The 115098-nt window shown below is 35.5% G+C and overlaps 3 protein-coding genes across 3 annotated transcripts; all 3 read left to right on the top strand.

The window, feature by feature from the left end:
* Positions 1-1051: 1051 nt before the first annotated feature.
* On the top strand, positions 1052-7607 carry LOC134855387 (uncharacterized). Its single transcript, XM_063871892.1, has 4 exons — positions 1052-1070; positions 6284-6405; positions 6926-7064; positions 7353-7607. The coding sequence occupies exons 2-4, from the start codon at positions 6291-6293 to the stop codon at positions 7537-7539; spliced, it is 441 nt and encodes a 146-aa protein (XP_063727962.1). The 5' UTR covers positions 1052-1070; positions 6284-6290; the 3' UTR covers positions 7540-7607.
* Positions 7608-20319: 12712 nt separating this feature from the next.
* On the top strand, positions 20320-87533 carry LOC134855269 (uncharacterized). Its single transcript, XM_063871744.1, has 6 exons — positions 20320-20323; positions 62725-62900; positions 79305-79450; positions 80173-80355; positions 80727-80804; positions 87237-87533. Exons 3-6 carry the CDS (start codon positions 79393-79395, stop codon positions 87461-87463), a joined length of 546 nt encoding a protein of 181 aa, XP_063727814.1. The 5' UTR covers positions 20320-20323; positions 62725-62900; positions 79305-79392; the 3' UTR covers positions 87464-87533.
* A 3338-nt stretch (positions 87534-90871) lies between these two features.
* Positions 90872-93642, top strand: LOC134855221 (uncharacterized). The gene is made up of 4 exons (XM_063871678.1): positions 90872-90999; positions 91223-91424; positions 92020-92427; positions 92561-93642. The coding sequence occupies exons 2-4, from the start codon at positions 91232-91234 to the stop codon at positions 93424-93426; spliced, it is 1467 nt and encodes a 488-aa protein (XP_063727748.1). The 5' UTR covers positions 90872-90999; positions 91223-91231; the 3' UTR covers positions 93427-93642.
* The last annotated feature ends 21456 nt before the right edge of the window (positions 93643-115098 follow it).

Genomic DNA, 115098 nt, shown 5'->3' with positions numbered 1-115098 from the left:
AAAACAAATTTTTCAACGAGCTTATAAATTAGTCCAGAGCATTGCTAAATTAGCAATTTTTGATTCCCAAAACTTTACCAAAATGATTCCAAGAGAAACAATTTTTTAAATATTTGTACGCAAGTAGGTAACAATTCCATTGATGAATAAAAATTTTTGATTGAAATCTATTTATTTATCTCTGACCTGGGCCTAAATAAAATCTTTTCTATCTATATTTCGAGCGTCGGGGAAAATGACGAACAACAGCACGAAAAATTGACTGTTGTATCTGACTAGAGTTCAAGTTCATTTGGCCGTACTTTTTTTGGTAATTCTAAATGGTGGCTATCCTCATCATGGCAAAACCAATGATAGAAAATTTTTACCAATCAGCAGAGTCGTCGAAAACCTCTACAAACAAATACTTAGCCACCGAACGCTTTATTCAGAAAACTGAAATCAAAATTGACAGACTGCAAAGAAATTCTCTCCCAATGTCCTAGAAGTAGGTACTTTACGCGTGCGTCGGCGCTTCGTGTGCCGGTATTTTTCATAAACAGTTGTGTGTGCCTCTTTTATCAGCCCGATTACAGTATTGAATGCCGATTCGGTATTCGGCCAATATTGAATTGACTTTATGATTTTTTTAATCAGATGTTTGCGTTTTAAGAAATGTCAATTCTGATTGGCTTTATATTGTATGGTCCTTCCACCTTGAGGGAGTCAATCATTCCAAATTAAAAGCGTTAATCGTAATTTTGACCAATTTCATTTATTACTAACAGTTTATGAACTGCTTGCTCACAGTATCTTTCATTACTTAAATTTTTCCCCACATGCTGGAATGAAATTTAATTAAATTAAGCCTCACTTGGTGCGTCTTTTATTGTACTCTTAATATACCGGTGGCGTGATCAAGTGAACACATATGTTAGGGCGTGGTCCGCCCGCATTAGTGTAATTACTCGAATTAGTCGTAAAAGGACAGGTCTTAAAAAGGTGGTTTTCATTTTATCTTTCCAAAGTCCAGCTAGGTCCGGTTTTTATAATACTCGACAAAAAGGGAAAACTGCTTCTTTGAAAACATCGTAAGGAGAGAGTATGAGTATTAAGTAACATCTTTTAATATATACATTTTAAGTCCTCTCTATCGCAGGATTAATAATTTATACCATATTCAAACCAGTTTACAAAAACTTCCTGATGTTTTTGGAAACTAGTTTAAATGGATTCCATCTAAATGATTTCCTGAAAAATGGTAGCGTTTCCCAAATTGTTTGAAATTGGAATAAAACTTAAAAAGATCTCCAAGGTAATAATTTATGCAAATCTGTTTCACAGAGACATAATTTGAATAATTTCTTCTATACCTTGCTGTCGTTTTTACTGAGATTGAAGTGGCATTTTACGTTGCAATAGCTTTATATTCAGTTTAATCATGATTAATAAACTATTCTGCTTTCTTACCCTTGCATTAACTTGTTCCTTATTTTGCTCAGAAAATCCGGAAACTTAATTGCTGCAGAAAAATCACAGCAAAAAATTGAAATAGAAAAATTGAGCTGACTTTTTGTTACTGTTTTACGCAGCAGCTTACAATGAAAAAAGTAAACCACAGTCTTGGACATTCTTTATCTTTAAGTTCTTCAGAGCAAGCAAGTGAAAACCAATTGAATTGGAGTCACAAGAAAACACAGCAATCTTCGTGTATCTTATGCTTGAAAAAACTATCAAACTCAAATAGAAATTTTTGTGACAATTTGAATCACGATCACTTTATTTCAATTCTAGCCGAACTTTTGCCAAACATACTTCAAAAGGTTAAATTGGAAACAATCAACAACAAATCGAATATCAGATTTTGTCATCTTTGCGCCAAAAAATTACTGGAAATGCAAATTTTAGCATCTGTACGGTAAGTTAATAACCAAATGTTACTGATTGTCACCTGTTTCAATTTGCCTCACGGGTTTTAAGTGAATGACATAGAATTAAGATTCAAGATAGATCGAAAAAATTAAAGAATAATAAGTCGGAAACATTTTTTTTTCTTCAATTTTCCAGCTTCCAGAACTTTTTCTATGATAAAAAACGTTTGCTTTCTTTAATGACAACAACAATTGCTGTAAGAACATAAGTTCGTAATTGACTTTTTCCGTCAAAAATCTATCTGCAGACAAAAAATTCAGGCTTGTTTTTTCTTACTAACCAGAATTGGTTTCTGATTTTTTTAACGCAGTTCGCATTATCACTATAGAGGTTTCAATTCCATAAATCACTGGGCACAAATTGACGCAAGTATTTTAGACCTATATCATGTGTGCAAATGCGTAGCGTTTTTCGGTTTAAAAGAACAATTTTAATTTTGAAAACAGTAGAAAACGTCTTCTCTCGCATAACTTCAAGTACACATTTATGCAGCGCATTTATTGCATCAGCAAATAAGCAAATATAAAAAAGCAAAACTTCAATAATTTTTGGACGGAATTGTCAGGCCAAAAACGAGCGCTTGTCAGTAATAGTAATTGATTTTTTAATTAACTGATTGAAATATCAGTTTAATTAATTAATTTAAACATCAGTTTTAGATTTTTGGATGTTGAAAGATTTTTATAGCAACAGTAATTCGTGTCGAAGTTTATCCGGAAAAAAATTCTGAAGACTGTCAAGTAGCCGACCTATGTAAATCGTGAGAGTGGGATTTTTTCCAATGATTGCTCGTTGCAGAAAAGCACAGCCTGCTGTCTTTCACCTAAGTATGCTTTAAGTAATTTTTGCATTAATCGGCGTAGTCCATGATTTGAGCACCTTGTTAAATACAATTTGCCTGGAAACTCGTTCAACTCTTTTATGAAGTCAATGAAGACACTCTGTGATGGCGTTTTTGTTATTGTTTTCGACCTTTTTCCCATAAAACTATTAATTGAGTACACTTTACTAGTTTTTTGATCAATTTTTAGCGTGTCTGACAAAATTTAGTTATTTTCTAGACAGAACAATCAATTGTTTTGAAAAATTTTCGCAAAAACTCGCTGAAAATTGGGAACAGTAATGAAAATTGGGAACAAGGTTTTAAATATCCCGACCACAAAATTGGCCAAACTCTTAGCAAGAAAAAAGCGGTTTTCTTTCAGTTACCTATGCAGGAAAATTCCAGCTTATGCTTTCCAATCTGTTTTTTTTTGCATAGATGCGGTAAGGCAGTGGCCGTGATTCAAGCCTTTCATCCTTTCGTAATTATCATAAAAAATTTGATCTTTTTAAACTTCAAAGCTTTTCAGCAGAAGATTACCTTGCTTGCGTGATTCATAACTCACATCTGGTGACCAGTACCCAAAAACTGAATTTTTTTGGTCTATCAGCTCAGACGAGTTAGAAATTGCAATGGATGAGTTGGCCATTTTTTTGGCAATTCTCGGGTGAACCCAGAAACGTTGTAAAAGAATTTTACATGACGTCCTCAGAAACTGTCCATGACGTTCTCAGAGTGCCAAGAAACACCCATTTTTGACCAAAGTACATTACTTGGTGCTGTCCAGTTTTGACCAATCAAATCTTTTTTTTTGACCAACCGAAGTTTCCCAAAATTGCAGTAAAGTTTATCAAAAATTAGCTAAAAAGCCCACGTCTAGATGACGTTCTCAGAACGCCCAAAAACGTCAATTTTTGACCAACAACCATTATTTGGTGCTCTCTAATTTTTGAACAACAGATTGTTTCCAATAATTGCAGTAAAATTTTTTAAAATTGAGCTAAATAGCAGCTGTTTTCTTTTAAAAAAATCAAATAAGAAAATGATTGTGGTGGCTTGGAAGCCAAAACTAAATTAGTTTACCCAATTTTTATACTTTTTGTTAAAATTTATGATAAAAAATCTCATTAGTAGACTTATAACAGAAAATTCTCTCTAACAAGCTGTTCGATAAAGACAGCAGACTCGGCTTTGAACTATGTATAAATGAATAAACTCAATTTAAAAAAATTAGGGTCACAATAACCAAAAACATTTCCGTTGTTTTGTCACCAACACGCTATGAGAAAAACAAAATTAAACGCTTTGACTCTGACTGTTAAAAAGTGATAGAATGTTTGTGCTCTGGGTTTTTTTTTATTACAGATATGTTTTGATGTTTTAACTGGCCATTTTTTAAAGTTGTTTCACAGCATCTGAAAGATATTGATTTATTGAGGTCGAATATACAAACAAATTTTCACATAAAATCGTTTTTGGTAGGTTATCTGGGTAAGCAAGTAGCTAGTTTGACCTATGCAGGTTATTTAACGCCCAAAGTTTTTTGTTCTATAATGCGCAGGCAGTGAAAAATTAAGCTCAGAAGTTATTCAAGTTGAATTGAGGCAGTCTGTTTATCTTAATTGTTAGTTAACTTAGCGAAGTTTAACGTTTTATAAGTCAAAAAAGGTGTTGGGGATGTTTTTTAATTCCCCAAAATCAACCTTTGTTCTCTTTCTTTGTGAAACTTTCAATATTGTTTTAAGATTGAAAAGTTAACCCTTGACTTAAAAAGTAATCAAAAAATGGAGAGCTTTGTCCTGACAGGAGTAGCTTTGTTGTTGTTTTGTTTCTTACTATTATGTTTAAATAGTTGATTGCATATCAAAATTAAAAGATTTATTTCCCCGCTTGCGTGTTTTCTGATGAAAGTTCTACATATCGTTCGTTAATTATTCAAAACAGCCAAATTGGCAGTTATCACATTGCTAAACAGTTTATAAAAAAGTTTTGATTAAACAACAATATTTTTCAGAAAGAATAAAACAAACTTTCTCAAAAAAGTTTAGTTTTGAACACGAAATACGATTGCATTTAAAAAACCAAGATAAAAATTGCCAATTTTTTGAAAGTGGGAATAATAAACATTACATTTTGCTTCAAATTTTTTTACACATGGGCTTTTGCAACAAAAAATAATGAAGTTTAAGCTAAAGTTCACCAAAGAATGGATTCTCACATAACACATTGATGTTCATACAATTGCAAAAAACAATAAAACAATAAATTTTGTTGAAACATGTGCCATAAGAAAACGTTTTCAATATTATGAATTGAATATTTGCTTGAAAAAAAAATAAAAAGGTAAATAACCGTAATTCAACGAGTTTTAACAGCACATTTTTTATATAATCAAAATATATATTTTTTTGTTTTTTATCATTATGATATTTTTATTTATTTCAGTTTCCTCAAATGTTTTTGTCAAAGTTGTATCAATGTTGTATTTAAATTCTTAAACATATTTGGCATGCTTATACGGTTTTATAAGAGTATATGTTCAAGTTTTATTCTTGTTTTGTAAAATTTTCAACAATGGTTTTAAAAAGAAAATTGACATGAGCAGCCTTTTTATTGTTTAGTTTTGTACTATTATGTCAAAATTGTTCGCCTCATGCCAATTGGAATGATTTGTTTCGCCATTCAGTGTTTTGTGATAAGAGCGCTATATATTGATCGTTAATTATTCAAAATCGCCAGTTTAGCAGTTTTCAATTTGCCAAACTATTACAAAAAAAATGTAATTAACAATATTTTTCAGTTAGAAAACAAAGTTTAAATTTCCATAAATTGTTCGTGGGAACAATGGGAATTGCTAAAGTTTTTGCTTCAGTGTAATTTAGCAGTCTATTTCGTGTCAATTTTTGTTATGCCCGTGGGTTCTTGTATTGAAGAAAAACCAACCAATTCGAAACTGATCTTTACTATAGAAATTTTTGGATTCACACGGAAACAATGATATTTGTACAACCACAGAATTTTACAAATATTCTCGATTGAAATACATGCCCTAAGCAAGCTTGTTCGTTATTGCGATTCGAATAACTGCATGAAAGAAGGGTAACAAAAATTTGAAGTACCGGAAGTCAAGAATGAATATAGTTATCAAATTTTGATCATATTTTTGATGAATATGATCAAAATTTGATAACTATTTTTTTTTCGATCTCAATATATTTTTTCAGTTTCTTCAGGTCTCACTGTCAAAGTTGTGGAAAATTGTAAAACAAAAAAGGCCAAACTAAACAATATATATTCGAGTTTTTGGAATTTTCTCCAACAACTTATCCCTTTTGCAATATAGGATCTTGGTCCTTATGTACCGTTGGCGGGAACAGTCAAGATGTCTGTTATTTTTTCGTCTGTAGTTTTTGTATAGAAATTATATAGTTGTTTTTCTATAGGTGTTCTGTCCTACTGTAGGAGCGGCCGCATTACTCTTTTGACAAATTACACTATGTTTATAAAATATGGAGGAAGTTTGTTCATTATGTATTTATGCGTGTTCAGGAGTACGATGGCAGTGATTGTTGAGGTGCAGAGGGAAGACTTGCAGTGGCAGCTGACACATGCCAGACAAGTCCAGAGGAACTTCAACTTGGCCAGACAGTCTCGGCTGGAGGAGAAAATAGGCACAACTCAATTTAACAAAAGCAGCCTCAAAATAGTCTAGCATAATTTGGAACGCAACTCTTGCATTATTACTAGAAATTGAATGTACGCCTTTCCCTTAAAAAATTGCAAGGTTTTATTTTTTTTACCTGCAAGCATTGAATGAATTATCGTGCAAAATTCCGAGATCACTAGCGTCTAGTCATCGTAGAAAAAATGGGTTTAAAGTATCGTACATGCTCAAGGCATGATATTTGTACATTATGATAAGAGCGATAAATTGTTTTAAACCAAATGAAAAACTTCAATTTTTTTCCGAATTACACATACAAGTTTTTAATTGCTTAAAAATGCCTTTGACTCTGGTAGACTCGAGTTTTGTAAAGTTTTTTTTACCCAAAGTTCACTCGTGAAAACGTATAAAATTGGTGGTTAGATTCCCTCTGTTTTTACGACCTCCTGATTTGCTATTCAGGAGGCATGATTGTGTTTAGTTAATTTAAGAAGCCTAAATTGTTAAATTGATTCGAAACTACTCAGAAAATAGCCGAGAGACTAATCTGATAGGAGGTCTACAGATATACAGTGTGGGGGAGGCAACGTGTTCTCTCAGGAGTTCCAATGCAGCTGATGGTGACATGGGGAGACTGAAGGTTCCTGCCAGGAGATCACATACCAAGTATGTATACTCTTAATGGATTTCAGAAGTCGAGACCTGCACGCTTTTTTCGTAAGTGCTTTGAAAATTGAAAAGTTTTTGCCTTAACGATTTCTATACGACATCTCTTAATGCTGACATTTTTTTAAACCGCATTTTCTTTTTCAAAATTTTTTCAAAGTTATATTAAGAATTCGAAACTTGATTTTTTTTATTGTCTGTTTTTCTGAAGACATCTTGAAGCAAAAGCGTTACGGTAAGTTTCATGCAGCTGGGTGAATCCAGCACTGAAACATCTCTCTTGTTAAGGAAAGGGTCACTTGCATTCACTCCTGATACTCATCGGAAGACCAGTAGCAAATGCAGAATGAGAAGCAGCAACATAATAGTGTTTGCGATGCCAAACGAAGATGCTGACTATCCTTCAGAGAGCTACATCAATGTAATCTATCAAGACATCACACACTTGATGGACGAACTGAACCTCACTTTTTAGCAAATAATATTTGCAAATGCGTTGTTCAAGAAGGGAGCACACTCGATTGTTGTAATACAATTCATAAAAGTTACATCTTATAGACACATCTTTTAATATAAAAAAAGGTAGTTAGCTGTCTGGAAAAAATGTAATAACTTCTACGCCTTTGTATAGTTCTTGAATCATACCCCGCAATAAAAACGTTACCACCCGGGTTGACCTCCATAAACCGAAAATGTTTATCTTACAATTCCATACGCCGAAAATGCTTATCATACAATTCCGTACATCAAACATTTGGAAAATTGCTAGTCATGCAATTTTCATACCATTTCAAAAAATCATTCAAAAAAAAGATTCGAACTATTTTCTGCGGCTATTTGAACCAAATGAAACAGTCTGGTGATGAAAAAAACTGTTTTTTTTTGGAAAAAATGGTTATCATACAATTTCCATATAGGAAAATTATAAGACTAGCGTTTTTTTTACGGCGACAACAAAAATTTTTCCAAGTGATATTGAAATTGCCCCAATTTTTTTTTGTTTTTTTTTGTCACCCGCAAATCGAGTTTTCTACTCAAACAAACATTTTCCAAAAAAAATTTTGCATGCAAATTATAATTTCTTGTCTGCGTAACGTAGTCCTGGATACACAAAAATTAGATTTTTTCCGTTTCTCTGGATACTTTTTTTAAAACAGGCTTAAGACTCCTATTTCATTTGTATGGCATGTTTATATGTGCCTTGATTATTTGAATGTTCTAATTTTAAACATAATCATCGTTGAAATTTTTGCCAACATTTAAGAGTTTGATGCTTTCAGTATTTGATTTGTGAAGACAACTCTTACACAGTTCAGGTCGTTTCCAATGTACTATATTGTAAATGCCAGACAATCAACCCTTTGCTGACTCTACTTTTGAGTAAACCATGGTTTTAGTTACTTGTGTTCGGTCACGAACACATCCCAAATTTTTTGAGAAACAAAATTTCAAAAAATCAACTTTTTGGTTTATGAAAAAAAATGTTTAACCAACCATTTCCAATAATGAAAAAAAAGCTCGTCCTAGGGCTTTCTTAACATTTTCTGTATCCATGGAATTGTATCAAATTGTATGATAAGCATTTTTCATATATAATTTCATATAATTTTTCATGCTTTGTAGGACAAGCTTTTTTAGTTAGCCCAGGCAGTTTAGGAAAAGGAAAGAAAAAGTATTTTATTCTAATTTTTTTTTTGAAATTGACCGGTGCTACTTGCACAGTACATGGCAATCTTTGTTGTTCCGACTATTGAAAATTAGGAGGAACTTTGTATTCGTGTCTGTTTTAGTTTTTTTTGTTTTGTTTTCCACACAAAATCAGGTACCAAAAAATCATCTGATTGGGTTGAGTGGTATATTAAATTAAAGCTCTTACAGTCGTGATTTGAAGCATTTCAAAAAGTTTTGAAAATTTTTTCTCAGTGTCGAGAAAAAATGGGTTGAATTTTTTTTATTTTTCGTCCTGTTCCGAGCGAATAAAGCGAGCGAGCAGTATTATTATAAAAGCTTTAATAGCTCAAATTAAAATGTTAAAACTTAGTTTTCCTTGGGTGACGTTAATTTACAATGAGTATTTTAACGCGTATTTGGAATCATAGGTTTCGAAATTTTAAAAAACTACAAGCAAACCTAAAAATTCTTTCGAAGTTTTTTTTGAAGTTTTTTCGGTTTTCTAGTTTTTTTTTATAAAAACTGTTTATCATCTTGCTTATTTTAGCCTGGCTGTTGCAAATAACTAATTTATTGACCCAGATTTTTGTACCTTATGTATCTAATCCACCACGCCGAAAAAACGACAATAAATTGAAAAAGATTTTTTTTTCTGAAAAAAAAACAAGTATTTTTTAAGACTGTGGTGGGAACATTCTGAGCTACTTGTACAGTAACCGGCTATCTTTGATTATAAAGGGAGTTGTATAATTGGACGTATTGATCAATCCTGGTTATAAGAATTTTTATTGGTCGGCCCTGAAGTACTGATATGAACTAATCCAAAATAAGTAGTGAAGGAGTTATGCCTGAGGAATTTCGAAAAGCAATGGACAACACGCTCAAAATCATCAGAGGCATCATCTATAAACAAGATACCGCGGCTGATTTAGCCAATCAAAATTGAGTACTGTTTATCGATGCATACCGCAAGAGAGCATCGCTAATTAAAGCACAGAACTGAACCAATCAATTTCGAGCAGAATTTTTTTTATAAAAGCATTCCGCGAGAGGGCGCAATTATTTCATGCACAAGTGGGGACCAATCAGGTTCGAGTAATCGTATCCAAGTTACTGGCAGAAAACCAGAGTTTTCTTATAAATTCTGTAACATGATTCATTCATCCCTGTATCTATCTGTAACATATCAAAACAAATTTTTCATTTTGTCAATATCACTCTGTCAATTGCGACTCATCAATCTATAAAATTTGTTCAATTTTAGATTTGTCGAATGTATCGTAAGAATCAATAATAGACGAAAGTTTCCGAAGATTTCTGAATGATTTTGCGCCGATACACAGAAAGTTACCCGGTCGTCCCAGACGTATTCGAGGTTAGAAAGCAATAAGACCGAGAAGAAAGTCGTTAGTTGAAGCAGGCGAAATAAGACGACCCAAGTACGCCACCAAAATTGCGATTTTTTAAAAGGAGCCAAAGACCAGACCCAAGCGGACTGCAGAACAGTTGAACCGAGTTTCTCTGGGTCAAAGAATCTCTACTGAGGACACGAAGGTCTAGAAGGTATAATAGAAGCAGACATACTCAATGGGCTAACAGATGAAAATGCGACGCCCAGACTAATGAAGGCAGGAATAGAGAATAAGGACTATGAAGGACTCGTCATTATTGACGGCTGCATCATCATTGATGATAATTTTGCTATTCCGGGTTGCCTTCAACTGGCAGCGTTGATCCGCTTACATTGCTGCCATCCAGGTCAGCAAGCCATGGTGGGCACAGTCCAGCATTTGTGTTGGCCGAGAGTTCACATAGACATCATAAACCTATGCAAGAACGGCAAAGAGTGCACCATATTCGGTAAGAATTTAAAGCCGATGAGTCCTTTCGAAATGTACAAATCTCTTTCGGTCCCTTTTTAAACGGTCCTAATGGGGAGCTTCAAGAAGTACGCTGGTCCTTTATCAGATGCTTCAAAAAATTAACTGTACATATTGGCAGCTATCGACAGTTGTTCCAAATAATTGTCATCAATGCTTGCCAAATCAATTGAAGATAACAAAAATTTTAAAATCTAGGAGAATTAGATTCTTTTACACATTATTCCAAAATCAATTAGAAGGGACCAATTCAAAATTGGAAATTGAAAGGCATAAATTACACTTTATCAATTGGAGACAACAAAAACTTTAAAATCTAGGAGAATTAGACTCTTTTACACATTATTCCAAACGCAATTAGAAGGGACCAATTCAAAATTGGAAATTGAAAGGCATACATCACACTTTATATTCAGTCAAATATAGCCGAGTGTGTGGATTGGTAGAACGTATAATACAGACCATCAAAAAGAAATTGTGGACTTAACAGTTATAAAAATAATCCATCAGATATTCAATGGGCTTTAAAAATGATAATTGAAGAAATTCAAATAAAAAAACTCAATTACAGGACTATCCCTATTTTTGCAGAAAACCAATAACTGAAAGATCGTTAACGACCGATAAATTTAAGTTCCAATTGTTTTTAGTGGAGCAACATCTCGAAAGAGACCTCCTAACTGCAGAAGACAGAATAGATACATGCGACAGTAGACCAAATTGGTGAGGTAAAGATGCCGAAGCCAAGATAAGCCACACCTATGTTCAAAATCGATAGCGCATCAGTCGCGGATACAAAAACTATAGATCCCTCAAACGAGTAGCTAATTCCGCAAATAAATGGATGGTATGGAAAAAGAAGCTTTCACAGGAAAAAGGCCGGCGGGCGCTTCGCATATTAACAGACAGAAACCAGCTACTAGCGCCTGCACTTAGAAATAGTCTAACACCGGGAACTCACAGATTCAGACCATGCACAACGGGCTCACCAACTTCCAAGTCTGAAAACCGTCAAGGACCCAGCAAGAAAATAACCGTGTAAAAGAGCAAAGAAACAAAGGAGCAACTCGACGTCTTCATCTTTGGACGAACCGACAGTTCCGAAAGTACAAGCTCAACCTGGACAAATAACAGCGTCGTCAAAGCTATCAGCGCGGTGGTCCCAGTCTAGGGAAAACTTCGGAGGATTGCCCCCAACAAAACCAGTGTCAGCACTCCAATCCAGATGCCCCAATCAGCGGTCACGATTATAGATCTAACCAGATTTTCCTAGAGTGCCAGGAGATCATCAACTCACCAGTGGCAAGTTCATCTCCAATCGACCAACCGACCAACTGACCAGTTTTAAATCAGTTCCGATCTCAATCAAATTACACAACAGCCGGTCCAAGAATACTATGAGAGTAACGACTCAACCAAGTGCGGAAATTGTTTCACACGCGGCCAGACTGTTGCCAATTTCTTCGTAGGATGACCTAGTACTAGACCTAGTACCTGAAGCTTGCAAAGTAAACACCGATCTCCAGCCCAAACAAAACAATGGGCAGCCCACAGAAATCTACAGCAGACAACACAGCGGATAGAGATGGCAATGAGTCATCAATCTCACGAAGTTCAGGTCACATTAAAAAGCAGACACAGTTTTACAGCAGTCCTATCGGACTTGCGATGCAGGAAGTATTCCGAAACCAATCGATTGCAGCTTAATTCCGTGGGAGTGGAACAAATTCCCGGTCTTCAATATTTCTCTACTATTTCATAGCATTCGAGTTCATCAGTTTAGGTTTTAGTTTCTAGGTTTCCTCTACAAGCTACATTGTTTCGTTTTTACTTCTCCTTCCTCCCCCTCCCCCTACGCTCTTCCTTTTGTTCGATAGTCACTTCTAGCGAATATAAGAAATAGATTGGCCGCAGTAACACCGCCCGAGTCGAGATTTTTCACCTAATTTGAAGCAAGATTTGAGTGGTTTGAACGGTTTTTTTAGACAATTACGCTCAAAATCTTGCTTCAAAATGAGCGGTTTGAGCGGTTTTTGAACGGTTTATCTAAAAAAAACCGCTCAAAAACCGCGCAAGATTTGAACGGTTTTGAGCGGTTTCTCTAAAAAAACCGCTCAAAAACTAAGCAAGATTGAAAAATAAAAAGTCGACCACGGAGGGATTCAAACCCGCAATCTTCTGATTCATAGTCAGTAAGTTGAGGCGGGGGGGGGGGGGTTGTTGACGTGAAGAGCTGGTCAAAAATGCTGTTTTTGTGCACTTTTTGGAAAATTACTACATATTGGTCGCCCCTGGATGAACGTGTTTGTTCGAGTTTTGCAGAGACGAGAAACGTTGAGTCTGGGACCTCGACCCGGGAAGACCGCTCAAAAACCGCTCAAAAACCGCTCAAAAACCGCTCAAATCTTGCTTGAAAAACCGTTCAAAAATCACCGCAAGAAATGAGCGGTTTTTCAAGCAAGATTTGAGCGGTTTGAGCGGTTTTTCCAAAAAACCCGCCCAAACCGCTCAAACCGCTCAAATCTTGCTGGAAAACCGCTCAAACCGCTCAAATCTTGAGCGGTTTTTGAGCGGGATCTCGTCCCGGGCGGCGGTTTACGATTCCCTTGCGGAGTTGGTTTATGTCCAATGACCCTGGTGTCCGCCTTTCCTTCAGGTTGTACTGCGTCCACTTCATCTCTTCTCTTTTTTTTCGGGGCGTTTCCTAGCACTCCATTTGCAATTGATGACACAATGTATACTACATTATGATTGTTTTTGTTTTGAATGTTCCCGGTTGACGCTGGCGCTTCCACTGCTCTCGCCAAGAGTTGTTTGCAGTTAATTCTTCGACATCTGTTGTTTCGATTTCGGAATGTTAGTTTTTCAAACTGTGAATTTCCTTTGTCGGCATTGACGTTTCGTTTGGCACACTCCCTCACGGTGACGTTTCTGGTCCATACAGCTTCATTCTCAAGCTTCATTCTCGCCTCATCTGGACCTCACGTTTTTTTCCACCGATGTTTTCACTTCGATTGTTATACAGTGCTGATTGAAATTAACCGGACAAAGCGCGTTAAACTTGAAATTGAAAACGTGTTTTTCTGATATTGGGTCGAGTTTAGGTGAAAACTTATGAAGATAAAACTTGCTTAAAATTTTAGCAGAATTAAAATGATGTAATTTATTTTGCGAAATTCTGGCCCGAAATTTTACCCCAAAAATGGGTCATTTTGGCTTTTCTTAGTTAATCAAAAATTACGCCGAAAAAACCCTGTCGATCACAGACATAATTATAACAAGGTGAGCTCCCTACGTAGCCCAACAAACTTTAAAAAAAGTTTTTTCTCCGAAAAAAGTTGCAAATTGTTTAAAAATAGTTTTTAAATAAAAAGTTGGTATTTTGTATAGTAAAAACGACCTTTTTTGTCTATCAAACAAAAATAAAATTTTTTATACAAATTTTTGGAGATTATGCCCTTCTTAAAGTTTGTTGGGCTACGTGAGATGCTCACTTTGATATAATTATGTCTGTGATCGACTGGGTATTTTCGGCGTAATTTTTGATTAACTAAGAAAAGCCAAAATGTCTCAATTTTGGGGTAAAATTTTGGGCCCGAATTTCGCAAAATAAATTACACCATATTAATTCTGCTAAAATTTTAAGCAACTCTTGTCTATATAAGTTTTCACCTAAACTCAAACCAATTTGAGAAAACCGCGTTTTAAATTTCAAGTTTAACGCGTTTTGTCCGGTTAATATAAATCAGCATTGTAGTTCTCGAGTCCCACGCCCGCTGCTAGTTTTACCCTTTGCTCTTTAGAGTCGTGTTATGAAAAATCTAATCAAAATTGTGTATGGACAACCAGCAACAATTGTTCACTCTTCGTGACTGGTGCTTTTTATTTCCTGCCGATTGTTGGTGCCATAAAAACTCACATGAAAATATTTCGATAAGAGTCTTCGTTGGAGACCGCAATTTCTCATATTGAACATGAATACATCTCTTATCCACTCTTGTTCTGCATTAACTCCAATAGCGGACGATCTAGCTAAAATCGCTTGCGCTCCCAAAAATTAATTGCAGGACTCTCTGTCCTTCTGTTTCCGGCTCAATAACTTATATCGTTCAAACTTAATATTCGCTGGCTTGTTAAATACTGCGTCCAGAAAATCTAAGATTTCTTCGAAGGAGATAGATAAAACTTTCACTATTAGGTGTTTTTGAGAAAACACTCTTTTCCCCAAGGATCCCAAGGCCAAGTAAAGAATGCATCTTACTTTCTTGTCTGCTTCGTTTTTCCTCAACCCCCCGATTTTTCGTTTCTCCTCTATGATTATTTTGTCCTCCGCGTTTTCACAGGCTTGCTTTACTTCTTTGTTTGTGGCCTCCATGGCTTTCCTCTGCGTTTCATTTTCTGAATCCTGGGCTTCTTCAACTGAACTGGTCGATCCAATTAGTCCATTGGGTGGGTGGTTCCACAGTATGGTGTGGCAAAAAGGCGGTAATTCCCCGTGGATTCGAATCAGTTGACTGTGCCATAGTACGAAGTTTTCAAATACCTCTGGTATATTAAAGCTAACTAAGATAGGTTAAAATTAAAAGTGATTGTGTTGAATTGAAACTGACTGTTGTCTATATAAAGCAATATAGTCGCAAAGCCCAATGAATTTCGTATAAAGCACAATTGACTGGTAACTAATTAGCTGATAGAGATCAAGGTTACTACGTTAAAACACACAATCACAACATATATTTGCTCCGCTTTTCGGAATAAATTATCAAACGCGCTAGTAATTGAAACCGGCCATACTAGCCCAACCGTATAAAACCTACAACGAACCAGTCTTACAATAAGGGTTACACTTGTGTACGACAACACAGACATGCAGCTAAAAAAGAGGTTTTTTCGGTAACAAGAACAGACTCCGTAAAGGATAAAGAGTAAATTTTCTAAATTTCCTCCAACCGAGTTGTACGCCTACAAGTTTTTGAAACTATCAACCAAATCCATTGCGAAAAAAGTGAAATAAAGATTTAACAATCAAGAAAAAGTTTAACACTTAAATTAATGTTCAAATTCAAAGCCTCAATAACTAAAACATTAAAATCACAAGAGTTATCCTAACATTAAATGTATGCAAATTTTTAATCTAGTGTACACAGTTTTTTTTCAATTTGGCAGCAAAAATTCAAAGTAACAATTAAAACCTGAATCTTCAATAAAATTGTTTATATAAAAATAATAGCACGGTTCGAGATTTCTGTAAGGTTTAAACACCCAAAGTGAAGGAAACATTTATCGGAATTGCTCTTTTTTCAGAATTTTTTCTTTCGATTCCTGTAATTCGATTTGAATTTTGATAATTCAGCAGCCGCTTATCTTTTTGTGCGCTCAAAAAGTAGTTTCACTTTTTTCTGCTTGACGCGCTTGACAAACACCTTCAAGTCTAATGGCGTTCTCCCAATCCTATGTAAAACAACACTTTTGCTTGGTAATGTTTCATATAGAGTAAATATTAGATTATCTCGTATCATTCTATTATTGTTTTTTGTTTTTTTATCAAGTACGATGCTGAATTAGTCGGTCCTTTTGTAATAAACAGAAGCCTAATGTATAGATATGTGGTTCTGAGCAAAATTTGCCGCATTAAGGATAACACGCATTTTTTTGCACAAAATTATTAATATTCAAATGTTGAAATAAAAACAAATTTTTGTTTTAATGTAACTGTTGTATTGCGTTTGAATGTGAATTTCTCTCAATTACAGGACAATGAATTTACAAGTTTTTGTTTTCGATTAGTTAGAGATTGAATAGTCCCTCAGATTTTCTGTCGCTTCATCAGAAACCAGTATAAAAATATTTATAATTAATTGATGAACTTTTTACGGAATTTGACTGAATCAACGCGTGAAATTTTTCTTTCTGAGGACAGATCTTCTTGTTGCTGAAACCTTCTTGTAAACAACTGCAGGACTTTGATTAATGGAAAAGAGTTAAAATATTTTTAAAAAATCCATACAATATAATTCAGATGGTTAGCTTTCTTAAAAACTCTTACGCAAACGAAATTGTTTCGAAATTTTCCATTAAACAGAGTTTTTTTAATTGTTGCGAAAAATGCCGAAACAGCCTTTTGTCGATCCCGCAATGGAGTTCCATGAAAAAAAATCGATTATACTTAAGTTTCACTGTCATTGCCCATAAAAAAGAAAAAAAATCGATTATCATCAATTGAAAATGGATTATAACGTTGGGGTTTTTATAGTGATTTTGAAGAGCTCAAAATTTCAATTTGTTTGACCTTAAAAATATTGTTAGCGAAGACAGAAAAAGGCATTCGTGAGCAAAGAACCTGTTATGGCCGTATTGATGAAACATTTTCTGAAAATTTTATTAAGTGATTTTCTATTAGTTGTAAAAAATTGCTCTTAATTATCTCGATAGTTCCAGCACCTTCCGATCCGTGGATAAACATGACCAGAAGTGGAGACCAGGCTGTAGTCCACGTGTACGTTCCTCAAGGTTAGTTCGACCAGATGACTATTGAACTAAATGAAAACCTTGCTGAGTTCTCGTTGACCTCGCCTGACGGAACCCCGAATCCGACACCCAACAATCTGATGTTTTTTGTTATCTATTCCTTTCTCAAAAACGGACCGAAACAAGAAAAGTGAAAAAAAATCCATATTAATGTGATTTACTACTTATTATATAATCCATTAGAATCGACTCCAATTAAATATAATGAATTTCAAAACAAAGCGAAAAAAGGAGAATGAAAAAATATATACAGTTTAGTATGATTTTCTTTTAATTATATAATCAAATGAAGGTACTACTATGATAGCGGGGTCCCTTGAAAATTACCAGGTCCCTTGCGAATAAGACACGCAGGGCTGTCAAATGTTTAACAATTATGATCTCCCCATTCAGGAAGGTGCCGCAATATATTTTCAAACAAATCTTAAGTTTTTTTTGTTTCGTTAAACCTTCCCCTGAGAAGTTTAAGGTCAAAAATGCAGTAAAAAAATTTCCAAAATCGAACTTTGATGACAACTGAACAAATTCAATTATGGTTGTTAAATCGTAAAATAAGTTGAAGCGAGCATTTTTTTCGATAAAAAAATTATAGTAATTACAATTTTTAATCTGAAAGGTTTCTGACTCAACTTTTTTCGCCAGATTTTTGAAATGAATAATTTATACACAAATCAGTTGTCAAATTTTTAACATGCAAAATGCATGCAATACCTGTCTATCATAGTTGCGTATTCGAGGGACCACTCTATCATAGTAGTACCCAAATAAATTATGATGCATTAAATTTTTGCAGTAAAAATGGTTTTAAATCCATTTTTAGTTCATTTTTGTTGTCTGAACGTAACATGAGAATCGTTTATATTTACAACTTTTTAGACCATGAAAATCCATTATAATCGATGTGGTTAGTAAAATCATCAGCGTCAGGGTGAAGTATTTTGAAGAACTCCTCCGGTTTCTGATGTCGGTATTAGCAACTTTTTCAACTATATTTTTTCTGTTGTTTTAGTGCAATTTAAAGAAGCAGCCAAGAGGGTGGCGTCCCTCATACTGGAGGGGCTGAGTGGTTGAAGTTAATTCAAAACCTCAGAGTAAACCGCGAAAATCACAAAATAAGAAAATAAATCCAGGCCATTAGTGTTAATACTGACCGATTAGATAAAAGGCAGTTAAGTTTTCTAGACTGAAAAATTTTTATGAATTTGAATTCATAAATCATGATGTTTATCTGAATAGTATTGCGGTTGTTACCCACAATTTGTAATACTTTTGACAATTTTCCATTGATTTAATACATTTTCTGTTAATATTGATTTCGATTATGTGAGAAACGCATTTAGCCAAAAGGAACGCTTAGCGAGTTTGATTGGCTGACATTTTTCAAACATTCGGTCCTTCAAGCATGAAATTCCTCCCCAGCCAAGAGCATTATCAGCTTCCGAACAAACACACAAGAGTAAACAAAATTCTGACTCCCTCTGTAATGATCAAAGTCTTTCCGACTCCCTCATCAACAAAATCTTTAATCTTATCATTAATGATACACTGGCCCAACAACGTCTTTACAAAATCAAGGATTGATTGTGAACAAAGCCCTTTGAAGTAGTGTCATTGATCATTATAGTCGCGATCGTTATAATTTGTGTAAGTGCAGAGGAAACTTCAAAATTCAAGTGATGTTTCGTTCTCTCGCTTTGGTTGAAATTAAAAAAGCAACTTTTTCGATGCATTTTTTCAACCCAAAAGCAATTTTTTTATCGACTATGTTTTTGTTTTGACCATCTGAAAATAGGTGAGGAATTTTGTGTTCGTGTGTTTAATTTTTCTTGCTTCTGTCGTTTCTTTTTTCTTGCATAGTCAGGTACCCCAAATAAGCATAGAAAAATTATCAAATGACATATCAGGTTTAAGTCCTTCCAGTCGCGATTAAAAGTCTCTAAATGGTTCGGACGAAACTTCCCACTCTCAAGAAAAAACCGTTTGAATTTTTTGATTTTTTGTCTAGTTTCGAGCGAATAAGGTGAGCGAGAAGGCTTAAAATAGATTATTTATGCACAGTTAGGCCATGGAAACTTAGTTTTCCCGTTTGGAAATCAAACATATTTAAAAAAATTTTCAAAATTCAAAAAAATACATTCAAAAACTGTTTTTTTTTGATATTTTTAAAAACATTTTTTTAAATTTTTTGACAATTTTTATATTTTTCGTTTTTCTAATTAATTTTCCAATTTGCTTGTTTTGTTAGGAATGTCGAAAATGCCTAAGTTTTAGTTAAAATTTTTTTTTTGTTTTTTTAAGACTTCGGTCGCAAAATTTTATGCTGCTTGCACAGTAACTAGCTATCCTTGTTTTGCTTAGGGTTTTTTAACGAAATACATAAATATTTTTCATATATTTGCTAATTAGAGCTCGAAAAACATCGCAAACAAAAATTTTCACTAGCCCGAAGCGTTTACCAAACTTTTTTTGTAACTCAAAACGCTTCTTTCTATTTCCCGGGTATATAGAAAATTTGGTTTTGTTTTTACAGAATAATTGTTTAAAAAAAATTTAAATGAACAAAATTTGGAGGGCTATTTTAACCCTATTTTACTCAAACAGTAATTTTTCTTCAAAAGAAAGTATGCTAACATAAAGCTCCTTCTCAGCTCCTAAAATCTTCAAAAACTTATCTTTTGCTAAAAAGCATCAGCTCAAACCAACAGAGTGATAAAAACAATGTTTTTGAAATTTTTAACAATTTTTGTAGCAAAATGAACTTTTCGTACTATAGAGGCAAAAAACTCTATTTTTTTTTGACAAATTTTGATTGTAATTAAAAACAAAGAAACAGAATTTATTAGAATTCTGCTTGAAATTGTATCAGTAGCCCTTTTATAGATGTAAGGGCAGGGGGTCAGACGCTCTTGGGGCTCCCGCCAATATTTTTTAATTTTGAGAGATAGCGCCGGCCGAAAAATTGCAATTTTTATCAAAATTTTTCTGAAGGGCCTAAAAACGCCAAAAAAGGCCAAAAATTTTTGAAGTGCCTGAGAAATTGGTCTACCTAAACAAAAGGCCGCTGAATTTTGTACTTATCAAATATCAAAAAGTTTCATTAACATAACTTTCTATCCCGGAAAGTTGAAAGAACCAAAAAGTTAAAGACTTTTATTAAATGAACAAAAAGCCTTATTAAATGTTTTTTCTTTCAATTCTCAGAAATCAATCCTTGAACTCTCTGTTTAGAAAAAAAAACATTTCTCGTACTCGATATACCCAATCTAGAAGTTGGAAAACTTCCAGGTTATTTCATCGCATTTTTATAATTTATTTTCTAAAATTGTTTCCAAAATCAGTCAAAACTGTTGTTACGATTCGTTTTTCTACACTACAAAACTGCCCGAAAACTTCAGGTTCTTCGTTGAAGTCCACATATCCATGGCTGGTCTTGGCAAATAACATTCTTTTTGAACCAACTGTACGTCAAAAATTGTTCGGGGTTGTTGTATGGAATGTCAGGGGTCCAGTGTTTTCCAATCACTATTCGATACGGTGCTTCTGGATTCAAACCTCTCAGTATGCTCCTACGCGGGCTTCGCTTTAACTCGCCGACGCCAAAGCCTAACATGCTGATCACGTGAACTTTGCAACGAGGCAGATAATATGACTTCAAAAAGTTTAGTGTTTTATTCTCGATGCTGTAATCTGTTAAACTCAAAAAATACTCTCTGGGCGTTTGTTGTGATCTTAAAAATCCATGCACGTAGTAACTGTCATATTGTCTCAAAGAATAGTTTTTCTGAACTCCTAACAAGTTATGCTTCTCAAAAAGTGGTTTGGAAACTTCATCTGAAGCTATGCGCGCTTGAGATTTCAGAATCTGGAGTTTGTTAAGCGAAGTTCTATCGCCATGAAAGGCAGTTGGAAAGATTTTATTTTGAAGCTCAACTGCAGTGTAATTTAAGGCATTTTCAGTTTCGAAAGAAACAATACAGTAAAAACTGCTTCTTTGTTTGCACAGGACCCACAAATAGTTGTTTGGCGTTTCCACTGGTATAATAAAAATTTGCGACGACCAACTAACTTCTGGTAATGGAAAAACAACAATATCTGACTGCTCCACAAAATGATAAGAAATGAAAATGATCACAATATAAAAGCGAAAAATCATTCTAAGATTTAAGTAAGGTTATGTTAATGTCGCTGGAATCAATTAAAAGTCAACTTGAGTTTCATCATATTTGAAGTACCTTAAATTTAAATTTACTTTTCTCAAAGTTCAAGCTTCAATTTGACAAACTTTAACAAGACCTCATTTGAATCATAACTATTTCTTATATCATAGCAAAGCATTGAACGTTTTGAGCGCCAATTTTCATCTGCTAAAAAGTTTTTGTCCTAGCTTTAAGAAATTAATCCATGCACATGCAGCTTTCGTCTGAAAAGTTTTAGGCATTTTCTGAAACAGCTCTTGGAGACAGAAAATGACATTAATGTAGCAAACAAGTGTTTAAAATTTCTTTTTAGTTTCAAATGAACAATTCAAAACAAAAAATTTTCAAAATCATCAATTTTATGATTAGCTTCAGGCTCGTTACTCCAAAATGTTTTTCATTCAAAAACGATCGGCCATACAGTTTTTCATCGCAAAAATATGCGAGTAAAACGCCGATAACTATTAATTCGTGTTCAATTATGGTCGCTATACAATTTTTTATTTGAAAAATTAAACAAATAAAACGCCAACAAATAGCAATTTTCATTCAATAACAATCTGCCATACAATTTTTCAAAGCAAAAAAAGAACAAATAAAACATCGAAAAACGAAAAAAAAACTGAACCCGAACTTTTTAAGACTTTTTTCTGTATAGGTTTAGCTCAAAAGTTAGAATTATTTAAAAAGTTTAAGACGTAGACTAATGATATTGTTGAAAACTATAGAATAGTTTATATAGCATAGCTCGTTAATTGTCCCAATTTTGCCAAATTGGCAAATTCAAGACAACTTTAAAAATTGTTGATGACAACAAATTTCAGAAATTTTGAGCGTCAACGACTTTTAGATGATATAAAAAAACGTCGTTTTGAGAAGAATAATATAACATTGCATGTAAAAATGACAAAAAACGGAAAAAATTGAAAATGGCAGATGAAAAAAAAACACGGAGCACAAACATTTCGTTTTTTTAGAACAAGACTGAGGTTTCACAAAAGTGATAAATAAGTCTTTAAAATTGAATTATATTTATGAGACTAATTCAGTTTCTGTTTTTTGCTTAATAAATCTGAATTCGCTGAAAGAAACTGCTCATTTTAAAATCGTCCCCATATTTAATTCATTCCCTCATACTATATTTCCAATACTCTATTACGGTTTTTGTCGAAACTATTGCCAACTTTTTAACCTGAGTGATTATTTACTCGCCACAAATTACGACATCATCTTAAGTGACATGTAAAAATAACTAGATAGCAAAAAAACAATTGTTTTATTAAATCTCAGCAGATTTAACAAAACCGATTAAAAAAATGAGCTATCAAAAAATGAGTTTTGATAACTACATAATTAGAACTCTGCGAAAAAGCAAAAAAAAATCGGCGCTCGTAACTCATTTAAATTTTCGATGATTCACAAATTTTTTCACTCCAAAAAAATCAAAACTATAAGAACTTTTTTTATATATCAGCTCTGCATATTGAAGTCTTTGAGAAAATTGGCTGCTGCGCAAGTAGCAGTGATTATGTCCGCCAGAATAATTCATTCATTTTTTTCTATTTAATTGGCCTAATTTTCCTAATTTAATTAGGTAGAATAAATGAAAATATTTATTTTTTAATTTTCGAGAAAAATGCTATAATTTTACTAATTTTTGCTTGTTCTGGTGGGCTTAATCACAGTTCTCGGGTTGACCAAAATTTCTTATCATACAATTTCCGTATATGAGAAACTTCTTGTCATACAATTTCATACATTTCCTTACGTACAGAAAATTGTATGAAAACTTTATGATAGGCATTTTTCCATATATGAAAATTGGATGATATGTGTTTTCCCAAAAATCGAAAAAATGATTTTTTGTTTCTAAATTTCACTTCTGAAAAATTTTGGATTCAGTTTTTAAATTAACACAAGTCACTAAGACTTTGGTTTGCTCAAAAAGCCAAATGTTGGACAATCTTGCATTTACGATGCATAGAAAACGACCTGAATTGTCCTGAACCTGTTTTTCACAAATGATATAACAAAAGTTACAAAAGTTTGAAATTTGGCAAATATTTTCAAAGATGCATATTGAAGTCTTTGAGAAAATTGGCTGCTGCGCAAGTAGCAGTGATTATTTCCGCCAGAAAAATTGATTCAATTTTTTCTATTTAATTGGCCTAATTTTTCTAATTTAATTAGGTAGAATAAATGAAAATATTTATTTTTTAATTTTCGAGAAAAAATACTATAATTTTACTAATTTTTGCTTGTTCTGGTGGGCTTAATCACAGTTCTCGGGTTGACCAAAATTTCTTATCATACAATTTCCGTATATGAGAAACTTCTTGTCATACAATTTCATACAATTCCTTACGTACAGAAAATTGTATGAAAACTTTATGATAGGCATTTTTCCATATATGAAAATTGGATGATATGTGTTTTCTCAAAAATCGAAAAAATGATTTTTTGTTTCTAAATTTAACTTCTGAAAAATTTTGGATTCTGTTTTTAAATTAACACAAGTCACTAAGACTTTGGTTTGCTCAAAAAGCCAAACGTTGGACAATCTTGCATTTACGATGCATAGAAAACGACCTGAATTGTCCTGAACCTGTTTTTCACAAATGATATAACAAAAGTTACAAAAGTTTGAAATTTGGCAAATATTTTCAAAGATGAATATTTAAAAATTTGAATTTTTTAATTATCAGACCTTGATTAAGCACATAAACATGCCAAACAAAAAAATGAAGTTTTGAGCGTTTTTGAAAAAAATTTATACAGCGAAAATGAAAAATCCCCACATTTTTGTATCCAGGACTACGTTATGCACACAAAAAAAATAAATTTTGCATGCAAAAAAATTTGGAAAATGTTTGTTTGCGTACAAAGTTCGATTTGCAATTGAAAAAAAAACAAAAAATATTTTGGGGTAATTTCAAACAAAACTACTTGGAAAATTTTTTATGTCGCCAGCAAAAAAATGCCAGTCATACAATTTCCATATATGGGAATTGTTTGATATGCATTTTTTTCAAAAAGCAAAACCTCATTTTTTTCATCGCAAGATTGTTTTAATAGAATCAAACAGCCGCAGAAAAAAAGTTTTTTTTCTTTTTTCAACCATTTTTAGAAATTGTATGAAAATTGTATGACGAGCAATTTTCCACACACTTGATGTATGGAATTGTATGATAAGCATTTTCGGTGTATGGAGGTCAACTCGGGTTACTTGCACAGCAATCAACTTTCTGCAAATGCCTGAATTTATTACATATGACTCAAACCAATCTGAAACTTTTTGTGATTTCTGATTTTGCGTTGAAAATAAAAAAAAAACTAAAACCCACCCGAATACAAATTTCATCCATATTTTCAATGGTCCTAACAAAAATCAATTGATTCGTTATCCAAACTTTCAGAGCTAACATGTTAATTCTGTAAAGTTAGAATGCGCAATATTTATAGCCGGGTCCTTAGTAGACAAGCAACAGCTGTATATTGCAACCTTACATAAATTCGAAAGCTACATTTTGCATTTTTAATTGTTATCTAATGCACATAAAAAAATAGTATGAAACTGCATCGTCATTTGTGCTACCCGCATCGGTAAAATTAGAATGCAATCCATCATATCGATTTTTATACAGATCTTAGACTTGTAAAAAATCGATTTTATATATCTCAATTAGACAATAAAATTGATAACAAAGTGATTTCATACAACTCAGAAAAATCTATCCCGCATCCAAGTTTAGGCGTAAGTAATCGATTCTAACGGATTATTATGATTATTTTTTGACAATTATAATCGATTATAATTACCAAAATTAGGTCTTTAAGGGATTTATAACTGGTTATAATCGTGATATTTTCAATTATACTCGATTATAATCGATTATAAAATCAATTATAATCGATTATACTCGATTATAATCCATTATAGTCTCTTAATTTGCCAAAATTCTAATTCCTATATTCTAATTATATCTTATGGGTTATTTTTTTGTGTCAAAAAATCTCTAAGAGAGAGATCTCTTGAACACTTTGGTTCATCTGAACACAAACTTTTAACACGAAACAAAAGTTTCATAGAGATCCATTCATATGAGTGGAAAGGTTCTCGCGGTAAATGAAAAATAAATTTTGCGAATCAATCATGAAACTAAATCAATTTGCTGATGTTTTGGTGTTTAAAAAAGCTTAAAGCATGCATCACAAAAAAACTCTAATGGGGAAGAAATGAAAAAAAAAACTTATAACTTTGAATTAATTGGAAAACTTTAAAAATTTCCCGTTTTTAAAACCATCTCATTGTCATAGGAAACAACGTCCACAAAAAGCATAAAATATAAGCAACTTCGAAAGCAAAAATGGACAAACGAAAAGGATTATTTTCAATTATAGTCAATTATAATCGATTATAATTGTATCAAAAATAGACGAATAAATAATCGATTATAATAGATTACAATGGATTATAACTAATTATAATTTGTTTTTAAAAAGAGAGATTATAATCGATTATTAATTGATTAAAATCGATTATTTCTCAATTTTAGTGAGACTAGTTCTAAAATCGTACTATAATCGATTATTAACGCTTGAAACTGGATGCGGGATTATGAAGCCTAGAGAAAGGATTATTTTGCTGTATAAAATTTGTATAGAAATTGCATGCAATCTGTATAGAACTGATTGTAATCAATTGCAATTCCTTTATTGGGGATCCAAAAAAGTCGATTATATCCTCTAAAAAATAGATTGTATTGTCTAAAAAATTGATTTTCTTTACTGTTAGATGCATGCTGTTTGAAATCTCAAAACAAAAGTGGAATTCAAACTCAACAACACAATCTCAACAATATGCAAAAAAAATCATAAAAATTTTCAATATAAACAAACTTTTGTGCACAAAACAGTGCAATAAATTTATGAAAATCATCAATTAAAACAAGATTTTGTGCACAAAAAAATGCAAGTATCTAAAGAAAACTATCAACAAACACACCCACAAACAATATCTAGCCATTTAACTGATTTGAGCAGGAAAAATGTCAATTTTGGCAATGCGGGAGGATTTTGAGCAGAAAAAAATGACAATTTTGGCAATGCCGTAAGTTTTGATATTGCGGGAAGACTAGTGTCGGCTTTTGCATTTATTTTTTTGGAGCCAACCAAAATACAAAAACTGATTGACACGTATGGGGTCTATCCGAAAAATGGAGTTAAGGGTAAACAACAGTCTAACAGTCTTCAAATAAAAACAGTGAAGTTTTTTGTAGGTTAAGCGACAAAATTCGCAACAAAATATTTTTAAAAATACTTGAGCATTAGAAACCAAAATGTCTATGTGGCAGTGGCTGAAACATTGATTCAAAAATATTGCTTGCCCCCAAAATTATTCTCTGGGACCGTGTCTTTTCCTACTAGAAGGAACCTGCAGAAGGGTCATACATAATGGTAGATAGTGAAGTTTTTGCATTTTCGGAAAAAAAATCCGTTTTTTCCAGTTTTTTGTTCGATTTTATCCCCCCCCCCCACAACAAACACAAACACACCCACAAAAACTATCTAGCAATACAACTACTTTGAGCAGGAAAAAATGTCAATTTCGTCACATTTCGACAATTTAATGTTGTTTGAATCGATTATGATTATTTTCAATTAAAAAAACAAGACACTTAACAAAACATTTTTTTCAATTTGATTTTTTTGATAAAAATTTTAACGAAAAAAAGGGATTGTATATTGTATATAAAATGTATAAAATGTGTATATAATCTGTATCAAAATATGCACTTAAAAATATATTTGTGACTATCGAGTCGATTCAATTAAATATAAATTGCAATCGATTGTAATCGATTTGATAGTTTTAAAAAAATCCATTATTTAGTGCATAAAAAACTAAATTTCTGAACTGTAGATTCTTAGTTTTGGCAATATTAGTTTTGGCAATGCGATTATACCTGTGCATTAGCTTTGAGATCAGTTTCGAACTATTCGATATACTTTATATACCACGTTATCTGTTTTTGTAACACAAAAAAATGAGGCGAATTTCACCTCAAAGTGAACATACCAAAGGGTGCACTATTGATAAAAAAGTAAACTAGTTTACTTAATAGCTTACAGAGTGAATACTGAAACTGGAGCTTGTAATTCTAGCATTTTATGCAGTTTGATTGATTTTATCTACCTAGCTGGTTCTTTCGACAAATAGTTGAAAATCACGCGAGTAATTCAAACAAAATTTCCTCGTTTTTCAACTAACACAACTTTTTGTTAATTTGGTGCAAATTATCATTAAATACTTGATTTGAAGCTGTAAAAACGTTTTGTCGATTTGCTCAAACGCATAAATTATTGTTTTAGTTTGATTTTATGTGCTCAAAGTTATGCTCATTTTGTAAAGCAGAGTTTTGAACAGTGCAACATTCTAAACTTTTTGAAGTGAGTAGAAAATTCGGGCAATGACTGCAGCATAAGAGAACAGTTTGAGCTATAAAATACCGCTAATCGTAAAATATCCTTAAGCAGTGATCTCTGATTCTTTATAAACTACTGGACAATAATAAGCGCTAGTTCAGGTTTTTACCCTGTAAATTGCCTGTTTTCAATGTACATTTTGGACAACGTTTCCTACGAAATTCAGAAAAAAAACCTTACCTTGATTGAGAGCAAATGAACAGAGCTATCGTCTATAAAAGTATCAATATTTGTTTTCAATGACTTATCAATGTAATCCGGGTCTGAAAAGGCCAGTGTTCATCATCTGCACTAAGTTTTGCATCATTAGTGAACTCTTTCGTGACTATCGGAGTAAAAAAGTTGTTCAAGCGACTTGAATTATTCTCATCGAGAAAGTTGAAATGTTCAGCATTTTGAAACCCGGCAGATTACAATGACAAGTCATTCCCGTACCCAGGGGATTTTCTGTGCAAGATCTGAAATTCTTTATTTTTTATATAAGTTGATTCTCAGATCTGAAATTCTTTATTATAGATATTGATAAGAATTAGCAAATTTCAAATCTGAAATTTGGATCTGAAATGGATATTTCCAGATCTGAAATAGCCTTGTAAAACAAAATTTCAGATCTGAAATCCGGTCTGAGAAATCCTTTGTTAAATTATAAGTTATGCATCTCAAACAAAGCATGGATTTTTTGATGTTTCTGCATTACACAATTATGTTTAGGTTAACTAGCGGTCAGAAAACTTCCGAATTGTTTCACAAACGTTTTTTTTCGAACTAAAACTCTTGTTCAGCTCTGTTAAAAAGTTTTCAAAAATGTCAGAAGACCTGTAACAATTTTGGTTTTCATGCGCTACTTATGCGTTTCCAATGTTTATCTCATGCTTGGGGAAACATACTTCGGCAGTCTCCAATTTGACTCCGAATAATCAATTTTTCAGATCTGAAATGACCAAGAAAAACTAAATTTTAGGTCTGAAATTAGATCTGAAATAGATTTTTTCAGATCTGAAATAACCAAGAAAAAGAAATTTTTAGACCAGAAATTAGATCTGAAATAACCAATCCTCAGAGTATCCAAGCGGTATTTAAACAATTCACAACCTTTTTCAGATCTGAAACTTAGATCTGAAAAAGATTATTTCAGATCTGTTTTTAGAAAAATTACTGGATACGGGTTGAAATCAAATATTGATACTTTTATAGATGATAGCTTCGATCATTTACTCTCGTTCAACATAAAAAAAATTACTGAATTTCGAAGGAATTAATGTTCGAATGTACATTGAAAACAGAAATTTTAAAGAACAAAACACTAAATTTGCTCCTTTTTTTCCACTAGTGTAGCTTACCGCCTTCAACAATGCGACAGAGCAAAATTTACTTTGTTTGTGTTAGCTCTATCACAGTTCTATACATATTTGACGGTATATTAAATCAAAACTTTTTAAAAAACTCGCTACAAATTGAGCCTTCTAATTTTTTAAATGTACGGAGAAAATTTATGATTTTCCAAAACTTTTCCGAGTCTACTAGCCTGCCGTGTAAACATTTCGGCAGCAGAGTAATTTGGATAGTCGAGACAAAAATATCTTGGGTTAGTGAGAAAGTGCTATGTGCGGCTGAAAGTGCTGCGAGGTCAATGCCAGACTACTGTGTCTCGTGAGTACTATTCTTCAGCTCTTTTCTTTTAAAGGGAAGAAGGCTCGCCAAAAAAGACTGGCAAAAAAGTGTTATCTAAATAGAAAACGTATATCTATTTTGAATTTCTGTTTTCTGTTTTTTTTTGTTTTCGAGCTTTTTGTTGGTCTGATGAAAAAAAAGTGCTCTTTAATTGTGGTTTTATCTATATTTTGATTTTCTCAAAAAACACCCGGATAGCTAAAGTTTCGAATCATGGAAGCTTCATTCATGGAACAAGCCTATCCTTCTTTTTCCAACAAATTCATGCAAAAAAAATCATTATAAGTTTTTTAAACATGAGGTTTCACTATCAGCAAGTTTCAAAAATCCAAAAATCAAACTTTTCATTAAAAACAGGGGCGGATCTAGGATTTTCTTGAGTGGGGGGGGGGGGGGGAGGATTGGATTTTCAAAAAATTTTCGAAAATTTTGACGACCTTTTTTTTTTGTTTAGGTCGATCAGATTGATTTTCAGAGCTCTCCCAAAGCAGTAAAAAGACCCTGTTTTGGCCAAATTTTCTGCGAAAAAACAGGTCAAAAAAGTCGTTTTGGTGCATTTTTTGGAAAAATTTGACAAAAAAAACTTGTTTTTTTTTGGCAGGCGCTCCCCCTCAAAATTAGTATATATTGGCGCCGAAGGCGCCTTTAGAAAAATATTAGGGTCGGTCGGCCAAAAATGGATTTCTTAAAAAGTACCAAAGGGGGGACCCTTTGGGTTGGCAGGGGTTCGAATTTCCGCCCCTGATTAAAAACACACAAAAAAAAATTCGTCATGCACGAAAATTCAGACGTCGCAACAATTACAAAGATAATGGAAGTCATCTTAAGAATGACTAAACATCGCAGTCTTACCGAGGACGGATTTCACTTCCTATACCTATCAGGGCAGGCGATAGATTAATGATACATTCTAAACAAAGGTTGGAGAATTGGAGTTAACTAAAACGGTCGGACTAAATAGGACTGAGTCTGCTCGGACCCCTGAGGCCAGAATTCCTAGTTTTAGTTCAGATGTGAGAGAGAGAATGAGGACTGTCCCCACTCCTCGAAGACAATCCCTTGAGAATAGAGTTCAAAGACCAAACAACCTTACTCCAACAAGCTCTCTGGCGTCTGCAGTTTCTCTAACCTCTCCACCAGTGGCTCCCGTCCTGTAGGGAAGCTCTCGATCAAATCCTATGACAAACATAGCACCCAATCTGGATAGCGTGTTGATGTGGATCAAGCCAGAACCTACAATATAAAAAGGATATGAGAAGGCAACTCAACGTGAAGAAACTCAAGTGACGGGCGAGAGCGATAAAGATGCTCGATGGAAAGGACCCTACGGTGTCGGGTCTGTACGGGATAACTTGCGTGGATTGCTGTTAGGGGAATAGGAGCGGTTTAATTCTGGAACAACGTTGACCTTGGTGGATCTAGTTGGATTACCTCGGATGCAAAATAACACGAGCGAACGCGTGAATACAAGGTCTTTGGTGGACTTATGTCAGGCAAATTTCTCGAAGAGAACCAGTTAAGAGACAAGCATAAGACGTGTAAGCAGTTCTCCAAACTAATGGGACAACAGCGCGGGGATCACCCAGGTTTTTAGCCTCAGACGACTCCAATGGATGGCGATGAAAGGATTAAGGGTATTCGGAACTGAAAAAACCGGTAATCTGTTCCACCTATGACCATTATTTGTTTGCTGCCTATACTGACAGTGGCAAGTTCTGACTTTTCAACCCTCGTGCATTGTTCTCATCAGACGTAAACTTCCTCAAAACACATGACATGGATTGTAGACAGACGGTCTCACTAGCCATAAGTGTACAAAGGGTCACCAACATAGGCACAGAGGTGAAAATAGTAGACGGTGCAAAAGGCCACCGCACCGATATGACAATAGGGGAGGCGGTGGCGACACTTGTCTACCATGGCGGAGATCGATGATTCAGTGAAGAGATGCTTCACGAAGAAAGTTCTCCAGTTGACCTTCAGGCTGTACCCAGGCTATGCAACGCTGCCATAACCCTTGCAATTTATCTTGCTTAAGTAGCCTTACTTTCGGAAGGCCAGTTTGATTTCAAAAATCCTGCTTCAAATTTAGACGTGGACTCTTTTAATCGTTATTGGCCATACAATTCTGAACTCCCTGCTGTCTGGTCGGACCCTGTGAATATAATTCAGTGATTGATGCACCATGGCACAAGCCGGACCGTGTTGGATGAAGTCCTGTTGTTAAAGCTACCCAACTTCGCTAGACTGTTTAAATAAAGACCGAAAGTAGTTGACGGTCATAAAAGAAATGTCTAACGATGTGTGGTTCAGGCAAATGGACTACGTGCCGATTGCCAAAGATGGAACAGTCAGAACAAAATTAGCCAGAAGAATGGTTTTTTCAAGAAGATCTGAGTGTACTGGCCCTAAGAATCAAGTGAAACAGCTCTCCCGTGTTAAATTTTTCAACTTGCTTTTTACTCTGAGGAACGATGCTTTTGATCACGGCCGGCTGTCTTAAAACAATTCCAACCAAATCCAAAATAAAAATTAGTTGTGAGAGAACAGAGCGGAGTCTCGATAGCGCCGCTGATAAAGGGCGTGACCCAATGTCCTTGGAGCAGTTCCAAGTAGACATAATAACAGCTCGTGAGGTCTGACGCAATTCGTGAGGTCTGACGCAATTCTCTCTTGAAGTGGACTGTTAAAAAGTTTGCAAAAACTGATAGGCAGCTTTGCAAAGGTCATCATGAAGCTGTAGATTAGTCTGGTGTTATCTCTGTACGTGGCATTAGGGCACGAGGGTTTAGAAAGGGGCCTTCGATCCTCCTCACTGATAGAGTCGCGGTTGTCAGCCTAGATGGACTCCTAACTCTCATCGACATGACCTGTGGTCAACTAGGCAAAATGTGGTAGACACTGTTGAGATACCGCAAACAGTTATTGGAACAAGAACGCGGGCTCAATGCGCAGTGGTAACTGTCTCTTACAAAAAAATTAGGGACTGGAAAAAACTGTTGCTTCGAAACTTGTTGCAACCAATTCAATGTCTTACAAGAGGGGACAAAATGGTCACTGACAAGGAAGGGCTCAAAAAATGTGGAGGACAGCCAACTTTGACAGTTGATAGCCAGCTTTGCGTAGGACATCAATAGAGTGTACGTTAGTCTGGTGTTAGCTCTGTACGTGGCTTTCGGGCGCGAGGGATTATTTAAGGAGCCGTTGATCCTTTTCACAGATAGAATCGCGGATGTCAGACTAGATCGACTCCTAACTCTGATTACCATAACCTGTGGTCGGCTGGGCGAGTTGTAGACACTGTTGATGTACCCTGACAGTTATTGGAATTAAAAAGGGAGTTCAACGTGCATTTGATAATTGCCTCTTACAGGAAAATAAGAGACTGAAAAATACTGTTGCTGCAACCAAATCGTTGTCCTACAGGAGAAAGTAACTCGACCACCGATAAGGTAGGGCTCAAACAACGCGGAGGAAGCCCAATTTTGACTCATCCAGCTTTGATGATAGGGATCGATCCGCTAGATTTAATCTTTGGGCTGAGGGAACATTTCACAGTGATTTACAGACCCGCATTCAGAGCTGTCTTTGCTGATGACCCGATACAAGCATAGTTAAAGATTAGTCTGTTGTTAGCTTTGTACGTGGCATTCCGGCTTGAGGGTTTATTTAAGGGGCTCCTGATCCTTTTCACTGATAGAATCGCGGATGTCAGACTAGATGGACCCTAGTTCTCATCGCCATGACCTGCGGTCGGCTGCACAAATTGTAGACACCGTTGAGGTACCCTGAACAGATATTGCAATCGAAACGGGAGTTCAACGTGCATTTGGTAATTGCCTGTTACAGGAAAATAAGAGACTGGAAAATACTGTTGCTTCAAAACTTGCTGCAACCAAATCGATGTCCTACAGGAGAAAGTAACTCGATCACCGATAAGGTAGGGCTCAAACAACGCGAAGGAAGGTCAACTTTGATTCATCTGGCTTTGATAAAGGGATCGATCCGCTAAACCAGATCTTGAGGGCATATGTTACGATGATATACGGACCCGCGGTCGGACATGTCTTCGCTGGTGATCAGATAGAAACTTTTCAAAAAAATTGCGTACTGTACGTCAAATTGGCTAATGTGGTGGATTGTTGGGTTTGAAAGTGGGTTAAACTCCAAAAGCTAGGAGGACTCTCTAGAGACGGCATGCGGTTCAGGAAGATAGCTGAGGCAGGCTTGGTCTGATTGGATTTAAATAACAATTTCAGGTACCTGATGGTTCGTGAAGGCCCAACCCATGTTCAAGATAACCAAAAACACTGAAAACTACTCATAGTGGTAGAGCGAGTGACGAATCCCACGAAGATCCCAGCGTAGCAGGAAACTAATAGTTATAAGAAAGACAATCAAGAGACTTTGTTGAACATTTCGGAGCTATTGACTGGAAAGAGTACCTGAAACCCCTTGATTCGCATGATGCGATTGTTTGTGATATCACCAATCAAGGCTTCTCGAAATGTTATCTCTTCTGATGTAGAAAAAAGGTTAAATCATGAAACTGCAGCCGCACTTCGTCAGCTGGAATGACACCGCGCAAAATTGCTTTGAAATAACATTTCCGGATAAATAAAAGACGTCGGAAGATTGAACACATACCGTCAAGGAAGCCAGCGTCCTCTGCAGAGCTATGGAATGAAGTGTGCTCGGTAAAAGGAAAACTTGAGATTGCCCAAGGAACCGCGAGTGATACTGTTCGAAGTGCGGAGGAACTGAGAGAAGGCATCTTCACAAAGATAGAGGAGGTTTCATCGCATGGGGATAGCTCCGAAAACCTGGCCACAAAAACTCATGAAGCACTCTATCAAGCGAACGATCTTACTGTTCGGCATGACTCGGGCATTGATATGCGCCAAGGACCCTCTATTTTTGGACTAGAGCCGTATGACAAAAAGAGAGGTCACTACGAGGCGACAAAGAAAAATCAAGTGACGCCAGAGGTCAAAGAAAGATCAAGAAAGATGACGCCATTCAGGGCATGGCCATTGTATTTGAAGTCGATCTCCACCAAAAAATGTGCAGGTTTTCCAGAAAAGACATCTAAGAAAATTGTAAGAAAGCGAAGTACTCCTATGAAAGCAAGCACTGTTGGGAGTTACGCACAGCCAAGGACACGCCGAAAAAAGAAGAAAACTATTGAAAGGCGACAGAACAGCAAGAAAAAAACGGTAGAAAATCAGACGCAAACAGAAGAGAGAGAAACCGAAACCAAACTTGACAACAATCTTAACTTCAAATTTTCAGGATATCTCCATGGGAGAACAAAACTAGAGTAATTGATTTTTGCCCAAAGAAAAACTGGCAAACCGTCCCAATAGCCGAGCTACGAGCGGACAATGTAGAAGAACTTGATTAGGTGGAGACGCACCTGTGGTTGTACATTCCGAGAAAGGTGGTATCCTCTCAGACCGAAGGGCCTACGAAGAATGGCTTGATGCAGTACAACTGAAAAAAATTCTGTCGAAAGGGCTGTGTCTTTGAGTATACAAAACGTAAACTTCGTCTCAGTGTTTCACACAATGGTCCCATGGAGCATTAACGATGCAAAATATTCAGCATAAAAAGGAAAGCCAACTCGCTATAATGCGCATGGAAATGGCACTGATATTTGGAGTTAATCATTTGGAGTGCGGTGAGGCAAAGTGTTGGGTGAACCTACGGACTGAGAACGAAGACAAGCTAAGCTGGAGCTGACCCATGCACTGGTGCGAGGAGAATGACCTCCAGATTATCTGGACCGATGTGTCGGCGATATGCGGTACAACAGCAGGAGGAGTGCAGCATTAGTCACTACTAAGAGGATGTATGAGACATTACGGTTGCCAGCAGGAGAAGAAAGCAATCCGTATCGCAGTGGAGTTTATAAACAGACTAGACCCTATGTTCACGATAATTCGATCTGAATACTAATGGACTCCAACTCGTCAAATGAGAGCCTCGCCGAGAGACCAAAGAATCAATCTAACGACACTCGAAGAGCCTTCTGGAGAGCCTTAAACGAAGTAATTGAAGTCTTGCTAGTTTGACTACTTTGGGTGCCCAGCACATTGCGGCATAACAGGAAATAAACAGGCAGATGTCGCTGCAAACGAGGCAGCTTGTCTTCCACAATTGAGGAACCTAATACAATGCAAAAATTTAAGAGACGCGAAAGAAGTGAGACGCGAAAGAAGGAAACAAGACCTAACCTTTTATGGATCATCAGAAAAACGCGTTAGATTCTCAAGAAAGGGTAGAGCCAGGCGCAGAGACAAGGGAGTAACAGCAAACCAAATTGGAACTGAGCACACCTCAAAGAACATGGCCACCCTTTTTCTGATCGGAGCAACGGAAAGCCTTGAATGCCCGGACTGTGGGGTGAAGATACAGTCAATCATATACTGCATGAGTGTCAGAGGGGAGAAGAGTTATAAGAGTAATGAGAAGATAAGAGAAGGAGAGAGAGAGAGCGACACAGAGACAGAGGAGAGAGAGAGAGAGAGAGAGAGAGAGAGCGAGAAAGAAAACTCGTCTAGCCTTAACTTATCATGGGATAGCTAATCAAAATGAAAACTTCTCACTGAAACTGAACCCCCCAAAGATATTTGTGGTCTATCTAAGCGCCAGGTTGCAAAGCGTTGGACGAAGGAAAACTGGTGGAAAGACATGAAGAGATAAACAGATTGGTAATAAACAAAAAGAAAAGATTATAAAAAAGAGTGAAAGACCTAGAGACCAGAGTGTGGCAAGAAATCCTGGAAAACGCAGAGGCAGCTTACAGAGATTAATTGCGAACTGTCTACAAGACACTGATGGAAATCGGCGGCCGGAATTGCAAATAATACACAGAAAGCACCATAACAGGAGACGAGATGAAAAACTGGGTCGAGGAGGTAGCAAACCACAGATATGAAGAAGAGACTGGATGACAGACAACAGAAACAACTCGGACCTCATCGAAGAACATCTTACCTAATGCTGATTCCAACGTGAAAATAACCGAGGTTTGGACACATGAATTTAAAAACCCAGTAAAGGGTACGCTACATCAAGTAGTCAAGTATTTTATCAAAGGATTTTATTTTACAGAAAGGGAAGACAAATGGGATGAGATACTTGAAAAAAGACAAATCACCCCCTCCCCGCTCTTAAATAAAGGAGACAGAAATAAAGCAAACAATTGTCGAGGAGTTTACCTGTTGGCCATGGGCAGTCGTATACAAGCGAGGTTACTAACAAACCGCCCAAGGAACTTGTCAGAGAAAATGAAGGCGCAGGATGAAAACCGATATGGGTTCCCCAGGAAGTTTTGCCGCTGAAGCCCCTCAAATGATAGTCAGAATCCAGGAAGACTCAAAAGAGCTGAAGAAACGCAGACCAGGAGGGACAACAGACATTGACCCACAAGCAAAAAACCTAGACCTACAGAAAGCATATCCTATAGTGAACAAGCCAGCCATAAGGAAAATGTTTCAAAAAATTGGCATGAGTGAGAAGTTTTTGAGTACCATGATGGATCTTCACGAAACTACAATTTATTGCGTAAAATCTAGAGAGTGCGAGTCAAAAGAAATGAAACCTGAAAGAAGTTTGTAGGAGGAGTGCTCCACCTCATGCGTCCTATTTAATGTATAACATCAGACGGTAATGAACCTAGCCACACGCCACTCAACCGGGAGAAAATGGAAGTACCTATCTGGAGGAGGATTTCCGAATACCTATAAGTTGGGACACAAAAGCCTGTCTCCCGGAAAAAATATTCACAGTTTCACTGTCTGCGGATGACACGAACTGGGGAAATGGAAGACGCAACTCAAGCTATAAAGCATGTGATGCCACAACTCGAAGAGCAAAACAATAAAGGACAAGGAAGAGAAACTAATCTTCGGTGACCACAGTCGTTAAGAAATTAAAATTTTGGGCTGTTGGCTGGGAACAACGGCTGATATCAAAAGCCGAAAGAAGAGAACGGGTGGAATGTGGTGCAAAGTCAAGGCACGACTCAAGCATAATCTCTTCTCCAAACGACAACAAGCCAAGGCGAGAAGTGTCCTCAAATTTACGCAGCGGTCCGACCGTGGTGCATAAGTGAACTTAAATCGTTACAAATCATGTAGGAAAAACATTTTTGCTAGATTGGGAACAACAAAAAAAGCCCCGCTCTCAAAGAAATGGTAAGGTTGCACCATAACATTCAGGATATCAGTAAAATCCTCGACGTTAAGTCTATCCGATGGGAAAACAAAAATTGACTCCCCTGCCAAAAGTGTCAAAAAACTTTGAAATTTACGAGAACCCAGAGTCAGTCATGAGAAAAAAGCCAACGAATATTAACATAAGAACCGTCAGAAACATCACCAGTCAAGGTCAAATTATACAAGCCGAGATACATTCAGTGCAAGTTCTGTGGAATCTTCAGCTCGGCAACCAACATGGTCTGAAGTGAGCAAAGTTTGCACCCTGAGGAGAGCATATCCTGCTGAAGGTTGAAAGCCTAATAGAGAAAGAGGAAGAATGAGAAGGGAAAAGATTTCTGAAATGGACTTTGGAGCTTTGGACAGAGAGTTTGTGGAATACGATTTCGACGAAAAGGTACTGACTGGAATAGTTTCATCAGTCTCACAATCCAAGAGAACTGACAAGAATTTAGCATAAAAGAGACTCGGAAAAGTTGTGGGTCTAAATGACTATAAGCGTTCAAAAAGCAAAATAGTGCGCGTGAAGATAGAGGGATACGATACACTAATCAGTCTACATGGGGACCCGACTGAGAGCTATTTGCAAAATGATGAAAGTATGAATCACTTCTAGAGAGCTCCTCATGACTCGGGAGATCAAAGAAGCACCTGAGAAAATTAGTGCCATGATTGAATCTAGAGAGAAAGGAGTATGGCCTAGTGATGTCATCCAGTGTCAGCAGAAATGGCCTGGAAAAAGCGCGCAAATTATTTTGGAAGACCTCCCTCCCGAAACTATTCAACGCGGAGACAAACATATCATCAAAAAAGACGGCATATGTGGCCAATCCCTTTGCAAGTGAATTTGATGTGGTGCCTGGTTTCAACTGAACATGAAACCGATGAAATTATTAAGCCAATAGATCAGCAGCTAGAATTAAAGTAAGCACCACGCGGCACGATTGCTAAATACAATTCCAAGTGGTTTCGGCCAGTAATGTTTATGTAAAGCTTTTTTGCTTTTGTTAGATTTGCTCTAAAGCGCATCTCAACCCCTGTTTTGAAACAGCATAGGAAAGTCATTACACAGAAGCAATGAACCGTAAAAAAAATGAGAGAGTCTTGTTAAAGCTTTAACGGGACATTGCGTTCACAAAAACCGAAGAAGTAAATGGCTTTAGAGAAGCACAAGTCATTTCAGTATGCGTAAATTTGTCCAGAATAGCATATAATCCATTCAGTTGTTGACGGGGATGCTAGGGACGCGTACTTTAGTTTTGAGCCAGCTATGATTCTCGACTTTTGATTGGAACGAGTACAAGAAATGAAAGTGTTGACATCTGACAGTTACATTCATGCAGAAGTCTGGAGGAATGAGTGATCGAACCCTCGGTTTCACGCCTGAATGGATATGTGAGCTTTGGATGATGTTTCTGGTATGCCCCACTGAGGATCAGTCTGATAATGATATGGGAGCTTGAGAATCCTTCATGGTGTCAGAATTCAAATGGAGTTCTGATCTGGAAGTGACTTCACAAACCTAGTTGCCAAATGGCAAAACTATTCGGAAAATTGAGCACGGCAGATCAAAATCAAATGGAACTGATTGCGAACTGCCATGTCGGCACTGAAGTGAACCTGATGACTTTGGAATTTTTAAAATCTAGAGAGGGCAAGTCAGAAGAAACGAAACCTGAAAGAAATTTGTGGGAGGGGTGATCCACCTCACCCGTCCTATTTAATGCATAACATCAGACGGTAATGAACCTAGCCACAAGCACTTACACGGTCAACCGGGAGCAAATGGAAGTACCCATCTGGAAGAGGATTTCCGAATACCTATAAGTTGGTACACAAAAGCATGTCTCCCGGAAAAAAAATTTTGATCAAGACTTCGAAAAAATCTTGCTTGAGTTCAGAACGGTTAAGCACAATTTTAAATTGTAAATAGTGTTAGAGATTTAAAATTTCCGAAAAAAAAAACTAACGAAAACTCCGAAATCACGCTCCCCTGCCAATGTTGTCAAAAGACGTTAATATTTCCGAATCCAGAGTCAGTCATGGGAAAAATTCTAACAAAATTTAACATAAGAACCGTCAGAAACATCACCAGTCAAGGCCAAGTTATACAAGCCGAGATACATTCAGTGCAAGTTGTGTGGAATCTTCAGTTCGGCAACCAACATGGTCTGAAGTGAGCAAAGTTTGCACCCTGAGGAGAGCATATCCTGCTGAAGGTTGAAAGCCTAATAGAGAAAGAAAAAGATGAAAAGGGAAAAGATTTCTGAAATGGACTTTGGAGCTTTGGACAGAGGGTTTGTGGAATACGACTTCAACGAAAAGGTACTGACTGGAATTTGATGTGGTGCCTGGTTTCAACTGAACATGAAACCGATGAAATTATTAAGCCAATAGATCAGCCGCTAGAATTAAAGTAAGCACCACGCGGCACGATTGCTAAATACAATTCCAAGTGGTTTCGGGCAGTAATGTTTATGTAAAGCTTTTTTGCTTTTGTTAGATTTGCTCTAAAGCGCATCTCAACCCCTGTTTTGAAACAGCATAGGAAAGTCATTACACAGATGCAATGAACCGTGAAAAAAGTTGAGAGAGTCTTGTTAAAGCTGTAACGGGACATTGCGTTCACAAAATCCTACGAAGTAAATGGCGCTAGAGAAGCACAAGTCATTTCAGTATGCGTCACTTTGCCAAGAATAGGATATAATCCATTCAGTTGTCGACGGGGATGCTAGGGACGCGTACTTTAGTTTTGAGCCATTTATGATTCTCGACTTTTGATTGGAACGAGTACAAGAAATGAAAGTGTTGACATCTGAACAGTTACATTCATGCAGAATTCTGGAGGAATGAGTGATCGAACCCTCGGTTTCACGCCTGAATGAATATGTGAGCTTTGGATGATGTTTCTGGTATGGCCCACTTAGGATCAGTCTGATAATTATATAGGAGCTTGAGAATCTTTCATGGTGTCGGAACTCAAATGGAGGTCTTATCTGGAAAAGACTGCACAAATCTAGTTGCTAAATGGCAAAACTGTTCGGAAAATTGAGCACGGCAGATCAAAATCAAATGGAACTGATTGCGGACTGCCATGTCGGCACTGAAGTGAACTTTATGACCACTTTGGAGTTTTTTAGGCAGCTGGTTTTTTTTATATGGTTTGCTCAACTCAGCAACATTACGTAACAGTTGTACTTGTGGTACGGATCGATTAGCTGTTCTTGTGCTTTAGTGTGTTAGAGTGGATCAAAAATTGCAGAGACCACATGAACTGTTGCCAAAGAGTTTTCGGTTAGTCTCGGAGAGACCTAGGGATGAACTGAAAGAAGTAATGGGAGATAATTTCACCACTTTGAGTGAAGGACTCTTGTGTGATTTCCAGTTTCCCTGATTGACGAAGAAGTTGAGACACTTCAGGTGGTGATAGAAGTGGAGCCGCTGCTAGAAATTTCACTTTTTAAAAACTGGAGAAACATTAGTTGGCACAGGGGTGGCACCGTTGTCACGGCTAGACTCATGAGTTGTGGTTTCCAAAACGAAAGAGCCCAGTGTTGGTGTTGGACTCTGGAGAAATAGCAATCAGTGTCAGCTTAAAAATCATGCAGGCATGAGCAATCAGGAAAAGGCCATTTCAAACTCAAAGCGTTGGAAGCGTGGAAGAATAACTGGGACTTGTTCAAAGCAATCTGGAATCTATTGAAGGTACTGAAAGTGATAGAAAAAGTATGGGTGATACGGATGTTGATGCCTTGATTTTGAGTTGTAAGGACAACGTCGATACACTGATGCGCTAGTCGTCATCTCTCCATAAATTCTAAAACATACAAACCGCTCAAAAACTGCTCAAATCTTGCTTGAAAAACCGTTCAAAAACCACCGCAAGAAATGAACGGTTTTTTGAGCGGTTTTTTAAGCAAGATTTGAGCGGTTTGAGTGGTTTTTCCAAACACAAAAACGCCCAAACCGCTCAAACCGCTCAAATCTTGCTGGAAAACCGCTCAAACCGCTCATATCTTGAGCGAGATCTCAACCCGGGAAATTTTTGAGTACCATGATGGATCTTCACGAAATGACAATTTATTGCGTAAAATCTAGAGAGGGCGAGTCAGAAGAAATGAAACCTGAAAGAAATTTGTGGGAGGGGTGATCCACCTCACCCGTCCTATTTAATGTATAACATCAGACGGTAATGAACCTAGCCACAAGCCCTTACACGATCAACCGGGAGAAAATGGAAGTACCTATCTGGAGGAGGATTTCCGAATACCTATGAGTTGGGACACAAAAGCCTGTCTCCCGGAAAAAAATTTTGATCAAGACTTCGAAAAAATCTTGCTTGAGTTGAGAATGGTTAAGCACATTTTTTAAATTGTAGATAGTGTTAAAGATTTAAAATTTCCAAAAAAAACCAACGAAAACTCCGAAATCACACTTCCCTGCCAATGTTGTCAAAAAACGTTAAAATTTCCAAATCCAGAGACAGTCATGAGAAAAATGCCATTAAATATTAACATAAGAACCGTCAGAAACATCACCAGTCAAGGCCATGTTATACAAGCCGAGATACATTCAGTGCAAGTTCTGTGCAATCTTCAGTTTGGCAACCAACATGGTCTGAAGTGAGTAAAGTTTGCACACTGAGGAGAGCATATCCTACTGAAAGTTGAAAGCCTAATAGAGAAAGAGAAAGATGAAAAGGGAACAAAATTTCTGAAATGGACTTTAGAGCTTTGGACAGAGAGTTTGTGGAATACGATTTCAACGAAAAGGTACTGACTGGAATAGTTTCATCAGTCTCACAATCCAAGAGAACTGACAAGAATTTAGCATAAAAGAGACTCGAAAAAGTTGTGGGTCTAAATGACTATAAGCGTTCAAAAAGCAAAATAGTGCGCGTGAAGATAGAGGGATACGATACACTAATCAGTCTACATGGGGACCCGACTGAGAGCTATTTGCAAAATGATGAAAGTATGAATCATTTCTAGAGAGCTCCTCATGACTCGGGAGATCAAAGAAGCACCTGAGAAAATTAGTGCCATGATTGAATCTAGAGAGAAAGGAGTATGGCCTAGTGATGTCATCCAGTGTCAGCAGAAATGGCCTGGAAAAAGCGCGCAAATTATTTTGGAAGACCTCCCTCCCGAAACTATTCAACGCGGAGACAAACATATCATCAAAAAAGACGGCATATGTGGCCAATCCCTTTGCAAGTGAATATGATGTGGTGCCTGGTTTCAGCTGAACATGAAACCGATGAAATTATTAAGCCAATAGATCAGCAGCTAGAATTAAAGTAAGCACCACGCGGCACGATTGCTAAATACAATTCCAAGTGGTTTCGGCCAGTAATGTTTATGTAAAGCTTTTTTGCTTTTGTTAGATTTGCTCTAAAGCGCATCTCAACCCCTGTTTTGAAACAGCATAGGAAAGTCATTACACAGATGCAATGAACCGTGAAAAAAGTTGAAAGAGTCTTGTTAAAGCTCTAACGGGACATTGCGTTCACAAAATCCTAAGAAGTAAAAGGCGTTAGAGAAGCACAAGTCATTTCAGTATGCGTCACTTTGCCAAGAATAGGATATAATCCATTCAGTTGTCGACGGGGATGCTAGGGACGCGTACTTTAGTTTTGAGCCAGCTATGATTCTCGACTTTTGATTGGAACGAGTACAAGAAATGAAAGTGTTGACATCTGAACAGTTACATTCATGCAGAAGTCTGGAGGAATGAGTGATCGAACCCTCGGTTTCACGCCTGAATGAATATGTGAGCTTTGGATGACGTTTCGGGTATGGCCCACTTAGGATCATCTAAATAATGATATCGGAGCTTGAGAATCCTTCATGGTGTCGGAACTCAAATGGAGTTCTGATCTGGAAGGGACTTCACAAACCTAGTTGCCAAATGGCAAAACTGTTCGGAAAATTGAGCACGGCAGATCAAAATCAAATGGAACTGATTGCGGACTGCCATGTCGGCACTGAAGTGAACCTTATGACCACTATGGAGTTTTTTAGGCAGCTGGTTTTTTTTATATGGTTTGCTCAACTCAGCAACATTACGTAACAGTTGTACTAGTGGTACGGATCGATTAGCTGTTCTTGTGCTTTAGTGTGTTAGAGTGGATCAAAAATTGCAGAGACCACATGAACTGTTGCCAAAGAGTTTTCGGTTAGTCTCGGAGAGACCTAGGGATGAACTGAAAGAAGTAATTGGAGATAATTTCACCACTTTGAGTGAAGGACACTTGTGTGATTTCCAGTTTCCCTGATTGACGAAGAAGTTGAGACACTTCAGGTGGTGATAGAAGTGGAGCCGTTGGTAGAAATTTCACTTTTTAAAAACTGGAGAAACATTAGTTGGCACAGGGGTGGCACCGTTGTCACGGCTAGACTCATGAGTTGTGGTTTCCAAAACGAAAGAGCCCAGTGTTGGTGTTGGACTCTGGAGAAATATAAATCAGTGTCAGCTTAAAAATCATGCAGGCATGAGCAATCAGGAAATGGCCATTCCAAACTCAAAGCGTTGGAAGCGTGGAAGAATAACTTGGACTTGTTCAAAGCAATCTGGAATCTATTGAAGGTACTGAAAGTGATAGAAAAAGTATGAGTGATACAGATGTTGATGCCATTATTTTGAGTTGTAAGGACGACGTCGATACGCTAATGCGCTAGTCGTCATCTCTCCATAAATTCTAAAACATACAAACCGCTCAAAAACCGCTCAAATCTTGCTTGAAAAACCGTTCAAAAACCACCGCAAGAAATGAACGGTCTTTTGAGCGGTTTTTTAAGCAAGATTTGAGCGGTTTGAGTGGTTTTTCCAAAAAAAAACGCCCAAACCGCTCAAACCGCTCAAATCTTGCTGGAAAACCGCTCAAACCGCTCATATCTTGAGCGAGATCTCGACCCGGGAAATTTTTGAGTACCATGATGGATCTTCACGAAATGACAATTTATTGCATAAGATCTAGAGAGGGCGAGTCAAAAGAAATGAAACCTGAAAGAAATTTGTGGGAGGGGTGATCCACCTCACCCGTCCTATTTAATGTATAACATCAGACGGTAATGAGCCTAGCCACAAGCCCTTACACGATCAACCGGGAGAAAATGGAATTACCTATCTGGAGGAGGATTTCCGAATACCTATAAGTTGGGACACAAAAGCCTGTTTCCCGGAAAAAAAATTTTGATCAAGACTTCGAAAAAATCTTGCTTGAGTTGAGAAAGGTTAAGCACATTTTTTAAATTGTAGATAGTGTTAGAGATTTAAAATTTCCAAAAAAAAACCAACGAAAACTCCGAAATCACACTCCCCTGCCAATGTTGTCAAAAAACGTTAAAATTTCCGAATCCAGAGCCAGTCATGAGAAAAATGCCAACAATATTAACATAAGAACCGTCAGAAACATCACCAGTCAAGGCCAAGTTATACAAGCCGAGATACATTGAGTGCAAGTTGTGTGGAATCTTCAGTTCGGCAACCAACATGGTCTGAAGTGAGCAAAGTTTGCACCCTGAGGAGAGCATATCCTGCTGAAGGTTGAAAGCCTAATAGAGAAAGAAAAAGATGAAAAGGGAAAAGATTTCTGAAATGGACTTTGGAGCTTTGGACAGAGAGTTTGTGGAATACGACTTCAACGAAAAGGTACTGACTGGAATTTGATGTGGTGCCTGGTTTCAACTGAACATGAAACCGATGAAATTATTAAGCCAATAGATCAGCCGCTAGAATTAAAGTAAGTGCCACGCGGCACGATTGCTAAATACAATTCCAAGTGGTTTCGGCCAATATTGTTTATGTAAAGCTTTTTTGCTTTTGTTAGATTTGCTCTAAAGCGCATCTCAACCCCTGTTTTGAAACAGCATAGGAAAGTCATTACACAGATGCAATGAACCGTGAAAAAACTGAGAGAGTCTTGTTAAAGCTCTAACGGGACATTGCGTTCACAAAATCCCAAGAAATAAATGGCGTTAGAGAAGCGCAAGTCATATCAGTATGCGTCAGGTGTGCCAAGAATAGCATATAATCCATTCAGTTGTTGACGGAGATGCTAGGGACGCGTACTTAAGTTGTGAGCAAGCTATGATTCTCGACTTCTGATTGGAACGAGTACAAGAAATGAAAGTGATGATATCTGAACAGTTACCTTCATGCAGAGGTCTGGAGGAATCAGTGATCGAACCCTCGGTTTCACGCCTGCCCGGGTCGAGATCCCGCTCAAAAACCGCTCAAGTTTTCCAGCAAGATTTGAGCGGTTTGAGCGGTTTGGGTGGTTTGGGCGTTTTTTTTTGGAAAAACCGCTCAAACCGCTCAAATCTTGCTTAAAAAACCGCTCAAAAACCGCTCATTTTTTGCGGTGATTTTTGAACGGTTTTTCAAGCAAGATTTGAGCGGTCTTCCCGGGTCGAGGTCCCAGACTCATGTTCATACCTTCGCGACCGAAAAACTAAGGCGCGACTTTCGCGACCTAGGCGGAAACGGCGCGACTCCAAAGACAACGGCGCGACCGTTTGGCCAGCGCCACCAAAATGTGCACTTTCAAGACTTTCGCGACGGAGTTGGAGACGGCGCGTCTTTGCAGACCGAAGCGGAGACGGTGCGACCAAGATTATATAGACGGATACGATGCACAGTACTATGGATACCTGTGGTCTGAGGTACGTATCACTGTCACAGGAATTTCAAAAGCATGAATTAGAATGCAGAGTATTCAGTATTCATTGTGGTGCGTATTTATATTGGCTTCGCTGCGCGACACTATTTTCAGGCCCGCATGGGCTAACGGATAAGGCGTCTGACGTCGAATCAGAAGATTGGGGTTTCGAATCCCTCTGTGGTCGACTTTTTATTTTTAAATCTTGCGCGGTTTTTGAGCGGTTTTTTTAGATAAACCGCTCAAAACCGTTCAAATCTTGCGCGGTTTTTGAGCGGTTTTTTTAGAGAAACCGTTCAAAAACCGCTCAAACCGCTCATTTTGAAGCAAGATTTTGAGCGTAATTGTCTAAAAAAACCGCTCAAACCGCTCAAATCTTGCTTCAAATTAGGTGAAAAATCTCGACTCGGGTGAATGAATATGTGAGCTTTGCATGATGTTTCTGGTATGGCCCACTTAGGATCAGTCTGATAATGATATAGGAGCTTGAGAACCCTTCATGGTGTCGGAACTCAAATGGAGGTCTTATCTGGAAGTGACTGCACAAATCTAGTTGCCAAATGGCAAAACTGTTCGGAAAATTGAGCACGGCAGATCAAAATCAAATGGAACTTGCGAACTGCCATGTCGGCACTGAAGTGAACCTGATGACCACTTTGGAGTTTTTTAGGCAGCTGGTTTTTTTTATATGGTTTGCTCAACTCAGCAACATTACGTAACAGTTGTACTAGTGGTACGGATCGATTAGCTGTTCTTGTGCTTTAGTGTGTTAGAGTGGATCAAAAATTGCAGAGACCACATGAACTGTTGCCAAAGAGTTTTCGGTTAGTCTCGGAGAGACCTAGGGATGAACTGAAAGAAGTAATTGGAGATAATTTCACCACTTTGAGTGAAGGACACTTGTGTGATTTCCAGTTTCCCTGATTGACGAAGAAGTTGAGACACTTCAGGTGGTGATAGAAGTGAAGCCGTTGGTAGAAATTTCACTATTTAAAAACTGGAGAAACATTAGTTGGCCCAGAGGGTGGTCCCGTTGTCACGGCTAGACTCATGAGTGGTGGTTTCCAAAACGAAAGAGCCTAGTGTTGGTGCTGGACTCTGGATAAGTCAGTGTCAGCTTAAAATTCATGCAGGCATGAGCAATCAGGAAATGGCCATTCCAACCTCAAAGCGTTTGAGGAGCCAGGACTTCATTTTGGAAGCGTGGAAGAATAACTTGGACTTGTTCAAAGCAATCTGGAATCTATTGAAGGTACCGAAAGTGATAGAAGAGGAAGATACAGATATTGATGCCTTGATTTTGAGTTGTAAGGACGACGTCGATATACTAATGCGCTAGTCGTCATCTCTCCATAAATTCTAAAACGTAATGACTATTCCACGTGGATGTAGGACCGGGTGCCTAGAAAATGACCTAATGACTCATAGAGAGGCAGTCACAACAGCGGTGCCGCGAGTAAATCATAAAAGAGGCATAAAATTGGTCTGCCGTCTATAACAGAAAATATTGATGCAAAATGGCTTGGAGCAAAACAGAAGACTACATACAACAGTTTCTGCCACAGCCAAGTGCCGAGGTACGATCGAACTTCTGTCCTATTACAAGCAGATGATGGCTGAAAAAAAAAATGTATCACGCCGTGCAACTCTGTCGAATTGTTGAGAGGGTTGCTCGAGGACAGTGAAAAGAAAAAGGAAAGTCACAAAAGGGCACACAAAAAGCCAAGGAGCACTGAGACACAGAAACAAGAAAAAAGAATAAGAGGAACAAAGAAAAAGGAATAAAGAAAATGCAATGAAGAACTGGAAAGCAGGTTGTGAAAGCTTAAGTTTGTCTATGAGTAGTTGTTGAACCAAGCTAGCATATCCTGGATTTTTTTTCATGTAGTTCATTTCTGAGTGCCCCAGAAGTTCTATTTGTGCAGACTGCTACAATTATGAAATTGCAATATGCGAGTTTTTGTGGTTATTATATATCTGCAAATCCTGGTTTTTTATTTCAGCCTGACTGATTGTTTTTGAGCTGCATAGAACGAGTTATCTTTTAGTGACGATCTGCAGAGTTCCGGGTAACTTCATTCAAGAGATTGGATTCCTCAGTACTCTCCCGACCCATAATGGGCTCATAGTTTTAGTTTTCAAGGCAAAACATATTAATTACATTAAACAAAAGAGCAAATATAAACATCGCCTCATGTTATATAATTTTCGCAAGTATACAACTTCGCAAAATTAGCTTCTTCAGGATCTTTAGTATAAAGTAATTTAAATTACCACAGATAACAATCAATGTACAAATGTCAGTTTAAAAATTTTTCACAAGTTTTCTTTCCAACTCATCATGTTAAAAGAAGGCGTGTCAAAGTTGACCTTCAAAATGAAATGATCCATTAGATTGAATGTATTTTTTTATTCTTGAATTATTTTTAAAAGATTTTCATTTGGTTTGCTTGGAAATCTCCGCTCATCAGTTTTATGTAATTTTGCTACAATTACTTTTTCTAAGTATCAAATAAATGTTATTTTGCTTCAAACATGTTGCAATGTTCGTTTTTAAACAAAAATGAAAAAATGTTTGATGATTAAAAATTAAGTATCAACTCTCTGCTTCTAAGTTGGTTGCGCACGTTCAAATCCGTCATTCCTTCCCGATCAAGCATTGCTTTTAGTGTTAACAGTTGTGTTTATTGTTCGATTTCTCTATAACTTCCTCACAAACATCTGCGTCAACTCCTTCACGTCTTCAGTGCTGAAGATGAATGCCTATCGGTCAGTCTCCTCTCTTCTATTCCTCAATTCTATTGGTCAACGGACGAATATTTTGTCCGTCTAAGGTGCGAGCAAATAAACTTAAAGACAGCTTGTAGACCGCATTTCATTTGACGCCAAAAATTAATGTTGACTTCAGCGGTGGTAGGATTGATTGCTGTTTGCTAGTGGTGAAAATTACTTAAGCATCGGTTAAATTTTGTAGTCTGCGTTGGTCCTGTTTACCTCTATTTTGCACCATATTCTTAATTCCATCATCAGCAATGGAGGTATCACAGGCTTTAGTGTTGAGATAAAAAAAAACTCTTGTCAGTGTCCATGGGCTTGATTTTATTGTCAATGATTTTGCAGAGGGCGTCTGCTGCCACTTTTGCGGACCAATTTTCAGCGTATTGATTTGTCAGTCAATGCGCTCTACTAGTTTCCAAAGTTTAAATCAAACTGCTCCCTGTTGGACGTTTTCCAAAACATTCTGTGTACAGTAGCTCCAATAAAATTACACTTGTACTGAGTTGAGGCGCAATTCCTAAAACTAAAAAAAACTCCAAGCATCTATTGGTTTTTGAACCAGTGTCAAGTGCAAGTTACCCTGTATATTGAAAAAAGAGAATTGGCGGCATCAAAAACAAGAGTTGGCTCACTTTTGACAGTTCTAACGAAATGCTTCACCTGTCTGCGGAAAAATTTTACCTCGGGGTTATCCTTCTTTTTGTTCTTAGTGGGCAGCAGCCGTCACAAAATCAGACTTTCTTGGTTATTGATGCGTATACAGCACCAAAAAATTTTTCCGTCTTCAAGGTGGTATCAGTTTCGGCAACTCTCGCATTCAAACCATTTTGATCTTTATAATGGTTTCCTGCTGCAAAAGGAGAAATCATTCTTTAGATTAACTAGCTTCACTTCCGTCAAGCACTTGCAAGAATAACCGCAAGGGATGCACCTATTGCTACACATTGGAATTGAATTCACCTTGAATCATTGAACTTGAAGTATTCCATTCTGGCCGCATTTTCCAAAATTTTCGTCATCGTTGATCTTTGAATTTTAGGAGGTGACTTCTGACTGTACAGCTTATTCAGTGCTATTTCAATTTCTTCCTATAAAGGAACATTAGTTGTTAAGAACTTCACATCAAGAGACTATAGTTTCATCCGGATCTAGAGCACTGTTTTCAATTGTTTGTATGGCATATTTAGCGGTTGTTTTCATAAAGGCTCTTTCTATATTGTCAAAAGGACTTAGCAAGAGTTTAAATAGGCGTCTAATACGACTTGCCTGGAAATTAAAAAACTAGTCGTACATGTATCTCTGCCTTCTGTAACCAAGCTAAACCGTACCACCTGGTGGGCTGCCCACCTGTTGACCTCATCCTAGAATACAAATGATCACGTATCTCGTTTCTTTCGTTCGTTACAGGTAATTTTTTGTTCAAATCTTTCTCAAGTTTCAGCATCACCTCATCAGTGGTTGCATTTTTTTTCAAACATTAATAAATTTAAACAAAGTTTTCAATTTTGATTGTAAATTATTCCTTATAACGAAAAAAATCAACCCCTTTATCAAAAAGAAGAGTCAACAACTAGTTATCTTTGAGATAATTTCTGATTTTTTCAACTTTTTATCTTCATGGGTTTGTCCTGGTTTCTTTGAGGAAGCAATAACTCACCCAAAGTTTTTTGGTTTTCCAATAATGAAAAAAAAAGGTCAACATCAGGTAAGAAACTGTTTTTTGTAATTTTATTCTGAAAGGGATACTCTGGACTCAATGACACTATTCCATTTATCAATCTCGGGATATCGTATTTTTTGAGCATCTTATTCTATCAATCAGTTCTTTCACCAAGATGTTTATCTTCTCTATCAGAAAACTTTATTAAATATTTTGAACTAAATTTCTGATGTTGTTCCTAGGCTTGAATCGTTTTGATGCTCCACAAACTAAACACAAAGCCAACAAATATTCAACGGTTGTATATGTCGAATAGCTTCAGCAAGATAACCTTCACTGCCAACTCTTTGTTCTACTTAGGTTCTCTTCAGTCCCTAGACGTCTAAGTACTTAACAATTATAGCAGAAAATTATAGAACACTCCTTCGAAGAAGAAGAGCTTTCGGGGACCTTAAACTTTCAAAATCTAGATCTAGTTTGTTTTTGTCAGACACTGAAATAGCAATTTTGGTTTATGTGCATTTATTTGATTTTTTTGACGAACTTACAAAAGTTTAACAGGAATTTCCAAGAAACATTTTTTTGAGCCCTATAGCAGGCAGAAGTAATGTGGTAATTGATTGCAGGCCATGGATATTAAAACTCATATGACCGAAAACCAAAAAAGTTTCGTGTACATCATCCCCGTGTTTCAATTGTAGACTCATAATTTTTCTTCTGCTCCTTTCCGCGTCTGAATTTCGCATTTGTTTAGGCACTTTGCCGTTTGACTTGTTGCAAAAATATATAAAAAACAAAAATAAAATTTTGAGCAAAACTGAAATTTAACGTTTTTGCAACTAATGACATTGACAAAAAATCACAATGCACTAATATGATTGACAATAAAACGTCATTTTGTTGAAAGTTTTCATTTTTAATTTAGGTTGTAAATTATCATAGCGAAAAACTAACCAATTGACCTAAGAAACTAATCATTTATGTTAGATAGTTTTTTAACCTTGAAAAATTTTAAGACTTTTGGATGTGGTACTGAAAAGAGGAGCTGAATTTGCTGCATACTCCTTTGGAAACTTGATGAAGGTGTTTACAACCCGAAATTCTGATCTTATTCTGAAACCTTTTTGAGACGTAATTTTGGGTAAACAATTGTTTTTAACTACAAAAACAAAAAATGTTTTGAGATTAGTTTTTCCATGTTTTGGGACTGAAAAATTCCAAAAATTAAGCCAGAAGTTTTCGAGCTTTTTATTCAAAACATTCGTATCTGACCCAAGTCATGGCTTAGAAAAATCCAGACAAATTGATTTTTTTATATTTAACTTACAGAACAACTGTGATTGGCCTAATTTTTCTACCTATGAAATAGGTAGATGTGATAAGTTTGGTGTTGGTGCCTGTTTGTCTAGCGCCCCTTGATTGATTTCAAAGATACATCTGCCAAGTAATTTTTGTGACTGTGGGAAAAATTTCATTGCCTGGAGAGTCCGCTGGTGCTCCGCTGGACTTTCTGAGCTCGGGTGAGATTGTTCGTTATCTGCAAATTGCATACATTTATTTTTAATATTAAATCATACATATGAGAACTTTTTCTTCATCTATTAAACTCCCGTAGTTTTCATGTGTCAGTTCAGTCCCACGGTTTGCAGTCAAAGATGGTGAAAAAACAAGGAATGTAAACGCAGAACGGGCTGGAATGCTTAAGGACTCTGAAACTGGATAAGATGTGATAGTTGTTCTAATTCGTGTCATATGAAATGTGTAAACTGAAACCTTAGCGAGTATAAGAAGTTCTAATCATTTCAATGTTCTCTGTGTGTAAGTGTGAAATTTTTCAATAATTCTTCAAATAGGAATGACTTGATGCTAGATATTTATTCTAAAACAGCCATTTCTAACGTTTGAATACTCAAGGGGTTGGCGAAGGACCAGCGTTTTCCCTTGGTAGAGAGTTTTACGGAACAAATGTACAAAACTTTTATCATGTAGAAAAGTTACTTATTGGCTGACCTCTCTGACGTCATTCTTGCTATTTCTAGAACGACCCAAAGTAAGTGGTGCACGCGACCGCTATGAGCTCTATAGCAACTAGAAAAAAAATGTATATTTAATGGATAGCCAAAAACGTTGCACTGCCTAAATCCTTACCCAAGGGCCAAGCCCGTGCCAAACGGATCTCGAGCAGAGACTAAAACTAGTTGTCAGTGAGCTCGATGAAGAAAATGTAAAAGGAATAAAAAGCTGACTGCTTCAGATGACAAGATCGCACTTGTTTTGACTCCGAACTAGGAGAAATTGGTATCTAAGCACCAATTGGAGTTGATATCAAGCACCAAACAGAGAAAAAAATAAAAGTTTTCTCATAACACTGTCTAAAATGTACAAACCAATTACGTCTTTCCCAATGGTTAGGGAGATTTTCGGACGAGTCTGTTCCACAAGTTTCACAAAGTACGCAAACCATCAAGACCCTCTTTGAAGCAATTTTTCATCGCCCTCATTGAAAGACGGGGTTCGCGAACATTTGCAATTGCGATCGATTCGCGGAAGACTTTTGGATGTGGTACTGAAACGAGGAGCTGAATTTGCTGCATACTCCTTTGGAAACTTGATGAAGGTGTTTACAACCCGAAATTCTGATCCTATTCTGAAACCTTTTTGAGACGTAATTTTGGGTAAACAATTGTTTTTAACTACAAAACAAAAAATGTTTTGAGATTAGTTTTTCAATGTTTTGGGACTGAAAAATTTCAAAAATTAAGCGACAGGATTTACAGCTTTTTATTCAACACATTCGTATCCAGTCCAATATCATGACTCAGAAAGATCCAGTCAACTTGATTATTTTTTATAATAAATTTACAGAACAGGTGTTGGTGCCTGTTTGTCTAGCGCCCTTTGAGGGGTTTCACAGACAGATCAGAGACAAAGTAGGTTTTTTGACTGTGGGAAAAATTCATAGCCTAGGGAGTCTGGTGGTGCTCCGCTGGACCTTCTGAGCTCGGATGATGTCGTTCGTTATCTGCAACTTCCATACATTTATTATTTTTTTAAATTTAAACATTTGATATTTTTTTCTTCATCTATAAAACTCCAGTGTTTTTATGGGTCTCTTCAATCACTTGGTTTGCAGTCAAAGAAGGCGGAAAACAAGGAATGTACACGCAGAACGGGCTTGAATGCTTCAGGACTCTTAAATTGGATTAGATGTGATAGTTGTTCTAACTGTTGTCATATGAAATGTGTAATCTGAAACCTTAGCGACTGTAAGAAGTTCAATACTCTCAAGGTTCTCTGTGTGTTAGGGTGAAGTTTTTCAGCAATGCGCCAATTTGTAATGCTTTGATGCTAGGTTATTATTTTAAAACAGCTGTTTCTAATGTTTGAGAACTCAAGAGATTGCCGAAGACCAGCGTGTTCCCTTGGCAGACAGTTTTTTCGGAACAAATGAATAAAAAATTTTACCATGTAAAAAGATTACCTATTGCCTAGCCTCTCTAACGTCTTTCCTGCTGTTCCTATAACAACCCAAAATTAGTGGTCGTAAACACGCGATCGCTATGAGCTCCATAGTAAATAGAAAAAAAATGTATATTTAATGGATAGCCAAAAACTTTCACTGCCTAAATCCCTCCCCAAGGGCCAAGTCCGTCCAAACGGATCTCGAGCAGAGACTAAAACCGATCGTCAGCAAGCTCGTTGAAAGAAATTTAAAAGGAAGAAAAAGCTGACCGTTTCAGATGACAAAATTGCAATCGTTTTGACTCCGAACAATGAGACATCGTTATCTAAGCATCCAAAGGGAGCTGATATACAGCACCAACCCCGGAAAACAAGAGAAGCTTTCTCGTAACAATGTTTAAAATGTACAAACCAATTACGTCTTTCCCAATGGTTCGGTAGACGTTTCGGACGAGGCTGTTCCACAAGTTTTCTCTAACTTTATTAACAAATTGAACGACAAGGCGAGACTAAATTCTTTGGAAGCCTTTTCTAAGCTCCTAAAATTTAAAGGACAAGATAAAGTACGCAACCTTCAAGACCTTTTTCTGGAGCAACGTTTCATTGCCCTCATTAAGAGAACAAGGGTTTGCGAATAATTGCAATCGACAGCACACCCAGACGCCTCGCTGAAGATTTTTGAATGCGGTAATGAAACGAGAAGATGAATTTGCCACACACTCTTGAAACTTGATAAAGGTGTTTACAACCCGAAATGCTCATCTGAATTAATTTAGGTTTAAGCAATGAAATCTTTCCGCTTATGATAAAATATCATGACTCTTTTTTTAAAGGCCCGGAGTGGACGAATACACCGAGTTACCTTCGTCAACAAAGTTCCATTGCTAAATAGGAAGATGGAACACAACAGGATGATCCCAAAATTCCAGCGCTGTTGCTGAAACAATAAAGTCGCTAGGTAAAAAGCTTGAAACCACAATAAACATTTGTTATTTAGATGAGGAAATCTAAAGTAGTGCTCAGATACCTCAAAACATATTAAAACCTTAAAAAAACTGGCATGAGCTAAGCACCGAAAAATTGATCTATAACGATACAGTTATAGATCAATTTCACAGAACACATCCAAAAATAGAAATTAAACCAAAAGATGAACTTGTAGTCATGGGCTCCCCTATAGGTTAATCTTGTTGCAAAGAACCGCTAAATTGAATAATAGTGAGCTGAAAAAGTTTCGGAGGTTGTTATATAAGCTGGAGTGCATATCAACTGCATGCTAATTATTATTTTTACCTCTTAAGAAGTTGCTCTAGCATGCCAAGTTTTCTAATTTTTCGATACAAGTCCATGTTCTTTTAAAAACTTCGCGAATACACAATTTCAAAACTATTAGCATCGTCAGGATTTTTAAAAATTGTAACATTCGCCTGGAAGTACATATCGACGAAAAATAAAGCCAAGCTATAAAACGACTGGCTAGCGTCTAAACAAAGCTCTACATGCTTTTAACCGTCTCTACAAAAGCCAGTTCTTTTGGTGGTCTTTCAAACATCGGGTCGACAAAAACGTTACTGCTTTCGGCTTCGGTCAAAAAACTCAAATTAACTTAATTACATGCAAAATTAGTGAGCTCATGGCTGGGTCTCAGTATCCCCAGACCACGAGGTCACTCCTAAAATCACGGCTACTACTATTTATTGAATTATGATTGTTTTTGTTCAGTAGATAAAAATCATCATCTCCATCGAAGATGGATCAACCCTTTCCCCCAAGTCCTAGCTTCTCATCCTTGCAAAATGAATTCAGATGTTAATTAAATTCAATTCAGGACATAATAGGGAAGCTAAAAGTTTGTATAAAATAATGTGAGTTCCAGTCCCGAGACACCTCCGGATTCTTGAATCCGAGGAAATAAGACCCTTATTCTCCTTCTGGAAGGCTGGTTTCCGCCCTTCACCGTGGTTTGCAACGGCCTTGCAACTATTGTAGCGACACAATAGTTGCAACACGGAACGGTCTCTGCTATTTCTGCTTTTTTCTGATTCCGACTCTCAATTTTTTCGTTTTTGTCGTCGTCGCAACTAATGTCGTTGTGTTTTTTTTCAGGTTTTTCTCCAAAATGGCCGTTTTTGACGTTTCTTAGAATTTTTACGTCATCATTTCGAATTTTTAAAATTTAGGAATCCTTCAGCCTTCTCGATTCGTCTAATTGTCTGAACAACGCTCTTAATCCTTCAAAACCGCTAATTCGGAAGGTTCGCTGCTAATAACTCTAAACTGCATTTTTGTCCATTCTGGTCAAATGTCACATACTCCCCGGACAGCCCGGTCAATGTCCCCATTGAATCTCGCAATATTCGTAAAATTGGTACAGTGTCATCAAACAGAATTTACAAAATGCACGAAATTACTTTTATCCGCGTCGTATCGACTCACTGCAGAATATAAATGGCATCACACTACACTGCTATAGCCTTCCAAATTCTTTCACCAATCTGCACATTGAGGATATGACTTAAGATAAAACATCTTTTCTGTTTTCCAATGTCAATGTCCTGATTTACAACTTTTTCTCCTAGATTTTGAAAGATGTTCGTTTGCAGGACATTCTTGCCATCCAACAAGCTAAAATTATCCTACTATGCTTCTTACCTTCGGAAATTTTGCTTATTATTGTCCTGAATATTAAAACTAAGGAACTCTGTGGTTAGAAATAACAACGAAACAATCTCCCTCTTCAAGAGATTATCCAAGTCTTTCATGTCACCACAAAGTGATCAGTCGTCCTAGTTGATTAAAAACAATCATGCAGGCTGGAATATTTAAATATACTCTCTGCTAAAGCCTTTCTAAATGAATAGTAAGTGTCTCTAAAGCCACTAACTAAAATCAAAATGCAAATTCATAAATGCATCAAATTCTTTAATGTTCAAAACTCAACTAAATGTTTCAGTTTTCAATCATAATTTGGTTGCTTAGTTTCTCACTTGAGTTTTTTTCACGCACATAAAACAATTTTGAGTTTTAACTTCTTCTTTTCGTCACTTCTTTGTTTCTCCTCTTTTCGTCGTTTAGAAGTTCTAATATTTCTAAATTCTTCTAATTTTCTTTCTTTTTGCATTTTGTTTTTCGGCCATTTGTCAATGATCCATCTCCTCCTTCTGTGACACTGACTCTGCATTTTCAGTTTTTGTGTCTTGCAACACATCATTAGCTATTCTGACGCTGTTGGAAGCAGTCCTCTAACACTTCTGCTCTTCTACCCTCTCTTTGCAACAAGGTAGGGGATCCACGTTAGATTCTCTGTTCCTGCAGAAGCTGTTGTGGTTCTTCCTTTAACATCTCTTCCTTTTCCTTTCCACTGCGTTCACTTGTCCTGGAAATTCTTTTCACAGCGGTGGTCACTGCATTCCGATGAGTCACGAAAGCTCGCTTGAAAGCTCCTGCCCCAATGTCCAGCTGATATCCACTGTAAACTCTGCCGTGCTTCGACATATGCTTATTGGCATATTCGTACAACCATGCAGTCATGTTAGCTCTAAACCGTGGCATCAATCGTCTTCTTGCCCATATCTTTTTCATTTCCATCGGAATGTTCAGAATCTTGCACATTGTCTCAAAAAAATCTAAATCTTTTAGACAATCCAATTTCCGCAACTGTTCTCTCGTTGGCGCTTCCTGTCTTTTGTTCCCTCTCACATGAGCTTCCAGCCACCTTATTGCCATCATAACTCCCACTCTCACTGTTGTTATGGCCGTGATGAGTCTGGTAAACCCATGGAGAGCAGCTCTCCGGAGTCCCAGATCAACATCAGATTAATACGCTCGGGATACCACCAGGTCTGCAGCAAGCAGTGGCAGGGAAACTCGTCATGTGTCAACATGATGCTCCTCCAATTACGCTTTCCCGAAGCTTCCAGTAATGGTTCCACTTCCATCATCACTCGGTGGACTTCATCATTCTCGTCTACTGCATTAAAATCTGTAACAGTTGATCTTCTCTGTTTCTGTCTCTCAAAGTCACTGAAGTTCCCATTCACGTATCCCATGAACTTCCTTCCCAGTATCAATTCCAACTCCTCCTTTGTTCTCTCTGGAACTGCTGAGAACTTTTTGCATAGTAACTCGTAAGATATTTCCGACATTCTCGTTAGTCTCACACACTTTGGCACTGAGAAGGCTTGATCCACGATCGTTCTCGTACTCTTTACATCCACAGCTACGAAATGCACTGGGTATCTGCTCTTGCACATTGGAGCTAATGTCGATACCACCAAATATCGAGCTCCTGATGGTCTACGATAAGTCTCACTGTATCGGATGTTCAATTCCGCCTCGATCGCTTCCCTCCGTTTTCCTATATGCTTTTGCTCGGTCTGCAAAACTCCTGGGAACACTTCTACACTGATGGCTGTGACCATCTCATGTCTCTGTTCTAGATTCAATAGTGACTCTAAAGAACCAAACATGCTGTAGAATCCTAGTGCAGTCACCAGATTCACCTCGGTTCCTCCATGGCAATCTGCGATCAGTTCCGTTTCCGTCGTTTCCGTACACATCCGAAAATTGAAATTAAATAAAAAGATGAACTTGTAATCATGGGCTCCCCTATAGGTTAATCTTGTTGCAAAGAACCGCTAAATTGAATAATAGTGAGCTGAAAAAATTGCGGAGCTTGTTATTTAAGCTGGAGTGCATATCAACTGCATGCTAATTATTATTTTTACCTCTTAAGAAGTTGCTCTAGCATGCCAAATTTTCTAATTTTTGGATACAAGTCCATGTTCATTTAAAAATTTCGCGAAAACACAATTTCGCAACTATTAGCATCGTCAGGATTTTTAAAAAAATGCAACATTCGCCCGGAAGTACATATCGACGGAAAATAGAGCCAAGCTATAAAACGACTGGCTAGCGTCTAAACAAAGCTCTACATGCTTTTAACCTTCTCTACCAAAGCCAGTTCTTTTGGTGGTCTTTCCAAAATTGGGTCGACAAAAACGTTACTGCTTTCGGCTTCGGTCAAAACACTCAAACTAACTTAATTACATGCAAAATTGGTGAGCTCCCCAGACCACGAGGTCACTCTTAAAATCAGGGCTACCACTATTTATTGAATTATTATTGTTTCTGTTCAGTAGATAAAAATCATCATCTCCATCGAAGATGGATCAACCCTTTTCCCCCAACTATTAGCTTCTCATCCTTGCAAAATGAATTCAGATGTTCATTAAATTCAATTCAGGACATAATAGGGAAGCTAAAAGTTTGTATAAAATAATATGAGTTCCAGTCCCGAGACCCCTCCGGATTCTTGAATCCGAGGAAATAAGACCCCTATTCTCCTTCCGGAAGGCTGAACTCTGCCCTTCACCGTTGTTTGCAACGGCCTTGCAACTCTTGTAGCGACACAATAGTTGCAACTCGGAATGATCTCTGCTACTTCTGCTTTTTTCTGATTCCGACTCTCAATTTTTTCGTTGTTGTTGTCGTCGCAACCAATGTCGTTGTGTTTTTATTCAAGTTTTTCTCCAAAATGGCCGTTTTTGACGTTTCTTAGAATTATTACGTCATCATTTCGAAATTTTAATATTTAGGATTTTCCGAATTCTTCAGCTTTCACGATTCATCTAATCATATTTATTCAAATCGTCTCGAATTGTATAATTACACCCATTGCGCGTATGGTGAACCTGGTTACCTTTTTACGGAAGCTCTGTCATAATGTCAGAAGACGGAACTCAGCAAGGTGATCCTGAAGCCCCAACCCTTTTTGCGGAAACAATTCATACACTAGTCAAACAGTTGGAGTCGAAAATTAACATTTGGTTTTTAGATGACCGAAATTTAGCCGACGACTATAAGATTGTACTCCGGGACCCTAAAAACATTCAGAAATTGGAGCAAATTTACGGCCTGAGCTTGAACACTGAGAAGTGCGAACTTTGTTTTTTGGGACCGACTACTATTACACAGTATAATTCAATTTTAACACAATTTCGAAAAGTTTGCCCCAGAATAAAAATTTAAAAAAAAAGAAGAACTCCTCATTTTAGGATCTCCAATCGGCGAATTTTGCCGAAAAGAATTGCTCGACGAAAAAAATAAGGATCTTGAAAAAATATCGGATGTCATTGACAAACTAGACGCCCATTATGGTTTTTACCTCCTGAAAAATTGCTTTAGCATGCCAAAACTTCTACATTTTTTGCGTACGAGCCCTTGTTTTTTTCAATATGATTTTTTGGAACGCTACGACAAATTACTTAGAAACTCGTTATGCAAGGTCACTAACGTGAAAATTGATGATAACCAGTTTTTACAAGCAGTTCTCCCGGCAGCCAAATGGGGCTTGGGCGTTTCTTCCGCTCGTCTACTCGCGTTTCTTCCGCTCGTCTGGAACCTATGATGATGCGCTTAAACGGTGGTTTGAACTTGGAAAAATCGAAATGGCTCCGCAAAATGAAATCCAAAACAAATTGGACGGAGCCAATTTTTGACAGCGAAATTGCAGACTTGATTTTACGACACGAACCAACGGACGTAAAAAGATTCATCAGGTTCCAAGATAGATTTGGCTGCCAATGGTTGAACGTCATCCCGTGCAAAATTTTAAGGTTTAAACTGTCGAACCAATAACTCAGAATTGCGATAGGACTTCGATTAGGCTCAAAAATATGCGAACGGCATAAATGCGTGTGCGGAAAAGACGTTACCGAGGATGGTTGGCATGGTCTTTCATGCCTCAAAAGTGCAGGGAGATTCTCTAGGCATTCAAACATGAATGCCCTTATGAAGCAGACTTTATCTACTACTCACATTCCGTCTGTTTTAGAACCACGACACCTCTACTGGACCGAGCAGAAGCGACCAGACGGTTTGACGCTCGTTCCATGGGCTGTTGGTGAGCAGCTCTTGTGGGATGTAACGGTAGTAGACTCCTTAGCTCCTTGTAGGATTAATGCTGGGTCTGTTTGTAACCCTGGTACGGCTGCCGCTGAAGCGGAAAAGCAAAAAAAGACAAGTATAAAAATTTTGTAGATGATGGATATCTTTTTCAACCGCTAGCTTTTGAAATTCAGGGCGCGGCCGGACCCAGCACAGAAATTTTCTTGAGCAAGCTTTGTAAGAACCTAAGCATATGCACTGAGGAACCCAGAGCAGGCAACTTTTTAAAACAGAGAATCTCCCTGGCAATACAGATTGCGAACGCCGCTTGCGTACTCGGAACAATAAATGACAAAATAACTTCGGACGAAATTTTTTATTTGTAACACTTGTATATTATAATTTCTCGTGTCGAGTTGCGTGTTCTTATTGAAGAAACGTAAACCGTATCGACTTTAATTGAAAAGGACTTAATCACATGTCATCTTCTTTTATCATTATCACTTCCATATCTAGAAAATTCCAAGGCTTTTGAAGGGACTCCTGACTTAAACCTCGGTTACTATGATACTTTTGACCTTCTGATTACCCTAAAAAAATTAATCCTTCAAAACCGCTAATTCGGAAGGTTCGTTGCTAAAAACTCGAAACTGCATTTTCGTCCATTCTGGTTGAATGTCACAAAAGTAGTCCAAATGACTAAACAAAAAAATAAAAATGAAGAAAACTCTCAGAAATTTGTGACAAAATGTTTTATAATGTTACATAATAGTTGTAACATAATTTCAGTGATATTTGTAAAGTTTTGATTGGTTGAATTTTTAAAATTTTGAAGTAATGATGTGTTTGACACTTTTTATGATCCTTGATCATTTTGTACAGATAGTTTATAATTTTTAAAACCTGAAGATGCACAAAATGTGCGAAAATGTTTGTTTGAATTCACAATTTTAACGCATTCTCTAAATAAAAAAATACTATAAGAAATTTAAAATGTTACTTCGAACGTTTTCGCACATTTTGTGCATCATCAGGATTAAAAGTTTTTTTACAATATTTACAAAACGATCAAAGATCTGAAAAATGAGAAACATGTCTAAAAAGGGCTCTAAAATTTTTTAACCAATCAAATTTAAACAACTGTAATTTCATAATAAATTACGTAATCATGAATAACATTTTCCTGTAAATTTCTGAGATTTTTTAGTTTGCAAACAACATACTTTGCAAACAACATGCTTTGCAAACAACATTGACAATATTTAAAATCAGTTTTTATTCCAAACCATCATATTTAAAAAATGGCCAGTCAAAACTGACCTCCAAAATTAATTGATCAGTTACATTGGATTTTTCTTAACGCCCAACTGTATTCAAAAGGTTTTTGTTTAATTTATTTGGAAATTTTCGACAATTAAAGCTTCCGTGTATCGAATGAAGGCGCCAAAAAATTCGTCTATCTTCTTTCCTGCCAGAATTGTTGGTAAGCAGACAGGCGTTTGTTAATAGTTTTCAGACGGTGATTTTCAATGCAGTTATTTAATTGTTTGTTTTTCAGAGTGTTGGTTCGTAACTTCATACAACTGCATCCAAAAAATGTACGCGCCAGAATAATTTTGCGCGAAATACAGAATGTGGAAGTGGAGGATCTAGGCATTCAAACGTTGCTCAAAGAAACCCCACTTGATGGATTTGAGTCCTTTTGTTTTAATGGGTCGAAAAGCCTACACAAGTATGTATTCTATATAGATTATATGAAAACTGTAAATTAAAGAAACGTTTTCGCACATATTAAGTGCATCTTCAGGTTTACAAAAGATAAAAATCATAATTGTCGAACACATCATTCCTAAAAATTGTTTATCAAATTTTTACAAAACTTTTGCGCTATACTATAGTAGTAGTAGTAGTTGGTGTTGTAGTAAAAGACTTAATTCCGTATGCATGGAGTCAAATTAAATAAAATTACTATGACAAATGAAACAAAAAGGTTTATGAGCGATAAAATTTACAGTGACAATTTCAAACGGTAGATTTTACGGCGGATAAGAGCTTTTGCAGTTCGAGTACATCTAACAAAAAAGTTACAATTTGAACTAAATTTTTCCGTCTTTGGAACGTCAAAGAGACCCTGGGAAGATGACCTAGTTTGCAGGGAACTGGTTGCTAGATAATGCTGCATATCCAAACGTGCGTTCAGAAGTTTCCACAGGAGCAGAAGATCGTTTTCCGCTAGTGGGTCTTAAGGGCTGAAACATAATCATGATCAGAACAAATCCATTTAAAGACACACACATGAAACTTCTAATTGCTTCAGAGAGGATGTCGAAGGCGACCATACAGGAGATCCATACAAAAGAGTAGAAACTATTAGTGAGTAGTGTAATAAGTTGATTCGTTGACTTGCCAAAGAAAATGGAGAATGTTTCGGCATAGAAACCTAAAAAATTTTGATGCATTTGGTAATCTTTCCTGTCAATATGATATTTCCAATCTAGATTGTGCTAGACCGGAAACCCAAGATCTTCGATAGTTTCGACAAACATCAGTTCTTCTGAGCCAATTTTTAGTCAGGTTCTGTTTGAGTAAAAAGTCGAAGAAAGCAATTGACTACCTACTGCCAAGTATTTAAAAATGTTATGCCTAAATGTCAGAAGTATTTTAGACATCAACAGAAGAATAGCTCTTTCAAATGCCATTTTACAAACAGACTACGATATACTATGTCTCACAGAGACATGGCTGGTAAAGGAAATACCAGATAAAGCTCTGCATTTGGCTGGTTTTAATATAATTCGCAAAGATAGAAAAAACTCCACTTTAAAAACCAATCACGGAGGCGTACTCATGGCGATAAAAGAAAATGTGCATTACGAAGAAATTAATGCTCAAATAGAAAATGAAGAATGCATAGTGGGCAAACTAACAGGTGAAACTGGGCATCATCAAATACTCTGCTGTGTTTATAATCCCCCGAAAAACAGTAAATACCAATGGAAACAACAAAACTTCATCAGTTTGTTCGAAAACCTAACAAAATTACAAATACAACACAACTGTAACGCAGTGTCGATTACGGGAGATATAAATTTTGAATACACTCATTGGAAAATGATGCACTCAAAGGACAAATATGAAAATGCAGTGTTAAAAAAGCTCATTGAACTTGACTATGAACAATTATTCGACTCCAAAAAAAAGCAGCTTGATGTTTTATTAACAAGCAACCCTGGAGTAATACTCAACTGGCACACGGACCATTCAGCAACAAACGCATACAGCATCGACAAAGTTTCTTGCTCAGATCATTATGCTTACTCTGCAACAATTAACATGGAAGCCAGTATCAAAGAAATAAACAAAGATGAAAGTCTGGCGTTTAACAGAGACGATTGGAAGATAATAAATCAAGAAATAAAAGACAAACCTTTCATACCGTATTGTTACAGTAATGTAAATGAGCTCCTTCGTCAGTGGTATGCATGGTTATGGGACAAAATAAAGAACAATGTACCCAAGGTTACATCACACAGATCAACTCTCCCCCCATGGGTGAAGCCAAGTACGTCTCACATGCTAAAAAGAGTACAAACCTTAAAACGGCGTATCGATCGGCAAAACAAACCTGATTTAAGCATTATCCTAAAACACAAAAAACTGGAAAAAAATCTTCAAATAGCATTGACTGAAGATCAAGCAATTTACGAAGAAACAGTAACAAGCAGTAGACGATTCAGTGACCTGCAAAAATACTTGAACAAAATAAGTAGTTCCAGGAAATATCCCCAAAAAATGTTCTACAAGGAAAAATCCACAAGAGATGACACCCAAAAAGCTACATTTTTTAACGAATTTTTCATCAGTGTATATCAAAAGGAATCAATTCCTAACCCTCTCGCACGAAATACAAACTGTTCTCCTACAGAAGAAATCTGTACACAAATACACATTGAAGAAACCAAAATCCAATACATTCTCAAAAATCTTTTAACAAATAAAGCGTCAGGTTTTGATGGTATAGGTAATATAATCCTAAAAAATCTTTCTGAAACTCTGTCAAAATCGCTCTATCTTCTCTTCCGCACATTCATTAACAAGCGGCTCTTCCCGACCTACTGGAAAACAAGTCAAGTGGCCCCAATTTTTAAAGAAAAGAACAAGGCGTCAGTCGAGTGCTACCGCCCAATTAGCCTCTTATGCTCCGCCTCGAAGGTCTTCGAAAAAATTATCTTTGATAATATATACCCCAAAGTTCAACCTTTCCTGGAAAACGCACAATACGGCTTCCGGCAAAAAAGGTCAGCAGTACTACAAATGGTACAATTTTTGAGCAAAGTATATGAACTCTACGATGACAAAAATGTTCAAACACTATCAGTCCTTTATCTAGATTTTTCTAAAGCCTTTGATAAAGTTCCTCATAGTATCCTAGTCGCCAAACTACGGAACATAGGTCTAAGCATTCAAATACAAGACATAATACAAGACTATCTAACAGATAGAATGCAGTTTGTGAAAATCAATAAAAGTTCATCAACTCTGAATGAAGTAACTAGCGGTGTACCACAGGGCTCAATTCTTGGCCCTCTACTTTTTATCATATTCATTAACGACTTTCCCAAATGCATTGAGAATTCAGATTGTTTTGGCTATTGTGACGATATGAAGATCTTGTCTACTGAAGAAATTCATCTGCAAAAAGACACGGCAAATGTTGAAAAATGGTGCAAAGAAAATAAAATGCCGCTGAATGAAGATAAATGTAATTTGTTAAACCTCAAAGGGAAAATGGAAGTTACACTATTTAATACAAATGTTGATACCGCAAAGACCCAAAAAGACTTAGGTATTTTAATGTGTGACAACCTTTCGTGGTCAGTAAATGCTGAAAATCGCATATCAAAAGCAATGGGAGCTTTTTACAAAATCAAACGAAATATCTCGAAAAAAACATCATTAAAGTCAAAATTAAACTTATACTGCGGATACATCGTACCAATCATAAGCTATGCATCGCAAACATGGTATCCGAACAAAGCAGAATTAAGACAACTAGAAAGAGTACAAAAACGAGCGACATCTTGGATTACAAATAACTTCAAAATGAGTTATACTGAAAGACTGAAATTTTTAAAGCTCCTTCCACTCTCAATGTACTTTGAATTACACGACATATTGTACTTAGTTTCACTACTAAAAAATAAACATGACATTGATTTGAATACAATTATTCATAAAAACGAATCACGAACGAGACAAGCAACACGTGGTGAGATTGCTGTTCATGCAACAAGACTGAAAAAGTCAAATGAAAATTATTATATACGTTCTAATACGCTATACAACTACTTTAGCCAAATTGTGGACTTCGAAAATCAAGATTATGACAGCCTGAAAATATCTATAACAAACACGTTTTGGAAATTCTTCAACAGAAATTTTGCAGAAAACAACTTGTGTATGTGGAGAATTCTTTGCTGGTGTGGAAACTGCAACCCACCGGGAAAAATTATGAACTTATAAACGAGGGTTCAAAACCCATGGAGAAATCCTAAAGCCTACACTACTACTACTACTACTACTACTACTACTACTATATCGGGGCAGTTCAGCCCGGGGGGGGGGGGTGAGGACCTCCATGTATTAACATAGGTTATACAGTGTCCGGTCCTCACCCTATGTTTTAACATAGGCTATAGATTTGCCAATGTATTAAGATAGGGAATATGTTTTCCAATGTAATAGGATACCAGGTTTCGGATGGTAAGTTTTTTTTTCGGCGCCCGAATTTCCCATGTATAGAGTTCCCTATGTTTAAGAATTTCATTGTAGGTAATTAGGAACTCATTAAGGAATAGGATTCCTAATGTATTACGATGGTAAGGTTTCAGATTGTAAGATGGTAAAGTTTCAGATGGTAAGTTTCGAAAAATTTTTGGCACCGGAGTTTTTTGGAGCTTGATTTTGCCAATTTTCCAGATTGTAAATGTTTTCTTAATCAAAAACAACATACTGTTAATCCAAATGTAGCATTTAAAAAGAGTTTTTTCAAAAAAAATTAATTACAGAGAAAATAAATTAATTCACAGCATCGTGTACAATTTTACTACATAATCTCTTACAAATTTAGAGGTTTAGTGTGTATGCCATCACATTCAACTTCCCGTTTAGGGTAAAAATAGCTCAGTCCTTTTTTAGTTTGTTCATAAGTTGCGACTGCATGGTTAATCGTTTTAAATCCTCTATTCGTTGACTTCTAATTCACTGCCTCATCCAGTACTTGTCGATACTTAGCCATCGGTCCATCTTCTAGAGTCTTCTAATGCACGTTTGTTCAGACCTTTACTGCTAAACTTATAATTTTGACTTTTACTATCGTAACAGCAATAGGTTTTACTATACAGGCATAACATTTCGGTGCATGTGAACTCCTCCTTGAACAATCCTGGTTCTCTCTTGTCATGTTTCTTATGTTTAGAACAGCAAGTACGGGTGAGGACCGGACACTGTATAGCCTATGTTAATACATGGAGGTCCTCACCCCCCCCCCCCCCTCCCCGGGGCTGAACTGCCCCGATATATATTACTCAAACAGAACCTGACTAAAATTTGGCTTAGAAGAACTGATGTTTGTCGAAACTATCGAAGATCTTGGGTTTACGGTCTAGCACAATCTAGATTGGAAATATCATATTGACAGGAAAGATTACCAAATGCATCAAAATTTTTTAGGTTTCTATGCCGAAACATTCTCCATTTTCTTTGGCAAGTCAACGAATCAACTTATTACACTACTCACTAATAGTTTCTACTCTTTTGTATGGATCTCCTGTATGGTCGCCTTCGACATCCTCTCTGAAGCAATTAGAAGTTTCATGTGTGTTTTTAAATGGATTTGTTCTGATCATGATTATGTTTCAGCCCTTAAGACCCAGTAGCGAAAAACATTTCCTAGTAACAGTGTCCCAATTATATATTGAAAAATTTCATTTCAGGAATACGCTGTTGTCTAAATACTGCTACGTAACCATATATCTATATTACCTATTTCGCTCTTTTGCGCACACTTTCAACTTGTACTCAGCTACGCTTTTTACTCCGCGAAGATAAAGATCATGTCAGAAAAGTTCTTTCGTGCATGGTCACTTTTCAGCACATTCGGATTTGTTCATTCCAGCCTCAGAAACCGACAGGGAGTAGAAAAATGTGGGAAACTTGTGGACAAATTGGAGAAAAAAATCAGAATGAGGCTCATTTATTTAAAAATATTTCGTTATTACCAGTCATATAATAATGTAGTGCATTTTCTACTAACAAAGACCCAATTATATATTAAAAAACTTCATTTCATTTTTTCTTAACTTAGAGGGGTATAACCGAAAACACCCAACTTGTGTCTGCTTTCGGGTGCTGAATCAGTAATTTCACTTAAATAATTGATTCTTGAAACAGAAGTGTTTTCAATAAAATCAAGGAAAAACAAAAAAATTAAATCAATTGACAATATACAGCAGATTTTTATGCTACCCTGAAATTTTCTACAATGGAATCGGATAATGCCTGTACCGGCAAAACAAATAAAGTCAAATAACGGAGCTAAATGATTATTGAAATCTAATGGATCTAAGGGGGAGCGTGAAATAGAAGGCACGTTAGGTGGTTTTGCTGACGGATAGTGAAGTGTGAAATAGACGGGATAATGGTTAAAAAAAACTCGGTTCCAATCCATACATTATTGTTAAACCTGTCGGTAAAGAGGCGATCAAAGATGTAACTTTTACTGTAGCTTCAATATCAGCGCTCTGCTTCTAAATTTGTAAGTCCTGGCCTCTCTTTCCTACTTTGCATCGCTTTTAACATTAAAAGTTAATATTAAGAGTAATAAAATAGTGAAGACACTTATTTAGGTCAAACTTTTTTATTGTCAGGCAATAGTCTTGAAATATTGATGCACTTAAGTATAATGCACTTTTGGAATTCAAATGAAATTCACCTGCTGAAAGTGACGTAAGTAGCACTCTTCCAATACCAACGTGGAAATGGCGCGAGAAAACGTAAGCGATATCTAGTTTCGAAAACGGAATTTGTTTTTAAGATTTCCCAGCGGAATAAAAACCCTACCATTTGATCCAGTTTTCTCAAGTTGGGTTCAAGTTTTCAAAAAAATGCCGCTGATAAAAAGCTCTGGAAATTCAAAGAGCTTAAAGGGCATCTATTTTCCTTGAAATTCGAAAGTTGAGGTTTTCAAAAAATTCAAGTGTTTTTTAGGTTTACCTGTGTTCATGACTCTTTTCCAATTTTCGATCGCCTATGTTTGCTAGTGACCTGGTCATTGATCTTCCAACGACGTTGTGGGCTTCATTGTGTTGCGGTCCCAAGATCTGACATGTCCGGAAAAATTCCAAAAAAGCTGTCTGGTGGATAACGGACAAAAGTTACCTTAGTCAACTAAAAATGCTGAATTTGTTACCACTCATAATGTTTCTTCAACTAAATGACTTTCTTTGGTTGCTAGAATGAGTGTTGAAACTGAGTCCAATCAAATTTTTTCACAACTAAAAGTGAAATATTGGGAAGAAGTCCCGAGGTTTTTTTTAAGAAGTGAATTGAGAACAGTAAAAGCAAGAGGAAAATTCAGGTTTAGAACTTGTAGAATGATACTCAAGTTGAATGAATTTGTGAATTTCACTAAATTGATGGGCTTGAAAAACATATTTTTGAAGATAATCTGTAATTATGTCAATCTGAACTTTTTACAATTTAACATCTGCTGGGAGCAATCCCATCAGCAGTAACTGTGAATTCTATTCTACTGCAGCAACTTAACTACGCTCAAGCCATCATCTGGACTTTGTTTTAGGTGTTGCCCGACGGGAGTATCTGCTTTACGGTGCTCCTCAACCCTAGTGGTAATTTATCTGACCGTTTGGCCGACATAGATGGATTCGCATCGGTTACATTCTAATTTGCATACCTTTTTGGATTTCAGTTCACTAAAAGAAACTGATTTTATTGACAGCAAAAATGTTTTGAATTTCTGCTTAGTGAACACCATTTGCGCGGCGGTGATATCCCGCACTTTCTTTGCAAACAGCTCAGTGCGGTTACCTCGATTTTGAATCATCAGCATAGGATAATCTGCTATTAGAAGACATCTGTTAGTCACCCTTGCTACTGATGTTTTTATTCTCCCTCAAGAGGCTCAAGGGGTTTTCGAGGGCACAAGACAACGTACACCGGAAGACACGGCGAAAAGTTCTTTAATCACTCTTTTTCTACTGAAGGGGACAATATTATTTTATTAATCTAGAAACGCAAGATTTTCCGATGCATTTGTTGTTTAAATAGTGTACTGTAAGTGAACATAAATTCTGTTGGCGTCTTGAAGCACTTTCTCAGGGTTACCTTTGATTGTCCTCACTAAATCGTCAACATAGCGGACGAAAAGTCATTTCTTGCGGTTCTACCTCATTTTCGCTAATCAGCATCTGATTTATTTCCGCCCTTAATGTAATATCAGTTCAAGCATCCCTCACACTCTACCTCTTTTGACCTATAGCTAACTTTTTTTTGTTGCATTTCTTTTTAATTTTTTTGTGGGTGCAATCAAATAAGGAATTTCCAGTTTCAGTGCATGTTCATACTCAATGAGCCAAAGATTTGCTAAAAAACGGCCAGATAGGCGCCCATGGCTAATCCATCTTCTTGAATAAACCAAGTTTCATTGCACCTAATATGAACCAGGCTGACGCGCAATATTTACTAATTTGTTCATATTCTTCCCGTCATTGTCGGTAGTTTTTCCTGGTCTTAAAACAATCCAACCGCTTTATCAATTGGTTCCTTGAGTAGAACATACGTGTATTAACGTTTAACAGCAAGAGAAATTTTTTTGTCATTGGACTCCAAGTTAGTATTTTCTATGATCCTACTGGCACCCAATGAGTTTGTTTCAATAATGGACCCCTCGAGACCTTCTAGACATTTAACTAGATTCCTGTTAAAATTATCTTAAGAACTTCCAGGCAGTGATAGGACCAGTCTCAGTGGTGTGTCATCTTTGTGTTTTTTGGCCAAGCCATAAATTCTGGCGGGTTGTCCACCTGTTGACCCAAAGCTATTGTAGGGATTTTTACTAATTCCGTCTTTTTTTTCATGGCCAGTAGTTCTTTATTGATATCTTTTGCAATCTTCAAGATTATTGAGTCAGTCATTGCTTTCCTTTCACTGAATTGAGTCGAATCATGCAACGCCACGTTTTGTTTCATAAGTTGTTTTCCTAATTACATAGAAACCTTCTCCTTTTCAAATGGCACTTCCACTCACCGATTTCCCTTCAGATATATCCTGGCCTTTTCTTTGACCTTGTGCGATAGTCTGTTTCAACCGTTTACTGTAGGCTCATAAAGAGTTACCCCAGGGACTTTCCGAGGTTGGAGATCTGAAACGAAGGTTTCGATATCAGCAAGAAAAACTGTCCCATGAGTTTATCCATGACCGGATGTTTAGGCGCCAATGAAAAAGTTTGCGGACTTCATTGTGGTAACTATGTTATCGATGGTTGCCACGGATATCTCACTTATCTGACCTATTGGTCGGTGGTGCCTTTCAGCCAATTTTTCGAGCTTCTTTTGTTGTCTTACTTTACCTACCATAGTTGTCTTTCTTCCTCTAAGTGTTGCGTATCTAGCTACCGAAGGCCATAAATCGCTTTTGTGGCCGAAGGTGTTTTTCGCTTTTGTCCGAGATCTGCTTATCTCTGTTCTGAGAATTTTATTTTGAAAAAAGTAGACCGCTTGGTCAGAAAAAGAAAACAGGTATTGTCATTTCCCAAACAATTGCTAAAAAACTTTACGAGTTGACGGCAAAAGATAAATTTGACATAACCAGAGGCGTAATCCTGAAATAGTTTCCAGTGTTTTTCGTTTTAAAGTCCATATCAACATTGGAGTTAGGGGCAAATCTGTACTCACTACTGCAGGCCCCGAGTAATAAAACTCACGTTAAACAAACGTTAACAAAAACTCACGTTAAAAGTTAAACAAAAAAGAACTCTAACCCACCCTCCTCCTTGAAGCCTTCTTTTCTCCTGGTGACGGACTTCTTCGTATTAGATCGAAGTTTAGAACCGCTGGCAGGTTGGCCTTCTTTTTGATTTCAGTTTTCAGTACTCAGCAGCTCTCAAATTTTAGCTACTAATATTTTAGCAGCTCTCGTGCCGCTTTCCTCTCCTTTTGTGATATCAAAATTTTCGTGATGGGTATTACCAGAGCTCTCGAGCTGATCAGTGACTCTTGATGTCAGGTATGCCACTTCCCCGACAATAAATAAGTGCGTTGATTCTTTGCTTCTTTTATATTCCAAGTAAATGCTCGATAGAGCAGGCTCGGTAGTGAATTGTTCGGTGGCTGGCAATCTTATTGCTGATCAGGTCGTACCAAACCTGGTTGTCCCAACTGAGAAGCCCTGCTGAGTAGGTTTGATAATGTGTTCTGAGTGTTGACTGTGTTTGGGTTTAAAGGTAGACCCGGAATCGCAGATACTGAGTCAGGAAGGGCTTTTTTCCCTCGTCGCTTAAGTAATCCAGACTGTGATAAAGAGCTGGCAGCATAAATGATGAACATTTTTACTCTTCATGATAGAAAGTTGGCAAGAACTACAATGAAGAAAAATGTTAAAACAATGAAATTTAGTATATCTTTTGGTAGATTATAACATTATATTGGCTTGTCGCCTCTGAGTGTCAAAAAAATTACATTTATGCAGATCGATTTGGTTAAAATTGTATATCGAACAAACGTTTTCGCACATCTTTAGTGCATCTTCAGGTTTAAAAATCCAACAAATATATAAAGAATGATCAATACTCATAATAATGTGAATCTCTTTATTATTCACAAAAATAAATCATCAAATTGTTACAACATCTTTTGTGCAATCAAGTTTCAGTTCCAGCCGAAGTTATTCTGAGTGTTTTTTCTTCAGTTCGTATAAACATAAGGGTTGGGAGCAAAACTGTACTCATTGTTATTCAGGCCACGACGAATAAATTTCGTGACATAAAGCGAAACAATCAAGTCAAACCCACCCTCTCAATTGAAGACTCCTCCAGTTTTCTCGACACTGTCCACAAGTCTTCTTCTTTGTGTTAGGTCGAAGTTTAGATAGAACCGCTGTGAGTTTGTTCTTATTCTTGAGTACAATTCTCAGCGGGTTCAGTTCCAAGTCGGTATCTTGACCAAATTTCTGGTTGCCCGTCAGCAGCTCTGGTTCCGCTTTCCTCTTCTTCTTGTATATCAAAAACTTCGTGATTGGTGTTAACAGAACCACCGAGCTGATCAGGTGACTCTTGATGTCAGGTATGCTACTTCTCTGATAATAAATTTAGCTCTTTTAATATTCCAAGAAAACTTTCAATAGAGCAGGCTCGGTAATTATTCGAACTTTGGCTGCCATTCGTATTGCTTATCAAGTCTTGCTACACATCTGCTTGTCTGAGGATTCACGGTGTTTGGGTGTAAGGATAGACCCGGAATAGCAGATATCTGGGGCAGGAATTGCTTTTTTTTCTCGTCGTTTAATTTTTGCAGACTAGGATGGAGAGAGCTGGCAGCATAAATACTGAATATTTGGACTCTACATGATAGAAAAGAGTTTGAACTGAAAAAAAATGTTGAAACAATAAATATTACGATCTCTTATGGGTACACTTTAATTGTATATTAGCTTTTCGCCTTTGGGTTTTAGAAAAATTACATTTTTACATTATACCTTAAAAATCTAACTCATTTTTTGGTCAAAAATCATTAAAATTGTCAAATCCATTATTCATAAAAATAGTTTTTTAAATTTTGAATTAATATCTATTATGCAATCAACTTCAAAGTTTCCCGCCAAAATTTTTCTGATTGTTTTGGTTGTTGTTCCTAATTTATTAAGTTCAAATTTTTGGTTAGCTTTTTAATTTTACAACATGTCAGTTTTTAAATATTTTTTGATATTTAAGCCACATTTTTTAATTTTGGAACTATAGCTTCAATGTCTATTTGGAATCATAGCTTCAAACCATAGCTTATTTGGAACCATAGCTTCAATATATGACTGTATTCTAGCCAGGGTGACCACTTGGTCTGTAATTACAGACCGGTCTGTAAAGTCTGTAAAAAGTCTGTTTGTTTTACATTGGTCTGTATTTTATTGCTGGGCAAAGTTTTCATTGACATTCTGCTTTAATCAGGGTTCCTACCAATGTTAAATATGTTTCAGATATGCCATGTGTCTTCTCTCAGCAGATGCGAGAAAAATACCGATGGGCTGCGGCTGTGCCCGGTCGGCCGGAACAGGCAAAGTGCTCGTTAGACGGGAAGTTGATCAGTGTGCGCAATGGTGCGATTCAGTTGGGGCAACATGAGAAGCAGAAAATCCATATCGATGCTGCAGCGGCGCTTCCTAGACAACCTTCTATTCGAAACTCGCTGGTCTCCGCTGTTGACGACGACTCAGGGCGGTTGAGAGCCACATTTTACCACGTTGTTCGAATTGCTTTGGATGGTGGCTCGTTTCGAAGCAGTGACTGTGTCCCGAAAGCGTTCTTTGTATTCGGTGATGTTTCCAGATTCCCGTTTTGCCAAAATTTGTTGTGGGCGAACCAAGGCGCGATATTTGCTTGTTCACGCACTGGCACCATTCGCCCGTTCCGAGGTCATTGATATGTTGAAAGGGAATTTATACGGAATACACGTGGATGAAAGCAGTTATCACAACAAAGTGAGATTGGAATTTTTGGTCGTTCATTTCGACCACTCAAACGAACGTAGACCGCGGTACTTGTCAACCATTGAGCTAAACGTTCAGTTTGATATTAACGAGTTTTTATCTTCGCCATCGAACACCCAGTCATTGCAGTCGCTGAGGTTGGTAGACTCGAATTCCCTCTACGAAGCAACTCTCTCTGTGCTGGACAAATTTAAACTGGAACTTATCAATTTTGCGTACATTATGACAGATAACTGCAGTGTCATGCGTGGTAAGCTATCTGGCTATATCACAAAAATGACAGAAATTGCCCCAAATATGTTGTCACTTGAAGGATGTGGATGTTCAAACTCCTTTATTGGGTTTATACGGTTGCCTTGGGAAAATGTTGGAACTATTCATGAAACTACTCAACAGACTTGGCCATTCTCTCATTCTTTCTCCAGCAGGTTATGTTTCAAATTTGTATGACACTAAAACCGGAAAGCCCCTAAGATTTCCTAACAAATCATCCGCGCTCCATATCACGGAATACGAACATGTACAAGTTGCTCTGGATCAACTATCCGAATATGATCTTAAAGCCATACAACTGCTCTGGTCACAGTACAATGAGCAACAGCTCCATCGACTTCTTGACCGATTTTCGCCGTTTCTTCTTTCTCCGATCGTTCGCAGATGCTATATTATATATGAAACGCAGAGTTCCGACAAGTATATCAGAGTTCTGGGTAACCTATGCAAGTACGTGCATTGCAACGGAGTCAAAGCATTAGATGAGCTTGCTAGTGTTCGTCTGGAACACACCACTGAAGCTTCCCTTGACGCCATGTTTACTCAGTCTCTCCTTTCAACCTCTCCCACTCTTCGCCGTCTCGTGCAATCAATAAAAATAGTTATTCCTCATAACATCATTGTCGAAGCCGGATTTTCGAAAATGAAATTTAGCGAGGGCGTTTTTCTACCAGGAACTGGCGCTGATCTTTACGACAGTCTAAGATTTGTTTCTGATTTCTTCGACAGAGAGTCCTTTGAGAAATACATTCCGTCCCAAATTCTTCTGAATCAGATGTCTGCAGCAAGCCATCTTTATAAGGAATCTGAGAAGCAGTGCATGAAAGAGGAAGACAAATTGAAAGTGAAAAGCAACGAGTTGCATCGGCAAATTGTTATTTACCAACGGAGATCGTCAAAAGTCCTCAAGCGCGAACTGTCAGAAACAGAAAAAGAATTGCCAGAAGCCGAAAAAGTCCTTCAAAATATCAAGGAGAAGAAAGAGCGACTCCAAAACGAACAAAGGTGAATTAATTCCCGATCAGATGACATTTCAGCGAAGATTGTAAACGTGATCTTGAAATAATCATTTTGTTCTTTTTTGTTGTAATTTAAACTATCATTCGAAATAAATTTTTTGTGGAATACTAGTTTTTGCTGCGTATTCAGGCTAGTCTGTATTTTTTCACGCCCGAAGTGGTCACCCTGATTCTAGCCTAGGTTACTGCTGTCTGTAACTTGTAACAAAGTTTTCGGACAATGTCCTATCCTTATGGAATAAAAGGGAATAAAACGTATTTCACTATGTTTTTTCTTCGTTCGAAGTCATCGTTGCTAATTCTTCAGCTTCATGCTGTTTTAATCTTATACGTGTTGCGTTGCTTGTGAAGTGCAATGCAGTTTTGCCTCTTTAACCTTCGAGAATATTTGAAGACGAATTTATGAGCGTAATGAGTCTGTAGTTTCTGACTGATTGTTTGTCTACGTTTTTTGCTAGGGTTTTATATTAATTAGTTGCTCAAATAAGTGACTAAGTAAGATGTAGTTTTTTGGCAGTGGCATTGATTCAACGTGTTGACGTATACTGAAAAAATCATAGAACTTAATCGTATAATCCGACCATCGTATAACGTCTAAGCGTACATTTTGGATTCCGTATATAAATGTATGTATAAAGTCGCTCAACGTTTTGTTTTGCTGCTCGATCATTTTGATAACATGAGCTGCTCCTAATATCAATCAGTCTTACAGTATTCAATGGAAAAACCCTTGTCTCACAAAAAAGCGAATTATCGTTTTCGTATAGTTGTATAATTAATCTTATAAATGTGATTTCTATATTCTCATATAGCATAAGGTTTTTTCGTATAATTTGTGTATCGTATAACGTGTACAAAACACAGGTTTTGAACAAATGTTCAAGTGAGAAGAAGGTTCTCGACGCAAGTTGCTTTGAATGCAAAATGTCTAGCCCGCCCGATTTTTTGTACATCACTTCAGATCGAGGCAGTCTTGAGCTTCTTTAATATCCGTTTTGTAGAAATCACTCTTGCTATTTTCAGTATCATAAGCTATCACGGCAGAAATGGGGTTTCCTTGATGTTACTCGCTAGTTCCTCCCTTTCAAGCTTGTTAGTTTTTCCTTATTTAGTGCCACATCTGAGCGCTGAGCTTCAGTTGCAAGGGAGTTGGTCAAATTGATGTCAGTCGAGGAATTGTCTCCCTCCTTGCTGATTTTTATAGGAGCGAAAAGCCTGTCAATTCTAATGGCTTCACTCATTTCATTGTCATTCATGCGGTTATAGACAGTACTTTCAAAGACGATACCTCTCTTAATAAGATATAGGGTAAAGCTGATATTAATTTCTCTTGACTTGCTTGTCCTATTAAATCAGTGAAAATATCATTTGGAGTACTATAAGGACTTTTTACTGGTGCACTGTAAATGCATTATGCATAGGAGTCGACATTTGTGTTCAAATAAGTCGAGTAGTACCATTACAGTGTCCATTTACTTGATAAGGGGATCGATCGATTCTGGAGTATTTTTGTTATAAGCTAGGGTATTGCAATCGGGTACTAGACTTTTTTCAGTAAATAATTTTGTTCACAGGACTCTTCTGGACTAATCCCTAGTGGTACCTTGTTTCATAATATATTCAATTTTCTTAGCCTTCTGGGTCAAATTAGCCTGGAGGTAACGAGTACGACTGGGACGGCAAAGGTTCTGGTTTCGAATCTGACCAGGACTTTTTATGAATTTTTTAAACGGAAAATATTCTGTTTCAGATAACATTGTCGGCCATTTATTTGTCTGCTTATCTGTTGTTGGCTTAGTTGTCAGATGTTGGAATCGTTTTATTTTTGCGGAGCGCATTTTTCTTTTATGTTGCTTTTAGTGTATGATTTACTCCTACAATTTGTAACCTTGATTTCGTAGTTCCTTCTATTTTTTTGTTTGGCTTGAAAACTTTCTTCGGCCTAAGTTCTTTCCGCCTAATTTTTATCAGCTTAATGGTCTAAATTTGGGTAATTTCAAAGGAATTACAATTGTAACACTCCATTCCGCACTGTCCAAGTTGGTTGTACGCTTACCACTCGGTTTGTTGAAATTTATTTTTTTTTGTTGCCGAAAATTTATTCAAAAACTTCTACTGATTTTCATAAAAGGGATATCAATGGAAAAACTGGCTTCTTCTCTGTGTGCCTGCATACTTCCTCAGTCTTTTTTTATACCTCACTCATTTGTCTACAGCCTCAGAAAAGTCGATGGGCGAATATTTGACCCATTTTTTTCGTGTTCTCGAAAACTACCTCTCTCAAATCTGAGTTTTTGGTTTCAATGAATAAAATGGTTTTGAAAAGTTTCCCTGAATAAGCGGCTGCGCCTTCATTTTTTTTACAGATAAAGTTTTTGCGCTCGGAATAGTCAAATTTTTTATTTTTTGTTAGTTTTTAAAGTTTTTTCGAATTTTCTCGAAAACTACCCTGCCAAATCTATCTGAGATTTTGGGTTCAGTCGAAATTGCGGCAGTTCAGATCCGGAAGAATTGGGTTCTTCCCGCGAAGCACAGAGTTGACGATATCTGTGCTCTTCGTTAGGCAGGTTTATTTTCGGTATTGCATTTCATGAATAAAAAACCAAGATTTAACTTTTTGAATTTAAAAGGCACTTAGTTGGCGTTGTTCTGATAAATACTGAAATGTTTTATGATCAAATTAGTAGTTATTATCTTTTTTTCTTATAATAACTACTAACTCATTTTTTTGCTGAAAGTTTTAAGGTATTTCTCGGTATTTCTGTTAAATAGATCGTTACCGTTTTAAGTTAAATATTCAATTTTCGGAATAAATATCAAAGACGCATCAGAAGTAAAATAAAGTATAAGAGATGATTTTTTTTGTAGGAAAAGTTCAAGTAAGACAGTCAGAAATAGAATGTTATGAACATATTTACATAACTGTTCAACAGTCAAAAAGAGAAAATAAAGAAAAAGTCTACTTATAGTTCAGAGTGCGTGAAACTGGAATGGATATGAATCAGAATGGAAATTATGACGTATTTAGGAAATCAACACCATGGAAATATGTTTTTGTTTTTTTTTAGAAATAGTTTCAACCACCTGAGTGACGCAGTGAGACTGGCGCTCCTGTACAAAAGAGGAGGCATCTATATCGACTCGGATGTAATATCAATGAGACGGATAGATTTGAACTCACACTACTTTGCAAGAGCTAGTGGGGGCATGTTCAGTGAGTTGGTTTTTGTCTTCTGTTAATTTTATACCTTGATTGTCATTGCTGGCTGTGTCTCGTTTTGTGCAGCTTGTTTCTTTTTGTAGCCATTAATTGAGTGACACTTTTCCAATTGCTGCTAGGCAGATAAGACGACCGGACATTTAAACGACATTTTAAATGATCTGTTGGAATTTAACCTGTTTATATTTCTCGGAAATACAATTGAAGAATGTGTAGCGTCATCATAAAGCTCACAGTTGTCGTCTGTTGATCGGAATCGGACACTTTTCCAACTATCTGTTGTGGTCATTGTTTAAGAGTTGTGTTTACGCCTATAAAGCGGAAGGTTGTAAACTCTATTTTCAAAGGTTGAAGTGTGTTTTTCAGGTTTTTTTTGAGGCATGTTTTCTATTCTAGGCCTCCTCGTTGGTTGTGTACAAAGAGGAGCTTAGCCCTTGTGAAAAAAGGTATCGGAACGCTAACATTTTATTTATAAAATGATGTTTAACACTTCATTACAACATGATTTTATTTAGATTATTTACTTCAGCCAACCTTTGTTTTTCTAAAATGTCTAGAATTATTATTTTTCGAATTGTTAAGGTTCTGATTTGTTGTCAAATTTGAGATGTTTTCAAATGCTTTTGTATGTAATATGAAGCTTTGTTCCAATGAAAAATGTTGACCGTAAAATTGTATTTGTTTTGGATCTTTATTTATTATCTCACTCATTTTAGGCTCATCAGTGCTCAAATCAGACACAGCGAATGAGCGGCTACTCTATACTGCAATGAGAAAAGGCGTCTCTGGTTACAACTCGTACTATTATGGATCTATGTTCAAGTCATTCCACCAGGCGGCAACCAAGTACTGCAGACAATGGAGACCAATGATGCCATCTGAAAAGAGGACGGATCCAGGTTCTTCTAAGATAGATTGGTCCTTGGAAATCGGAATTGTGAAACAAGCAAGTCGTTCTTAGCGTGAAATAAAAAAGATATCATTTTTGATGCAGGTGTCGAGTTAAAACGAATATTTTTATCCGCTAAAATGTGTTATCGAGAAGCATATATAAAAGAGTTCAGACATAATATCTGTTGGCTTTTGATGACCTTTTGATGAGCTCCTTAGCATCCCTGATGTTATGATATTCGAGGTCTAGAATTTGCATAAGAAGGATCCCCGCGCTCAAAATAAAGAGGCCTTTCAGTGATTGATTATTCACACTAGCTAAATATTGCACTGTTTCGCGAATGGCCTTGAATAAAGACAATGATGATATCGTTTTCAGGGACCAGTCTATCAGAGTTGTACCTGAATCCAGGCAGAGTAGATGTTTGTGTTTCGGATAGAAAATGGAAGATTTACGGTGTGTATAGTTTTTTCTCGTCATTATTTCAGAACAATAAAGCATAAATATATATTAGTGTTTTCATTGTTTCTACGAATCAAACGATTGTTTTTCATTGTTAACATTCTTGGTACGCTTTTCAGAGTTGGTTACATCTAAGAAAGATAAAGATTAAAGTTGGAGAGTTTCATCAGGAAATTTTCATCGTATAAACATCTTGAAATGCAAAGTGCGTTAATGCAATATCTTTTTTTTCTCTGACATTGCCGTGGAAATAATCGGTCGCTATTTCGGTTTTCATGAGTACCTGTCTGTTGGTTATTTTTTTCGCGAGATGAAACATCTGCCAGCTTCTTTAGCCCTTAATGCAGGATGTTGATACTCAGCCTTATGATTCTCACGTGATTTTGATCTTACTTTGGATATTTCACAAAAAGCATGAAAATATGCATGAAGTTTATAACTTGAGGGTAATCAATAAAAACAAAGATATCTAAAAGTGGCGTGATTCGACCAAATACCTTTCAACAGATTCAAGTGTCGTGATTTTCTAGTCATATGATTTTAATTGTCGTTTGCGTCAACTATTGTTCATGGTTTGAGCTGAAAAGAGTGGCGTGACTTTTATATTTAGATGCGTATGTACATATTTGCCATATTTGATATTCAATTTTTTCATAAATTATGTTAGTATTGTTTTGTTAAAATGTTTGCTGTGATGAAAAACGTCAATGCAGTCGTATTTTCTGTTGTGCTTTAATGATTCTTGGTTTAAATGTCCATAGTTTTTTTCTCATTCGCTTCGTGATTTTTTCTGTGTGAACAATGTGCTGTCGTAGCATCAAATTTTGCAGTCAGATTTTGCAGGCAGACAGATGATATAAATGTACGGCGTTCTTTTTTTCGTTCATTTCGAGTTAGGCTTTGTGAGATTAACGCCAGAGTCGAATGGAACGATAAACATTTTTCTTTTTTGTTACTTTTAGTGTATGATTTACTTCTGCTGCGGGTAATTTTACTAACCTTGAGTTCGTATGTTTTTTTTTGTTAGCTTAAAAATTTTAATCGGACCAACAATATTTCTGCCTGTTTTTTATCGGCTCAGTGACCTAATTATGTGTCCCTTTAAGGCAAGCACAATTTTAGGCCCTCACTTGAACTTTTAAGGTAGTCGTATTTTACCACTCGGTTTTTTCGAAATTTCTTTTTTTTTAAAGTTTTTTACTTTTGTATTTTTCGGCTAATAGGTTTTGGCTTGTGATATATCGGCTTAGAGGCCTCTTTTTGGGTCGTTTGATGAGCAAAAAGGTTTTACGTAAACTTTTTGATGGTAGATTGAAATTTTTTTTTGTTGGAGTTTTGAGTTGCTGTAAAAAAGCAATGTTTTTTCGGCGCAAAGTGCGTTTGCTCAAGAGTGGCTTTGTAAGTTTTTTTTTCGATGCTTATGTTACATTCAATTGCTTTACTTCTTGGCATATTTTCTTGAAAGGGATTTTTTTGAAGACAAAATTAAGAAAAATGGAGGAAAGTTTTTGGTAGAGCAATTTTCTAACTGGTAGTTTTTTTCTATGGCTTTTATCTCCATTTCTGCCGGTCATGCTATGTATTTGATGTATCGCAAAGAAAGCGAAGCGTTGCCTCGCATGTTTATGAAAAATTTATAAAGGTGACAGAGTTTCAGTTCCAAGATTTCGGATTTTTTTTTCAATGTTTATTATTTTTTGAATTTTCGATTTGTCGCTTTATCTGCAAGTAGTGATATTCCGATAGTCTGTTGGAGTTTAGAATTCCTAATGATTGAAACAGTATATGAAATTCAAACAGATTTAGATTGCCATCGATTATTTTTGGTTATATTCGTTTTTCTACAAAGAATAGTAATCTATTCATGGCATGACTGGAGCATAGTTTTTATATATAGTTGATAATCATTAGATGTTTTCTAGTCATATGATATTATTTGGTTTGTAAATCGTTTTTGTTCACTCATTGAGGTCTACAGAGTGGCGTGACTCTTGCGATTGATATTTGACGTTTTGGTTTAAATTATTTCACCTTTTATACTTGTTATAAGAGCGTTTTTATGGACTCTGGTAAACCGTAAAGTTAATTGTATTCTAAACTGTCGGTAGATTTTTTGATCCCCTGATAGCTTCAGTCACATGATTTGCTGTCGTCCGTGCCGAAGTTGATGAGTGCTCATAACGCTCTTGGTGTTAGCTAATGGTCATATGATTTTGGTAGTTTGCATAAATGGCTTGTTCGATCGTACGTCTTTAAAAGTGGCGTGAGTCTTAGTTTTAGATAGCTTCTTAAATAAGTATTTGCGTTGATTTGGCTTTTTTTGTGTTTGGCGTTTTTGAGCATTGATTGTATAAGTTAACCATTTTAAGCGAAAGTTGTTATAAGTTTGCAAATAATGATGACCTCCATGATTATATCAAGCCGAGTAAAAATTTAATTTTTCGGAATTTGACGTGGAGTCAATTCTGCAACGAGCAATAGCAGTTGTAATGATTTGCTTCGCTTATGCGAAATGTTTGAGCAAAGTTTTTTTCCTAAAATGAAAAAGAAAACAGACTAGAATTGAATTTTGTCGAAGAAGCTCAATTTAATTTGACCGATTTTGATGAAATGAAAATGTACCATTTGAATTTCTACGATTCCGAGTTTTTATGTAGGTCACCCATAAGTAACCAGTTTGGAAAACCTTAAGTTCCCAAACGAGAAGATCTCAGTCGATAAGATACCATTCCAAAAGATACCTCGTTCTAAAATTGCCCACGACATAAGAATTGAAAATGAAGCGGTTAATCGATCAAAGTAAAAACAAGCGTCGGTTAAAATCAAAGAAACAACAAACTTTTGCTGCACAAGTTTCGAACATAAATGACCTTGCTAATCACTTGGCCTTCAAATTGAAACTCAATCGAAACAGCGTAGACTACAAATTAACTTGAAAAGGGTTTACAATTAATCAAAATCCTGTGCTAGCCGAAAATTGCCAGATTTTTCAAACAACTGAAGTGGGTACAAAATTGAAATTCTTTGTTTTGACAGTTTTTTTCGCTAGACGCAATACAACCCCAACCTAGCGTCCCATAAAAAGGGCAATTGCTCTGGGATTAACTTGATAGAGACAGCAATTTCCAATGCGAGTCGTAGTATTGCGTTTCAGCGTTCTCCTGGAGGGTGCAAGGAGACGTCTATACAAAGATGATCAAACAAATTTAAATTTAGAAATTAGGAAAAAACTAAATTTAATAGGTTAAATGAGCAAGCGAACGGATATAAGACAATGTGTTAGAGTCTGTGAATGAACCAGTTATATGTTGAACTTTTTTCATTCAGATCATGGTACTTTTTCTGGGATAAGTTGATAGTACCGCTGGATGCCTTCAAATTATTGAATTTTTGATTAAAGGAATCCAGTTGATTTTTTTTCAAGAAAATTGAAAGTTGGTTGCTTTCAAACTAAGCGGTTACACGTAGATGTCACCCTTAAACTTCATTTGTTTTTTGGGCTAGACCACACTCAGCATTTTGATAATGGTTCCATAAAGAACTAGGAAAGATTGTTTTTCGGCAAATCAAATCCCCTTTAATGTATGTTTTTTTGGAAAGAAGCCGTGAGCTCGTCTAATGTTTCGAGTCGCTTTGTGAAATATCTAGTTTAGTGACCACGCTGCATATTCGTCAATTACTAGGTCGAACCCAATTTCTACTTTTGACTCCGGCACAAAACTAAGAGCAGGAATCATATGAAGCGCTAAGACTAACTCGCTGTTTGATTCGTAAATCTTTTGAAGGCCTAATTTGGATTCTTTCTGCGTAAAGCTCTGACAGAGGTGAAAATAACATCCCTTAATGTCAGTTTGGTAATGAGACGCAAAACAACTAACGCAGCAGTTTCAAAGTCGATGAAAATTCTTTCCGGGTCACGTCACCGATAAGCAATTGAGATGTGATTTGGCATCTTGTAGGTTAAGCATTTATTGCTGAACAGAGCGTAGACGCAAGATGGATAAAACCCGTCAATCTGAATGTGCACAGTGTAGAGCTGGTAAACCTGACTGGGGCAAATTTTGAAAGTGCTGTCTACAAGCCAGGTTCTGTTGTACAATTTAAGCGCATTGAGGTTCTCAATGTCGCCATAAATCAATATGCGTTCCGTATCTTTTTTGCTGTCGAAAATACAAAATTGCTTGAAACGATCCGGTGTATCGAAATGACGGTCGTCTGTGGCAATAGTGGCCTGGGATGTCGTTTGGTTACTACTGTTTGGATTTCGCGTTATCGCCGACCGGGAAGGAAAAGACAGTTGGGTCCTGCACCAATTGAAAACTAGATGCGATGATCTGGCTGTTTACTGGATCCAGTTGATTTCTAACTGTCTCCTTCATTCGCTGACGATTTGTCGAGCTTCTGAGCGTCCTGCGTTGAGATCGTGACTATGCTCGCTGCTGTTTGGGATTATATCGGTCCCAAAAGTGATTTAAGTTTTCGGGCGCTTATATGATCTCCATTTGCTGCAGCGCCAGTGTATTGTTGTCTTTGCATCGCGTTCCTTATGAAATTAATAGCCGTCAAGAATAATAAGTTTTGGCCTTTTTTGTGAGGTTTCCAAAGTATTGACTATTCAATGAGTTAATGAGTGAGATAATGAATGCAGAGTTTACTTTTTCAATGGAGTTGTTCTAATTCAATGCCCTATTATTATTAAATTAAGCACATGCTGGCAGTTTGTTAGTTCAAAAAAAATGAGTCCAGTTTGAATTTGGTTATGTTAGACTTGCGTTGTTCATTAATAGCGCGAACCTAATTGAGATATCCTTACTCTAGATTTATTTCTGATTGCTTTTTGAACATGGCTTTCGTTCATCTTTCATGGGATCTTTCTATTTTGCTTGGGATCTTATGGTATGTTATCTTTTGTCCTGACACCGTTCTTACATTTAATCAAAGTTCGGCTCTTTCTCTTAGGCTTATTTTAATGTTATAATCGCTGTTGAGAAAAATGGGGTTAAGCTACACAGTTTTTAGCTGGCCCTCTTTTTGTTTCAGACCGCAATTCCAATTTGAGTTTCAATTATCGAATTGTGTTTAATATTGGTTAACTGAATCCATTTTTTTGTACTATTGATTTCTTTCTAATATTGACTACTAAATTATTACAAATCTGATTGAGTTAAACTTTTCGTTTTAAGCTGACTACACCTGGATCTGTAGAAATTATTCTACCATAATTGAACTGTACCTGTTTCCTTATTTACACAAGCAGAGCTTGTGTGGTAGTATGAACTCTCTTTTTTCCCAAGCTAAGTCGCAGATGTTAGTGTTCATTTTGGAAATGTTTTTTTTTATTGCAGTGTGTGCATAAGATCAATAACCAGCCATTAAGTAGAGCCAATGCTGACGATTTTAACACTTACTGTTATATTACACATAGCACTTCGATCAACCGTTAAATCCATCACCGTTAAATCGAAAACCGTCATTTTCTGAAAAATCCATATCTTCTCCATCTTAATAATTGGGGGGGGGGGGGGGGGGGGGGGGGTTGATCCTAGCACTTTAGTTTCACGTTATCATGGATCTGGAGCGTAGAGGTAGGGAAGGAGACCCGCAACAAAAAAAGAGGGTTCGAACCTGGGCAGGTTCGGATGTTTTAATGAACTTTTTCGTATACTAGTTAAAATGCGTCGGTTCTGTAAATTGAGGCATTTTAGTTGGTAAATTGCTTTGTTCAGATTGACTATACTGCTAATGCGTCATAATTGGCTTGCGTCACTTAGCAATTACGTAGACTCATAATTGGCGTGCGTCACTTAAGAAGTTATGTAGACTCAAAGTTATACTTTTTCAGCTTTTCGCATATTTTGCTTTTGTATGCGAATTGCAACTTTACCTGTGTTTTATACATGTAATCAGGGGCGGATCTAAGATTTTCTCGAGGGGGTTGGATTTTCAATAAAACTTCGAGTTTTTTGTCGACTTTTTTTTAGGTCGACCGAATTGATTTTTCGAACTCTCCCAAAGCACTTTTTTGTCTCTGTTTTGGCCAAAATTTCTGCGCCGCAGGCAAAATTTTGAAAAAAAAACAGGCCAACAAAGGCGTCTTTTTTTTGGAAAATTTTGACCAAAAATTGCGGTTTTTCGGCGCGCACTCCCCCCTCAAAATTAGTATATATTGGCGCCTAAGGCGCCTTAAGAAAATTTTTAGGGTTCATAGCCAAAAAAGGATATTGGAAAATAGTACAAAAGGGGGACCCTTTGGTTCGGCAAACTGTCGAATCCCTGAGGGGGTGGGGAGCGCTCCACTGGTTAATTTGGTTAATCCCCGCTCCACTGGTTCATTTGGTTTAGCGTTAAATTGGTAATTTTAACTTAGATGTCAAGTTGGAAGAAGTGCAAGTGATCCTATGGGTAAAGATGCTGTTGATGTTTTAGGTCACAAAAGTGGAGCGCTCTGTCAACATTACGCTTCCATTGCCGAAAGAAATGAGGATAAAATCAAAAAAGACTTAGAAGAACTTGGAAAAGAAAACTGCTCAATGTTTCACTACATGGAAACATACCACGGAAGAAGAAAATCAAGTTTGTCAAAGGAAACAAACAGTCTTTTAAACAAAATTAGGAAAAATTTTTGTCCAATAACTTACAATACATTGTACTGATGTTTCAATATATCGTATCATAATTATCACAAGTTATCCACATAATTTGGAAGTAATGAGTTAAATAGATCTTTTCAGTGATAGACGTAGTTTTTCCAGAAAGAAGTGAATTTTCAATCAAGTTCATGATTTTTTGCTTGCCCCTATCTAGTGTCGCATAACCGAAACTTTTTAAGACGAAGTAACTCTTTTGAAGAAAAAAACAAGACATAGTACTCCATTAAATGAAGATCAATTTTTAGCCTTTACATTGATTAGTTTTTATGGACAAAATCTTAGATTTTGTTTCTAATTGACGTCTTCAATTCTTTGTTCACTACTTTCATATCGGAAAAAAGATAAAATTAAATTAGATATTGCTCGAGGTATTTAAAATTTTAAGTACAATTTTGTTTTGTTAATCATAAAAAAAAGTATGGCGAAAAGTTTGAAAAATTCGAAGGCAGTCGACCACTTAAAGTTTTGCTCTTAATCGAGCAACTATCTGGTCTTTTTATACCAGAATGATCAAAATTGCTTAAAAGGGAGATGTGCTTAAGTTCTATTCAGTGGCGTGCGCATAAATTTTTCTAAGAGGGGTTTTTTTAAATTTTTTTTAGGTCGACCAATTTGATTTACCGAGTTCTCCGAAAATTCTATAGGGACCCTATTATGTCAAATTTTTCAAGAAACAATCCAAAAATGGCGTTTTAAAGAACTTTTTGGAAAAATTTGACTAAAAAATGCGTTTTTTGGCGCGCGCGCATCCCTCAAAGTTAGTTATATTGGCGACCAAGGCGCTTTAAAATTTTTTTACAGTTGGTCCGTCAAAATTGATGTCTTTTAGTTATAGCAAAGGGAGGACACTTTGGAAAAATTTGACAACCAGAGCTGAGGTTGAGGGGGGATCGTGTCTGTACCGATAGTTAACTGTAAAGTAAAAACGAAAGAAAAAAAATACAGAAGTAACAAAAAAATTCCTGCAATTGTTAACCAGGGTCACAACAATGTTTCTCCATAGAGAGCTGAATGACGTGTATGCTGGTGTTTTCACTTGTGGATAAATTGTCTTAATACCAAAGAAAAGGAATAAAACTCAGTGTTTAAAAGTCGACCACTGTTTAATCAAGGTAATGGGCAACGAACGATCACTTGGCCGCTGACCAATTGGCAAAGTATGAGGAAATCGGCTGTTTGGCCGTTTTCTATAAAAAAGTTTGCTTTTATTAGCAGAAAAAATGCCTTGATAATTACATAAAAATAAGGGGGACGCCCTTGTAGCCAAATTTATTCCGCAGAAAATAATATTGCGACCACAGGATTTTTTGTAGCAAAATAAGAAAATACCAAGTGAATGGACGAATCAAGGCCGTATGGCAGTAGCAGATTTAGGGGGGGGGGGAGCGGACGCCCCCCCCCTCAGGGATTCGACCCCCTGCCGACCCAAACGGTTCCGCTTTGTACTATTTTGAGATATCCAGTTTTGGCTGACTGACCTCAAAATTTTTCAAAAGGTGCCTTTGGCGCCAATCTATACTAATTTTGAGGGGGGAGCGCGCGCCGAAAAAAACGCAATTTTTTGGTCGAATTTTTCCAAAAAGTGCCTAAAAACGCTTTTTTGGCTTTTTTCAAAAATTTGTCTGCGGTGCGAAAAATTTGGTCAAATTAGGGTCTTTATAGTGGTTTCGAAGAGCTCAGAACATCAGTTTGGTCGACCTAAAAAAAGTCGACCAAATTTTCAAAAAAATTTTGAAAATCAAACTTGATAAATTCCTAGATCCGCGCCTGCCGTATGGTACGTTTTAGCGACCTATCTTAAGTATTCAAGAGCCATATGAAAGCCCCAATCGCTGTTTTGCTGATTCTAAAACTGTATCAGTCTTTAAAATAGGGTCTGAAGTTTGGATACTCAAACAAAACTCATGAAGTGGCGATGAAGTGTTGTCTTTTTTTGAGGTCCAACATTTTTGTTTCTCATATGTACTAAATAAATTTTAAGGTATCTAATGTAATCCGCGGGCCAGTGCCACTGATTTTTTTTCTCGTTTGTTTTTTGCAATGATAGCAATGGGCAGATATTTCAGGCACAGCAACAACCGGACATAAAAAATAGGACATAAAATAATTTGAGCGAAGTATTTTCATCTCAATATTTTTATTTTGAGCTAAAATTGATTTGAAAAACAAAAACAATTTTTTAGCAAATTATTTGTTGAAGCTCCAATTACGACTCAGAGGCGCCTAACATCATATTTCGCTCGACGTTTAATTGCGCTCTATTTAAATTAGAAAAAAAAAATACATCCAAAATTGTCGTAAGGGAACTTTCGATGTTCCATGAACTTGTCTCTAGTTTGTGACCTTGTTCCAATATTAACGTTTCAATATGAATGGTCGCAGCCTAAATGATATCTCATTAGAAACTTCAGTTGCTTGATTTCTGAATCTGAGAATCAGAATATTGGATTCACAGATTAAGTTTGTACCAGATTAAAAAGTGAAATGAGCATTGAAAAGTTTAACACGATTTTTTAAAAAAAATAAGAGGAGTGCAGGCTATCAGGTGCGGTGTGCTAGATCTGTTAAATCTCTTCAGGCTACGAAGCTAATATTGAGCCTTAAAACAAACAATTTGAATGGTGTAATCTGTGTGGCTTAAGCACCGCTCGGTGTTTGGGATGATTAATTTTGTTGCCGCTGCAAAAAAGAAGTGAGTCTCTGCGTTAGTTTTGCATCGGACATATCATAAAATACCACCAATGATTGTAAAAAAAATGCAAAAATGATTCAGTTATGCATGCCAAGAAGAATTTTGAAAAAGAATTTCAAATCTTAGTTGAATTTTTGTACAGTTTGCTATCGGATAAATTAAGTAAACTAATTTGAAAAAAGTGAAAGTGTCTGATAACATATCTTTTTGTTAAGGTCTGAACTGTTTTTGTGTGTAAGGCATAAAAAGCCATTTATACTGTACAGTCATTATTAGTGACGTTTCCATTGGTCTATTGTTTCTCAACTTGGATGAATTGATGTTATTCGAGAATTAAAAACCCTATTAAAAACTAAGACGATGACTCAAAGCAGTTAATTACAAATAATTATTAATAGGCTTAAAAAAAAACAAAGTTTGTTATCCAAACGTCTTGAGCTACTTGGTGAATTAGTAATAAGTGATTTTGTTAGTTTTAAGTGATTCCGTTATGATTTCTCCGCTTACTCAGTTCTCGATTTGAAATTAAAGCTCAAAATTTTGAAAATGGCCGAGTGTCCAGACGTTTTACAAACGGCCAGCTGCTTGATGAAAAATATCAAGCTGTTTTGTAAATTTTCGAAGCGCTCACCAATCATCGAGTTTATGACCATTTTTGGCAATCCATTTCTTTAATCAAAATGACCAAATTCATTTAGTAATTTGCTGTTTCTGGACAACAGTAGTCATTGTTTTGACCAATTGAATAAAAAAAATTTCTTCAATCACGACAGTTTATTCTCAATTTGCCGTAGTTGGCTTTTCATCATCGGATATAGAATTTTTTATCTCGGTCTGAAATTTACAGGTAATTTAATCCTTTTTATTTGCATTGGGATTTAGTTAATGATTTTGAAACTAACTTAAGCCCGTATTTTCCGTGTGGATGTCAAAAAAGTCCCCATAGTGCAAATAATTTCTTTAAACCCTCCGTCACTGAGCAAAAAATCTTCCCTGGAAAACTTTCGCCAGCTTAGTTTTAGATTTTAGCATAGATTGGACGATAATGTTATAAATCACTGCTTGGGCAGGTTCACAGAATGACTGACTTCGACATGACACTGTTTGCGGGATCCGCCATCGCACAGGGTGCGGGCAAACTGAGTAATATAGACGAATGGTGTCCGACTACGAAAGAGAGGCGCTGGCTCCTCATTGCAGGGTCCAGCCACTCCCCTGATGCTGTCACTCTGTCAGAAAAAGGAGAGAGGGAAGCGAGAAGTGTTGCACAGGGTGGGTAGAGATTAATAAGTTATAACAACTTGATGATAATAGTGTAAGTTTTATCATGACGGTTTGCATCCAGTTTTTGTAGACTAATAACGGCTGAGCTGTGCGTATAACAGAAATGAGCTTGCTGAGTGACAAATCATCTTGATCTGTTCCATATGCCCTGACATGGCCGAAAATTATAATTCGAAGTTATGTCGTGGTCAAAGTGTTATTTCGCTCAGAGCTGAATGTTAAAAGTATCCTTATTTTTAACATTCAGCTCTGAGCGAAATAACACTTTGACCACGACATAACTCTATTTTCAAGTTGGATGTACAAATATTCTATAAAATAGTTCGAATATTCTTTAAGCATCAGCATGAAAGACGGCATAAGATCGTAGTACCTGTCGTAAGACGTCCTTTCGAGCAATCAACGGAATTCTTTCTTTACCATTATTGAACCTCAATAATTCCTAAAGTTGTAATTGTTCTCCATAAATCAACGGTATTAATGTTTTCCTCAATCTCAATTCGAATTAAACTTGTTTCACCACTGACGTTTTTGTTAACATTAATTGCTTCACTTTGGTTACATTTGGCATTTTTGTTTATAGGCGAGAGAAGAAGTACCTTTCTGAAAGGAGTGAGCAATGATTTTGTCAACATGGAACGCGCAGTTGGCCACACCCTAAAAAACAAAATCCAGAACCTCGAAATGGAAAAACGAGAAGTGGAAAATCACATAAAGAAATTCTTTGCCTTCTGCAAAACGAACAAGTTCAAACCGATGCTGTACTACAGCGGTCACGGTGAACTGCCAACTGGGAATTGGTGTTTCTCTGACGGGGTAGTTGGAATTGAGGAAATTCTGGAATGGATGCCAGCTGGCATGACTCCGCCTACTATCGTCAGTGATGCCTGTTTTAGTGGAACATGGTCTCATTTTTGCACTCAGAAGCAAATTGAAGGATTCGATTGTCTTTCTGCAACTCAAGATTATCAAGCTGCATACGACCAAGGGGGTGAATTTAAATTATTTTTAATATCTTCCATGTGAAGTAAAATTAAGTTGCTCATTTTTCTTTCTATTGATAAATAATGACAATTTTTGATGAAAAAGATGTATTAACTCAACCTGGTGTTCGTTCATTTTAGATAAAGGAGGAGAGTTGACACTCTACATAACGGGTCACGGGGACCTACTGCCTGATGGAAGACCAACAACATATCCACTGTACAGCAGAGGGACAGACGTGGATTTCAGAGACCAAAAGAAATACAATAAAGTTACTTACATTGATTTTGTCAAATATCACACATTCAATGACAACAACATTCTTCTTTACCAATGTGTGGACGACAACCACGTGATTGCCGTGTTTGGTTCGTATGCAAAATATAAGAACAAGAAGAAAGCTTTTTGGTGCAGTGCAAATTATGAAGAGTTTACGAAAGAGATGAAAACACACAAAAAGTCGGGCAAGTTTATTTTCTCTATCGCAGCAGATCAATACACTGGTAAAATATACACTTACACGATGGAGGGTCATGGTAATTTCCAGACAATGCTGACTTCAGATAGCCCAAAAGATTTAGAGTCTGAAGATCTTTCAATAACAGACTGTTTTGCTCTGAACTCCAAGTATTATTTTGTACTGACAGCCGGAGTAGAAGAATTCGAAGGCAAGACACAAAAAGTGCTGACTGCAAAGACCAGAGCAGATCTGGAGACTGAGATCCAGAAGTACAAATCAAAGGGCATGATCATTACTTCAGTCTGTATCAATGTTGAGAAAGAAGAGTACCTTATTGTCATGACTGAATCAGACCTTCCTCAGGAACACAAGTGGTTTGCAGAAGAAGGAAAGGAGTGGGATAATTGGAGCAGAGAGATGTATTACAAAAATTATTATTATAAAATACGATTTGTGGATCCATTCGATGATCATGAATTGTGTGTAAGGGTAAAAGACAGCAACCTAACTGCCGCGCCTTCTGTTCCCGCCCATCTCTACAGTTAAATGCAAACTCTCTTGCACATGGCACTCCTCATTCTATCAACAAACTCAATTAAGCCCTCGCACAAACAGATTCTTTCGGTTCTTTTGTTCTAACAGTATTTTTTGTTGAGCTAACATATTATATTTTTGCTGTTTTTAATAAATAAAAGTATTTAGCCGTCTTTGTAATCGATTTTTAATGTTTTTTAACATTTTTAATTTAAAAGACTACCTAATCAGCAGATGTTTTGGCTCTATTGTTTGTAGCAGACATCATTTAGAATGAAATATTATATTAAATATCGCCATGTGCTTCTGTATGTGTATAAATACCGTCACCAGGAACTCGGGCTATGGTAATATAATATATAATATATATAATAAAAGTCATAATTTGAAGTTTACCCAAGGGATATATTAATGATAATGTATGCTTATGGAGCTAAGTTTAACTGTTTAAAACTGTTAATTTTTTTTGGCGGATTTTCAACAAATTGCCATATTTCGAAATTGCCATATTTTGAGGCCGAAATTACGTCAGAATTACTTAACAATTGCATAATAAAACAAACACTGACAATATGCTGTTAAGCTGCATAACAATGTTGACTATAGGCTTATTACAATGGTAAATTTATTGTTGTTTGTTGGTCTACCACCAAACTTTTCAAATGTAAAAAAAAATTACCGCAGAAATTAAAAAGCTGTCATCGGAGTTTTTTTGGTTCCCAAAAAATTGAAATTAACTGATCTTCCATTTACTGTGTTAAATGTTTTCTCTAATTTTTATTTTTACTAAAATCAATTTCAATGGCTGCCAGCAATTTGATTCATATCACAATTTTCAAATCAATAATTTCAAAGTCATTGAGGAAAGTCGAAAGGGATCTTGAGGAAAGTCGAAACTATTTCTCCAAGTAATTTTGTAATTGAAGAAAATTCCAATTATTATTTGTATCAACTAAAAATAGACAATGTCAAATAGTTTTTCTAATTGAAGAAAATTCCAATCATTATTTGTATCATTTAAAAACTGACAATGTCAAATAGTTTTTCTCATTGAAGAATGTTCCAGTAATTTTGTGGAAGCAGTTTTCTCATTGAAAAAAGTTTCAGTGAGGATTGGAATTCAAGTTGAATTAATGTTCCAGTAATTCTATTTGAAGAATTTTCCTTATTGAAAAAAGATCCTGGAAGAAATTTTGTCAGCTAAATGGAAACTATGGCAAAGGCCAAGTGAACAAAGTTTTTAAAAAAAATTCAAAAAAATCCAGTAAACATTTTCAGTTAAAAGTAAACAGCCATTTATTTCTGATGCCTTTAAACAGACTATTGATCAAAAACGTTTTCTATTTCTATCTTACTTCTAGCAAGGGTAGTAGCGGTTTTACGGGTAACTGAACCGACCGACCACGCCCACCAACCCCCCCCCCCCCACCCCGAGTACCCAAATGGTACCTCTTTGGTACTATTTTAAACACTGCACTTTTTAGACAGTTTTTCGCTCAAAAGTGTCCAAAAAGTGCTAAAAACATCCTTTTTGGACTTTTTTCTATTTTTTTAAGTTCGTCAAAAAAATTGGCCAAAACAGTGACTTTTAGTGTTTTGAGAAAGCTCGGAAAATCAATTTGGTTGACCTAAAAAATCTTCGAAAAGTTTGAAAAGCCACCCACCCCCCTGGTCAAGAGAAAATTTTTATTGGATCCGACCATGGGCAAGACGGTGGCTTTTGATGGAAAAACAACTATTTACTAAATGAAAACTTAAACTCAAGTTCAGTATCGAACGTGAGAAAAATTCAAATTTTAAAAAATAATTAAAAAATACTTTTTTCAAGCTTATGATTACATCAATCTCAACTCAACGAAATAAAAAAAACTTGAAAAAGATGATAGAAGATACTAATGAAATCTGTATTGAACACTATCTAAAATAAAAAAAGCGTACAATTTTCATTTCAGTTCACACTTGCGACCTAGCGAAGTGTAATATGTCGGGGCAAAATCGCCCGGGGTGGAGAACTTCAAGTTTTAAGATAGGCTATAGACTATCCGGTTTTCAGCCTATGTATTAACGTAGGGAATAGATTTCCTATGTATTAAGATAGGTTATAGGTTTCAGATGTTAAGTTTTTTCAGCGCTTGAATTTCCCATAGATTGAGATAGTGTAAAAACTCCCCTATCTATTAGGATTAATAAATTAATTTCAGGGTATAAAAGTAGGGAATAGGTTTCCCAATGTATTAATATAGGGCAGGTTTCAGATGGTAAGTTTCGAAAAGAATTCAAACAGTTTTTGGCGCCCGATTTTGCCGATACATCAATGTTTTCAAACGGAATTGTTAAATTGCTTAAGTATTAAGATAAAGAAAAAAAAAGGTATAACTAAATGCGGATGGTAGGTTTCAGATGAGATTTTTTTGTGCAAAGTTTTCAAGTTTTTGAAAAAATCTCAAATTTTCGGAAAAAGTCTCAATTTTTGGTAAAATTTTCAGAAATCTCAAAGTTTTCATTAAATTTTGTCATCTTTTTTCATCTAGTCGTGAAAAACCAATGCTATAATATGTGAAAAAGCGTGAACACGCAACTGATGATTAATTGGTATCATGTTAAGACAATGACACATAGTTTTGATTAAAAAGAAAGAGTTCTTTTTTCACTTTCTGCTTAAAAAATCTATTTTGATCTATCTTAAGTTAGGGTGCGTAATTTATATCGTTATGACTTCTACAAACAACGCTCAGATTGGCTGAACCAATGTTGAAGATTCCGAATTATCGTAAGAATTGTGAAAATTTCCGTGTTTTTCGAACAAGTAGGGAAAAGTGTCTCATATTAGACTCAGCATCTTTATATTTTTTTTTACATCTTTCATATTCGTTCTTAACAAATTTTTATGTCCAGGTAAGTGAAAACTTTAAATACAGAATCTTTCTCATTGATCATTAATAGCAATAAAAATACAAATTTCATGAAAAAATTAGCTTCATGATTTGTCTCTTCCTCGTTTTTTTTTCAATGATTAAAATCAATGCAAACTCTGAAAAAGTTCAAATTTTCAATGAAATAACAAAACCTTATGTTTTATTCAAGTTTCTTTCAGAATTATCTTGGCATCTGAAAATGATAAATTTTGGAAGAATTTTTAGAGAAAGTTTTCATACTCTGCAACTGTTGTTTATTAACATTTATTCAATTTAAGTGAAAATACAATTTTTCTCGAACTCAACAGTTTTTCTGCTTGTCAAACTACACTAGTACTGAGCCGATCTTGGCGAAAGCTAAATATAAGCACAAAAGAAAGCGGTTATAATTCAGCTAAAACTTCTTCATAACTCTTCGTACAGTCTCTTTTGCTTCTACAACATAAAGCAACTCGCTTTTTACGAAGATGTCTTATGTTCTAAGTTATATTCTGCTTTGTGCTTTATACAGAGTCTCGCTAATAAACTCACTTCGCATGAAAACTTAGACAACACCAGGGAATTTAGAGGTAACATAGTATCATCTGAATGAGCAAAATGCTGGAAGATGTTAAATTAGCAGTGAACATCGAATGTCTGATTATTACTTTCAGTTTGGTACAAATATACGTTTAGCAAAAAAAAATTCCCAAATGGAGTAATTATTTAAATACTTTAAATGTTGTCAGCAGAAAGAAGTTTTTTTTTAAAATAGCACTTGATTACAAGCAAATATTTCGCGAAGTTTTTTTTAATCTTGATTTTTGTCGAATTTTTTTGAAGAACCGGTTAAGTTAGAGAAAAAACCTTTCTAAAGTATTCAATAAGAATACATTAGCGCATTGTAGAAATTAGTTTTATGGGTGTATTTTTACGAAACTTTGGTGGCTGAAATAAGAACAAATCTAATGGACATTATCTAAAAACTTTTTTGGCAGACCTTTCTCTGGAGTTTAATAACAGATACAAAAAAGTTTTTGGAATGAAACTTGATTCGAGCTTTCTGCTTTTTCTTAGATCTACGACAGAAAAAAATTTTCTGAAATTTAAGTCGAAAAAGAAACACGGACAGAAAACTGCATCAATTAATAAGTTAAATAAAATAAATCTTAAGCTAGCTTGACACAACATAGTTCTACAGTTCCTTGTAATATTCCAAATGAAAAAAAAATGAGACAAACCAGAGCAAGAAAAATTAATTAACAGAATGTCTCTTTGATTCGCTTCAAGTTAAATGTCATATTATTTGAAAAAAAAAATAATTCAATTTCTGCTAAAAATATCAATTTGCTTCAAAATTTCCAGCAAAACTTTTAATATTTTTACTCTGAAAGAAGTCTACAAAAAAATTCTTTTTTTTTAAAACAAAGTTAAACCAATTTGGACTTTGAGAGCAGATTTTTGATTTTTGCTTCATCTATTGTTTTCCAAAAGAACTATTTTTGCTTGATTTCAACAAAAATATTGGTAATTTACTGGAAAAATGTATCAACAAACCTAATTTTTTTTATCTCGGAGTTGCTTACTTCAAAAGTAAGTATCCTTTAAACAGTTAAATTTTTGTGTTTTTTTTACTTAATCAAAAATTAAAGAACAATTCATTAGCTTAGGCATAATTACCAATAACTTTTAACCTAAATTGAAACAACTCCTTAAAACTCCTGAAATTGAATTTCTAATTTTTTGTGTCGAAAAACTTCATTTTGAATTGTTCTTGGTTTCTGCTCTATCTGCAAAGTTCAGATTGATTCCAATTTGAACGAAAGTGTACTTGGAAAACATAATCATTTGAACGATCGTTTGAAAATCCAAAACCAAATTGGCACCAAAAACTCCATTTGCTAAGAACCTTCAGAAAATTTATGTGACCAGATAACTGTATGTTCTTGTTTTGATATAAACTCTTCAATTTGAAAGGAACTTCCAGTGAATACTTTTGTGAATCCTTTTCTGAAAACATTCAAGGTCCAACAACATTATCCAAAATTTCATCTTTTCTATATCAGTTATCAAAAACATTAAAAAACTATGGTTTCGATACATAGGCCGTCATTAATTAGATTGAAAAAGCGCTGCTTCAAGATCTCAATCGAAAACACTAAGTTAGGATGTTTGTAAAATGCTATTTAGGAAAAACGAATCAATCAGTCGATGTCTTATGATCATCTGGTACTTTCCTTACAATTTTTTAGTAAACAATTTTTCTTTTAATTGCTCAAATTATGTATTAATTTACAGCAAAAATACGTTAACAAACTCCCTGTGAGCAAGCAATCATGGCAATTTTTACTGTAATCTCAACGTTTTTGCAGTTTCTATTCACAACGTACCAAAATACTAGAACTTTACAGATTTCTAGATTTTTTCAGGTAACAATTTTTTTTAAAAAATTTAATTTGCTTTTTTTACTATGTTTCAATATGAATTTTGAAATATTTTTTCTCGTGGAGTGTGTTTGAAGGCTGCGGAGCGTGTTTTATGTCATCTTGAATAACATAATTCTGACAAGAGTAAAGCTTTTCATTGAAATATCGTTCAGTTCCTCCTTGCTCCATGTATGAAAATTACGATTTGGTTACATCAAAACTGCGCAGGTCTTTCGATGCATTTTTACATGTGTAATATCTACCACACTCAAGACATGCAACGTTTTTTGTTTACGTTCATAAACAAAATCTCAAAATGATAAAGATTTTTTGACGTGTGTAACATCTACCGCAACACAAGGCATGCATCTTTTTTGTTTCTCTGCAGTGACAAAAGTTCAATAAAAAGTGAAATAAAGATAACTTTAGAAAAATATTGCGAACAAATGAGAGATAGAAATTTCCAAAACGTTTAGCACGAGTTTCACACTAAGTTTGAATACTCACAAAAAATAAACACAATTAGTTAAAACAAATATGCAAGTTTCTTGACAAGTTGTCTTATAAGGGCTAGGAAAATTAGAATGATTTAATCCTACTTGGCGCAGGTGAAATGAAAATCATCCAATCAGAGTAGGGTTCTTGTAATTAGGGAATTATCGAAAATTTTGATATCAACCATTCAGAATCTAGCTTCCTTTATTGTGAAAGAACTTGAGAACAATTGGGAGACAGAAAGTCCCAAAACTTTTAGTAGGAGTTACACCCTAACTTTGAATGGTCACAAAAAGTGAACAAAAGTAGGTAAAAACAATAATGCAAGTTTCTTGACCAATTGTCCTATAACGTGAAAGAAAATCAGAATAGATTTCATCCTCTTTGGCGCAGTTGAAATCAAAATCATCCAATCAGAATAGAGCTCTTTTTATCAAGGAACTATCAAATATTTTGATGTCAACCAATCAGAATCTAGTTTTAGTAACCGTGAAAGTTTCAAAAGCTTTGATACCATCCAATCAAAATCGAACTTTAATTATCATGGAGTTTTCAAAAGTTTTGATATCAACAATTCAGAATCTAGCTTTGCTTATCATATATCTTCCATAAGAACTAATTTTGCTTGTTTTCAACAAAAATATCGACAATTTATTGAAAAAATTTATAGATTAATCGATTGTTTTTGTCTCACAGTTGCTTACTTTGAAAGAAAGTATCCTTAAAACATCCAATTTTTTGTTTATTTTTAGTTTATTCACCACAAAATATCAGGAACTCCATTGCATTAAAATTTGAACTGCCAAAATTTGTTTTCAAGCTAGATTTTTTCTTAATTTACTACTTATAACCTAAATTGAAGCAAAATTATCTCAAAACTTTTAGAGCCTCAAATAGAAAATCTAATTTGTTTTGTTAAAAAACTTCAACTTGAATCTTTGTTAGTTTCTGTTCATTCTGCCAATTTCAGATTAATTTCAATTTGAACAAAAATCGACTTGAAAAACTGTATTTTTTCAACGATCGTTGAAAAATTCAAAGCAAAGTTGGATTCAAAGTTCCATTTCATAGAATTCCTCAGAAAGCTATTCTTGACCAGATAACTGTATGTTCTTGTTTCAAGCTTAACTCTTAAATTTGAAGTGAATTATCAAAGAAAGTTTATGTATATCAGTATCTGAAAACGTTCAACGTCTAACAAAATTGACCAAATTTTCAACGTTTTTCAGTCAATTATCATAAGCAGTAAAAAATCATGATTTCAATACATAGGCCACCAATCATCTGGTTGAAATTGCGCTATTTTATGAACTGAATCAAAAACACTAAACTGAGAAGTTCATAAAGCGATAGCTAGCAAAAATGAAATCAATTAACCAATTATTTACACGTTTTTAACAATTGGACACTTGAGAACTCCGCTGTTTTTACGATGTTTCGATGCATTTTGACGTGTGTAACATCTACCGCACACAAGGCATGCATCTTTTTTGTTTCTCTGCAGTGACAAAATTTCAATAAAAAGTGAAATAAAGATAACTTTAGAAAAATATTGCGAACAAATGAGAGATAGAAATTTCCAAAACGTTTAGCACGAGTTTCACACTAAGTTTGAATACTCACAAAAAATAAACACAATTAGTTAAAACAAATATGCAAGTTTCTTGACAAGTTGTCTTATTAGGGCTAGGAAAATTAGAATGATTTAATCCTACTTGGCGCAGGTGAAATGAAAATCATCCAATCAGAGTAGGGTTCTTGTAATAAGGGAATTATCGAAAATTTTGATATCAACCATTCAGAATCTAGCTTCCTTTATTGTGAAATTTTCGAAATTTTTGAAACCTGTAAATCAGAATCGAGCTTTACTTTTCGTGTGTTTTTCAGAATTTTGTTATCTATAATTCAAAGTTTAATTTTAGATATCATATTTCTTGCGTAATAACAATTTTTGCTTGATTTCAACATAAAATTTTTGATAATTCAGTGGAAAAATATATCAATTAACCGACTTTTTTGCTTCGTATTTCCTTACTTCGAAAAAAAAGCATCCTTAAAACATCTGAATTTTCGTGTAATTTTAACTTTTTTATCAAAAAAACAGGAACTCCAATGTATTGCCATAACTACCAATGAATGTCTAAGTTGATGCAAAATGATCTCAAAACTCCCGGAGACTTAAACTGAAATTCTACTTTGATTTGTCAAAAAAGTTCAACTTGAGTCTTTCTTAATATCTGCTCAATCTACCAATTTCAGATTGATTCCAAATTGAACAAAAATTGACTTATAAAACTGTATCATTCCAACGATCGTTTAAGACTCCAAAGCAGAGTTGACAGCGAAAACTCCTTTTCATAGGAATCTTCAGAAAGCAACTTCCGACCCGATAACCTTATGTTCTTGTTTTCAGATTAACTCTTCACTTTGAAAGGAAGTTCCAGTGCAAACTTAAGTATATCTGTATCTGGAAACGTTCAAGTCCAAAAAAATTGTCCAAATTTTCATCTTTTCAATGTCAGCTTTAAAAAAAAAACTTAAAAATCACAATTTCGCCACCATTTATCTGCTTTAAAATGCGCTACTTTATGAACTCAATCAAAAACACTAAGGTGGGAAAATTATAAATTGATAGTTTGGCAAAACAAATCATTTAGTTGATGTTTTATAATCATCAAGTAATTTTTTTTACAATTTCCAACAAATACGTTTCAATTTATTAGTTCGAATTATGTATTCTTAGAGCAAACTTGAACTAACAAATTCCCCATAAGCAAGCCACCATTGCAATTCTCACTGTAGATTAAAAAATTTTGGATCGATTTTCATTGAGAAATTTTTAGTAAATTGAGTCCGACTATCACTCGAATTGGTTTTATCATCAATCAAAAATTTTGAACGAAAGCAATAGAAAACGATTGAAAAAGCGTTGAATTTAGGCCATAGTGTTTATTAGAAAAGTTGGTAATCAAAACTTATCAAAATGCTGAAACTTTATGAAAAATGTACAGATTTCTAGGTTTTTTAGGTAACAACTTTTATTTGAAAGATTTATTTGCTATGTTTACTGTGTTCTAATATGAATTTGGAAATGGAATTTTTCGTGAAGTGTGTTAGAAGGCTGTTGAGCTTGTTTTCCATCATCTTGAATAACCTTATTTTGACAAGAATTTTGCGTTTTCTTGAATTGATTATTCAGTTCCTTCTTGCTATATGTTTTACAGTTACGATTTGGACACTTTGAAACTCCGCAGGTTTTACGATGTTTTGATCCATTTTGACGTGAGTAACATCTACCACATTCAAGACAAGCCTTTTGTTTTATTTCTGTTAAGTGACAAAATCTCGTTAAAAAGAATGAGATAAAGTTAGGAAGAATTTGAGAACAAATGGGAGAGAGAAAGTTCCAAATTTTTTAGCAGGAGTTCTACATTAATTTTGAATGGTCACAAAAAATGAACCAAACAAAAAAAATTATGCAAACTTTTTGACCAATTCTCTTATCAGATGAAGGAAAATCAGAATGTATTTCATGCTATTTGGCGCAGCTAAAATGGAAATCATTCAATCAGAAAAGAGCTCCTCTTAGGAAAGAATTATCACATTTTTTGATTTCACATATTCAGAATCTAGCTTTAATTTTTGTGAAAATTACAAAAATTTTGATACCAACCAACCAAAACCGAGCTTTCCTTGTCATAGATTTTTCAAAAGTTCTGATATCAGCAATTCAGAATCTAGCTTTTTTTATCATATAATTATGGATAGATTGAGATTGTTTCTGTTCAGTTATTTCTGTTCATTTTTTTGTTCTGATCAGTTATTTCTGTTCTTTTGGAATTTCACAATAGTTTGAGTCCGATTTTCACTCTGACAGTTGGGACACTTGAAAACTCCGCTGGTTTTACGATGTTTCGATACGTATCAAGTAATCTTCAGAATTTTTATCAAGCATAAGAAGTATTTTTGCTTGATTTTAACGAAAATTTTGATATTTTACTGATAAAAATTTATCAACTAACCAATTTTTTTTCGTCTCGGAGTTGCTTACTTCGAAGGAAAGTATCCTTGAAACATCTAAATCTTCGTGTTTTTTTCCCATCAAAAACTAACAGGAACTCGAAGGCATCCAAGCAAATCTAAATTAACAAGTTTCTTGTGAGCAAGCCACCTTTGCAATTCTCACTGTAGATCAAAAACTTTTGGATCGATTTTCATTTGAAATTTCACAATAGTTTGAGCCCGATTTTTACTCTGACAGTTTGGACACTTGAAAACTCCGCAGGTCTTACAATGTTTCGATGCATTTCGACGTGTGTAACATCTACCGCACACAAGACATGCTTTTTTTTATTTCTGTTCAGTTATTTCAGTTCATTTTTTTGTTCTGATCAGTTATTTCTGTTCTTTTGGAATTTCACAATAGTTTGAGTCCGATTTTCACTCTGACAGTTGGGACACTTGAAAACTCCGCAGGTTTTACGATGTTTCGATGCGTTTCGTCGTGTGTAACATCTACCGCACACAAGACATGCAATGTTTTTATTTCTGTTCAGTGACCAAATCTCAATGAGAATGAAATAGAGATAAACTTAGAAAGATATTGAGAACAAATGAAACATAGAAATTCTCAAAACTTCTAGCACGAGTTTTACACTATTTTTGATTGCTCACAAAAAATGAAAAAAATCAGATAAAACAAATATGCAAGTTTTTTGACCAATTGTCTTTTAAGGGCTAGGAAAATTAGAATGATTTCATCCTACTTGGCGCATGTGAAATGAAAATCATCCAATCAGAACAGATTTTTTAAGATCAAGGAGTTATCGAAAATTTCGATATCAATCTTTCACAATTAGGCTTCACTTATCGTGAAAATTTCACAAATTTTAAAACCAGTCAATCAGAATCGACCTGTCCGTGTCATGTGTTTGTCAAAGTTTTGATATCAATTATTCAAAGTCTAGCTTTAGTTATTATATTTTTTCCATAATAACAATTTTTGCTTGACTTTAAAAAAAGTTTTGATAATTTAGTGTAGAAATGTATCAAGTAACCGAAATTTTTTTTCTATTGGATTTGCTTACTTTGAAACGAAATATCCTTAAAACATTTGACTTTTCGTTTGATTTTGCTTTTTCCATCAAAAACAGGAACTTCAATGCCTTACACATAATCACCAATAATTGTCGGTTTTCAAGCTGGATTTTTTCTGAATCTTTTTTATATAACCTAAGTGGAAGCAAACTGATCTCAAAACTCCCGGAGACTTAAACTGAAATTCTACTTTATTTTGTCAAAAAAATTCAATTTGAGTCTTTCTTAATATCTGCTCAATCTACCAATTTCAGATTGATTCCAAATTGAACAAAATTTGACTTATAAAACTCTATCATTTCAACAATCGTTTAAAACTCCAAAGCAAAGTTGACAGCAAAAACTCCATTTCATAAGAACCTTCAGAAAGCAACTTCTGACCCGATAACCTTATTTTCTTGTTTTCAGATTAACTCTTCAGTTTGAAAGGAAGTTCCAGTGCAAACTTAAGTATATCTTTATCTGGAAACGTTCAAGTCCAAAAAAATTGTCCAAATTTTCATCTTTTCAATGTCAGGTTTAAAAAAAACTGTGAAAAATCCTGATTTCGCCACCATTTATCTGCTTGAAAATGCGCTACTTTATAAATTCAATCAAAAACACTAAACTGGGAAGTTTATAAATTGATAGCTTGGCAAAACAAATCAATTAGTTGATGTTTTATAATCATCAAGTAGTTTTTTTTTTCACAATTTCCAACAAATACATTTCTATTTATTAGTTCGAGTTATGTATTCTTAGAGCGAACTTGAACTAACAAATTCCCATAAGCAAGCCACCATTGCATTTCTCACTGTAGAATAAAAAATTTTGGATCGATTTTCATTGAGAAATTCACAGTAAATTGAGTCCGACTATCACTCGAATTGGTTTTATCATCAATCAAAAACTTTGAACGAAAGCAATAGAAAACGATTGAAAAAGCGTTGAATTTAGGCCATAATGTTTATTAGAAAAGTTCTTAATCAAAACTTATCAAAATGCTGAAACTTTATGAAAAATGTACAGATTTCTAGGTTTTTTAGGTAACAACTTTTATTTGAAAGATTTTTTTGCTATGTTTACCGTGTTCTAATATGAATTTGGAAATGGAATTTTTCGTGAAGCGTGTTAGAAGGCTGTTGAGCTTGTTTTCCATCATCTTGAATAACCTTATTTTGACAAGAATTTTGCGTTTTCTTGAATTGATTATTCAGTTCCTTCTTGCTATATGTTTGACAGTTACGATTTGGACACTTTGAAGCTCCGCAGGTTTTACGATGTTTTGATCCATTTTGACGTGAGTAACATCTACCACACTCAAGACAAGCCTTTTGTTTTATTTCTGTTAAGTGACAAAATCTCGTTAAAAAGAATGAGATAAAGTCAGGAAGAATTTGAGAACAAATGGGAGAGAGAAAGTTCCAAAATTTTTAGCAGGAAATTCTCAAAACTTCTAGCACGAGTTTTGCACTATTTTTGATTGCTCACAAAAAATAAAAAAAATCAGATAAAACAAATATGCAAGTTTTTTGACCAATTGTCTTTTAAGGGCTAGGAAAATTAGAATGATTTCATCCTACTTGGCGCATGTGAAATGAAAATTATCCAATCAGAACAGATTTTTTAAGATCAAGGCGTTATCGAAAATTTTGATATCAATCTTTCACAATTAGGCTTCACTTATTGTGAAAATTTCACAAATTTTAAAACCAGTCAATCAGAATCGACCTGTCCTTGTCATGTGTTTGTCATAGTTTTGATATCAATAATTCAAAGTCTAGCTTTAGTTATCATATTTTTTCCATTATAACAATTTTTGCTTGACTTTAAAAAAGTTTTGATAATTTAGTGTAGAAATGTATCAAGTAACCGAAATTTTTTTTCTATTGGATTTGCTTACTTTGAAACGAAATATCCTTAAAACATTTGACTTTTCGTTTGATTTTACTTTTTCCATCAAAAAACAGGAACTTCAATGCCTTACACATTATCACCAATAATTGTCGGTTCTCAAGCTGGATTTTTTCTTAATCTTTTTTATTTAACCTAAGTGGAAGCAAACTGATCTCAAAACTCCCGGAGACTTCAACTGAAATTATACTTTATTTTGTTAAAAAAATTCAATTTGAGTCTTTCTTAATATCTGCTCAATCTACCAATTTCAGATTGATTCCAAATTGAACAAAATTTGACTTATAAAACTCTATCATTTCAACGATCGTTTAAAACTCCAAAGCAAAGTTGACAGCAAAAACTCCATTTCATAAGAAATAAGAACCTTCAGAAAGCAACTTCCGACCCGATAACCTTATGTTCTTGTTTTCAGATTAACTCTTCACTTTGAAAGGAAGTTCCAGTGCAAACTTAAGTATATCTGTATCTGGAAACGTTCAAGTCCAAAAAAACTGTCCAAATTTTCATCTTTTTAATGTCAGGTTTAAAAAAAACTGTGAAAAATCCTGATTTCGCCACCATTTATCTGCTTGAAAATGCGCTACTTTATAAATTCAATCAAAAACACTAAACTGGGAAGTTTATAAATTGATAGCTTGGCAAAACAAATCAATTAGTTGATGTTTTATAATCATCAAGTAGTTTTTTTTTTCACAATTTCCAACAAATACATTTCTATTTATTAGTTCGAGTTATGTATTCTTAGAGCGAACTTGAACTAACAAATTCCCATAAGCAAGCCACCATTGCATTTCTCACTGTAGAATAAAAAATTTTGGATCGATTTTCATTGAGAAATTCACAGTAAATTGAGTCCGACTATCACTCGAATTGGTTTTATCATCAATCAAAAACTTTGAACGAAAGCAATAGAAAACGATTGAAAAAGCGTTGAATTTAGGCCATAATGCTTATTAGAAAAGTTCTTAATCAAAACTTATCAAAATGCTGAAACTTTATGAAAAATGTACAGATTTCTAGGTTTTTTAGGTAACAACTTTTATTTGAAAGATTTTTTTGCTATGTTTACCGTGTTCTAATATGAATTTGGAAATGGAATTTTTCGTGAAGCGTGTTAGAAGGCTGTTGAGCTTGTTTTCCATCATCTTGAATAACCTTATTTTGACAAGAATTTTGCGTTTTCTTGAATTGATTATTCAGTTCCTTCTTGCTATATGTTTGACAGTTACGATTTGGACACTTTGAAGCTCCGCAGGTTTTACGATGTTTTGATCCATTTTGACGTGAGTAACATCTACCACACTCAAGACAAGCCTTTTGTTTTATTTCTGTTAAGTGACAAAATCTCGTTAAAAAGAATGAGATAAAGTCAGGAAGAATTTGAGAACAAATGGGAGAGAGAAAGTTCCAAAAATTTTAGCAGGAAATTCTCAAAATTTCTAGCACGAGTTTTGCACTGTTTTTGATTGCTCACAAAAAATGAAAAAAATCAGATAAAACAAATATGCAAGTTTTTTGACCAATTGTCTTTTAAGGGCTAGGAAAATTAGAATGATTTCATCCTACTTGGCGCATGTGAAATGAAAATTATCCAATCAGAACAGATTTTTTAAGATCAAGGCGTTATCGAAAATTTTGATATCAATCTTTCACAATTAGGCTTCACTTATTGTGAAAATTTCACAAATTTTAAAACCAGTCAATCAGAATTGACCTGTCCTTGTCATGTGTTTGTCATAGTTTTGATATCAATAATTCAAAGTCTAGCTTTAGTTATCATATTTTTTCCATTATAACAATTTTTGCTTGACTTTAAAAAAGTTTTGATAATTTAGTGTAGAAATGTATCAAGTAACCGAAATTTTTTTTCTATTGGATTTGCTTACTTTGAAACGAAATATCCTTAAAACATTTGACTTTTCGTTTGATTTTACTTTTTCCATCAAAAAACAGGAACTTCAATGCCTTACACATTATCACCAATAATTGTCGGTTCTCAAGCTGGATTTTTTCTTAATCTTTTTTATTTAACCTAAGTGGAAGCAAACTGATCTCAAAACTCCCGGAGACTTCAACTTAAATTATACTTTATTTTGTTAAAAAAATTCAATTTGAGTCTTTCTTAATATCTGCTCAATCTACCAATTTCAGATTGATTCCAAATTGAACAAAATTTGACTTATAAAACTCTATCATTTCAACGATCGTTTAAAACTCCAAAGCAAAGTTGACAGCAAAAACTCCATTTCATAAGAAATAAGAACCTTCAGAAAGCAACTTCCGACCCGATAACCTTATGTTCTTGTTTTCAGATTAACTCTTCACTTTGAAAGGAAGTTCCAGTGCAAACTTAAGTATATCTGTATCTGGAAACGTTCAATTCCAAAAAAACTGTCCAAATTTTCATCTTTTTAATGTCAGGTTTAAAAAAAACTGTGAAAAATCCTGATTTCGCCACTATTTATCTGCTTAAAAATGCGCTACTTTATAAACTCAATCAAAAACACTAAACTGGGAAGTTTATAAATTGATAGCTTGGCAAAACAATTCAATTAGTTGATGTTTTATAATCATCAAATAGTTTTTTTTTACAATTTCCAACAAATACATTTCTATTTATTAGTTCGAGTTATGTATTCTTAGAGCGAACTTGAACTAACAAATTCCCCATAAGCAAGCCACCATTGCAATTCTCACTGTAGATTAAAAAATTTTGGATCGATTTTCATTGAGAAATTTTTAGTAAATTGAGTCCGACTATCACTCGAATTGGTTTTATCATCAATCAAAAATTTTGAACGAAAGCAATAGAAAACGATTGAAAAAGCGTTGAATTTAGGCCATAGTGTTTATTAGAAAAGTTCGTAATCAAAACTTATCAAAATGCTGAAACTTTATGAAAATTGTACAGATTTCTAGGATTTTTAGGTAACAACTTTTATTTGAAAGATTTATTTGCTATGTTTACTGTGTTCTAATATGAATTTGGAAATGCAATTTTTCGTGAAGTGTGTAAGAAGGCTGTTGAGCTTGTTTTCCATCATCTTGAATAACCTTATTTTGACAAGAATTTTGCGTTTTCTTGAATTGATTATTCAGTTCCTTCTTGCTATATGTTTTACAGTTACGATTTGGACACTTTGAAACTCCGCAGGTTTTACGATGTTTTGATCCATTTTGACGTGAGTAACATCTACCACATTCAAGACAAGCCTTTTGTTTTATTTCTGTTAAGTGACAAAATCTCGTTAAAAAGAATGAGATAAAGTTAGGAAGAACTTGAGAACAAATGGGAGAGAGAAAGTTCCAAAATTTTTAGCAGGAGTTCTACATTAATTTTGAATGGTCACAAAAAATGAACCAAACAAACAAAATTTTGCAAACTTTTTGACCAATTCTCTTATCAGATTGGATTCAGAAGGAAAATCAGATTGGATTTCATCCTATTTGGCGCAGCTGAAATGGAAATCATTCAATCAGAAAATAGCTCCTCTTAGCAAGGAATTATCACATTTTTTGATATCAACTATTTAGAATCTAGCTTTCCTTTTTGTGAAAATTACAAAAATTTTGATACCAACGAACCAAAACCGAGCTTTCCTTGTCATAGATTTTTCAAAAATTCTGATATCAGCAATTCAGAATCTAGCTTTTTTAAAATCATATATCTTCCATAAGAAGTATTTTTGCTTGCTTTCAACGAAAATATTGATTATTTACTGATAAAAATGTATCAACTAACCAAATTTTTTTTCGTCTAGGAGTTGCTTACATCGAAGGAAAGTATCCTTGACACATCTAAATCTTCGTAATTTTTTTTTCCATCAAAAACTAACAGGAACTCGAATGCATCCAAGGAAATCTAAATTAACAAGTTTCTTGTAAGCAAGCCAGCTTTGCAATTCTCACTGTAGATCATAAACTTTTGGATCGATTGTCATTTAGAATTTCACAATAGTTTGAGTCCGATTTTCACTCTGACAGTTTGGACACTTGAAAACTCCGCAGGTTTTACGATGTTTCGATGCATTTTGACGTGTGTAACACCTACCGCACACAAGACATGCTTTTTTTTTATTTCTGTTCAGTGACCAAATCTCAATGAAATTGAAATAGAGATAAACTTACAAAGATATTGAGAACAAATGAAAGATAGAAATTCTCAAAACTTTTAGCAAGACTTTCACACTTTTTTGATTGCTCACAAAAAATGAAAAAAAAAAATAGATAAAACAAATATGCAAGTTTTTTGACCAATTGTCTTATAAGGGTTAGTAAAATTAGAATGATTTCATCCTACTTGGCGCATGTGAAATGAAAATCATCCAATCAGAACAGATTTCTTATTTTCAAGGAGTTATCAAAAATTTCGACATCAACCAATCTTAATTAAGTTTCACTTATGGTGAAAATTTCACAAATTTCAAAACCAGTCAATCAGAATCGACCTGTTCTTGTCATTAGTTTTTCAAAGTTTTGATATCAATAATTCAAATTCTAGCTTTAGTTATCATATTTCTTCCATAATAACAATTTTTGCTTGATTTTAACAAAAGTTTTGATAATTTAGTGAAGAAATGTATCAAGTAACCGAAATTTTTTTTGTATTGGATTTGATTACTTTGAAACGAAATATCCTTAAAACATTTGATTTTTTGTTTGATTTTCCTTATTCCATCAAAAAACAGGAACTTCAATGCCTTACACATAATCACCAACAATTGTCGGTTTTCAAGCTGGATTTTTTCTTAATCTATTTTATATAACCTAAGTGGAAGCAAACTGATATCAAAACTCCTGGAGACTTCAACTGAAATTCTACTTTGTTTTGTCAAAAAAGTTCAACTTGAGTCTTTCTTAATATCTGCTCAATCTACCAATTTCAGATTGATGCCAAATTGAACAAAAACTGACCTATAAAACTGTATCATTTCAACGATTGTGTAAGAAGCCAAAGCAAAGTTGACAGTAAAAACTCCATTTGATAAGAACCTTCAGAAAGCAATTTCTGACCAAATAACTTTGTTCTTGTTTTAATTTTAACTCTCGAGTTTGAAAAAATTTCCAGAGCAAATTCAAGTATGTCATTATCTGGAAATGTTCAAGTTCCAACAAAATTGTCCGAATTTTTATCATTTCAATGACAGGATAAACAAAACAGTAAAAAATTACGATTTGTTAGAAATTGTAAAAAAAAATACCTGATGATTATGAAACATTGACTAATTGATTTGTTTTGCCTAGCTATCAAGTTATAAACTTTCCAGTTTATTGTTTTTGATTGAGTTTATAAAGTATTGCATTTTCAAGCAGATAAATGGTGGCATATTTATCTGCTTGAAAATGCAATATTTTATAAACTCAATCAAAAACAATAAACTGGAAATTTATAAGTTGATAGCTAGGCAAAACAAATCAATTAGTTGATGTTTTATAATCATCAAGTATTTTTTTACAATTTTTAAAAAATACATTTCCAATTTTTAGTTCGACTTATGTATTATTAGAGCATACCTAAATTAACAAACTCCCCGTAATCATGACAAAACCGCAATTTTTACTGTAGATTAAAAAACTTGGATCGATTTTCATTGAGAAATTCACAATAAATTGAATCCGTTTTTCACTCGAGTTGGTTTGATCATCAATCAGAAAGTTTGATTGAGAGCAATAAAAAACGATTGAAAAATGCGTTGAATTTAAGCCCTAGTGTTTATTAGAAAAGTTGTTAATCAAAATTTTTCAACATGCTAGAACTTTATGAAATTTGAACAGATTTCTGGATTTCTCGCGTAACAATTTCTCACTAAAATTTTTTTGCCCAGTTCTTTGTTTTATTTTAAATTTGTAGGTGTACCTCCTCGTGAAAGACTGCTGAGCGTGTTTTCCATCATCTTTAATAACATTATTTTGACAAGAACAATGCTGTTTTCTTGAAATGATTATTTATTCCCTCCTTGCTTTATAAATGGAATTTACGATTTGGACACTTCATATTTCCGCAGGTTTTACGATGTTGTGATGCATTTCGACGTGTGTAACATCTACCATACTCATGACATGCAACTTTTTTATTCCTGTTCAGTGACAAATTCTCAATAAAAATTAAATTAAAATATAAACTTCGAACAAACTTGAGAACAAATGGGAGATGTAAAGTTTCATGACATTCAGCTGGAGTTACAGACTAATTTGAATAGTCACCAAAAAAGACAAAAGTAAATAAAACAATTATGCAAATTTCTTGACCAATTGTCTTAGAAGGGCAAGGAAAATTGGAATGGATTTCATCCTATTTGGCGCAGCTGAAATGAAAACCATCCAATCAGAATAGAGCACTTGTTAACAAGGAATTATCAGTTATTTTGATATCAACCATTCAGAATCAAGCTTTATTTATCGTGAAAATTTCAAAAAATATGAAACCAATCAATTAGAATCGAGCTTTACGTATCATGGTTTTTCACAGTTTTGATATCAACCATTAAGAATCTAGCTTTACTTGTCTTGAAAATTTCAAAACTTATGAAAGCAACCAATCAGAATCGAGCTTTACGTATCATGGTTTTTTCGAAGATTCGATATCAACCATTCAGAATCTAGCTTTACTTATCATGGATTTTTCAAAAGTTTTGATATCAACCAATTAGAATCTAGCTTTACTTATCATGGTTTTTCAAAAACTTTGATATTAACCAATCAAAAACGAGCTTTACTTGTCATGGATTTTTGAAAAAATTTAAAATCAATCAATCAGAATCAAGCTTTACTTATCATAAATCTTTCAACAGTTTTAACATGAACCTTTCAGAATCTAGCTTTACTTATCATAGATTGTTTAACAGCTTTGATATCAACCAATCAGAATCAAGCTTTATTTGTCTTGAAAAAGTTTGATGCCAATCAACCAGAACCGAGCCTTACTCATCATAGTTTTTTCAAAAGTTTTGATACCAACCAAACTGAATCAAGCTTTACTTACGTGAAAATTTCGAAAGTTTCGGTATCAACCGATCAAGTTTGAGCTTTGGTTATCACAAACTTTTCAAAAATTTTGATGTCAACCAATCAGAATTAAGCGTACCTTCTTAGTGTAATCTTTTTTGATACTAACTAGCAGAAAAAATTAATCGCAGATGTGATTTCTATCAAATTTTTCAGATTATTAAAAAAGCTGTTGAAGCAGTTTCAAGTTTAACCTTAATGATTCAATAAATTTTTGTGATTTTACTTGTCTTGATTTTTTAAAGGATTCTCCATTTGGTTGTTATTGATTCCTTGATTACTCAATTTGAGTCCAAGTTTGTGATTGAAAACTTTGTTAATCTGTTAATAATGTATTGCATCTGCTTCATCTTTTTACCAAATACAGGTGATCGTGTACTCCAAAAAAGAATGATAGGATCCTTCTATTTCGTCAATTCACCATTTTTTTCTTTAACCAGCTTTCTTCCATGTGTAATTCTTTTATCATCATTCAAGAATAATAGGATCATTCTATTGTCATCATTCTACCAAATTTTTCTAATGTCATCATTCTACTTTTTTATATTTTGAAGATCTTTAGCTTTGAAATCTGATACGTGCCTATTTGAAACCTTAAGCAAGTTTTTGATAGAGAAGTTTCCAAGCTTTGATATAAATTTTATCGAAAAAAATTTATGAATACCGGCAGCAAAATCTTCTCTTTTAAGTTTGTTTCGAATTCTTTTTGAATTTTTTTTTTCAAACATTTTACAATAAGATTTAAAACAAAAATTTAATTTTTCCCTATCTAGTAAATAACATTAATTTTTCCCTTCCTAGCGTCTGACCTGTTTTTTTGAAGTTACTAATCAAAATATCTAATTAAGGGAAAGTATTTAACAGAACCAGATAAATTGAGAAAATTGAAAATCAAATTCCTAATTGTAGTAAATTTTATCCTCAAAACAGATGAAAACAACAGAAGAATTTTAAGTTATTTCTTATGCAAAAACTGGAAAATCAATTGATGTTTGCTAGATGTATTAAGTCATTTTTGATTAGATTATTTGTTACGGCAGAACTTTTCTCAATTATCCAGTCTTCTAAATCTAGATGTTAGAGTTCAGTCAGTAAAAGAACTTTTGAATCAACCTTTTTTTCAATTAAAAAATGTTCAATTCATCACAAGCGTAACTGGGACTTATAATTATCAACAAACATAAAGCCTCTCAGAAATTTGGACAGTTCTTTGAGTTCGTGCGAAGTATAATTGGCATAGGCAAATGGCTTCAAGACTTCGTTCTCCTTTGCAGTGAAGTCTCGAATCTGAATGTAGGATCGTTTGTTCACACTGCATTTCTTGATTCGTATGTTGCAATTTCAAATACTCTAATACAGATGTAGTACTGTCACCCACAGTTAGTTGTTTGCCATATTTGGCTTCATATATAGGTTTGAGTTCAAAGTTTTTAGCATCATGAATAACTGTTTTCCGTATATTTGATATCTTCTCTACTTCTTGCTCACCAAAATAGACCTGCTGGGTTTTTTCGAGTTGTCCGAACGCATTTTTTTTGAATAGTTGGAAGCAGGGTACAAATTGAATATTCTCTTTGCAGGATTTTTGGAACCAAACAACTCTCCCATTTCTTGCTTGATTTTTTGAAAATTCAAGGTGATTGGGACTAGTTTCCTTTCTGGAATATATTTTTGAATAGAAGAGCACACTGATCAGATGAAGAGAAATGAGAGAAATTATTTTAGGATTGAATGAAAAAGGAAGTGAACCGTATGAGTCTTCATGATTTCCATGTTTGCAAGTAGTACCAAATATGGAATGTTTTGTTTTGAAGATTCCATATTTAGAAATTGTGAAGGCGTTACTTCTCCCATTTAAATACACAATTGTC

This window comes from Symsagittifera roscoffensis, chromosome 10 (genome assembly GCF_963678635.1).
Source record: "Symsagittifera roscoffensis chromosome 10, txSymRosc1.1, whole genome shotgun sequence".
Lineage (NCBI taxonomy): Eukaryota > Metazoa > Xenacoelomorpha > Acoela > Convolutidae > Symsagittifera > Symsagittifera roscoffensis.
The sequence above is the reverse complement of the archived record's forward strand: the minus strand, read 5'-3'. Positions and strand labels throughout refer to the sequence as shown.

Excerpts from the sequence above, each read along its gene's own strand:
- LOC134855387 (XM_063871892.1), top strand. The coding sequence starts at position 6,291 with ATGGCAGTGATTGTTGAGGTGCAGAGGGAAGACTTGCAGTGGCAGCTG. Across the intron at positions 6,406-6,925 it reads TCGGCTGGAGGAGAAAATAG|AAAATAGCCGAGAGACTAAT; the intron begins GCACAACTCAAT and ends GAAACTACTCAG. Across the intron at positions 7,065-7,352 it reads GCCAGGAGATCACATACCAA|GAAAGGGTCACTTGCATTCA; the intron begins GTATGTATACTC and ends TCTCTTGTTAAG.
- LOC134855269 (XM_063871744.1), top strand. The coding sequence starts at position 79,393 with ATGAGACGGATAGATTTGAACTCACACTACTTTGCAAGAGCTAGTGGG. Across the intron at positions 80,356-80,726 it reads TGAAAAGAGGACGGATCCAG|GGACCAGTCTATCAGAGTTG; the intron begins GTTCTTCTAAGA and ends TATCGTTTTCAG. Across the intron at positions 80,805-87,236 it reads TAGAAAATGGAAGATTTACG|GTCACAAAAGTGGAGCGCTC; the intron begins GTGTGTATAGTT and ends TTGATGTTTTAG.
- LOC134855221 (XM_063871678.1), top strand. The coding sequence starts at position 91,232 with ATGACTGACTTCGACATGACACTGTTTGCGGGATCCGCCATCGCACAG. Across the intron at positions 91,425-92,019 it reads AGCGAGAAGTGTTGCACAGG|GCGAGAGAAGAAGTACCTTT; the intron begins GTGGGTAGAGAT and ends TTTTGTTTATAG. Across the intron at positions 92,428-92,560 it reads AGCTGCATACGACCAAGGGG|ATAAAGGAGGAGAGTTGACA; the intron begins GTGAATTTAAAT and ends CGTTCATTTTAG.